General features: G+C 34.7%; 2 protein-coding genes and 1 pseudogene across 5 annotated transcripts; 1 reads left to right on the top strand and 2 right to left on the bottom strand.

Moving 5' to 3' along the window:
- Window positions 1-279: 279 nt before the first annotated feature.
- Window positions 280-9,507, bottom strand: LOC127841500 (uncharacterized). 2 transcript variants are annotated; one of them, XM_052370369.1, is made up of 3 exons: window positions 9,256-9,507; window positions 7,125-7,274; window positions 280-3,216 (listed from the first exon to the last, which is right to left on the bottom strand). In XM_052370369.1, the coding sequence occupies exons 2-3, from the start codon at window positions 7,194-7,196 to the stop codon at window positions 1,036-1,038; spliced, it is 2,253 nt and encodes a 750-aa protein (XP_052226329.1). In that variant the 5' UTR covers window positions 7,197-7,274; window positions 9,256-9,507; the 3' UTR covers window positions 280-1,035. The 2 variants fall into 2 exon arrangements, with proteins under 2 accessions (XP_052226329.1, XP_052226328.1); XM_052370368.1 differs by lacking the exon at window positions 9,256-9,507 and adding an exon at window positions 7,994-8,066.
- Window positions 9,508-38,169: 28,662 nt separating this feature from the next.
- On the bottom strand, window positions 38,170-100,840 carry LOC127841501 (uncharacterized). 3 transcript variants are annotated; one of them, XR_008031041.1, is made up of 7 exons: window positions 100,678-100,840; window positions 97,799-97,891; window positions 84,229-84,258; window positions 65,788-65,817; window positions 44,752-44,901; window positions 41,511-41,712; window positions 38,170-38,708 (listed from the first exon to the last, which is right to left on the bottom strand). XR_008031041.1 is itself a non-coding variant. In XM_052370370.1 (6 exons), the coding sequence occupies exons 5-6, from the start codon at window positions 44,794-44,796 to the stop codon at window positions 39,535-39,537; spliced, it is 2,223 nt and encodes a 740-aa protein (XP_052226330.1). In that variant the 5' UTR covers window positions 44,797-44,901; window positions 65,788-65,817; window positions 84,229-84,258; window positions 97,799-97,891; window positions 100,678-100,840; the 3' UTR covers window positions 38,170-39,534. The 3 variants fall into 3 exon arrangements, 2 of the variants coding, with proteins under 2 accessions (XP_052226330.1, XP_052226331.1); XM_052370370.1 differs by having other exon boundaries at window positions 38,170-41,712; XM_052370371.1 differs by lacking the exon at window positions 84,229-84,258 and having other exon boundaries at window positions 38,170-41,712.
- Window positions 100,841-116,897: 16,057 nt separating this feature from the next.
- LOC127840459 (ras-related protein Rab-7a-like) lies at window positions 116,898-123,691 on the top strand (annotated as a pseudogene).
- The last annotated feature ends 20,488 nt before the right edge of the window (window positions 123,692-144,179 follow it).

The raw sequence follows: 144,179 nt of genomic DNA, 5'->3' as shown, positions 1-144,179 counted from the left end.
GTGCAGCATAATTCGGCAAATTCATTTGTGCAAACGTGTTTAGCCTTGAAAGAAAGGAAAATGTGCAGTGATACTAAAATATGTTTCTTTTTCGTATCAGCGATAAGTCATAAACAATTTATATGCCAAAAGTTTGTGTCCTATTTCCGCCTAATTTTCTTCTTTCTTCTAAAATAACTTTTGACTCGAGACTACCATTTTCTGGTTATCTGAGATGAGTAAACAACACGTATTTGCTTATATTTTCTTTATCCCACTTGTCCAATGCCATTAACTATAATTAGCGCATCATAAGAATACATATTTACAAAATAAATCTTGCTTTATAAATATTTAGGAACATACGAATGGTTTTTGTTATTAAATGGTCATGAAAAAAAAATGGGGAAAACGGTTGAGGCTATTTGGAATGTCAGAGAATAATTGTTTGGTACGTTTTCGTCACTTTGATTTTCGATTTAGAATACCATGGCAATCAGAAATGAGCAAAGAAAGAACAAAAATACATATCGTTTTACAGTTCTAAAACCATTAAGTACTGATTGAATCAGTAAAAATGCCTCTTACAGCAATTTGAAGAAACGTGTGCAATGTCGGTATAATGAAACCATTTTGAAAGTTGATAAATCTAAAAAGATACTTATTGAAAGCTTTTCCTTAAAAGAGCGTCTCGACAAACCTAACCTGTAGTACATTATTGGTACGACCCTAAGGTTTAATAAATCTAACAGAAATCACAATGAACAGGTAAGCACTGTACAGAAAAATGTAAATAGATATTCATAAGAATGTCTACGTAATTAAGTATCAGCTCTTCGCTACTAATTTCAGAAGATGGCAATACGACTACATGGTTAATGTGAACAGGATTATGTTCAACTGCATCTGCGCTGCAATCATGAGTCAAACTGAATATTGACAATAACTAGACATCACAAAGAGAAAATCTCTCATCAACATTCAACTATGTCAAATATTCATATTTATATTCTCCCTTTGTCATGCATATTTGCACCGTTGTGTAGCAGAATGTCGCTAGGATAACATTCTAAGCCCATAAATAAGCCCTCCAATAATCCTAAACATGTGCCAGTAAGCTGCGTTATTCTGGGGTCGAAGTTTCACTGAGTCCTTATAGGCACGCCAAGCTTCTGACAAATTGCCTTCCAGCTCACAGCAATGTCCTAACAGATTTAATGAGGTTTCGATATGATATGGACGAATTTCTGACTCTTTGGAAATAACGTGATAATGGAGATTCTTAAACGCACTGTCTTTGTCGCTGATTAATCCGGTAGTTCGAAATGTTAAATACTGTAGGTAATACAAATATGGCAATGAATCAACCACTGCAAGGTCCATCCAGTAATCGCTGAGAAGCCGGCAACTTGCATCCTCTACCGTTACTGTTCTGTAGAACTCGGCAACAAGCTGCCCAGGAACACAATTCATGTCGTGTCTGCTAAAAATCGTACACACAGCAACCTTTTTTTGCAAGATGTCTATGAACTCTTTTCGGCCTCCCATTATCTCTGAACCAAACTTAGGGTTTTTATAACAAAAGAAAGGGCTAAAATATATTATTTTGTTAGAAATAAGAGCGTCTGCTTGCTTAAGAATTGCAGCAGCCTCTTTAAAACGCCATACAGAGAAATATATCGAAGCCAACTTAAGGCGACTCGACGTCACGTCGGACATCAGAGACTTATCACACAAAGTGAATATCTCTTGCGGTAATGTTAGATTATTTACGATACAGAGCGATGCTTTCATTGCAGCTTGAATGGAATAATGAAATGGTAATGTAGTAGAGACTGCTAAACGAATGTGTCCCGTGCTGGTTTTATTAATAGTCTCAAGCTTTTGAATGTACCGGGCATGGTCGTTTATAAGTTGTGATGTATCTTCTTCTACAAGCTGTAACCTAAAAACTAAGTAAAAATTTGTGCATGAGAAAGCGACCCGAATATTAAACATATGGTTGGCAACAACGATATCCAGTTCTTTGAAATGACGCCCACTTGTACTATCTGGGGAATGCGATGATATACGGTGACCAAGGTCGTCCATTTCAACATTATACAAACAAAACAAATCGTCACGGATAATATCTGTGAACAATTCTATCAAAACAGGAAACTCGTTCAATCGAAGTTTACCGTCAAACAAATTCACATTTGCCGTTGTGTAGTGAGGGCAATATCGCACATTTAACCACCTTCTTAATGTCGTCAAACATAATTTTAAACATTGGATAAGATTTTCATCTTTCCAGATGTGTTGAGGTGACATTTCCACGCTATACATCAACGTAGTTTTTAAGTGAAACGTGCTTAAACGGTCTCCAACTAGCGGCTTGCAAAACTCTTTATTGATTATTTTCATGAGTACGTACACTTTCATTTGCGTCATTGAGAGGTCGAACATCAAAAGCCGCTCCATCGAATTGGTAGATAACCTCCAATAAAGCTCATGTGACTTATCGAATGTTCGCACTTTTAATATTCCTATGTGTTGGCGAGGGTCCCAGTGTGCTGTGTTCTCAACATGCGCAGTCGAAACAAGGAATACCCCGCTATCCTTTAGCTGGTTTAACAATGCTGGGGAAGGCCAATGCCCAGGCTTTGGTCTCCGGAAAATATATTGACAATCTTCAGGCAGTTTTGCACAATGAAATGCGTAGACCATATCTACAGTATCGTCGATGGTTAGCGAAGGACCGTGTTGGATATAGTCACGACCCCATCTTTTGAAGAACGGTGTTATATACATTTTCATCACAATGTTTCTCAGGAATACCCGCCCATGAGCATCAATATGAAGATGCGGAAACGTTCTATCAGTCAAAGTTATAGAATAATCAGGCTTGAGCCATTGCAGACAGCAACACTGAGGCGGGGGTGACATGTCTGTAACCACAAGTAGCTGCTCTTTCTCAAACTGCCTGTCAGCGGTATTCTGAATCACTGGCACTTCTCTATAGCACTCCAGACAATCGTAGTCTGAGTTCATACCTACTGTCGTAGAACCTTCGCTTTGGCTTCCTAAATGATATACATCGGAATCCTCGCCCCTTGCCTGTTGATTGATAGTTTGCAAAGCTTCCATATACAACTGCGTTGTCCTTCTCCATTGAATCGTTTCTTCATTGACGCCAATGTCACTCAGAGCTTTGGCAACAGCCGCGGACGTCACAATGCTCTTGTTTCCATTATTCTGAAGGAGAAATAACCGTTATGATATATTATATATACATGTACGTATTAAATTGTATCGAACACTTCCATAGGTGAACGGTAGTTGTATAAGAGCTATTCTCTTAAACAGTTGAACATCTACGCATGCGTTGTTATTTTAACTGATGCACTGAAATCATATGATTGAATGGGAAAACGCTGCGGTCGTTTCCTGCGTACAAGTTCTGTTTGTCTTTATATTAGATACTTGGAATAAATTCAAGCAGTTCCAAGCAAAATTCCTGTTCAACAATAATATGATTATTATAGTCGCCAAGTTTATAATGTTACCAAATGCAGAGTAGTTAAAACGTTAAACATCTATTTTATTACAGAGCTACACAACATAATAAGTCGATGAAATGAGAACTCAGATAAATACTTATTACATGTTAACTCAGATTTGTTTATAGATACAAATAACGTTATGTTTCACAAGCAAAGAACGTTCTAAGCTTATGACCATTTACCGTTATTTGGTATTATTATCCCGACATATATATAGTTCCATAAACCACAATGGTGATTTCTTTTAGTGTCTTGAGTTAGTAAGAACGTTTGGGTATTTAAGACACCAATCCTTTCTTCAAAATCTAAATTTACTGTTGTATCATATAAGAAGCGGTAAAATAACCAGAACACGTATATAAGAGGCTAAATAAACAAATGGTATAAAAGGTTCTATTAAATAAAAATGTACTTTAAATTATTAAAGTCGGTTTAACTATTCATTATTTCGGACGAATATTTCTGACAGTTAAATTTTTCGTCATTATCGTATCGTTCCTGATATTGTGCATGTATAAAAGCTACATATAATGCGTTATTTTTCATATCAAGGTTATGTGCAGCTGCATCCTAGGCGCTTTTTTTAAATTCCCGAATGATTGTCAGAGCTAAGCTTTATTTATCACAATGATTGTTCATTGACCAAGACGCTTGACTTTTACGTTCAATATAAGTTTTCGCATAGATTGCAACATCATGCAAAAATTAGTGAATGGAATATCTTCCGATAAATACCGTAAGTTCAATAGTTGCTTCCTTTTATTTTTAATAAACAAATATAAAGTTCAAACAATATCAGTCGTGGCTTTGGAAGACTGACTTATTGATTGTTACCAATAACTGTATTGTAAATGCGTAATCCTTTGCAACCATACAAGAGTAAGTTCTTGAAGATTATTTAAATCAAAATAACGCGGTTTTAAAGCCTGCAGTCAAAAAAAGTTTCATTAGAAGGCCGGCATCAATTTCATGCACACATCTCTTGACCACGTGTGTAATAGGTTGTTCATAAGTGATAAAACAATTTGTTGATCACTTGTTATGATTGTGTATCTTTATAGTACATGTGTAAGTTAATCATAACAAGGGCTATTTGTAAAACATGCATGCCCCCCCCCCCCATATGCGCTCTCAGTTGTAGTGACAGCCATTTTGTAAATATGTTTTTTGTCACTGTGACCTTGACCTTTGACCTAGTGACCTGAAAATCTATAGGGGTCATCTGCGAGTCATGATCGATGAACCTAAGAAGTTTCATGATCTTAGCCATAAGCTTTCTTGAGTTATCATCGGGAAACCATTTTACTATTTCGGGTCACTGTGACCTTGACCTTTGACCTACTGACCTGAAAATCAATAGGGGTCATCTTCTAGTCATGATCAATGTACCTATCAAGTTTCATGATCCTAGGCATATTCGTTCTTGAGTTATCATCTGGAAACCATTTTACTATTTCGGGTCACCGTGACCTTGACCTTTGACCCTGTGACCTAAAAATTAATAGGGGTCATCTGGGAGTCATGATCAATCTACCTATCAAGTTTCATGATCCTAGGCATAAGCGTTCTTGAGTTATCATCCGGAAACCATTTTACTTTTTCGGGTCACCTTGACCTTGACCTTTGACCTAGTGACCTGAAAATCAATAGGGGTCATCGGCAAGTCATGGTCAATCTACCTATCAAGTTTCATGATCCTAGGCATAAGCGTTCTTGAGTTATCATCCGGAAACCATTTTACTATTTCGGGTCACCGTGACCTTGACCTTTGACCTAGTGACCTGAAAATCAATAGGGGTCATCTGCCAGTCATGATCAATCTGCCTATCAAGTTTTATGATCCTAGGCATAAGCGTTCTTGAATTATCATCCGGAAACCATTTTACTATTTCGGGTCACAGTGACCTTGACCTTTGACCTAGTGACCTCAAAATCAATAGGGGTCATCTGCGAGTCATGATCAATGTACCTATGAAGTTTCATGATCCTTGGCCTAAGCCTTCTTGAGTTATCATCCGAAAACCACCTGGTGGACGGACCAACCGACCGACCGACAGACCGACCGACCGACATGTGCAAAGCAATATACCCCCTCTTCTTCGAAGGGGGGCATAATAATATTATTATGTCTTAACACGTATGTATCACACATAGTAACCTTATTTTAAAATCGTATCAATAACAAAAAAGATAATAATTCCCTTGTCACAGCCAGGCTTTATTTTTCGCAATGATTGTTGTATTGACCATGACGCTTCACTTTTCCATTCTTTATAAGTTTTCCCATAAACACTTTACAAGCACTTGCACAATCTTAACCAATATGTGTATGTTTTAAAGCTTATGACTTATCAAATCTTAAACTGTTGCATATTAATGCAGGGTTCGACACTAAGGCACGTCCGACAGACACTGTCTAGTAAGATCGGTGGTCGGGCTAGTAAAACTGTGGGCTAGCTTGTCAGACTGGTCGTACATACAAAATCTATACTGATTCATATGACTATAACTAACCGAAAACATTTTTCTCTTAATGTGTAAAATAACTATTGTATCCATTATTAACATCAGAACAAAACTAGCATATATAAATTAACGCGGAGCGTTCACATGATTCATCGCTATTTTTAGACGCGAAGGAGAGCTTTCCGCAGAAATAGCTTGTTTCCATTGGTAAAGTTGTCATGAATATTAACCCTTTGCATGCTGGGAAATTTGTAGTCTGCTTAAATGTTGTCTGCTGAATTTCTAAAATTAGCATTTTCTTCAATTTTTTTCAAAGAATACTATCAGAATAGCAAAGAGTTTGGATCCAGATGAGACGCCACGTTCTGTGGCGTCTCATCTGGATCCAAACTGTTTGCAAAGACCTTCAAAATTCGGTTCCAGCACTGAAAGAGTTAATGATTTTCTGCAGTGTTGTAAAACTTTACATGTTTTTACGACTTCTATCGAAAATCGGTATCGTCAATGTAAACATTTTGGCGTAGCAGACCATAGAATGTAATTTAAAGAATGGCTTTGTTCAAGATTGGATTTTCGTCCGACAAATAAGTTAATAAAGAAGAATCCGACGGTAAAACTGACACAGATTATGATGGAAAAGGGCCTTGGAGCTGTGATAGCATGGAGCACAGCGGTCAAGGAGGCCAGAATTTGATAACGTTCAATAAATGTCACCTGCTGTACAGACATCATTTGTTTAACTGGTGATAAACAGTGAAATTACAACAAACAATTTATGTTGTTAAATAGTTTTATTTTATTTTTTACTCTGTGAATCAAAATAACTTTCTTGTGTTCACTAATTATTTTCTGATAAAACCTGATTAAACAGTTACACGACACAATTCTGTTTATTTGCTATGTCATTTATGGTCTAGTAGACATCAGATTCGGGCTAGTACATTTTAAGAGGAGCTGGTCCGATGGTCTGGCTGTAAAAAAAAGTTAATGTCGAACCCTGTTATGTCCACTGGATGGCGTGAGCGATATAATGGGAATGTGTTTACACTTCTCCACTGTAACGCCGGGTACAGAAATACGCACAATTAACTATACACTCTAACTGCTGTCCTACATATTTAGTATTTTACATACGCTTTCTAAAGCTCTCCGCACATGAGCTTCTTTGACTGCTGTCATTCCCTTTCCTTTGTATATATTAGGCATTTTTTCTTGCAGATTTTTGCGAGGAACTCATCGGGTGAGTTGCAACTTCAATAACTTTTCTTTTTTAGGACCAGTTGTCTGCAAAAAAAACAAAAAAAAACACTAGTCAAACGAAACAATTTTATGCAAATGTAACACTGGCAGCTCCAAAATGTGGGGCAGAATCCCAACAAAGGCACTGACAGTTACAAGTTTTTTTAGTGGATATATAATAAATATATGAGCGTCAAAACTGATCTGTAACTGACCGTCCTGAAAATATACAAATTATCAATACGCATATTTAATAATAAGGTTACAAGATATAGGTGGTTAACGTGGTAACCATACTCAATAATTATACATACACATCAAACTAAAATTCATCTTTAAAACATAAATGGTATGCTGTGTGTTGGTTCCAATCAACATACATGTATTAACATACAAATGGAATATTAAGATAACATATTAATTATCTTAAAACATAGGTATCCTGAAAACAACACAGTGACAATAACAATAGTGTTTATACATCGTTACTTTGACAAACTGCACATATTACTAACAGAGTATAAACTACTCTCGACCTGGTCTCTCTCAGCCTTGGGGGAGGTTAGCACTGTGACTGATGTAATATTAATATTTCAAGGTGAAAGTGATGTGCAAGTTACTGCAACAACCAAATTTTTACCAATGTAAATGTTATTGACAGTCCAAGAGTTTTATCAAAAAGGAAAGAAGAAAATAGAAGCGAGTTGGGCCATTAATGCAGGAAATACACAGGGACAGATACTTTTAAACAAAGATTACCATACCTGTCACAAAGATGTTATACATTCTCAAAACGTAAAACCAAGTATTATAAACCGGAACTTCTGCGTGTCTAACTAGTCACAACCGATACACCACCTTACATACAAGAAATTGGTTACACAACACTAATTTTATAGACCTGTTACACAAACATCAGTGAATGAATTTTGTTTAGATTAATACTAGTCAATATAAATTGACGCCTGAGAGTCTTTTGATGATTTTTGCTTTGGCAGACTCTTGGCGTCAATAGTCCACTCTATCTTTTTAATAGCGAGAGTTCCGACACGAATTTCGGTCGCATCACTCCTAAATTTAAAAACACACATATTTGTGACTTTTATGAAAGAACGTTGCCTAGATAGTATATATTGAGCAAAATATATCGAAATTTACCTGTCAATAAACTATATTTCGAGTTTGTTTCATCCAATATCAATCCTTGTATAGTATTAGTAAAGATAATGTTATCTCCCTTGGTGGAGGTTAAATTCAACTATGTTTGTAACTGAGTTGGAACAAAAAAAGTGTGCAATATACACAAAACAGTAAGAAATTAAATTGGAAATAATAATCATAAGAAGAAAAAGAAGCAAAATAATAATTATAACTACTATAACTCAAAATATTAGAATCGACAGTAACGAAATACCCCAAAAGTAATAGGTACGAAATAGCTATGGTACGAAATAAGAACAACAACAACAATGCCAAAATGGTTGCCTTTGAGAATATGATTGTTCAATGTCTATGATTTCGAATGAAATACAGGTAATTTTTGTGATCTTAGATCATATTTGTCAAACAACCGGTAGATTTTAGATATATACACTTGTAAATACTGTAATTCACATTATAGTATTGTATTTATTTTTCGTTATGGTTTTTACAGACCGGAGTTTCAGCGTTCAGATTTATTCTGAACGCGAATTATTTCAGCTAGATTAATACCGTCAATTCAATAGTGGCTACGCTCTAACTTAAATATTACATAATTTAACATAAAAGTAAAATATTCATTTTCAGCCTTAACACATATCATGGACGGTACATTTTCCGCACCTCTTAACTTTTAAAACTTCAAATATAAAATCATCGTCGGATACCCACGACTAATTCATTCCGTTACTCTCCAGCATTAGCCATGGGGATGCTGGAGAGTAACGGAATGAATTAGTCGTGGGTAACCGACGATGATATAAAATTGGAAGTAGTGAAAAATATGTATATTATTATATTTGATAAATAACTTGTTTTTACATACCTGGCAACGGTAAATGACGTGTTAATCCTGTTTTGATAACAAATTTGAGCAAGTTTCTACCACTTACATATCATGTAAAATGTAATTGTAACTGTAATTGCCACCAAAACAAAGTGTACCTTTTTCGAACCTTTTTTGTAAAACACTACTTTCAATGATCGCTTTTTATTAGATTTAACTAAACCGTGTGTCAGACGGCCTTAGAGGGATCTTTGAACATTACCTCATAAAAGATTTCAACAAGAACAGATACTCTTGATACAAGTGGCATTACAAAACACTTTATAACGGTGATAATTCACTCACGATTATTGGTTAACAAAACTTGAAATAGGCAAACCAAAATCTCAATATAATGTTTGTAATGCACGCCTGAGTGTAATGCGGTATTGTACTGTTCTGTTCTGATTTGTATAACGTGTTGAATAACCGTGTCAATTACCGCCTATAGACCCACTCCCAACTGATCCTGTTTTTGTGGCGAGAAGATAACGACGATAATGTCAATTGACAAAACTTAAATTTTATTTGTAAAAACTAAGGTACTGGTTTACTTTGCGTATTGACATTTCATTGATTCCCGATGCCGGCGTGGCATGTTGTTTAAAGTAGGCAATAGTGTGAATTGTCATGAAGTTGAGATATGAAATTTGTATAATCTACCCCATGAAAACTGCATTTAATTAATTTAATAAAGTTTCATGGACATCTTTACAATTTAAATGTCAAACCGAATGTTCAGTAGGTTACCAAGTGACACGTAAACTACGCATACATATTTAAAGTGCCTATAATCATGTACATGGTGTGTTATGTATATCTAATACTTTATCTATTTTCTTTAAATTATTGAGCAACAATTTTGCCGACAACACAGAATTTTCATGCATCATGCCTTGTGGTGGGCCGGAATTGAATAATTTCCTAGGCCTAATTGATCCACAGTCGCCAATTTGATTTCTATGTTTAATTGGATTGAGTTGTTTAAGCTTTGAAAAAGCTAGTTGCCCCGCTTTTTAGCACAACTGTAACCAACTTTTGAAGTTGAGTTTCCTGGGCTTAAATCTACTTGCCCCAGGCTAACAGGCAACCACTAAACCTGTAAGTTATTCATGATGAAAAATCTGACAGTGTTTTGAGCTCATTCGATTTGCAAGTCTGAAGACATTAAAGGGACCTTTTCGCGTTTTGGTAAATTGACAAAATTAAATTATTTAATAATTTGTAGAGTTTTGTTGTTGTCGTAATATTTTTTCATGCTACGAGGATTGATCATTTAAAGTATAAAATACATCTCTCATTGTATGGCCGAGTGGTCTAAACGATATACTTTTATTCCAGGGGTCAGTGGTTCGAGCACAGTTGATGGTAACTTTTTGTTTGTTTTTTAATTGTAATCTTTTTAATGGAGATTTGAAGACCCAATGTTTACATGTATCAATATTAAGTATTTAATGACAAACTGTGAATAGGTCCATTTAAGATGTTTACTAAAAATGTCACAAGGTAAAAATTCAGACCTCATTGGTTGTTCATTTGATATAAAAGTGATTTTTTTTATTTGCCTTGTCTGCGAGGTTAATTTGAAGTTATTACCACTTTATCTTTTGTTATTCAAATCATTAATAGAAAATATAATTTAAGCTTCATTTTGGGATAAAAGGGCTTAATGCATATGCATTAATTGTCATCAATTCAATACAAACGAAGAACTGAAAACTCACGACCTATGACCTTGAATTGTGACCTTTCACCTTCTTTCATGAAATTTATTAGTGGCGCATTACTACAAAGTGATATTAAAGTCCCCATAATAATGGAAAAGATACAGAGCCTACACCAATTTCGGACATAATTCCCCCAGACACCCACTCTGACTAAGGGTCAAACAGTGTGACTACCATGTGGCTTTCTACAGTAGCATAAACATGAAAAATGGTGTGAAACAATCCCTTAAATTGCTGATTACCAGTGGATTTAATATTTCCCCTTAAATAACTTTTTTTGAAGACACTTAAAAAATTCTCATTATAGAATTTAAATATGGATCTCTATTTAGACAATTACATTTAGTCCAATGCTTCAAGTGCTTTGGCAGTCATGATAAGATTAGAACGCAATTTAATTGAGTGTAAATATATTTTAAATTGCCTGTCACACAAAGATGTTGAAAGAGCAGTCATGTAATCAATATATTATGACCTCAAGTGAGGGTAATTTCATTTGTAGAGCTATTGAAAAGTTTGACAACTGATGTTTAAGCGTCATAATTGGACCACAGAACATTTGGAGGTACATAATTTCCACTATAATTATTCAGACGTGTTATCAACTGAAAGGATCAACTTAGCAATAAAATGTCTGTGCTATTAGGGTACTCAAGAGAAATATGGTTTAAGTTTTCAAAGATAGCTTCCACATTGCTTCCTATTCAGTTCTTCCATATTCTCAAGGGAATATTCAATTGAAATTGTCAAACGTTTACCGCTAAGCAACACACACTTCTGATCTTTAAACACTTCCCGTTTTCAATGGAAAAGAACGCTTTCAAATGACACGAATTAATTGCGTGTGCAATATAAATTTGCGCCCGTTTTCGGACTGATTTGCTAGATTTTGTTTCTTGAAATGTTTTTTTTCATTTTTGCAATATAAAATTCGTTGCATGCTATGCATGGTTGTGCGCAAAAAACGGAAAACTACAGTATAATTAAATAATGCAATACAACTTTTTTATATGGTGTGTTGCAATTACTTTTTACTGAAATGTAATTTTAGCTGTGCTACTAATGTCCCCTGTACTATAAAGGTTGACTCGGCAAAAGGTCTTACCATGGGTCATTTGACTCCTGGTTGTTTATGTCTAATGAAATCCCTTTCGAAGGCCTTTAGAGTTGGACCACCTTCAGACTCAGACGAACTTAAGAGTGAAAACCACCTTCAGAGTTGGACACCTTCAGACTTAGACGACGTTCAGAGTGAGAACCACCTTCAGAATTGGACCACCTTCAGAGTTGGATGACCTATAGAGTTTGACAACCTACAGAGTTGGACGACCTTCAGAGTTAGACGACCTTTAGAGTTAGACGACTTTCAGAGTTGGACGACCTTCAGAGTTGGACGACCTAAATTGTTGGACGACCTTGGGTGATTTTGTAGTACTGTGACAAGCTGTGGGCTTACATATTCCTGAACATATCATGGCTCTTGGAGGCTTGATTTGTATATTCTTATTAATAAAATTACACTTACAGTTTTTACATTATATTATTGTACTGTTGTATTATTATAAAATGAAGCGTCAATACACTGTTCGTTATAACGATGTGTTTAACGTAAAAATCGCCAACAGTGTTAGTTCTTTTCAGAAGAAACATGTGGAAATAAAGCCCAGGGTTTACGTATGCTTCATAAAGAAATACATTTTAAACATGAATATTAATAAACTGAAATGATCCAACAAACAGTCTAAACGAATCTGTCACTTGAAATCACATCAACCAGTCCTCCTTGTACCATTTCAACCCACTGGTGGTTAGCGTGTGGCTATGGTATTAATTAGTAAAAACATCATTTTGAATAATCGAATTATAACGAAAAATCAACTTCTCTGGAAAACAAAATTCACTATATATATATATATATATATATATATATATATATATATATATATATATATATATATATATATATATCTATATATAACCAGGTATGGAACTTAAAATCAACCGAAAACTGGGTGCATCGCTTTGAACATCAATAACTTCATCAAGTGTGCAGCGATTTCCATGCGCATGGTCTTATGAAACGCAGAAATGAATTGAATTGCCTTTCTGGCAAAGTACATATCTTGCAATATGTTTACAAATGTTGTGTCACATTTTAAGAAATAACACGATACACAACTCGTACGACCTACTAGCCATCGATCAGACACGATTGAAGACTGAAATCTTCACGGAGTAAAGGACATTTTCCCGGCAAAGTTCACGGACCTAGGTACCATAATTCAATAAAAAGTATGAAAAAACATTCTTACCGTTCTTTCCGTTACATTATGCATCAAGTTATTTTACGGTAAATAGCTAATCTTATTTAGTTTGTTGCCGGTACTTTTGAGAAAAGTTTTTATGTTTTCTTGTGTTTACATTCTGATTTTCACATGACGTATACTGCGTTTAAGCTGCCGTTCTTCAAACTTGGATTTTCGCTCATTTTAAGTGGATCTGTGCTCTTTTTAACAATCAAAAGAGGTTTATAAATCTACGCTGAAACACAATTCAGCTCCTGTCCAGTAATTACTCAGTCATTATTAATGTGCTTAAATGGTGTCCTTTTTTAACGGCCACAATATATCCATTTTACATCGTACAATATTTGAGTTCAATAAACTTAACAAGGATAAATCATAATCTTTGCAAACATTAAATGTCAGTTGCATTTGATACAAATATAAATATCTGAATCAAGCTTCTTAAATTGAGACATTAAGTTTCAAAACATTTCGTTTCATCTTTCGTGTCAGAATTTTGCAATACATGAATGTTGTTAGTGCATAAAACGGGTATATTTATTTAAATGAAAGCTGTCAATTACAAAGTGCAAACATACCAAAACGACCCCATTTACAACTACCGTTACCAGCGAAAAACTGAAAATGAAACAAGCAAAGATAAATTATCTAAAACAACAGATGATATAGATACATAAATATGAAGCTGAATTGTATACTTTCACTTTCCCTAGATTGTCTGACAATCAGTACATGTTTCATTTAATCTTAAGTGCTACAAGAAACTGTTTCTAATCGCAATCAAGAACTGTGCATGAACATGTTCCAGAAAGATTCATGAACAAATTCAATACATGTGTTCAAAAACGAATATAAATGACTCATGGCTATTCATAAAATCAAAACAATCTTATAAACTTAAGTTCATGAACCAAATGTTAATTAACATTTATAAATAAATAATAACTAATCTCGTTTCGCAATATTTTCAATTGTTATTAAGTAACAAAACAGCTTAACTATTGTGATAAATAGCATCTTATAATTTAGAGTTATGTTGAATGCATTATCGTCTCAGTTTAATCTTTTAAGTCAACATATTTATTTAACTCGTATGCATGGGAAGTTTGATATTTTTAGGTTCTTTACAGGTCATTAACTTAATTGTATGATTTTGTTGAATCTTGATCATGACGTCCAAAGGTTGAGTTCATGAATTGTTCATGAACTGACTATGCTGTTAATTAATAGTTTATGAACAGTCATTGTATCTTTCTCGGGGGCAGAAACAGTTATTGTCAAGATTTACTTGTACAGAAATAAATTTAAAAATTAAGTATTATGAACACCTACTTGAAGAGAATTTAATTAGAAGTACAAGACATTTCAAAATTGTTAACTGAATATGATTACTGTACTTGTAATTTGATTCCATTCCTAGCATTGGGCTATTTATCATGGATGTTATGAGTGTACAACTTGTAATCAAAGCATTCAACGGGTTTCAATAGATCTATCCCGGAAAAGCACGAGTTCAGAAAAACCTACTTATCACCCCGGTACAAACAACGCTGGTCCATTAAATCAACCAATGATAGCTTACTTTAAATTATAACTGTTAATACGGTGTGTGATTTTGAAAGGATTATAAATGGATCATGTTTATTTGTACCAGCAGATTAGTGGGGTTTTCCAAAAAGTTGCTTTTTCCGGGATACATATATTGAAATTGCCTGACATGACAATAGACTGATCCCGGAAAAGCACGAGTTTAGAAAAACCCACTAATCATCCCGGTTCAAACAACGCTGGTCCATTAAATCAACCAATGATAGCTTACTTTAAATAATAACGGTTGATACGGTGTGTGATTTTGAAAGGATTATAACTGGGTCATGTTTATTTGTACCAGCAGATTAGTGGGTTTTTCCAAAAAAAAATGCTTTTTCCGAGATACATATATTTCGCAAAGCGTTATACAATGCAGCCATTTAGAATATATTGCACGCAGATCAATACGCTTGCATGGATATAACCGTATTTAACCATTCCGAAATATCCTATTGGTAGTTATGACAACTTAAGTGTAGATAATCAATATTGTGTGATTATTACGAAGCAGGTGGTTATTTGACGAGACCATCGTTAACCATAAATGTATTCACTTGGGAGATTGAATTCAGTTTTGTGCTATTGAAATATTTTTCTTACATATTTCATATATAATTGGACCATAGAATAATTTGAAATCTGTTATTTGCACTCAACGTTGTCAGATAATTTATTCAACTCAAAAAATACTAAAGAGAAATATATAAATACAGCTCTTAGTGTTCTGTTCCCAAATAAACATTTATTAAACTGACTTAAATGAAATTGAGATAAGTGACGTCCCATGGTGTCACTTCTATTTATAGAGGGTGTTTTCAATACACAGGCGTTGTGTCAATTAGTTACATAGCTAGGTCATTGCAATTCCACTTGTAATATGTAAGATTGATGTTGAATCAATGGTCACAATTTTGATGAGTTGGTACTCAAGAAAATATCCATTCTGTTAAAAACAAAGCAAATTCAATTTAATTGCGTCAGAATACATTAATCTGCGGCTATTGAAATCTCTAGTCATATTAAGAAATGCGTAACAATGAACAAATTTGATCATAACCGATTATCCCAGTACCATAGACTCTCTTTAAACAAACAAACACCATAAAATCAGAAAGTGTCGTCCTTCAATAACATATGCGCATTACACAGGCTTGTAAGTGTGCACAGGCTAATCTGGGACATCGCGTATTTGCTTATTGTCTAATCCATGACATGTACAATATATACAGATACAATACACTATGTCAAACATGCAAGGCCAGTCTTTACAGATTTGTAATATACATTTTTAAAAATATGTAACAAATTGACAAATAAGTATTCTTATCATACGTGTTGATTTATATGATACATCATATAAACCAAATTGCCATTGTCAACCTTTGATAAAAACAACATCCATAAAATAATACACATTCCTAAAATACTGGATAGTTTAGATCGAAGCACTTACGCGCATATTGAAAATTATTTTAAAAGAGCAAATACCAGCTAGAATTAGATCCTAAGTGGAAAGGTTGGCAATGATCCTCTGTATTAAGGTTCATGGGGGGGGGGAAAATTCATCAAAACTTCGCTTTGGATTTTCTTCAATGAATGTGGTAGAATATGGTCAAACTATATATCATTTTAAAGCTAAAGACGGATAGAATAACATAAACACATTTTTGACATTCAATATTTGTGTGCTTTATTCGTATTTTGGTTTAAAACCAATACTTTTTTACACTAATTTACAAAATCTCAATCTAAAGTTAGGAATGATATGCACTACCTTAAGTTGAATAAATACAAAGCTATATACATATACAAGGTCAAGGTAGCAACATTTCACAGAAATTTTTTGTCATAAAACAACAAATGAGTTTTTATTCAACTGCCTTTTTTGGATAAATATCCTAAACATAGTTCTAAAAATAACTAAAACGTAACTACTTTTTAACAATCCAGGTATGGTGGATAATAAGAGTCACAATTCTATTTCAAAGGCTTAACAATTTTGTTATTTACCTCTCAACCAAATTGCAAATTTTAAACCATCTCAAATTGAAATAGATTGCAGACGACATATAAAATTGTAAAGGAATATAAAGAAATTGGCAAAACGATTGATTTTATATTTCGATTCCTTATACCCATTTGAAAGCGTGGTCATCGCTGTGATCCGTAGAAAAACGTGCAAAACAAATCGGTCGAAACCACGTGCAGTGGTGAGAAAACCGGGTATGTGTATACACATACCTGAGATAACACATGCTTATTTTGACAGTTTGGTGGCAACTTGTAAAACAACTATTTACATTAATCAGCAAGAGATCGCACTAAATAACAGAAATGACCGCGTAGAGATATCATCACTTACCCTATTTGAAATAGTTTCCAGCTGAAAATTGTCCCCCACACGTCTTTTTAGTTAATTTGTATTGTTTTTCTGGAGCCGAAGTGCATCTCACAGAATATCCAACCAACTTCCGTTGTTTTCACTTTCGTTATTAAAAACTCCGTTTAAAAGAATTATTACTACTTTCATATTGTTAAAGCGATGTATTATTATATATTATCAATAGAATAGTATACCGTGATGAATTGAACGGAGTAATCTAGATCTTTCTGTCAGTATGTAAGCGTACTATTTTATGCGCAATAATAAAGTATATGTGATTCGACAACGATTGTAAACATTGGTGAAATGCTTCTTACATAGTTATTCTTTTGAGTGTTTATGAGGTCTGATCGTGCAGTTTGCAAACATCAACGGAAAGATTACAATCCAATGCATTTGTCATCGTCAACCGTATGGAATGTCAATTAGGCGATGAGTGAGTTTTTAGCATGTTTCTTTCTATTTTATTAATTTAAAAATGGCTGCCCCCATGGTGATGAAATGACATGTGTTCGAGTTTTGATATTTCTAGATATGCAAACTTTTTTTACTATTTAAGCGTAACTTGCCCTCGTCAATGTCGATATCATTCACTAGTTATATAATTTTCCGCCGAAATACGTGGAATAAACATGATTCAGATTTTTGAAAATAATGTATATTTTAGTGTTAAAATCTCTTTGTATTTTGATTGATTTTGTGGATGTTATGATACGTTGATGTACAAAATTGGTAGCAGTTTGAAGGAAAAACATCCATTAAAGCATATATGTATACATTATCAATGTGGCACTCTTCCTTTAGTCAAATTTGAGTTGAATGCTAGGGGTCCCACATTTTTCAAAATGAAGCCTCTACATGAACCTTAAAGTTAAAATATATTTTCAGATAAGAAATATTACAATATTGACAGTGAGAAAATATATTTCTTCTAAGACAAGAAGCAGTTAATATTCATTACGTCCATATCAATAACCTGAATTATAAATATTGACCAAAAGACTCCAGTAACAATTAATTAGATATCACCTTGACAATATTAGTTGCTTCTTATTTGCAAAAGGAACAACTCCAAAGATCTTGATACAACAACAGTTTCCTATCACCAAGCACTATAGATTTATGTCCCTTATAACAATTATAGCGATAGATTTTGCCATATAAATATAGGAAACGTGATTGCTGCACATGATATATAACCATGTAAGAAATAATAAATATGTAATGAATAAAAGTATTTACCCGGAACCTAATAGTATAGTGAAATAAATATCTATATTATAAATGCTAACTTAATAATTTATTATTTATATTATGCAGCCATGACATATCCTTATAGAACTATATACACATAGTTATCTGTACAACAAATGTGCCATAGATTTTAAAATTAAAAAGCAGGTTTAGGCAGTGATATTGACTAAATCAGTATTGAAGAGCACAAAATTTAACTTCACATGTATGGTAAAATTGACAAAGGTATTTTGAACATCATAAGCTTTATTATTTATTACATCTCTCAAATCTTGATAGGCATTGCATTCAAATAAAACATGTATTTCACTTTCAATTGATTCTTTACATATCGGACAGACACGCTGATTTTCTGGAATGTTTTCGTATCTTCCAGTTTCTAACTTAAGGGGAGCAACCAAAAAACGAAATTTAGCAAGAGCAGATTTTTACTTAGGAGATAGAAATGACTTAACATATGGTTTAATCACATTTAATCTTGTTTAAATGATCTTTAAGTACGTAACTTATTTCTCCCTCTACCAGATGTGCCTACATTATTTGTAATACTATTACGCCATACGTAGAGAAAGTCACCCATGGTGCCTTGTAATACCTTATCTCAAAATAATTTACGTGACATACTTGTACATAAGTCTAATGTTTGTAGCAACGCCTATTAATAAACAATGTGTGCCACGGTAATTGCCTTTGCTATGATAAAAGCGGCCAGCTGCTAGTTAACAAATAATAGGGTGTTGAGAAGGTTTGTTTTCCGAATATAATTATTGGGGTATCTTCAAAATAAATATGTCAGAGTTTGTCTCATCATTATTATTTAATATGCATTTTGATTGCATGAAACAGGTGAAATTAACAATAGCAATGTGTATTAGTAGCAATTATCCGCTGCAGGCGTAACGCATGAGCGCGAGACACAGTCAATTGATCTTTATCGCTGATAAAGTGTTAAAAACAACATTAAGCCGGCGATTGTTTTCATAAGAAGGCGATGCAAGGATTAGTGATCTTCTATAAAGGAAACACAGACACTGAATTGCAACATTTATAACACACTTTAGGCATTTATGAAAGAGGATTTTGCCATGTTTTTATTTTGTATGAGGTTGTTTGAATGAAAATGCTTTTTGAGTGATGTTTGCGTACGAATAAAATTTTACAACATTATGGCGTCTATTTCTTTGAATGAGAACGGTACAGTTACACCGTGCTTTCGGTTTATGACAGCGAACGCGCTTTTTATGCTTCTTCGGACGTGACGTCAACGGCACGTGACACGCTTAATTTACTGAATAAACGTGATGCATGAGTAAACAATTATAATATCGCTGATAAAGTAATTGCATTAGTTTAACAATATGAAATTAAATAAATGTATACTATAATATTCTGTATTATCCAATGTAAGTAAATTATGTTATTATGCTGAATTATCGACAATGAGCCCTTTTGTACACTGTATGCAAACGACTGGGTGGGGTAACGACGTTGCAATGCTACCAACTGACAAACCATCTAAAAAGTATGATCCGAAAACAACGGTCACCTGTGGACACCGACCACTTTGGTCATTCCCCTTGACTGACCGCTGTTCTCAGGTTTGACTGTATACAAAACTTATGGTTTGAAAATTCTAATGCAATATTTAATACCTTTTACCGCTTACGAGTGTAGCTGTTGTTTACGACCTAAATCTTGATTTATAATTTTTGTATTAAGCCATTAGTTGCACAGTCCAATTTAGTTTTAATCTACAGATACAAACCATTAATGTCTGAATAGAGAATACATGCATGAACTATTCGTGCATTTTTTTTATCGACATTGACGGTATAACACCCCATCGTGTTGAATATACCTGTCGCCGCGTGCACGGACTACTTGTTACTCTACCACTAAATTATTTTTCATAAGAAATCATTTGAGTCGAGAAAACTTAAGCTTTAACATTATACGACCTATAACCTTTAGATCTAGTCAAGGGACATATTTTTTCGCCATCCGTATAATAAATCCGCTGATTGATGGCGTCATAAAATGACACACTTATTGCGTCATTTTCCAAAAATATGTTATGTCATCTTTCGGTGTACACGAAACTTGTATGCGATGTCTGGGAATAAAACATTGAAGACGCGCATTTGTTTCATGTTAATGCATCCTGGATGTAATTATGAAAAAGTGCATATTCTATGGACTACTTACCTCGGATGGAACCGGTGAGATGAATGATTTAGATCTGCATGTAGATCTAGCTTATTCGTGTTATTGATTTTCAGAATGTGCGTGCCTATTTGGATGTAAAATTGTGTGTGTAGAACATAATGATGGGTGTGTATTTCGGTTCAGTAGTCTATTCGAATTGTCTTTGTTATGTTATCAAAGAAAGTCTATTCAGTGAGAATAACCCGTTTGCAACAGGTGTTTCAAAGCTTAATTAAGTTAATATAAGTATTACGGATTATCTTGTGTTTGGGTCACACACTACAGGATTTGAAGGCTAGATCTAGACGCCATCAAAATCTGCAGCCTCCATGAAAATTAGGCATGTATAGTTTTTTGATTATTTATTTTTAGAACGACTCTGTGTGTAAATCTACATGTAGATGTATGTTGACATAACATGATGTTGTCAGGAGCAATCGCCACCATATTTGATGTTGATCATTTTCTTTCCAAAATACAATTAATGATTCTAAAGTAAAATCTTCTTTTCGCGCTCGTAATGTGTTACAATTTGCATGCTGTGTAAAATTAAATCGAGGCATAGGGTGATATTTTTTCACGTTTTACAGTTGTTGTTTGAATATTTTTAAGACATTTTTGCGTACCAGAACAAATACATTCTATATCACTACTCATTGGTACATTCGTTAGATTTTAAGCCCTTTTAAGGACTATATATTTTTCGTTTGAGTAATGAAGTTCTATTGCGTCCGCAGATTTTAATGAAACGCAACAGAAATGACCATTGTATGACTCTTTTTCAAATCATCCCCGTCTTTTACATATTAAGGCATGAGTATAATAATTAGTGTGCAGCATCGTCTCGTGGTCAACTACTTAATCTGTTCAAATCTACCTATAGGGTCGAAGTTAGCTCATCCCAGCGGGTTTCGTGTTAAGTGTATACGTGTTAAATGACCATTTGGGAACTATTTTTATCTTAAATTGTAAGGCTTGGAGGTTTTGTATTCGGCATGTTAAATCGCATGGTGTTTCTCTCCCAAGATTTTCCACATCATGACTTTTAGCTTTAAAGTTTCATACACTACAAACGAACTTTATTATACTTCAAATATGTATTTGTTTCCATTGTAGCAGGTTACTGAAACACACAATTCTACCATAGTAAAACAATAGTTGAGCTGTCTCAGGAGAAGGCTCTTGTCAAATATGCGGTTTTGGTGAGATACAATCTAACATGATATGCAATATAAATTTGAAGGACCTCCCTGGAAGTCATTCGATTGGACTATCGTTTTCTTACTTTTCAAATTGTTGAAAGGCTGTTGCGAGTCCTCAAAGAACTGAACGGAAACGCTATCAGCGCAGTACTTCTCTATTGACATATGCGTGACTACTTCAGGTCATCTGTGGACGTCCGTCAGGAATATCTGCTCTCCCTCGTCTTGTTTAACATTTTCCTTGAGAAGATAATGCAGGAGACCCCCAGGACCACCATATGTTTATCCCCATCGATGGCAGAACCATCTTTAATTTGAGATTCGCGGATTACATTGACCTGATTTGTGGCACCAGCCGAGAACTCCTGGACGTCACCATCATACTCTGAGGAGTATACGGATGGAGGTCAGCACGGAGACGTCGATTATCACGTTTAACAGCACAAACAACAAGAAATAAGCATAACCAAGATATCACTTTATTACACTTTTTAGCGTTATAACAATTCAGGTTCCAAAGCAATTGTAATGATGTAATAACTTTATTACAATTGAGGTTGTATGAGAACACCTTTTTTGTCATTCATAGGTGGTATTGCCCTATTTATATAAATTTTATATAAATCTATGCATTTTATTTTGCAATAATCGTTGTATAAAAATGCGATCAGATGCAATTTTAAACCACGAAATAAGTTAATAACACTTTCGGGCGTCATTATAATTCAGAAGTCAATAAATTATAATAATGTTATAACTTTATTACAATTGAGGTTGTATGAAAACACCCTTTTGTCATTCATATGGCGTATTTTTATATTAATATTAATTTTTTATGCATGTATGCCTTATATTTTTCAATAATCTGTGTTTGAAAATGCGATCAGATGCAATTTAAAACCAAGAAATAAGTGTATTTCACTTGCAGGCGTTATTACAATTCAAGCAATTGTAAGAATGTAATAATTTTATTACAAGTGAGGTTGTATGAGAACACCTTTTTTGTAATTCACAGGTCGTATTGCCCTATTAATATAAATTTTATATACATGTATGCATTATATTATGCAATAATCTGTGTTTGAAAATGCGATTAGATGCAATTTTTAACCAAACAATACGTTTATTACACTTTCGGGCGTTATTACAATTCACGTTGTGAAGCAATTGTAATAATGTAATAAAGTTTATTGCAATTCAGATCGTTATTAAACTTCATGCTGTAACACTGCGGACCATTGCACCGACCGAATCTGAACGGAATGCAGAAGCAAAATACAAGAGCTTTTATCATTGCCGATCTAAAGTACTTGTCAAAATACTACTAACAATAATAATAATAGTAATAATTATAATAATAATAACGACGATAATCTCGGACCGGTGAAACTCCGACGTCCGCGGTGATTCCTAACAAAAACGCGTTCGCGATGACACCGCGGACAATATATACTGACTAAGAGCTGTACTGTAAATATGAGGATAAACAGTGCACGCACATATCGATATATGCTTTAAGACACGCTCTTTATACACTTACTGTGTCACGATAAATTGAAGTAAATATCATATCTGCTCAATCATTTTCTGTTGAAAGAGTTCAAAACCAAGCATCCTCTAGTACTAATTCTAGATCATGGTAATACATCTCAGGGAGAAATAGGCGACTATTTAGATAATAATTTTATACGGAAATGTTATATTCCATAAAATCAAAAGCAATTGTTGATTATTTCAATTCAGTTATGTATTTTATTTATGTTCAGTCATTGAGGTATATTGTATTTTCATTATCTAAGCCTCAATGGATAAAACATTCTGCGAACCGTGTATTATCTATTTTATCTATTTTATTGCATATAAATTTTTATCATTATTGAAGCCAATGATCGCTCAGTTACCGAAACGTTATCGTCGTCGTGTGGCAATCTTACTTATACAACACAAAACCGTGTCCTCAAAGAGTCTGAACTCAGTGTTGCGATATTCCATGATGACATGATTCAAACAACTGTTTAGACGTAGCAGAAAAGGGACAGTGATATAATGGTTCGAACCTTACTCAGACCAAGTACTTATTTCTGCAGAACAACTTAATCCCACACTTGCTCCTCTACACCTAGGACAATAGATGGGAACTTGTAAGGGAAATAAGCCACAATTTAATGGCTTCATACTGCACCGAATGTAAATGGACGACTTATATCCCGGTGATTAGGGGAAAGTCGGCTGAATATGAGTATTTTTTTGCTTTCATTTTGGATTCAGAATACTATGACAATCGGAAATGAGCGAAGAAATAACAAAAATGCATGCCGTTTTACAGTTCTAAAACTTTTAAGTACTGATTACACCAGTATCAATGTCCCTACTAGCAATTATATGAAACTTGTGCAATGTCTGTATAATGAAACCTTTTTGAAAGATGACGAATCTATACTGATTCTTATTGCAACATTTTTCTTAACAGAAAGTCTTGAACCACCTGTTATATAATATTGGTAAGACCCTTAAGCCTAATATATCTAAAATGAATGATCTAAAAGTGGAGCACTGTACAGAAAAATATAAATAAATATTCATAAGGCTTAATAATTGCAGCAGCCTCTTCAAAACGCCATGCTCAGAAATATATCGACGCCAGCATACGGCGACTCGATGCCACGTCGGACATCAGAGACTTATCACACAAAGTGAAAATCTCCTGCGGTAATGTTTGATTTTCACCGATACACAGCGAGGCTTTCATTACAGCCTGAATGGAATAATGGAATGGTAAGGTAATAGAGACTGCTGAACGGATGTGTCCAGTGCTGATTTGATTAATGGCCTCTAACTTTTGAATGTATAGGGCATGGTCGTTTATTACTTTTGACGTGTCTTCTCCAAGCTCAAACCCCATGTAAAAATTTCCGCATGTTTCACCGACCAGATTATTAAACATCTTGTTGGCAACAACGATATCCAGTTCTTCGAAATGACGCCCACTTCTACTATCTGGGGAATTCGATGATATACGGTTACCAAGGTCGTCAATTTTAACATTATACAAATAAGACACATCGGTACGGGTAATATCCGTGAATAATTCTATCAAAACCGGAAACTCGTTCAATCGAAGTGTACTTGCAAATAAATTCACATTTACCGTCGTGTAGTGAGAGCAAGATCGTACCTGTAATCACCGCCTTAATGTTGTCAAACAAACTTTTAAATATTGGATAACATTTTCATCTTTCTAAATATTTGGAGGTGACATTTCCACGCTGTACATTAAAGTAGTCTTTAAGTGAAACGTGCTTAAACGGTCACCAACGCATGGCTTGCAAAACTCTTTTCTGATTATTTTAATGGTTACGTAAACTTTCATTTGCGTCATTGTGAGGTTGAACATCAACAGCCGCTCAATCAAATTGGTAGATAACCTCCAATAACGCTCATGTGAGTAATCGAGCGTTCGTACCGTTAATGTTCCAAGGTTTTGGCGAGGGTCCCAGTGTGTTGTGTTCTCAACATGCGCAGTCGAAACAAGGAATACCCCGCTATATTTTAGCTGTGACAAAATTCTGGTCTAGGCCAATGACCGGGCTTTGGCCTTCGGAAAATATATTGACAATCTTCAGGCAGTTTTGCACAGTGATATGCGCAAACCATATCTACACTATCGTTCATGGTTAGCGAAGGACCGTGTTGGATAAAGTCATGACGAAATTCGTTGCTGATCTCTGTGATTTCCATTTTCGGCACATTGTTTGTCAGGAAAAACTGCCCCAGAGCATCAACATGACCATACGGACACGTTCTATCGGTCAAAACTATAGAATCAGGGATGAGGAATTGCAGATAGCAACACTGAGGCGGGGATGACATGTCAATAACCAAAAGTAGCTGATCTTGCTTGCTCAAACTGCCTGTCCGCGGTATTCTGAATCACCGGCAATTTTCTTTGGCACCTAAGACAATCAGTGTCTGAGTTAATACCTTCTGTAGTAGAACCTTCGCTTCCAAAATAATATACATCGATATCCCCGACCGTTGCCTGTAGATTGATGGTGCAAACAGCTTCAATATAAAGCCACGTTGTCCTTCTCAATTGAATCGTTTCCTCATTGACACCAATGTAAATCAGAGCCTTGTCAATAGCCGCTGATGTCACACTGCGCTTGTTTCCCTTGTTCTGAAGGAGAAATAACCGTTATGATAGATTATATATCATTATTATATTGTATCTAACTCTATGTGAACGGAAGTTGGATGAGAGCTTTTCTCGACAACAGTAAACATCTACGCATTTGTTGTTATTTTATTTGACTGAATGGGAAAACGATGAGGTTGTTTCCTGCGTACAAGTTATGTTTGTCTTTATATTAGATACTGTTAAAACATTCGAGCAGTTCCGAGGAAAATTCCGTCAAACAAACATCTGTGTATTATGGTCGCAATATTTATAATGTCACCGATTGCAGAGAAGTTAAATCGTTATACGTCAATTTTATAACAGAGTTACAAAACATACTAAATCGATGAAATGAGAAATGAGTTCTCACATTTATACTTATTACGTGTGAAAGCAGATATGTGTCTATATGCAAATAAAGTTATGTTACACAAGCAAATAACGTTCATGATTTTAAGGACAGTCTTATGCATGTTGAAATATATCAAATTATTTAAGTCTGTGAGAGAGATTTAATCCATACCAAATAATATTTTTTATTCATATCATTATGGATTCCTAAATGTTACAAACGAAAGAGATCCTGGCCGGAAGTGTATTTATAAACCTTAGGGCGACCTTAAATAAAATTAATCAATTTTAGCCTATACTCTGGCGAATTATGCATAAAGTATTAGCACGAAATTCATCAAACACGTTATAAAATAATAATCATTTACCATAATTTGGTATTATCGTCCCGACATATAGATAAGTCCTCGAACCACAATCGTTGATGTCTTTCAGTTCCTTGTCTTTAGTGAGAACTTTGAGGTATTAAAGACAAAAATGCTTTCAAAATCTATATGTTCTGTTTTATCTTAAAGGAAGCTGCAACGAAAAATCAGAACATGTTTATAAGAGACTAAATAAACACATGGTATATAATGTTATATTTAATAAAAAAGTCTATTTTAAAATATTGAATTCGATTTAATTATTCACTATCTCGGACAGATATTTCTGACAGTCCAATGTTTCGCCATAATCGTTTTGTTCCTGGTATTGTGCTTATTTAAAAGTTACCTGTAATGCGTTATTTTTCATATCAAGGTCAATGTGCAGCTGCATCTAAGGCGCTTTTTTTTAAAACTGCGAACCTGTGTCACAGTTGCGCTTTATTTATCGCCACAATGATGTTTTATTGTCCAAGACGCTTTACTTTTCCCAAATAGATGTCCACTAGACGGCGTGTGCGAGATAATGGGAATGTGTGTACACTTATCAACTGTAACACCGGGTACAGAAATCTGCACAAATAACCATAAACTCTTAATGCTTTCTTATATATACAGTAGTGTTACATACGCTTTCTAAAGCTCTCCGCATATGGGCTTCTTTGACTGCTTTCATTTCCTTTCCTTCGTATATTCTAGCAGTTTTTCTGGCATATTTCTGCGAGGAACTCATGGGATGGGCTGCAACTTAATTTTTCGTGTTCTTTTTTAGCCATTGTCTGCAAAAACAGAAAAGAAACACTAGGCAAACGTAACAACTTTATGCACATATCAGTGAATGAATTTTGTTCGGATTAATACCGTCAATCCAATAGTGGCTTCGCTTTAATTTTATAATTACATTATTTTACATAAAAGTAAAATATTTATTTACAACATTAACACATATGATGAACGGTACATAGTATTTTTACATACGCTTTCTAAAGCTCTCCACACGTGGATCGTTTTGACTTATGTCATTTGCTTTCCTCCGTATTTTCCAGCAATTTGTCTTGTAGATTTCTGCAACAGACTCGTCGGATTGGCTGCAACTTAAATAACTTTCTTTTTTAGAACCCATTGTATGCAAAAAAACATAAAAGAAATAGTGGTCAAACGTTACAACATAATGCGAATATTAGTAAATGAAATTTCTTCCGATAACTACAATCATTTCAATAGTGGACATGGTTTAACTTTAATATTGCATGATTTTACATAAAAGTGAACGATTTCATTACAACCTCAGAATGTATCATTGACGATACATCTTTCGATCCTCTTAACTTTGGTAACTTCAAATATAAAATTGTAAAGAGTGAAAGATATTAATTAGTATTATATTTGATAAATAACTTGTTTCTACATACCTGGTAACTGTAATTGACGCGCTAATCCTCTTTTGATAACAGATTTGAGCAAGTTTCCACCACTTACATATCATGTAAAACTGTAATTGCCGCAAATTCAAAGAGTACGTTTTTCGAACCTTTTTTGTAATCCATTACTTACAATAATCGCTTTTAATTAGATGTAACTATAACGTGCGTCAGAAGGCTGTAGTGTGCGCTTTGATTACGAACATTACCTTATACAATTTATAAATTCTGATAGAGAATATACGACGTAAACTATATCAGATTTCAACAAATACAGATAATCTTGATTTTATAGATATTACGCGACTTAACAATGGCGATAATTCAGTCTCGATTATTGGGTAACAAAACCTTAAATAATAAGACCAAAGACACAATTTAATATTTGTCATGCGAGCTTGAGTTCAATTAAATATGTATTGTTCTGTCATCAATTGTATCGCTTGTTGAATAACCGTGTCAATTACCGTTTAAAGGCCCCACTCCCAACAGATAAAAAACCATAAATCACATTGTTGAGTCGAGAAGATTAAGACGATACTGTCAATCAACAAAACTTAACTTTTGTTTGTAACAACTGAGGTACCAGTTTATATTATTGATTACCGATGTCGGCGTCGCATTTTGTTTAAAGTAGGAAATAGTTTGGGATTGTCATGAAGTTGAGAAATGAAATTTGTATAATTTACTCCATGAAAACTGCATTTAATTAATTTAAACAAAGTTTTATGGTAATCTGTACAATTAAAATGTTACAGTTAAACTGAATGTTCAGTTGGTTAACAAGTGACATGTAAACTACGCATACATATTTAAAGTGACGCTTCGACTATGCTTACGAGCGACATTTCAGCTACGCTTGCAAAATCATAACCGCGTCTGTCTCTACATTAGTACATAGCACGTTGTAATTAGTGCATCAGATGACATGTTTCCACGGCAATTGCTGCGTTTACGAAATTACAGGAAAGTCGTAATGCCACTCGTTTGCTCCCAAGTTATTGTCCTATTAAAATAAAATAGTTTAGGCACCCAGCTTACCACATACACTTTCGCACAAAATGATCAACAAATACGGAGAGTACCTGTATTTCTGGAGATGGCCACGCTGAGTTTGCATCAAGCAAACGCTGTCTTTTAAAACAAGACATCGGTTCTGTTTATTCGTCATTATAGTTAAACTTGCCTTCAAGTTGAGATAAAATCAATAAATAAGCGCTGCACGAAAAGTATAGCGTTAAATTAAATGGGTGGTGATATTATTGAAAGCATCCCCCAAACACACACACACACACATTGTCTATTGAAATTGTGTTTTGTTAAACCACTTCTAACTAAGATACGCACGATATTAATTGTATATTACTTATGAATATCCATTGATATGACTTATACCTATCGAATTATAAGCAATCTAGCAGAAAAATTCGGATTGAAATGAATCATAATAAAGGTTACACCAACGATATGCAGTTACTTTTGGTTAACTTTATTATGAGTATTACATTAAAATATTCAAAGAATCAACTGTTAAACTGTTGTGTTTTTTTTAAATAAAGTGAAACAAACTGACTTAAACTTTAGCATCATTGTAAGATAACAGAATTTAATAGTTTATTTCGAATAAGGATATATTAATCTCATCGTCATAAACATACATAATTATGAAACAACAGCTTGTGTTTCAATTAAATATATTAATATATAAATAACATTATAATGAATTTATTTTCCCTTCAAAATGAATGTTATTTTTATTTGTATATTTTCACAAGTTGATGTTCTTCAAAAGATCTTAAAATAAACGTGCTTCCTGACATCTATGCTCTTCCGCCATTACACTGCATGGCGGTACGTCGAATCAGCTACATATTTATTTGTACTGCTATAAATAAACGACATCCTACATGTGCTAAAAGATTGAGTGCTAAACACATATGAGCCGTGGTCTGTGAAAAGGGGGTTTAATGCATGTGTGACAAGTGTCGTCCCAGATTAGCCTGTGCAGTTCGCACAGGCTAATCAGGGACGAAACTTTCTGCTTTCAGCTTTTATGATATTTTCTGTTTAAAGAAAGTCTCTTCTTAGCAAAAATCAAGTTTATGTTGAAAGTGTCGTCCCTGATTAGTCTGTGCGGACTGCACAGGCTAATCTGGGACGACAGTTTACGCACATGCATTAAACCCCATTTTCGCAGAGCACGGCTCATATATTTTATTTGCGTGTACCCATAAGCTTTCTAAAACAACCCCTTATATACAAAAATACTCAAAATGTTTTCGTCCGATAACAATGTTTGTTGTTGCTGTTCATATGTTTAGATATGTATTGATTTCGATACTCATAATAAGAAAGGTAAAATAAAACTTACTATTCATGTTCGTCCTTTATTTGGCTTAATGTGTAATTGATGTTAGATGTCATAATTAAGTTACATACAATGATTATGTAAAAAGGTTGACGCGGTTTCACAATTTAAACTCGCCCCTTTCACGTTGATCTGAAAGATTACAAAAGGACCTAAAAGGCCCAAAGACGCTCACCTGAGATAAAAAGAAATGACCTGTTTTTTGCAGCCCAAAATATCAATGGAACAAATCAAGGGGTGAAAGCGAAACAGCTCTAAGTGACATTTTTTTCACAAAATGACTTTTTTGTATATTTTGCATCGCAACATCCATGCCCATCATGTATTAAAATATCTTAGTTCCAGGCAATCAAATAAAAAGTAAAATTGAAATTTGTCCTAAAGCTCTAAGTGAAATTTAATTATTTTTTTAGTGCGAAAACGCTCTATTTGCAGTGAAGTGCTACTTAGAGCTCTTTCGCATTCAGGTTGTTGATGTTAAGATAATTCTAAATGACTCTTTGATCAATTATTGAGGAATACATTTACAATAAAAAATATATTTGTATTTGAAAAACCTCCTGAACAGATAATATTATGTAACTGATGAAAAAATAAGAAAAATAATTAATAAAATTATGCACTTAGACCTTTTTCGACTAAATATTGTGTATTTGTTTTAAATTTTCATTAATTATTTTGTGTTTTATAACATATTTGATAAACCTTTTGACAACCTTTATATAAGGATTGTATGGCTATTTCAAATTATATTTTATACATACCTGTCTATACTAAAAACTATAAAGCTAATTGAAAAATTGAAACCTTAATTGCATAAAAGCTAGTTGAATCTAGTATGAATTTCAAGGCGATGTGATCCTTGTTTCACCCTCTTCCTAGTTCTGAATGTAAAACAATTTATTTTGTGACAAAACCACGAAGAATACACTCATTTAAATGTGTTGCGTTAAGAATGTTAAGTTGTGTAAATGTCAGATACTTTTATATATTTCTATTTTGCTCTCTCGTGAAAAATGCGTTCAGAATTACCGAGAACCTATATAGACTAGTTAGTTGTATGCATAGACAGTGAAACATATTTATTAACATTTCTCAATAAATAAATAGTAACAAACATGAATGTAAATTAGTTGCTTTTGTGGTATTTACAAAAACTTATTTGTAACTGAGATGAGATGTGAATAAGTTGGTCAATCCATTAATAACTTTTTTGGAAAGATGTGAATTTGTAGGAAACTGTGCTCATAACTCTGCTGCTTTGATATAACTTAGAAGATTACCATGCTGGTGAATTGTGATGTGGTTGGGGACCATTCTAGTGATATGTTATTTTATTGGTAACTGCGATGGTGAATTGTGGATCACTAGTAAACCATTCTGGTGTGATGTGATTTGGTTGCTTTCTGTGTTTGTGAAATGATAATCAGTAGGTAACCATTCAAATGTGATGTGATTCGGTTGGTAACTGAGATGGTGAAATCAGTAGGTTACCATTCTGGTGAGATGTGATTAGGTTGCTTACTGTGTTGGTGAAATGTGAATCCTTAGGTAACCATTCTGGTGTGATGTGATTAGGTTGGTAACTGAGATGCTGAAATGTGAATCTGTATGTTACCATTCTAGTTTGATGTGATAATGTTGCTTACTGTGTTGGTGAAATGAGAATCCGTAGGTAACCATTCTGGTGTGATGTGATTCGGTTGGTAACTGAGATGGTGAAATGTGAATCAGTAGGTAACCATTCTGGTGTGATGTGATTCGGTTGGTAAATGAGATGGTAAAATGTGAATCAGTAGGTAACCATTCTGGTGTGATGTGATTTGTTTGCTTACTGTGTTGGTGAAATGAGAATCAGTAGGTAACCATTCAAATGTGATGAGATTCGGTTAGTAACTGAGATTGTAAAATGTGAATCCTTAGGTAACCATTCTGGTGTGATGTGATTTGGTTGCTTTCTGTGTTGGTGAAATGTGAATCAGTAGGTGACCATTCTGGTGTGATGTTATTCGGTTGGTAATTGAGATGGTGAAATGTGAATCAGAAGGTTACCATTCTGGTGTGATGTGATTGGGTTGCTTACTGTGTTTGTGAAAGGAGAATCCATAGGTAACAATTCTGGTGTGATATGATTTGGTTGGTAACTGAAATGTGAATCAATAGGTTACCATATTGGTGTGATGCGATTCGGTTGGTAACTGATCTGGGTAATTGTGAATCAGTAGGTAACCATTTTGGTGTGATGTGATTCGGTTGGTAACTCTGCTAAGGGATGATCACCAGTTAGTTTCTATTATGGTGTGATATGATTTGCTTGGTATCGGTTCCAGTGGATGTAAATCAGCAGGTTACAATTCGGATGAGATATAATCAAACAACTGAATGATGTTAATTTGTGCAAATTACAATATTTTGTAAATTTGCTAAGTATTGCCTTATAACAGTTCAGTTACATATCTAAGTTGCAATGCCCCTTCTAAAAATACTAGGTGTGTTATGTATTATACAACGTACAACACCATGCTAAGACTTATTATTGTAAATCTTTAAAAATATAAAGTTGTAAATAACTTTCCCATAACGTTCGTTGTTTAATGGACATGACTGCCTACAAAATAAGTCCAAAATCTGCCAAAGTATTAATTAATATGACAAATATGATAGAATATAGCATAATGATGGATAAATCAACATTGAATTCCAATATGTGTTTCAAGAAGGAATAAAAAAATTAAGGTTCAATCAAGTTTGTTGATACAATTCACTTTTTCTAACATGTTACTGATTGTTGGAAATACACACAACATCTACTATACTTTCGTCAAAGTGTATCTCGTTATTGTTTTTGTAAAACAGTACAATATAAAAAAAACCTTCAGTGTTTTGGAACATTTGATAACAAACAATTGCAGAAAAAAGTATTTAGAATAAAATCAGATAAATTGTCAATTTGACCTTTTCAACACTATTAAATGATATAAGAACAGTATTTTTATGCTTTCGGTTTAAAGCAAAATGGTTCTAAGTAACACTATTTCTAAATATATTAAAAAATACTCCTATTAAGAATGTTAAGAGTATTTAATTAAAAAAATATGCAATAAAGTGAGAATTTCCAATACTTTTCAATTCGTTTTAGGTCACTTAGAACTTTTCTCTCTGAAAAATAAGTTGAAAAAAATATTTTTTCAGTGCGAAAAGGTTCTAAGTGCCATTTTTTGCATTTTATGTATAATATTCTTAGTTTCAAAATTTAGAAAATATTGCATATGAAATAAATACTGTAAATTGATCATTAAACGTTGTTTAAAAATCACTAAGAACTTTTTCGCTCTTAACTTTAAGTAAAAAAATGTGAAATTTTAGTGCGAAAAAGGCCTAAGTGACATTTTTTCAAATAACTTCTTTATTTGTAAAAATACAAACATGTTTATAAAAAAATTGTGATTATAGCAGACTATTCTAAATATAACTTTAAATTTTAAAGCCTTCATTGTTTTAATTGTTCTTCTGATACAGTTTAAACCTTTTCTGAACATTCATTTTTGAAAAATGCACTTAGAGCTGTTTCGCTTTCACCCCTCGAAATGTTCTAACCAAGTTTCATGAAGAATGAACAACAAATTATCCCCTTGCGGCCATGTTTTTCAATGGACCTGAATCGGTTTTGAACTCGTCCAAGTTATTATTGAGACAAATCTTCTGACAAAGTTTCATGAATATCCGAGAATAAATTCGACCACTACAGTGTTAACAAGGCAAATATTTACGAGGCACAACGGACGACAGACAATTGACAAAAGGTGATCACAAAAGTTCACCATAAGCAAACAATATTATGCTCATAAAGATTGTCACCATGTTTGAAGATGATATTATTAAAAATAATCGAGTAAACTAACTCAAGATATGATAACAACATTTGCACTCAGCAAGTGTCATTTAGATTTAACTAAAAATGTGACTAAAAGTATTCACATTGTTTCACTATAAACAACTGTAGATATGCACAAAACTACCTCCACCCTGAGAGCCTTGTTTATAAACAAACATGAACTCTTTTCAGACTCACCTTGCAATTATATTTCCATTTAAAAAATCAATAAATCTGTTTTAAAACACAAATCTTTGATAATGTGGGTTATTGTATTAAACAATAAAACCCAGATTAATTTAGCAAAATCGTGGACCCTTCAAGGGAGAGTATCTTGAGCATACTAGTATGTTGATGAATAAAGAGTTCTCTCAAATTCCTGAGTAAGAATTACTGCCCATTGTATAAAGAGAAAGTTCTGAGATCACTTCCTTTCTGGCATTGGATTCCAAGGCTTAAACATACAGAAAAAAATTCAAAAATTGAAAATCTACATAAATCTATAGAGATATGTAAAGTTATATAACAAAAGCTTCACAGAATGTCTGGAAGAGGTAAACCAGCAGGAAGGAAGAGGAAAGCTTAGACAAAACTGCCAGAAAATAAGGAACTAGAGTGTTGACAAGATTTTTTAATATATAAATATTAGGAAAAAGACCCCCCCCCTGGTGGCCATATTATTTTACCAATCCAAACCATTTTTGAAATGAACTGTCGTATCCAGGAAACAAATGTTCTGACCAAATTTCATGAAGATTGGGCAAAAAAAGTGTATTGTAGACTGTTGACATATTTTCACTATATACATATAGAGAAAACTGCCCCCTGGCGGCCATGTTTTTCCACCCATGATGACAATTTTCGATCTCGTCCGAGATATCTATAAAATCGATGTTTAGAAAATGGTGTATGATGTTTACGCAAAAATTGTGACTTCTAGAGTGTTCACAAGCTTTTTTTAATATAAATATAAGGAAAATGATCCCCATCCCCCTGGCGGCCATGTTTTGTTTTACCGATCCAAACCGTTTTCAAACTCAGCTGTCATATCTAGAAAACACATTTTCTGACCAAATTTCATGAAGATTGGACCAAAAATGTGATGTCTAGTGTGTTCACATGTTTTCACTAAATACATATAGAGAATACTGCCCCGCTTCTTGGCGGCCATGTTTTTTAACGATCTAGATCATTTTAAAACTCGTCCGAGATATCAATAAAACCAATGTTTTGACCAAGTTTTATGATGATTGGGCAAAAATTGTGACTTCTAGAGTGTTCACAAGATTTATCTGTATCCATATAATGAAAACTGCCCCGCCCCCTGGCGGCCATGTTTTTCAACGGACCGAAACCATTTTTGAACCAACATATTATTAACACAAACTTTTTGACAAAGTAACATGAAGATTGAGCATCAAATATGACTTCTACAGTGTTCACAGGGTGTTTATTTACCTAGTGACCTAGTTTTTGCCCCGCATGACCCAGTTTCAAACTAAGTCGATGTATTAATGAAACAATTGTCCTGACCAAGTTTCATGAAGATCGAACAATAAATGTGGCATCTAGAGTGTTCACAAGGCAAAATGTTGACGACGGACGACGGACGACGGACAAAAGGCGATCACAAAAGCTCACCATGAGTACGTTGTGCTCAGGTGAACTAAAATTACGTCGTTTTTACATAATGTTTATTTCGAACGTTATGAAATTAAAACGGTATGAACAATGAAACACAATAATTAAAAGCATTGTTGTAAGCGATACGACATGAACATAAACGGCGACACCAACATTAAATCAATGGACATTTTAAATCTGTTTATTTGTGTCATTCATATGCTTTTACGCAGGTTTTTTAATAAATAATCAAAGATACATTTGCAAAAATCTTAAATTAAATTAATAATTTATAGTACATTAAGATCACGAACAAGATATGGCCGCGTATGTTACAAACGTGAGCGTTTATAAATTATCTCGTTTTTAAGAGAATATATAAACACACACTATAACATTTTGAAAGTATTTTTTTAACATTTTGAAGTTTTTCAATTTATTTTTTAATACCAATCATTGGCTAACTGATTATTTTTTTAATATTATATATTTATCTTTGCTCTTTTTATGTATATTGATTTTTAATGAAAGTATCCGAGATGACTTGATAAAACCATCAACACCTTAAATTAGCCTGGACGTGATTGACTTGCTATTGTCAGTGATAACATTTAATCCATTTAAACCTTCCAGATGTATTTTAAAACTATATCACATCAATCTTCGAGTATTTTTACTGTTTCTTAGCACATTTGTTTATATTATAAATGAATATTAACATATTTTACTTGGTCTAAATGACCAGTGTGGATGAAATGTAATGCCGAGTCACCGGCGACGCGGCGCGTTATCGGCGATAGGTTAGCTGCTCGGGAATTCAAATGCCATTGTTTAGTCTAGATCACCTGGGCTCTTGACCATTGTTATATAAGGAATATAAGGAGTACCCGGAGGAAACCCCATCCGCCCGGTATGGGGACCACCAACCACATTAATATGCTTTCCTTGTTCTATCCCCGATTCCGGAAGCATGCAAGTTTTGTTGGTGGTCCCCATACCGGACAGTGTGTCCGCCGGTTACTCCGGCTTCCCCCCGCACATCAAGACCATGCCCACATTGAAAATCTTGCAGTTAATGTTGAAGCTATAATTAATAAATGTCCTGCCTAGTTTGTGACTAGTAAATAAATTAAGTAGAAGTAGTGGGACACACACCGGTTCCACACATAATAAAAACAGCTTCATGGGTGTCTTGAAAAGCCTAAAACCGTTTTTTTGGTTCACAATATAAAATGAACATCGAGTAAATTAATCCTCACACTAGAAGTTGCTTCAGTTGCAAATCGTTTGACCATTTTGTTTGCAACTGCCGAAGGAACTTAAACGCAACAGCACTAACAACATGTACATTTGTAAGGGACACGATCGTCGGTTTTGTAAGCGGGTCGCTATTCGACCGGAAATGGAGACTCATGTTGTTGTTGTTGAAATCTTCATCAGTTAACGTCGTGTTAGCTCATAAGAATGAATTATATAGTGTAAAAAATACGTCATCAACTATGCCAACAATGCCGTATGGGACAGGTTTTAATAACGAATTCTGTACCATTTATTGAAATATTTGTAAGTTGCGTACTTCGATGCGCTTAAAATATAAGTTATTTGCAGTATGTGACAAATCAAATACCTATTCCCTATACAAACGATAAAAATATAATTTAAAATATCTTATTTACATGTCCTTCAAAATTTATTTAATTGGTATACGGATTTTGTTAATGTTTTGAAGGTTTTTCAAGCGATCGGCTTTATTAAAAATGATTCCTAACACTTATGCTTTTATACCATCCAACTTTATGGAGGAACATCGGATCAGAAATCAGTATTTCCGTTTATTTGTACTGATATAAATAAACTGCATCAAAATTGTGCAATCAGTTAGTGCTAAACATATATTAATACGTGTTTTGTGTATGCGTAAGATTTCGCGCAGAGGCCTTGTATATACCAAATACTTAAAATGTTTTCGTCTATGCTTGTTGTTGATGTTTTGTGTTTATAGATTCTTCTTGATTCGTATGATATGTATAGATGTTCATAACCAGAGCTTTGAAAACAAAATGAACTGTGCCATTTTAACCTTTATTCAAACTATAACTCTATGGGCGAAATGTATAAACGATATTTCATGATCATAATTAGGTTACATACACTATCCTTTCAACAAGAAAAAAAAGAATAATTGCAAAAGGAATATGTAGTTTTACGTACACGTTTTGTTGTAGGCGTTATTGCGTGAACGTAGGCGGCGCCGACAAAAATAAACTATTTAACATTTTTAATTTGGTTGAAAAGAGCAGCGATAACCACAATCCATTATTAATATTAAAAAACGTATACAATACAAATAAATAAATACATATTGAGATAATAAAATTGTTATTCAACTTTAAAAGAAATTATATGAAATTAAATTCATTGTAGTTCGTTTACAAATGATCTACTACATGCTCTTAATAGTTGTAAGCAGTTTATGATAGTTACATGAAAAAAACACACCATATGTTTCATACGTTTTCGCAACATCTCCAGTTCCCAACTGCAGCATGGTTATGAAATATGTATTTGTGCCATCGTTGGTAGCCTTGCAATCTTTCTTTATCCTACCTGTTTAATATCATTTACTATCATTAGGTCATATTAAACGATTTATGAATAAATATATACCAAATACATCTTGCTTTATCAATATTTAGGAACATACGAATGATTTTGTACTCAAATGGTAATGGAAAAAAAGGGAAACACGTTTGAGGCAATTCAGAATGTTGGAGAATAATTGTTTGGTATATTTTTCGTTGATTCTTTGATACTTTGATTTTTGATTCAGAATACCATGGCAAACGAAAATGAGCAAAGAAAGAAGAAAAATACATGTTGTTTTACAGTTCTAACCCCTTTGAGTACTGCTCGCACCAATACAAATGCCTCTTAAACCCACCTTACATGTTATACAATATTAGAAAGACCCTTAGGCCTAATATATCTAACAAAAGTGACCATGAATGATCTCAAAAGTAAGCACTGTACATACACATATAAAAACATATTCAATATATAAGAATATTCGTAAACAAGGTCTACGTAATTAAAATGTTTTGTCTCTTTTGATAACACTTTCTGAAAATTGAAATACAACAACATGGTGGATATGAACAGGAATATGTTCACCTGCATCTACGCTACAATCATTAGTCAAGCTGAAAATTTACAATAAATAGACATCACAAAGAAAAAATCTCTCATCAACATTCAACAAGCTCCTCAAATATTCATTTAAGGCGATTAAGAAATCTATCAGCACAAATACAGAACAGAACAAACAACACCACAGTGCGAAAAATAAAATGATAACAACTGCTATGAGGCATTCTTATATATATTCAAATTTTCTCCCGTTGTCATGCATATTTACACCCTGAGTAGCCGAATGTCACCAGGATAACATTCTAAGCCCATAAATAAGACCTCCAATCATCCTAAACATGTGCCAGTAAGCTGCGTTATTCTTCGATCGAAGTTTAACTGAAAACGTATAGGCACGCCAAGCTTTTGACAAATTGCCTTCCAGTTCCCAACAATGTCCTATCAGATTTAATGAGGTGTCGATATGATAGTTTTGGTCTCTGAAAATCGCAGTCTGGAGATTCTTAAACGCAATGTCTTTGTAGCTGATTAATCCAGTAGTTCGAAATATTAAGTACTGTAGGTAATACAAATATGGCAATGAATCAACCACTGCAAGGTCCATCCACTCCATCCAGGAAGGTACATGTAGTGCACCACGGCACGCTTTATCCTCCGCCGTTACCGTTCTGTAGAACTCAGCGACAAGCTGCCCAGGAACACAATTGATTTCGTGTCTGCCAAACATTGTGCTCATAGCAACCTCGTTTTGCAACATGTGTAGGAACTCTTTTCGGCGTCGCAGCAGCTCTAAATCAAACTTATAGTTATTGAAATTAAAGCAAGGGCTAAAAGGTATTACTGTGTTAGAAACGAGTGCATCTACCTGATTAAGAATAGCAGCAGCCTCTTCAAATTGCCATGCTGAGAAATATATCGACGCAAACTTAAGGCGACTTGATGTCACGTCGGACATCAGAGACTTTTCACACAAAGTTAAAATCTCCTGCGGTAATGTTCGATTTTCACCGATACAGAGCGACGCTTTCAGTATAGCCTGCATGGAATAATGAAATGGTAATGCAATAGAGACTGCTGAACGAATGTATCCCGTGCTGGTTTTATTAATGGTCTCTAACTTTTGAATGTACTGCGCAAAGTAGTTTATTAGTGTTGATGTTTCTTCTTCTCCAAGCGTTGCCAAAATGTACAAAAATCCGCATGAGTAAAAGATCATCGAAGCAAACATCTTGCTGGCAACAACGATATCCAGTTTTTCGAAAGGGAGTTCATTTGTACTCTCTGTGGAAATCGACAATATACGGCTACCAAGGTCGTCCATTTTAACATTATACAAACAATACACATCGTTACGGATAATATCCGTGAACAATTCTATCAAAGACGGAAACTCATTCCATTGCAGTTTACCTGCAAATAAATTCACATTTACCGTCGTAAAGTGAGGGCAATATCGCACTTTTAACCACCGCCTTAATGTTGTCAAACAAAATGTTAAACATTGGATAAGATTTTCATCTTCCCAGATGCATGGAGGAAACATTTCCACGCAATACAGCAACGTGGTTTTCAAGTGAAACGTGCTTAAACGGTCGCCAACGAGCGGCTTAAAAAACTCTTTTCTGATTATTTTCATCATTACGTACACTTTCATTTGCGTCATTGTGAGGTCGAACATCAAAAGCCTCTCCATCAAATTGGTAGATAACCTCCAATAACGCTCATGTGAGTTATCGAAAGTTCGTACTGTTAATGTTCCTAGGCGTTGTTGAGGGTCCCAGTTTGTTTTGTTCTCAACATGCGCAGTCTTAACAAGGAAAACCCCGCTATCCTTTAGTTGTGACAACAATTCTGGTCCAGGCCAATGCCCGGGCTTTGGCCTTCTGAAAATATATTGACACTCTTCTGGCAGTTTTGCACAGTGAAAAGCGTGGACAATATCTACGAAACCGGCGATGGTAAGCGCAGGACCGTGTTGGGTATAGTCAATACCCTCTATTTTGTAGTACCGTTCTATGAACATGTTCACCCCATTGTTTTTCAGGAATAACCGCCCTTGAGCATCAATATGACAATACGGAAAAAAATCATCCGGCAAAACTTTAGAATAATCAGGCAAGAGCCATTGCAGACAGCAACACTGAGGCGGGGTTGACGTGTCCATAACCACAACAATATGCCCTAGCTCAAACTGCATGTCCGCAATATTATGAATCACCGGAAATCTATAGCACACAAGACTATCATTGTCTGAGTCCATACCTTCTGTGGTAGAACCTTCGGTTCGGCTTCCAAAATAATATACATCGGTATCCAAGTCCTGAGCCTGTTGATGGATGGTGTGCAAAGCCTCAAGATAAAGCCAAGTTGTCCTTCTCAATTGAATTGTTTCCTCATTGACGCCAATGTCACTAAGAGCCTTGTCAAGAGCCGCTGATGTCACAATGCGCTTGTTTCCATTATTCTGAAGGAGAAATAACCGTTATGTTAGATTTTATATACATGTACGTATTATATTGTATCTAACACTTCCATAGGTGAACGGAAGTTGTATAAGATCTATTCTCGAAAACAGTAGAACATCTACGCATGTGTTGTTATTTTAACTGATGCACTGAAACCATATGACAGAATGGGAAAACGTTGCGGTAGTTTCCTGCCTACAAAATCTGTTTTTCTTTATATTAGATACTTGGAAAACATCCAAGCAGTTCCGAGAATAAATCCTGTCCAACAATAATCTGATTGTTATGGTCGCAATGTTTATAATGTTACCGAACTCAGCGTAGTTAAAACGTTAAACATCTATTTTATTAAAGAGCTACGAAACATAATAAATCGATGAAATGAGAAAAGAGAACTCAGACGAATACTTATAACATGTGAACGCAAATTTGTTTATATATACAAATAAATGTATGCTTCACAAGCAAGTAACATTCATGATTATAAAGACAGTGTTATGCCGTTAAAATGTATCAATTAATTTAAGTCGGAGAGAGAGATTTAGTCAGTACCAAATAATATTGATAAGTAATATCAATATGGATTCCTTAAGATTTAAAACGAAAGTCACCTTGGACGGAAGTTAATTTATAAAGCATAGGGCGACGTTAAACAAGAGCACCGCCTTGCGGGTGCAGACCGATTATCTATTTTTCTTTTTAAAGGTGTAGGAACCTATTTCAATTTCAATCAGAAAGAAAGGAGGGTGGAGTGGAGGGGGTGTATAGTGTGGGGGTGTGGTCATTTATTACATTTTCTTCTAAAAATGCAAAAATATGCAATTGTGTTTTTTTGGGGGGAGGGGAGGGATGGGATTCTTGGGCGGGATGGTTGGAAAGTATTTCAAAAATAAAATAATACAAAAAAATATTTGTGTTTTTTAACCATGTTTAAAAAAAAAAATTTTTTTTTGGGGGGGTGGGTTTGGTAGGTATAGTGTTAGGGTGTGGTGATCATTTATTAGATGATATTTAAGGGGAAAAAAACTTTTTTTGGGGGGGATTCGGGGGGGCTTGGGGGATGGTTTGGGTGGAGTCTATTGTGGTATGTCAGGTAAGAGTTGTTTTGTCAAAGTATCAATCTAATCCTATCATAAATAAAGAATTTATGGCAATTTTTGCAAAATTTAATAATTTGACCTTGAGAGTCAAGATCATTCAAAGGTCTGGTAAAATTCAACTTGCCAGGTATAGTACCCTCATGATAACATGAAAGTATTTGAAGTTTGAAAGCAATAGCCTTGATACTTTAGAAGTAAAGTGTATCTAAACACAAAATTTAACCATATATCCAAAGTTACTAAGTTACTCAGTCAAAAAAGAGCCGTAAATCCGTAAAAAATGACAACCAGAGTTATGCAACTTGTCCTTTACTGTCCCCTTATGATAGTTTGCGAGTGTTCCAAGTATGAAAGCAATATCTAAGATACTTTAGGGGTAAAGTGGACAAAACTTAACCAAATTTTCATTTTTATAAGCATTAAGGGCCCATAATTCCGTCAAAATGCCAGTCAGAGTTACATAACTTTGCCTGCACAGTCTCCTTATGATAGTTAGTTAGTGTTGCAAGTATGAAAGCAATAGCTTTGATACTTTAGGAATAAAGTGGCCCTAAACGCAAAACTTAACCAAATGTTCAATTTTCTAAGTATAACAAGGGCACATAATTCCGTCAAAATACCAGTCAGAGTTACATAACTTTGCCTGCACAGTTTCAATATGATAGTTAGTAAGTGTTGCAAGTATGAAAGCAATATATTTTATACTTAAGGAATAAAATGGACCTAAACACATAACTTAACCAAAATTTTCTATTTTCTAAGTATACAAAGGGCACATAATTCTGTCAAAATGCCAGTCAGAGTTACATAACTTTGCCTGCACAGTCCCCTTAGGATAGTTAGTAAGTGTTGCAACTATGAAAGCAATAGCTTTGATACTTAAGGAATAAAATGGACCTAAACACAAAACTTAACCGAAATTTTCTAATTTCTAAGTATAAAAAGGGCACATAATTCTGTCAAAATGCATGCCAGTGTTCTCTTACTTTGCATGCCCAGTCCCCTCATGATAGTCATAAGTGTACCAAGTTTGAATGCAATAGCATTGATACTTTATGAGAAAAGTGGACCTTAACACAAAACTTAACCGGACGCCGACGCCGAGGTGATGACAATAGCTGATAATTTATGGAAAAAAGATGAGCTAATAAAACTAATCATTTCTAGCCTATACTCTGGATAATTGTGCATAAAGTATTTGCACAAAATTCATCAAATACGTTCCAAGCTAATGACCATTTACCGTTATTTGGTATTATAATACCGACATTTAGATAGTTCCTTTAACCACAATGGTGATTTCTTTCAGTGTCTTGCGCTAGTCAGAACGTTTGGGCATTTAAGACATCAATGCTTTCAAAGTCTAAATTTACTGTTTTATCATATAAGAAGCGGTAAAATAACCAGAAAACGTATATAAGAGGCTAAATAAACAAATTATTAAATCAAAAAATGTACTTTAACTTATTGAAGTCGGTTTGAATATTCATTACTTCGGACATATATTTCTGACAGTCAAATGTTTCGTCATAATCGTATCGTTCCTGATATTGTTCTAGTATAAAATCTACATGTAATGCGTTATCTTTCATATAAAGGTTAATGTGCAGCTGCATCTCATGCGCTTTTCTAATTCCCGGATCCTTGTTACAGCTGCGATTTATTTTGCACCACAATGAATGTTTATTGAAAATAGCGCTTGATTTTTCCGCATAAATGTTTTCCAAGCAGTTGTGAAATCTTAAGCAAATGTTGTCTGATTTAAAACCAAGGACCTATCGAATATTTAACTGTTGTATATTGATGTCCACTAGACGGCGTGTGCGAGATAATAGTCATGTATCTACACATTTCCCCTGAAACGCAGTGTAGACAAATCCGTATAATAAACCATATTCTCTAGCTGCTTTTCTTAAAAAACATAATATTGCTACATACGCTTCCTAAAGCTCTCCGCACGTGGGCTTCTTTGACTGCTGACATTCACTTTCCTCTGTATTTTCTAGCAAAGTTTCAGGCAAATGTCTTCACCAAAAGAATCGGATGGGCTGCATTTTCAATAACTTGTTGTTGTTTAGGACCTATTGTCTGCAAAAATCATAACAGCAATACAAAGTTAAACGTTACAACACAATGCAAACATTAGTGAATGCAATTTCTCCCGATAAATAACTTTATTTCAGTCGTTGCTTCGCTTTATTTTTAATAAGCGAAAATGAAGTTCAAACAATATCAGTCGTGGCTTTGGAAAACTAATTTTTGATTGTTACGAATTACTGCATTGTACAGGCTTAATCCTTTGGAACCATACATGAATAAGTAATTGAAGTTTATTTAAATTAAAAAAACACAGTTTTAATGCATGCAATTAAAACAACAGTTTCATAAGTAGGCCGTCATCAATTTCATACACACATCTTTTGACCACTTGCGTGATTGGTTGATCATTAGTGATAACACAATAGTTTATCAGTTTACATGATTTTTATTCCTAGAGTACATGTATATAACAGTATCGAGATTAAGTTTGCAAATCAATATTATTTGCAAACTTATTTTTTTCATTTATTGAACAATTGTAATGGAATTTTGCATATTTGTAGGGGACATTGAGTACATCGGGGTTTTGGCTCCCCCGTTAAGAATTGCAATTATCACACGGGTGTTTTTTCCAGACTGGAGAATTTTTCCCATATTTTACAAAAAATGTAATTTAGATATTATGCTTTGTTTACTGTCTCAATGTTTACAAATACACATGCTTAAGTCATAATTGTAAGAAATATGTACTTAAATAAGAAAATAAAGTGTTTGTAGATTTTCTTCACCCGTGGGGTTTTTACAGGGGCACCCGCCAATCTCCCATTTCCATTAAAACTCCTTGGGAGATTTGACGGGTCTCCCGTGGGGGGTTTGACGGGAGACCCCGTCAATCCCCCATTTTCAATAAACTCCAATGGGAGTTACACAGGGGCCCCCGCCCATTTACAAAGAAATCCCATGGGATCCAGACTTCAATAAACATTTAATACCCATTGCAATATATTCCATTGTATAAAGAGAGTTATGGTCGTTTCGTCCCACTACCAGTTCGAGCCACTGATATTACTGTTGAAAAGGGGTAGCGTTTCGTCCCACTGATAATATATAGCCGGGTAGGTGTGAATAATACCGTATAGGTGTGAATGAAAACGGGAAACGTTTGCACCTGTGATGGTCACCTCTGTGCCATGTAAAAACAACATTGTTTTATTTCAAGATTATTTATTCAGGTTAAATGTATTCTGTAGGGCTGTAACGAATACACTAGGTGACGAATACGATACGTATCACGAATACAGGGTGGCGAATACGAATATTTATTCGCGAATATGAATTTAAATGAACACAAGTAATACAGACAATTTGACATGACATTATATAGAATGAAACTATGAGTATCTGTCAATTTGATTGAGTATCATTGCATACCGAAAATATGAAATATAACACTGTGAAATAACAAAACACTAACAAGCACTGCTTAAACTTTGAGCACAAGTTTGAAACTTTTGAGAAAACATGACTAGTACCAATTAAATCCTTGAGAAGAACAATTAATAGTCAACTGTTGACACATAAGTGACAGCACCCATTCAATTTTGTTTAGTTGAAAAGATGCACAATGATTGTCGTGATAAACAAAAAAAATCCATCTGCTAATCCTTTGTGTGTATGTTTGAGCATCAAATCACCCGTATTTACCTAGATAAACGTTAATCAGTGTTTTTTTTACCCAATTGGGAACGGGTTCGGTACCCATGCCATTGGGAATTTTTCGCGTCGTGATCGTGAAATCACCAAATTGGGAAAAAACGAGTCGCAAAATCTTCCCAATTGAAATATGGTATTTTATTTACTTTGTTTAACTTGTTCAGCTTTAAGTGACACAGGAAAGCATCATAAACTTTTATCCACAGTCACGCACAAACAGCAACATGCTATCGGAACACAGATTGTGTTTTTATTAGTTGCATTATTTTACCCTTTTAAATTGCTGAATACAAGATGTGCATTGATGATTATGAATCCTGCTTATTCAATTATGTTTTATTGTAAAGAAAATCAACAATCAAGTATGAAGAAAAGAACACAATAAACAACCCTCTTACGGCATTAATTGTGCATGAAAGTGCTTAATATAAATTGTATTTACATACACTACACATCAAACCCACAATAAAAATAAAAATATATATTTTTTTGGAGGGGGGTATTTTTGGTATTAAACATTTAATATTAATTTTGTCTTCTAAATAAACCATTATAATTAACCTATTATCAAATTCAAGTCGAAACAATAAAACACATCTTGAAAAAAACAACAACTTTGGAAATCATTATAGTGTTCCCAAATGACATCAATAAAACCGATCACTCAAAATAGTCTGCAAGCAGTCAATGCTGTCGGTAGACATCAAAGGTCTTTGATGTTGGGGCCGATTTCTAGTAGTTAAAACTGTAAACTTGTTACACTCTCAGCAGGTGGCAAATTGCCAAAAGGCATTGATCCATACTACATTACCGGCAACATGCAGTACTGTCAGATAAAGCATTAATACATTTGCTCCATAGAGGATGCAATGTGTGAAAACTATCGGAGATTTGACATGATTGGATTATTCATATGTATTTTAATCCAGTGTGAGGAAATACATTGTGTTTGCTGGAATTTAAATGGGAGGTTGCTTTACAGGTATTGTTTGTGGACTTTAAACTGAGGGCGAAATGAATTTCGCTTTTCTCATTAAAAAAGGCCATATAAGCCGATGGCGTTTTCGGGGATTGTTTACTCTATTTTGATTGGTATTTTTTGTATTTTTTCTGAAATTGGAACGGGTCCGGTTCATTTTTGAAACAGCTCCGTAAGTCATTGGGAACGGGTCCGTTTACCGGACCCGTCCAAAGAAGGAAAAAAAACAACACTGCAATAAACAACCATCGAAAGATTTTTAAATTCAATGTCGTAAATATTCAACCGGTGCCCGCCATTTTTGTTGATAATCTCATTGTGTAACATAGAGGTGGGGTAGACATGATAAAAAACGCCAGAATAAGGAGAAAAACATTTAAATATAGGGGTTTATTGTATGAACCTTCATAAGTAAGGTAAGATAAGATGATTAAACATAAACTTTCAAACTCGAAACTACGTTGTTTGTATTCGTCAAATATTCGGTTCGGGAGGTGGCGAATAACGAATACGATTCGTCCACAACCGTATTCAAGTAATTCGAATATTTGAATGTATCGTTACAGCCCTAGAAATATCTAAGTCACAATCGGCACGGGGCGCTAATTTGTATTTGCTGCTTTTTATGTAATGCGTCTTCAATGTAAAAAAGTTCTTGCCTTTCTTTTGTTATTGTAACATATTTGTATCAATATATAACAAATATAAAAATGGTCATGCCCACTTTAATCTTAATATATTTTAAGATTTAAAATGAAAGTGAACGATTCACTTTATAAATTCTGATAGAAGATAAACGACGTAAACTGGATCCGATTTCAACAAAAACAGATAAGCTTGAAACTATGCATATTACGAAACAATTTACAATGGTGAGATTTTAGTCTCGAATAGTTGTTAACAAAACTTCAAATACGCAGATCAAAATCACGGTATTTTGTTTGTTATACATGTCTAGGTGCAATACAGTATTGTACTGTTGTATTCTGATTTGTATCGCGTGTTGAATAACCGTGTCGTTTACCGCGTAAACGCCCCACTCCCAACAGATAACAAACAGCATTTGTGTGCCTAGAAGATTAAGACGATACTGACATTTAACAAACTGTTGTTTGTTACAACAAAGGTACTGGTTTACTTTGTTTCTTTGCATATTATTCATTCCCGATATCGGCGTGGCATGTTGTTTTAGTAGTCAATAGTGTTAATGGGCAGGAAATTATCTGTTAAATGAAATTGTATAATTTACCGGTACACCTTGAAAACTGCATTTTATTTATTTAAACAAAGTTTAATGGTAATCTTAAAAAAAGGGACCGGTAAATCGAATGTCCAGAAGGTTAACAAGTTGCAAGTAAACTACGTATACATAAAGTGACGCTTTTAATATGCATACGAGTATCGTTTCAGCTACGCGTGCAGCAACCGAAGCTTCAACGAGCGTAACACCTACGTCTGTCTCTACAATAGTACATAGTACTTTGTAATTGGGGCACCAGATGACAATTTTTTTTCTACGGCGATTGTTGAATTCACGAAACTATAGGAAAGTCGTAATGACATCCGTTGGTCCTAAGTTTTGTAGTATTAAAACAAAATGTGTTATACGCTTTCGCACAAAATTATCAAGGAAATATGAAGAGCGCGGATATTTAGGAGGTGGCCACGCTGCGTTTGCATGACGCAAACGCAGTCTATGTAAACAAGACATCGGTCCTGTTTATTCGCCATTATAGTTAAACTTGCTTTCAATTCGGAATAAAATCAATAAATAAACGCTGCACGAAAATCCTAGCGTAAAATTTTAATGGCTGGTGATATTATTGAAAACATCCCCCACACCAACACACACATACATTGTCTATGGAAGTTGTGTCTTGTTAAACCACTTCTTACTAAGATACGCACGATATTAAATGTATATTACGTATTAATATATATTGATATGAATGATACCTATCTTAATATAAGCAATCTAGCAGCGATTCGGATTGACATGAAACTAATAAAAGTTACAACAATTACATGTATTTAATAGTAGCTGACTTCATTGCGAGTATTGCATTAACATATTCGAAGCCCCGACTGTCAAACTTTTGTGGTTTTTCTTAACGAAAGAAAGTTTAACGAACTGAATTAAACGTAAGCATCATAATTGTAAAAATAACAGAACATAATAGTTTATTTCGACTTAAGAATATATAAATCTCATCGTCATAAACATACATAATTATGAAATAACAGCTTGCGTTTCAATTAAATATATTAATATATAAATAACATTATAATGAATGTATGTTCCCTTCAAAATGAATGTTATTGTAATTTGTATATTTTCACATGTTGATGTTCTTCAAAAGATCTTCTTAAAATAAACGTGCTTCCTGACATCTATGCTCTTCCGCCATTACACTTCATGGCGGTACGTCGAATCAGCTACATATTTATTTGTACTGATATAAATAAACGACATCCTACATGTGCTAAAAGATTGAGTGTTGAACACATATGAGCCGTGCTCTGTGAAAAGGTGGTTTAATGCATGTGTGTTAAGTGTCGTCCCAGATAAGCCTGTGCAGTCCGCACAGGCTAATCAGGGACGAAACTTTCTGCTCTAAGCTTTTATGATATTTTCTGTTTAAAGAAAGTATCTTCTTACAAAAATTCAAGTTTATGTTGAAAGTGTCGTCCCTGATTAGCCTGTGCGGACTGCACAGGCTGATCTGGGACGACAGTTTACGCACATGCATTAAACCCCATTTTCACAGAGCACGGCTCATATATTTTATTTGCGTGTACCCATAAGCTTTCTAAAACAAGCCCCTTATATACAAAAATACTCAAAATGTTTTCGTCCGATAACAACGTTTGTTGTTGCTGTTCATATGTTTAGATATTTATTGATTTCGATACTCATAATAAGAAAGGTAAAATAAAACTAACTATTCCGGTTCGTCCTTTATTTGGCTTCATGTGTAATTGATGCTAGATAATCATAATTAAGTTACATACAATAATTATTTAAAAAGGTTGACGCGGTTTCACAATGTAAACTCGCCCCTTTCACGTTGATCTGAAAGATAACAAGAGGGCCTAAAAGGCCCAAAGACGCTCACCTGAGATAAAAAACCTGTTTTTTGCAGCCCAAAATATCAATGGAACAAATGTTTTAACCAAGTTTCATGAAGAAATAACAACAAATGGCCCCCGATTGTGATTAAATGAACGATCTATATTTCGGGACGATAATACCAAATGATGGTAAATGGTCATCGTTTTAGAACGTGTTTGGTGAATTTCGTGCTAAAACGGTATGCTTAATTCTGCAGTGTATATGTTATAAATGATTTCTTTCTATTTAACGTCGCCGTAAGCTTTATATATACACTTCCTGCCAAGGTGATTTTCGTTTTGAACATTAAGGAATATATAATGATATTAATAATAGATATTATTTGGTATAAACTCAATATCTCTCCAAGCCTTAAATAATTTGAGATAGTTCAACGTGGATAACACTAACATCATGAACGTTATTTGCTTGTGTAGCATAAATGTATTTATATATGTAAACATATCTGCGTTAATATTTAATAAGTATTCATCTGAGTTCATTTCATCGATTTAGTATGTTGTTTTACTCTGTAATACAATAGACGTTAAATGATTTAACTACTCTGCATTCGGCAACAGTATACACATTGCGACCATGATAAGAAGATAAATTTTGACAGGAACTGCGAAGTCACATGTTTTATCACACCTCTTAATGTTTGTCCAGTATCTAATATAAAAACGAGCAGAACTTCTAGGCAGGAAACGGCCTAAATGTGTTTACATTATGTCAAAGGTTGTCAGTGCATTATTTAAAATAATAACATATGCGTAGATGTTCTAATGTTTTCGAGAAATATAATTTTCCTAGTTTGAACAAAGTGAATTAGAGGAAAATTAATTTCCCTTGAATAAGATAAGTCGCCGCTAGAGGGCGTTGTATAAAGGCATATGCGGGTTGAATGCACGAGGAATTGTCATTCAGCTTGGCGATACTGACCGGTAATACACATTAATTTTTTGAGTGTCAGCGGCGTGTATAAAATGGCGGAGCGAAACCAAGGCGGGGATTTGCATTATAAATTAAATTTGTTGTTCGATGAATTGAGAGAACAGAATTGTATGGTTCAGAACTTAAAAGATGAACTGAAAGGCACGGCCGTGACAGCCTTCGAGGAGGCGAAACGTTTGAAAAAGGAAAAGGAAATGACGTGGCGGTTCAAGGGCAACAAAGCACAGCATGAATTCAACGAAGAAATTGTAAACATTTTGAAACATATCGAATGGAGCACAGAACATGGAAAAGACGAATATTGTCGAGAATTAGTTACGGAGGCATGCGAAAAGATAAGGAAAAGGAACACATTGATACGTATCGCGGATACGTCAGAGGGAGGATGGGACACTGTAAATGTTTACGAATCAAACCCGGTTGCCAGCGATAGTGATGAAGATGCAAAAATATCCAGGGCGGACAATAAAGCCACGAAGAAAAACGGAGAGCGGATAAGAGGAAGTATCCGTATTCCACGTCATCGGAAAAGTGGTTCGCGCCATATTCGGTCGCTTCTACACGTGGTACTTTTGCGGGCGGAAGAGGAAGTCTTTTTCGTGGTAACCGAGGGGCGAGCGCTACATTCCCATCGCAACCGGCCGTGACAGCTGCTTCGCATGTGGAGAGTCTTCTCACTTCCGGCGCGAATGTCCGTACGTCGCCAGAGGTCCGGGCACCAGCCACACAGTCAGTTCCGTTTCCGGCACCAAGCAGTAGTGTCAGATACAATTAAAGATGAGTAGTATAGAAATGATTTTGATAGATTTACAAGAGATTATTTTGACTATAAGCAAGGTGTAAAAGACATTATAGTACGGGGACGCTTAAGACAAAACATTGATTTCTGGGAGAGAATTGGGGCTAATAAATATATTCTTGATGTTATTACAATTGGCTATAAAATTCCATTTTATACTAAGCCCCCTAGACAGGTATTGAAGAATATTAGATCTGCTTATATTAATTCTGATTTTGTCTCTGAAGCTATCATTTGCTGGAACGTAGCCTGATTGAGGTGTGTGACGCACCTTCAATTATTATAAATCCTTTGACTGTATCAGAACACAGTAATGGAAACATTGGAAAAAAAGACTCATTTTAGATTTGAGGGCTCTATATATGCATTTGTATAAGCAAAGTGTAAGATTCGAAGATTTGAAAGTTGCTTTGTCATTTTTGAAAAAAATATTTTTTCATAGTGAAATATGATATAACTAGTGCCAATCATGTCATTCAAATTGTTTAACCACACTGTGGATTTCTAGGGTTTGCATAGAAGGGTAAGGACAATGTAGAGCGATATTTTCGTTTTCTGGTTTTTCCGTTTGGGTTATCTTCAGCTAGTTGGATTTGGACCAAGATTTGTCGCCCTTTAGTCAAAAAGTGGCGTAGCGAAGGTAAATCTGTACTCGTGTTTTTGGACGACGGGTTTGGTTTTTCTGATACTTATGAAAGTACTTTGCTATTAGGTACGCAGGTGAAACAAGATATGCCTTGTGCTGGCTTCATTCCTAAGACAGATAAATGCATTTGGGTGCCTATTCAGGTTGTGCAGTTCTTAGGTTCGATATTAGATTCGTCACAAGATGTGACACAGATAGCATCGAACAGGACTGATAAAGCTATGGCCACTTGCTCTTTTTTGCTAGCGGAATTAAGATAACATAAGTACCTGCCAGTTAGGAAAATCGCTAGCTTTGTCCGTCAGATTATATCTATGTCGATTGTCATTGGTAATCTATTGCAAATTTTTCAAGATATTTGAATTTAGATATTCGCACAGCAAATAAGTGGGATTCTCAAATAAATATTTCCGATGAGAGTGTCAAGGAAATAATGTTTTGGAAACAAAATATGTTACATTTGAATAGGAGGGATATTTTTGATTCTCACAAATGTTCTAAGGTTATCTATTCCGACGCGAGCTATACAGCGTACGGTGGTTATGTCGTTGACGCAATAAATGGTATCTCACATGGAATGTGGTCGGTTGAAGAGGCACAAATGTCGTCAACATGAAGGGTATTAACTGCTGTATTCTGGGTTTAGTGTTCCTTCAAATATTTGTTGACCTATCAAAGGGTAAAATGGTTTACGTATAATCAAGATGTTGTAGCGATTGTAAAGAAAGGTTCTTGGAAAAGGAAATTACAGCATTTAGCTATGGATATTTTCAAAGTATGTTTGAGCAACAGTATTGTGTTAGAGATTGAGTGGGTACCGAGGAATGATAATGAGAGCTTACTATTTGTCCATGATAGAAGATTTTGATGATTGGAGTATATCTGACGAATTGATTGCATTTATTGTTGCATATTTTGGCATGCTCAAAATTGACTGGTTCAAATCTCATTATAATAGAAAATGTGAGAGATTCTATTCAAGATATTGGAATCCCGGATCAGAAGTTATAGATGCTTTTACTACTTCATGGTCATTTGACATAGGCTTGTTCGTGCCGCCAATATCTATTATTCCAAGAGTTCTGAATAAAATGAGAGCTGATAGGGCACGGGATGTATTGGTTGTGCCAAATTGGACGTCAGCAGTATTTTGGCCATGGTTATGCCCACATGGACAATTCACGTCTGAAATTTCGATGGTCATTAGTTTACCATAAGATAACCGGTTTTATACGCCATGTTAAAGTGTCTAGGGTATGTTCGGTAACGCAGATTTAAAATTTGGCATGCTCGCATGTTTTGTGGAATTTAAGATTTGAATTATCAATTAATTTTGATTTGGACAGAAATAACCATAGAACTGGCAGATTAAAAACATGTGTATGTCTGTATATTGACGCTTGTCAATCATGGTTATGAAGACGCTTGTCTGTATATTGACGCTTGTCAATCATGGTTATGAAAACGCTTGTCTGAATATTGACGCTTGTCAAATTTGGTCGAAAGATGCTTGTTAGAATTTTGATATTGTAAAGACGCTTCTCTTGAATATTGACGCTTGTAGATCATTGTCATAAAGATGCTTGTCAGAAAATTGACATTGTGAAGACGCTTGTCTGGATATTGACGATTGTTCAAATTTAACGTTTGAGAAACGTTTGTTAAATCAAAATTGATGTGATGAATATTTGATGTGAAAAGTATAAATGTTAAAAATATTGTGATCATTATATTTGTGTAAACAAGTTTTTGTATTTAATTTTCTTTTTTCTTTTTACATATATTTTTCAGATACACATTGATGAGATACAGGCGCTACCGGAAGTCTTGGCGGACAAGGTGGAGCTACTCCTTGACATTGCGAAAAAGCAGAGCAGGCAGTACATGTTCAAAATATGAATACGCATTCATGCGGTGGAGGAACTGGGCTTTGTGCAATCAGCTTGGGAGTGGTGAGATTCTGCCCGCGAAGGCATTTCCGGTTGCGTTGTATTTAGTGTCAATCATATATAGCGCTAAAACCCCAACACCTGCTATTTCTGCTTTTTATGGAATAAAATGGATGCATGATTTTCATGGATAAAATACTCCTACAGACTCTAAGTTAGTAAGGAACGTTTTAGAAGCAGCAAATTTTTTTTATCTTGTCGAGTAGTTAAAATAGAGCCTATTACGGTTGATATATTATTATCGATGTACAATCGTTTGTATGAGGAAATAGATGTTATGTCTCAAAGAATTAGTGATGCCAGTTTAATAGGTTATTCGGGTTTATGCGCATTTCTGAATTGTTACAATTGAAAGTGTGCGATATTATGTTTGTAATACATACATGACAGTGTTTATTGAATGCAATAAAACAGCAAGTATAGAGATGGTTCTTGGATAGTGATTGCTAAATCCGGAACTATTTTATGTCCATATGTGAATTTGCAAAGGTTTATTGATTGGACTGGTTTAAATGGTGATGATTTTTCTGTTTTGTAATTTATCTAAGACAAAGACTGGACATATACCAAGAAAGAAAAAAAATCGATGTCATACACAAGCTTGCGTGAGCAGTTTAAAGAAGCGTTTAAACCGCATGTTGAAGACAATTAGTTTTTGTTTACATTCACTGAGGTCATGAGGAGCTACTAGTGCTGCTAATCAGGGTGTAAGGGACATACTCTTTAAGAGACATGGTCGGTGGTCTAGTGACAGTGCAAAAGACGGTTACGTGAAAGATGATATTGAAGCTAGATTATTAGTTTCTAAATCACTTGGACTGTGAGATTTACACTTAGTGTTATTGAATTCTTGTCATTCATATATCATATTGCCCGAACTTTTATTTCATGCGGGAGTATGCAGGCTTATCCAATATAAAAGCTGTATTCTCATATGTGTTGTTTTCATTTGAGAAAAGACGTTCGGGTTAGAGGGAAATATAATTTTCCTAGTCTGAACAAAGTGAATTAGAGGAAAATGTATTTCCCTCGAGTAAGAAAAGTCGCCGCTAGAGGGCGTTGTATAAAGGCATATGCGGGTTGAATGCACGAGGAATTGTCATTCAGCTTGGCGATACTGACCGGTAATACATATTAATTTTCAAAAAATTTAGGTACAGGGCTATGAATGACAAGTGTTCTCATGAATATAATATATATATATATATATATATATATATATATATATATATATATATATATATATATATATATATATATATATATATATATGTGTGTGTGATTACCATGTTGCATATTTGTAAAGAACATCGAATGTATAATAATGATGTCTTTTTGTATGTTGTATAAACGGATTACGAATTGTATTGTGTCATCCGGTAGTATGCAGGCTTATCCAATATACAAGCTGTATTTCTAATATGTGTTGTTTTCATTTCAGAGAAGACGCTCGGGTTAGAGGGAATAGCTTTTAATAAACTACCGTTCACATATGGAATATTTAGAAACAATATGATAAGTATATTTAATCTTCTGCTTGAAATACAATAGTTTTTACTATATCATATTCTTAATTAAATGCTTATTTAATGGATGGCTTCGAGAAAACATACCTGCCGTAATAACATAGATGGTAAGTTACATGGTAGGTAAGTGTACATAATACATTCAATCAATTAAGATATTATCTCTGTCTATTCTCATATATTCAATCGCATTACCTGCATTCTTAAAAACTACGTTTAGAACACCTCAACTTTGAAATTGTTACTTGTTAAATCAAAAGCGGCAGTTAAATCATTTACATTATTTATATACATACATTGCACTTATATATGGAACTTTGCTAATAAATGTGAGGTTGTGTGTATAATAAAAGAAACTCACAATGGGCTGGGCTTATGAGTTTTGCATTATCTTTTTCTGATGATAACAACGAATTTTAATGTCGGATTTTTGCATTTTATGTACATTTTTGAATTTTTCATATGAAACGTTCTTCGTAAAGGATGTCAAATATAGTTTATCCCACACAAGTTGTCTTTTCATGCTTAGTACATGTAATTAGTTTTTATAGTTATTAGTTAGCGTATAAATAATCTATAAAGTATGTGCATATCATCGGGCGATGACAATGTACGTCAAAATAAAAATTCCTCAAATCGCAAAAAGAAACAGAACATTTCGTTTTATACATACATGCTTTCCCAATTAATTGTACTGTTATGTACCTTTTTATATTGTAAATAAACTATTAAGTTGCAATAGTTTAATGAAGTTTGATAATTATCGTAGTTTTTTAGTTAATACATTTCACCATGCGTAAATTTTTTTGTCTCGTTCTTCTTACGGACAACGTCAAATTATTCGCCAACAACAATTGGAACAAGTTTAAACATTTCGTATAATACATAACTGCATCAAAAAAATGTTCAAAAAGTAAAAATTGTCAATTTTAGAGTTATGTCGAATATACAATCTTTTACAATGCGGATATAATACAATAAATTCATCCTGACCACATGAATATTCAACTAAAATTCGTACCCGATTCTAAATTTAGATGATACATATCGTGATTTATTGATAGGGGGGGGGACCGCTGTAAATATTCATGGAAAGAACGGCCAATATATTTTCAAACTATTTTTTCCTCTATTCTGAAGGAAAATAATGCGAATGTTAACACAAAATTATTTATTTTGTTACCTGCTTCTCAAAATAAAAATATAAATGTTTGATGATAAAATGCAATACTACTATTATTAATATAAAGTTTCACATTCGTAATTAGCAGGTATGTAGTAGAAGAGGTTATTATTAATAAAAAATCAGTTGGAATCAAAAGATAGTCGCATTATTCTCATCAATCAATGTATGTGTCCAACAACGAGAAATACCAAGAGGCAGGAACGACCGATAAAATGCATTTACTTAAGGAAATAACACGCGAGTGAGTACATTAATGAAGAATTCAATCACCTCTTAAAACTATAAAGATGAAAATAAAATACCGGTAACATCTTATTTTTATAAATTGTCTTTGATTGCCCGCGCACTGTTTATTTTCTGATGTATCTGAAATCTGTTCACTATATTATTTATCATAACGTTCGTTTATTTAGAATGCAAAATCACTTCTTTGTTTGTATGTTCCCTTGTGTTCCAGTAATACCTGAATCCAACCCGATAACTACCGCGTTAAACTATCGGGATCATCAAGATACATTACGGTTAAAGAAAAGGAAAATACTGAGCCGATACGCATTAGTTTGAGGCTTGATTCATTATTAAACTAATTTCGAGTGACTTACGAATTGTATTAAGACAAAATGTCAACATATGTACAAAGGCGGGATGGGGCAGACACAATTGGATGTAAATCTTTTGTTTAACAGACCATCACATATGTAAGGCGTTAGGCGAGGTAGTGTTATACAAAATAAACTTAACTACAGTGATCCAATAAATGCATGTGCAGATGTTTCATGTTTGGATTCAGCGTACAGTGATGTTTAAACCATGTATGCACACAGCTTGTTAACCCGCCTTTTGTGTACACGAAGAAATCGATTCGGGCGACTTTTAAATATATATTGTTATCATTTAAAACTTAAATTGTTAGATAATTTTTAATTATTGTCTTCATTTATTTCAATCCTATATACATTCGTGTCATTATAACAATACCAAACTATCACTCTCAGGAGTTGAGTTTTTTTCAATAAAACATTGAATTACATTTATTGGGTATTTAAAAACATATTACGTACTGTATATACTATTCTAACACGGCACGTGACTTGTTTTCTATATACAAGAAAGAAAACTACTGTTGGTTATTACCCCGATATACCAACGGTTGTTTAAAGTGACGTCACTTTGATTGTCCGCGCACTGTTTATGATTGAAGACGACGTCATTTGATTTAAATTGTTGTGGTGAAATAACATTTTCGCTGAAAAGCTGAGGACGTTCCGATGCTTGTTATCAAACCACTCGGGCTACGCCCTCGTGGTTTAATTCCTACGCATCGGAACTCCATACCGTTGGTTATAACCGCAATAACCAACGGTTACCCGTCGATTATTTCTTAAACAATCTTCGTTTTTATCCAAAACTGATCCATATTTTCAAAAACATAAACTGAACGATATGTTTATGGGCCGTCCTCTGTGAAAAGGGGGTTAAATGATAGTTTTCGTTTAAAGAAAGTCTCTTCTTAGCAGCAATCCAGTTAAGGTGGAAACAGTCGTCCCTGATTAGCCGGTGCGGACTATACAGGCTAATCTGGGACCACACGTTACGCTCATGCATTAAAACCCTTTTCTCAAAGCGAGTCTCATATGTTTTATTTCCAATATATTTTGTATGCTGATACTTTAGTTGCTTATGATTATGATTATAATGCTTAAGGTGAAATTGATGGGGATGAAGATCATGATGAATCGGCATTTCCTTCGTACAGTGTCATGCAGTTCGTACAGTTTTCCTAGTGTCTCTATGTTTCGTTTAGACATATGAAAATAGTTCAAAGGATTACGAGCTTGTCAACGAAATTTTAACACGTTTGTCAATACTCTACCTTATACCTTATATGAATGCATTTACATGTAATTAATCACAAAGGAAGACTTTTATTATTACCGATGTCGGTCGATTGAACGATCTATAACAGATGTTAACATTTGTTTAAACGCGTCGTTAATACATCGCTCCACCGGTGGCAAATACTTTCATTCAGTGAAAGTGTAGGCAAAGAAAATAAAATGAAGTAGTGTTTCGTTGCACGTGAGGAATGTGGCAATTATTATGACAATTTAAAACTCGGTATTAAATCGGTCGAGCGCATAAATATGTTTCGAAACATGTTAGTTTGTATTATAATACATGCACTATAATGATCCCTAGAACAGTTTACTGAGTTTTTGTCAGTTATTTATTTTCGCCATTTTAATCACGCATATATCCGCGATAATGCTTATAAAGTGAAAGAAACTCACATCCAACAACACTCAGACGTATAAAAAGTGTAGATATGGGGATATATTTATGTCAATTTCTGATGGTTGTCGATTATATTCAGTTCATGTTCAAGTTTTTTTTAATATAGTACCCGCTTCATGATTTATGTGACTGTAATACTGTCAATAAAGCATCTTCGAAAAAACTTTTCGGAAACTGTTTGCAGTAATAGAAGCGTTCGTTGTGGTGTAATGGATATAGTGTCCGCCTAGCGAGCGAGATGTCACGGGTGTACGAGCGAACGCGAGATTGACTTCGGGTAGCTTTGGAAGCACGACATAGTTCTCGCGACATAGTTCTCACGACATAGTTCTCACGACATAGTTCTCAAGACATACTGTTGGAGAAGGCTGCTTCTTTAGTATGAGCCCCGCTCTTTGCATGTGCGTTCAGTATCGTCCCAGATTAGTCTGATAGCGGGGTTTAATGCATGTGCGTTCAGTATCGTCCCAGATTAGTCTGATAGCGGGGTTTAATGCATGTGCGTTTAGTATCGACCCAGATTAGCCTGATACCGGGGTTTAATACATGTGCGTTTACTATCGTCCCAGATTAGCCTGATACCGGGGTTTAATGCATGTGCGTTCAGTATCGTCCCAGATTAGTCTGATAGCGGGGTTTAATGCATGTGCGTTCAGTATCGTCCCAGATTAGTCTGATAGCGGGGTTTAATGCATGTGCGTTTAGTATCGTCCCAGATTAGCCTGATACCGGGGTTTAATGCATGTGCGTTTAGTATCGTCCCAGATTAGCCTGATAGCGGGGTTTAATGCATGTGCGTTTAGTATCGTCCCAGATTAGCCTGATAGCGGGGTTTAATACATGTGCGTTTACTATCGTCCCAGATGAGCCTGATAGCGGGGTTTAATGCATGTGCGTTTACTATCGTCCCAGATTAGCCTGATAGTGGGGTTTAATGCATGTGCGTCCAGTATCGTCCCAGCTTAGCCTGATAGCGGGGTTTAATACATGTGCGTTTAGTATCGTCCCAGATGAGCCTGATAGCGGGGTTTAATACATGTGCGTTCAGTATCGTCCCAGATTAGCCTGATAGCGGGGTTTAATACATGTGCGTTTACTATCGTCCCAGATAAGCCTGATACCGGGGTTTAATGCATGTGCGTTCAGTATCGTCCCAGATTAGTCTGATAGCGGGGTTTAATGCATGTGCGTTCAGTATCGTCCCAGATTAGTCTGATAGCGGGGTTTAATGCATGTGCGTTTAGTATCGTCCCAGATTAGCCTGATAGCGGGGTTTAATACATGTGCGTTTACTATCGTCCCAGATGAGTCTGATAGCGGGGTTTAATGCATGTGCTTTTACTATCGTCCCAGATTAGCCTGATAGCGGGGTTTAATGCATGTACGTCCAGTATCGTCCCAGATTAGCCTGATAGCGGGGTTTAATGCATGTGCGTTTACTATCGTCCCAGATGAGCCTGATAGCGGGGTTTAATGCATGTGCGTTTACTATCGTCCCAGATTAGCCTGATAGCGGGGTTTAATGCATGTGCGTTCAGTATCGTCCCAGATTAGCCAGATAGCGGGGTTTAATGCATGTGCGTTCAGTATCGTCCCAGATAAGCCTGATAGCGGGGTTTAATGCATGTGCGTTTACTATCGTCCCAGATTAGCCTGATAGCGGGGTTTAATGCATGTGCGTCCAGTATCGTCCAAGATTAGCCTGATAGCGGGGTTTAATGCAAGTGCGTCCAGTATCGTCCCAGATTAGCCTGATAGTGGGGTTTAATGCATGTGCGTTTAGTATCGTCCCAGATTAGCCTGATAGCGGGGTTTAATGCATGTGCGTTCAGTATCGTCCCAGATTAGCCTGATACCGGGATTTAATGCATGTGCGTTCAGTATCGTCCCAGATTAGCCTGATACCGGGTTTTAATGCATGTGCGTTCAGTATCGTCCCAGATTAGCCTGATAGCGGGGTTTAATGCATGTGCGTTCAGTATCGTCCCAGCTTAGCCTGATAGCGGGGTTTAATACATGTGCGTTTAGTATCGTCCCAGCTTAGCCTGATAGCGGGGTTTAATGCATGTGCTTCCAGTATCGTCCCAGATTAGCCTGATAGCGGGGTTTAATGCATGTGCGTTTACTATCGTCCCAGCTTAGCCTGATAGCGGGGTTTAATACATGTGCGTTTACTATCGTCCCAGATTAGCCTGATACCGGGGTTTAATGCATGTGCGTCCAGTATCGTCCCAGATTAGCCTGATAGCGGGGTTTAATGCATGTGCGTTCAGTATCGTCCCAGATTAGCCTGATAGCGGGGTTTAATGCATGTGCGTTTACTATCGTCCCAGATTAGCCTGATAGCGGGGTTTAATGCATGTGCGTCCAGTATCGTCCCAGATTAGCCTGATAGCGGGGTTTAATGCATGTGCGTTCAGTATCGTCCCAGCTTAGCCTGATCCCGGGGTTTAATGCATGTGCGTCCAGTATCGTCCCAGATTAGCCTGATAGCGGGGTTTAATGCATGTGCGTCCAGTATCGTCCCAGATTAGCCTGATAGCGGGGTTTAATGCATGTGCGTCCAGTATCGTCTCAGATTAGCCTGATACCGGTGTTTAATGCATGTGCGTCCAGTATCGTCCCAGATTAGCCTGATAGCGGGGTTTAATGCATGTGCGTTTACTATCGTCCCAGATTAGCCTGATAGCGGGGTTTAAAGCATGTGCGTCCAGTATCGTTCCAGATTAGCCTGATAGCGGGGTTTAATGCATGTGCGTCCAGTATCGTCCCAGATTAGCCTGATACCGGGGTTTAATGCATGTGCGTTTAGTATCGTCCCAGATTAGCCTGATAGCGGGGTTTAATACATGTGCGTTCAGTATCGTCCCAGATTAGCCTGATAGCGGGGTTTAATGCATGTGCGTTCAGTATCGTCCCAGATTAGTCTGATAGCGGGGTTTTATACATGTGCGTTCAGTATCGTCCCAGATTAGCCTGATAGCGGGGTTTAATGCATGTGCGTTTAATATCGTCCCAGATTAGCCTGATAGCGGGGTTTAATACATGTGCGTTCAGTATCGTCCCAGATTAGCCTGATAGCGGGGTTTAATGCATGTGCGTTCAGTATCGTCCCAGATTAGCCTGATAGCGGGGTTTAATGCATGTGCGTTCAGTATCGTCCCAGATTAGCCAGTGCAGTATGCAAAAACGCTAATCAGAGATGACAATCCCCGCTTTTAATATATTTTTCGTTTAAAGCGAGTTTCTTCTTAGCGAAAATTCAGTTAAGCCAGTGTCGTCCCCGACAAGACTGTGTGGACTCCACTGGATAATAAGGAACGAAACTTCAAGCACATGCATTTACACCCGTTTTCTTATAGCGCGGCTTCATTTTTTTGTCTTATGTGATGCGTTTTACATTTAACCAAGTAAATATTACGACATAATTCTTGGAAAAGCCATATTTTTAATACACGAAATTGTACCCGAATTCTGATAAGCGGAGAGCCTGCGTGTCACATTCACAAATAATTTTACCTGACACTGTTCTTAACATAAACTCTAAGGAATACTGGTAGTTATCTATCCGTGTCCGTCTAACACTAGACAGAGCCTCTCTTGATCGTATTAATGACTGATAAGCCGCGATAGGCAGTGTCAAATTCAACTTCATAAAAAATCGATCAAATATGTACTCGAGAAGAAGGCTGAAGCCCATTGTTAATACTCTGAGACACTTACAGATAATACAAGAACTAAACAACGCACCTATTTTCGTACCTTTGTTAAAAATACTCACATATTATGTTATTCACATACATAGATAGAATTGAACCGCCGTGTAGTAGTGAATAGTGTGTCCGCCTATTGATGGGTTGTTCAAGGGTTCGAGTTCCACTGTGGGAGCGTTCATAAGATCTCCCACAGAGACACCAAGTACTGGTTCTACCTAGGACCCAGGACTCCTTGTATGCTCCAGTAAAGCCCTGCACTTAATAGGAAGAAGAATAAGAACAAGACTAAGAAGAAGAAGTAGAAGAAGAAGAAGATGGTGATGAAGAAGAAAAAATCAAATGATAATCTAGTATAGATACACTATAGATATATACAAGTCCATTATAATTATTGTATGCACTAATACATATTTAATTTAGCCTCGTTCTGGGAAAACCGGGCTTAATGTATGCGAACAAAATTATATGCCTATACTGGATTTTCGTTTATAGGGGACTTTTTTCTAAACGTAAAATTCGATAAACGCGTCAAGTGTCGTCCCTGATAAGCATGTGCGGACTGCACAGGCTAATCTGGGACGACACTTTACGCACATGCATTAAGACTGGTTTTCTCAGAACGCGACTCATAACGTCATTCAGAAGTCGCACCAGGAAGGATAAAACATAACCCATTTGTGCCGATTGGACTCTCCCATCCTTCTAAATCGGATCAATTTATTTCCAAAATTAGGGATGTCTAGTATATTTATGTCCATACTTAGAATATTTCGTACAGAAATTCCTTTAAGCAAACTAAGCTGTTTGCCAAGGCCTTTTTCTTGACGCTAGACATAAATGGGTTAAGTTTTCGATAAGAAACAATAAGTCCTTGTTAATATACTTGTAAATAATTTACAACATTTATAAAATAAACCTGCTGAAACGTTTCTCCCCCCCCCCCCAAAAAAAAAAAAAAACAACAACAAGAAAACGGATCAGTATTTTTAATTCAAATATACATAATAAACTACAATTTAAAATATCGGTAGATTGCCCTGTTTACTTTTCAACGGCAGATTTATAGCAATGGTAAGTGTATTTACATGTAGTGTGTTTATTTAGCCATAAAATATGACCCGTGGCTAATACATGCATCAATGCGCCAGTCAAAGTTACAACCTGCTCAGGTATACGACGATTTTTATGTTTTAAAAAGTTAGGGTTGAAAAAGCAGCGCATTTCATAATTCATAGTCCGCAAGTGTTTTTTTTTTGTGTCTTTGGAAAACAAATGACATTGTTAATTATTAGTTAGTAACCGAATTCGCAATAACATGAAGACAAAGTAAATATTTATCGGTACCCTTTTCGATGATGAAGATAATGATGATAATGGTGGTGATGATGATGATGATAATGGTGCTGCTGAAGCGGATAGCTCTATTTATAAAATACAAGACCATAGGCGAGTTGCATTATATAAATATTATATATGTAGAAAGCATTATATTCTCTAATATGATTTAAATTAATAAATTAATTGTATAGATGTCTATTAAATACTTTTGTTTATGATACGTTTCCCAAAATAAACCTGTTCACCTTTCCCGACAGAATATTTGCAATTTCAACGAGACCGCGTTTACAATTAAAGTAGCTGTCAATGCGCTGTTTTTTCATCCGCAACCGCAATTATGCTAATTTAACGATGAAGTATATAAACACATGACAGAATTCTTGACACATCAGGTCTAATGCTACTTTAAACAATAAGTCACACGAAAACATACGAGCTTCGCTCTGGAAAAAATTGCTTAATGGTAAAGTGTTGTCCAAGATAAGCCTGCGAAGTTCGCACAGGCTAATCAGGGACGACACACGCTTGTATGTTTTTTTTTGTTTAAAGAAAGTCTCTTCTTAGCAAAAATCCAGTTTAGGTGGAAAGTTTTGTTTCTGATTAGCCTGTGTGGACTGCACAGGCTAATCAGGGATGACAATTTAGGCACCTGCATTTAACACCCTTTTCAAGGAGCGAGACTCATATGTTATATTATATCTAAAAAAGATAAGTTTCTTACCTGTTGCTGAGCCATAACTGCACACGAACACTGAAAAATCAAAATGCACAATGCATCCAAAGATCGGGACGCGCTCAGTTGTATTACTATGAAAACCTTTATCAGACCATATAATACCATAACTTTCACAAATTACCATTATATTAACGTCACGTAAACCTTTGAAGTAGATCTTGCATTTTTTACATTCAACTATAACGCAAAATCATCATACAATTATGAACAGCTTACACTAGACTGACTCGCATGTCCAAAAATTGCTAGTGCGATGGGTATCAAAGGTAAAGTCATAATAACGTTGCATCGTTAAACCTCGCATCCGAAACAGCGAGTTCAATCCTGATATATCCCAGCCGAGCGCATATTTAAAATTCGTACATTTATAAAAATGACATTAACACCGATCCGGTTACAATCCAGTCTAAATATCACACAGCTTTCGTAAACCGAAGAGATAATGGTTGTTTCTTCTTGATACACGTTAGCCTTTGTTAAATTATTTCGAATTTCCCACAGGAAAGTATCTTCCTTCAAAAATGAATTAAACCGGCTAATCGTTTTATAAATTCGATGCACAGAAACGTATATAATTCGCCAATTACTGCACAGGTGTACAGCGAAAGTTGATTTCGACCTCCGAACGCAAAGTTTACATTTGATACTCTATTATATTATAGTTTCGATGCTCCATTTACTTCACTTATATACCGCACACAGTAACAGATACCGGTAAACTATTTTAATGATTTTTAGGTAGACTACGAAGGTACATTAAGACCAGCAACAAAAGTAAATGTGTCCGAAAGGTTGACGGCTCTTACAGATTGTAATTGCTAAATCTTGTGTGACTGTCTTTTGAAGTGATTTTTTTACATAAGAAAACTTTTAGCAATGTTTTACCGCATTGCTTAACATCGGACTACTTTGTATGTCGTTTTAGTAAAAAAGGTATTCGCATAGAGATGGCCCACCACTATTCATTACAAAGGAAGCAAACTAGTATTCGCTTTCGTAATTTTTTTTATTATATTTATTTTGTTTAACCCATTTATGCATAGCGTCTAGAAAAAAGGCCTTGGAAAACAGCGTAAACCCAGATGAGACGCCGCATGATGCGGCGTCTCATCAGGGTCTGCGCTGTTTGCTTAAAGAAATTTTTGTAAGAAATATTCTAAATATAGAAATATATATACTAGACATCCCTAATTTTGGAAATAAATTGATCCAATTTAGAAGGATGGCTGAGTCCACTAGGCATAAATGGGTTAAACGGGTTTACCTTATCTATAACATTTTTATTGGTGAAACGCAGGAACGATTTTTTTCATGTACTTCGCAATTTGCCTACGATGGACAAGTGCGTTGTCTGTTCTCTTTTCAAATATTAAATAGTATGCATTGTATTCAGCATCAGTGAGTGACTCTTGACCGACTCATGCAGGATCACGGTCAGTTCTCATGTCTTTTAAAAACTTTATGCTGAGTCCGATATTTAAACCAAAGCCAAAAGAGGTGTGTGTGTGTGTGTGTTTTTCACTAATGTCTTAAAACATTTTGTTCGCATGTATTTTTTTCCCAATCAACTAAAGGTATTTATTTGAAATGCCAATATCTTTGAATATGTATTTTTCATTTAAATATGTAAACATTGGCGTGATACATATGTATAATATTCAAATAATAAATGAATTTATATAGCACAATGATCTAGTGCATCAAATATAGTACAAATAACTTTGCGCTGAAATGTGACCGTGAACTCAACCGTGAATATACAGCAAAGATGACGGTCGGCATGGTAACATATGGCGTGTTGGGTAAAAGAAAATAGACACCCGTTCATGCCATATATATATGCATGGAAATTGTTATTTCTATTAGATTTTTAAAAAGTCTTCCAATTATGCTTTTCTAAAAAACATGACATTATAGAATGTGCGCAAAAAAGCAAACACTATTTATTGCAGTGTGATGTATAGAAATGAAGAGGTAATAATTAAACGCGTTTCATTATTCACATCGTTGTTTTTACATTTTGACAGATGTTGAAATGAATATTCAAAATGCCAGCGATAAGGAGAATACACATTTCTACCAACACGACAGACCCTAGTTTTGTGTGTCGACCCTACACTTTTTTTCAAATCCACGTTGAATATTTGCTCACTTTTGCTACACTAAATCATATATAATAAATAAATTAGCAATTGCATATTAAGTGAGAATGTTTTGCAAATATATTTTAGTATTTCTGTCATTCAACAAAAGGTGTTAACCCATTTATGCCTAGCGTCTACAAAAAAAAGCCTTGGCAAACAGCGTAGACCCAGATGAGACGCCGCATGATGTGGCGTCTCATCAGGTTCTGCGCTGCTTGCTTAAAGGCATTTCTGTAAGAAATATTCTAAATATAGAAATAGTATACTAGACATCTCTAATTTTGGAAATAAATTGATCCAATTTAGAAGGATGGCAGAGTCCACTAGGCATTAATGGGTTAATGGCGTGTGTGTCATAAAATGTAAATGAAATAATTTGGCCGACTTACATACCACATTTTTTTTATGTTAGTTGCTACCAAAAACATGTTTGTTTGGCCTTCCTACCGCCGTAGTGTCCAAATAGTTAAGTCACAAACATTCGACGAATCGTTTTGTATAGGAAGACGCCACACGAAAGTTATTTACTTATTCATGTCACCAAATCCCTTACAGCGGTTACCTCCCCTAGGTGTACACGGTTACCTCACCTATATGAACATGGTTACTTCCCCTATTGGTTCTCTGTACACTTTATTTTAAAATAACCACTCAGGGTCGGCGTCCCATTCTTTCACATACAATATATGCCATCATACGAAAATCCTTCGAGATCCGGGCCCGTATTCACCAACAATTCTGTACTTGAGAATAAAGAATAAAGAAAATTCTTTATTCTTGACTTTTCTAAGAACGTTCTTAGGTCGATTCTTTATCGGTATTCACCAATGCTATTTTTAGCGTTCTTTACTAAGAATTATTTGTTATTGATGTAAGCGCCCTTGGTACCCGGCATTTTCGGTAACGCATATAAAACTCGGAACCGTTTACGTGTCTTCTGTCACAACATACAAGATGGCGGACAACAACGCTAACGTTGCTATCAATGCTACTAGTAGAAATCGTTGGGCCGAACAGGAGGAAACTGTTATAGCCAACGAAATAATTAAGAACTATGATGTCCTGTTCGGCCCAATGACCGGTTGTGGCGCACTTAAAATTGGAGAGGTTCGAAGGAGAGGCTGGGAAGCCGTGGCAAATGTTCTAGACTGGTTTGTACTTTTGGTGTTATCAATTGTCCAAATTTTGGAAATTCTAGCTGAAGGAATATTTGTACAGTTAATTCATTATTTTGTTTTTAATTATTGATTATAATAAAATTGTTAATTTGTGCAATGTTAAATATTATGTGACATAAATATAAAAAGCAGTATCGTAAAAGTACCTCTTCTCGAACCTCACCTCTTTTCGAACCCTTCATTTATTTACATGTTCCACTTTGGACTAAACTCCGGTGACATCGCCCTTCAATTAACGTATGCTTCACCTTTCTGTGAACTTGCATTTGGCCTAATGCAGAATGTATCATACAAAACATCAAATAGATACAGTGATAAAAATTACTGAATTTAAAATAGTGTATAAATCATTTGATTAAAAAAAAATCACATCAAAAAATTGTTGGTCCTAACTGCGTATGTTGTTTATGCAATAACGACGACAATGTCCCCACAAAAATGAAGTGCAACTGAATGATTTCCCTTGGATAAATGTTCTCAGTCAAGGTCATTTAGACAAACACAAATCTGGCACTCACCAGCAATGGACTGAAATCTGGATTTTAGAGTTTTGCACTCTTCCCTGTCAGGAAACCGTACGTAACGGCGAGCTAGTCGAGCTATTGCTCGTCCAACTCGTCGGCAGCATCTTGATACGGATGGCTGACTGACTCGAACAGTGTCTCCTACGACGAGTTGGAAGGATCCAGTCGCCATGGCACGAAGAAATATGCACAGCTGCTGGATCGGCAGGAGAGGAGAATTCCTCAGCGTTCCAAAGTTCAGAGAATCGGCGACCAGATTTAATAAGGTCAGTATAGTTGCCGGAATAAATCGGTATCTCCTATAAACCTCTATTTCCGACAAACCGTCTAGATTTTTTCTGTCAAACAATCTTCTACGCGGGACATTTTCGACGTTTTCAAACAAGATATTGGCGTAACGCATAACGCGAACGGCCATCTTGGAAGCTTAAAGAATTATTCTAAGAATGCCCCGAAGCATTCTTAGAATTTTAAAGAAAATTCTTTATTCTTAAGAATTTTCTTTAGCAAAATGAGTTCGTGAATAAGACTTCAGAATTTTTTCTTAGACTTAAGAATGTTCTTTATTTTCAAGTCTAAGAATTGCTAAAGAATTGTTGGTGAATACGGGCCCTGGAATGATTTTTTTTCAAGTATTATATTATGAAAAGTAGTATCATTTCCATGTGTATTTTTAAAAATTGTCACTGCTGTGTATACTTTTAGGTTAATAATAAGAAATAAATTACCTACATTAACAAAGTAAAAATAACAACCGGAAACTTTTGTACCACGTGTCTCGGCTATCACCACGTGGTTGGTAATAATGGCAGGGATTTGATCGAGCTATGCTGGTTCCAGTAAAATCAAGTACTACTACTACTACTACAACTACTTCTACTACTACAACTACTACTACTACTACTACTACTACTATTATTATTACTACTACTACTACTACTACTACTACTACTACTACTACTACTACTACTACTACTACTACTACTACTACTACTACTACTACTACTACTACTACTACTTTTATTACTACTACTAGTACTACTACTACTACTACTACTTCTACTACTACTACTACTACTACTACTACTACTTCTACTACTACTACTACTACTACTACTACTGCTACTGCTACTTCTACTACTACTACTACTACTACTACTACTACTACTACTACTACTACTACTACTACTACTACTACTACTACTACTACTACTACTACTAAAACTGCTACTACTAAAACTGCCACTACTACTATTACTACTACTTCTACTACTACTACTACTACTACTACTACTACTACTACTACTACTACTACAACTACTACTACTACTACTACTACTACTAATACTACTACTACTACTACTACTACTTCTACTACCACTACTTCTACTACGACTCCTACTACTGCTACTAATACTTCTACTACTGCTACTACTACTTCTACTACTACTACTACTCCTTCTACTACTATTACTACTACTTCTACTACTACTACTACTACTGCTACTACTACTACTACTACTACTACTCTACTACTACTACTACTACTACTACTACTACTACTTCTACTACTACTACTACTACTACTACTACTACTACTACTACTACTACTACTACTACTACTACTACTACTACTACTACCACTACTAAATCTACTGTTACTACTACTACTACTACTACTACTTCTACTACTACTAGTTCTGCATTTTAGATGGTCGCTTTAGCGACTGTCTAAAGTGCTAAGTGTAAAATTCATGTCGGTACGGCCTAGCTACTAGGAGCCCAATTCCCGCTTACTACGCGTATCCGCGCAAGAAAGAGTTGTATATTTTATGCAACAGGTTTGAGTTCTCCAATTATGTTTATTCACAAATGGAAACATTATATTAATATCGTGTTAAATGCAATTGTTTTGAATTGTGTTTTATAGAAAAGAATAAATAAGCAATGGTCGTATTGTACGTGTCGCGGGGGAGATTGTTTATGAATGATTAACTAGTACACTTTCTGCTGCGTCTGCGTGACGTAGTATATTCGCTCATCTCATTCATAAATCTGAGGCTGGCGATAAACAAAGGGGAGTCCGGGTGAGAATAACGCACTAGTATAAGGTTCGCTTGTGTATATTCACAGGTCTCAATTAAAAATACGTTGACCACGAGTTCAACAATTATTACAGGGATACGAGAGACAACATAAAAAAATGTTTCATTATCGCTGAAACCGAATATCAAAGGGATCTTTTCACGGTTTGGTAAATTAAAAAAAAAAAGTTGTTTCAGATTCGCAAATTTTCGTTTTAGTTATAATATTTGTGAGGAAACAGTATTACTGACCATTTACCATAGTCCAATATAGTCATGATATGTATCTTGTGACGATTTGAAAACCTTAACATTATAAAGCGTTGCAACGCGAAACGATTGCATAATTTGGAGAGTTCTGTTGTTGTCGTTTAAATTTACGAAACTACGAAGATCGCTTATATAAGGTATAAAATACTTAGATTGTGTATATCCGGCGGAATAGCCGAGAGGGCTAATGCGTTTTTACTTCAGACTAACTCCATGACTCCGGGGGTCACTGGTTTGAGCCCTGGTACCGGCTATTTTTTGTTGCTTTTTTTATTTTATTCTTGATTTTTTTACTGGAGCTTTTAAGACCCAATGTTAACATTTATCAATATAAAGTATTTAATGACAAACTTCAAAATATGCCAAAATCTGTGAAAAGGCCCCTTTAAAAAACATTTGAATATAACAAGAATATTCTCTAAAAAATGTAGTCTTGCTGTTTTGAAATAAGGTTTGGAATTTTGGTTTCTAAATAACTTAATTCAAAACAAAAGTTTAATTATAGTGTTTTTTACTTGTTCGTCGCATATTTACCGCATTATAATGTGTGTTATAATAGGCAAACCATATACTAGTAAAATTCAACCTGCCTTCGCACATAGAAGGAATAGGTCAATTAGGTTCTGCGTTTCCTTTGCTTACTTCAGTTAGAGGTCAATTCTTTACGTAATAGCAATCACAAGGCCCCGGCTTCAACGGAATTGCGGAGCGTTCTTACATAATAAAAGTCGTAGTCGCATGGTATTTGCGTTTAGCGTCCTATTTCGTCACGTGGTTCTTTTTCGCGGGTGTTTTGGCATTCATGATATGAGGCTATTAATAGATGCGCCTGTCGATAAACAAAGGAAAGTCCACAGGCAATAACAACGCAATAGGTTACTTTCTCACTTACAACTCAATGACGAGTACAGGTCGTAAATTGAGGCTATTAATAGATTCGGGAAAAAGTTGACGCTTATTTATATTCTCAATTTATAAAACGTTGAACATAAGTTCAACAATAACTTCAGCGATACGATAGACAAAAACAAAAAAATGTTTCATAATCGCTAAACCCGAATATAACAAACTATTTATAATAATAATACGAATGACCTGTTTCGTAACCTCGTTCATGCTACTACAGCGGTTTTTCTGGAAAACGTTCTTTGGTTCTCAACAGATAGCGGCGATCTTTTGTATTTACGGGTGCTAGCAACGCAATAGCTGAAGGTTAGTAGAAGGTTTAGCTTGTTTATATTCACAGTTCTCAATACATAGACAGTTGGATATGAGTTCATCAATTACTACAGGCATACTATAGGCGACCGCGAAAATGCTTTATAATCGCTAAAACCGAAAACAACTAAATATATTATATTAAATATATTTATAACAATAAATATCTTTTAAAAATAAAGTCGGCGTATACGATGACTTTGAAATAAAGTTAGCAATTGACTTTTCTAAATAAATAAATACAATTAAACAAAAGTTAAACTATTGTGTTGTGCTTTTCTCTTGTAAGCTGCATATTCACCGCTTGAAATGTGTGTTAGCATTGTCAAACCACACATTAGTGTGAGTAGATAAAAAATATACTACGGGAGAGCACTTCATATGTTTCCTCATATGCCTTGTTATGAGTATTTTTCTTCACTATCGAAATATATCGTATGTTTATATTTGATTTAAACGCAGTTTTCCTTCGACACATTTAAATCACACGTCAATAGCGCCGTCATGCGAAAATGGGTCTTATGCGTTTCGGCAAGCGTTTTTTAAACCCAACATGTGCTTTTGCGCAGTCAGGCCATAGGCGATGCTGTTCGCTTTAAAATCACTCAATATGTTATGTTTCTCCTTACCAGAAGGTGAGATAGCTGAGTGGGCTATTTATATGATGGGCTCATATGGAATAAGACCCATTTTCGCATGACGAGGGTCATTACAAATCTCATTGCGAATTGAAAATGCCACATTTAAGAACAATGCTTTTTGATACAAAATTGAATTCAAAATAGCAAACTGGTTAATAAAGGCAGCCTATCCACACATTTAGGAATGATTTCCAGACGTGCTGACCAAGTACGGCAAACATTGTGGTATGATAATTAAACGATTTTCTCTTATCGTGACACTATACTATTTCGCTAATGATTGTTTTCTCATCTTGGAGGCGAAAGTGAAATTCTGCGAGATGGATTGTAACGCGTAATTGTAACAGGGCCACAATTTGTGTCTTTTGAGCATACAGAGAGTAGTCCGGAATTCCTTACACTGAACAGCGCTACATCCTTTGAATTGAGCACATACGCCCAAAAGCGCATTAGTGCTCTATACCTATGTTTATGTCAGCGTTGTTGACACCGTGTGAACTGCTCGGGTAACAAGTAAAGCATAAACAGCTATGTTTATATACTTTTATTCCTCCATATACAAGATACGAAGATTATTGTATATTTTGAATGTGTATATGGTGTCAAAATTTTAAAGTTTTGTACAAGGAACTTTCATTATGAATATATATTCTTGGTGAGATAGTCATTTGATACTAGAAAAAATGTTCCTTTACTATGATGGTGACTGCAAATTTTCTTGATATTAAGTTCTCATTACCATTTTCATCATACTTTCTATGCTTTCAGAACTTCCAAAAAGCATGTTGTTTTTTATGTTGTCTTAGTTATTTCTATGAAATAATAAGGATGATAAAAAGTGCACACAAAACTCGACCCGTGCGCTATGACACACATTTTATAAAGTTGAATGGCGTGTGTTCATTTCAAACTTGCGATTGGATTTGAAAAATGAATTGCGTGTTAAATTATGCAATAGCGAACATCTTCAGTGCCTTCAGCGCTTTGATTATGGAATAAAATGGATGCATGATTTACATGGATTAAATAGTGTGAGTAGTTAAAAAAGAGCCTATTACTGTTGATATATTTATATCGATGTACAATCGTTTGTATAAGGAAAAAGATGTTATGTCTCACAGAATGAGTGATGCCAGTTTATTAGGTTATGCGGGATTAATGCGCAGTTCTGAATTGTTACAATTAAAAGTGTGCGATATTATGTTTGATAATACATACATGAAAGTGTTCATTGAATGCAGTAAAACAGCAAGTATAGAGATGGTTCTTGGATAGTGATTGCTAAATCCGGAACTATTTCATGTCCATATGTGAATTTGCAAAAGTATATTGATTGGACTGGTTTAAATGGTGATGATTTTCTGTTTTGTAATTTATCTAAGACAAAGACTGGACATATACCATGAAAGAAAAAAAATCGATGTCATACACAAGCTTACTTGGGCAGTTAAAAGAAGCGTTTAAACCGCATGTTGAAGACATTAATAGTTTTGGTTTACATTCGCTGAGGTCAGCAGGAGCTACTAGTGCTGCTAATCAGGTAGTAAGGGACAGACTCTTTAAGAGACATGGTCGGTGGTCTAGTGACAGTGCAAAAGACGGTTACGTGAAAGATGATATTGAAGCTAGATTATTAGTTTCTAAATCACTTGGACTGTGAGATTTACACTTAGTGTTATTGAATTCTTGTCATTCATATATCATATTGCCCGAACTTTTATTTCATGCGGGAGTATGCAGGCTTATCCAATATAAAAGCTGTTTATCTCATATGTGTTGTTTTCATTTGAGAGAAGACGTTCGGGTGAGAGGGAAATATAATTTTCCTAGTTTGAACAAAGTGAATTAGAGGAAAATGTATTTCCCTCGAGTAAGAAAAGTCGCCGCTAGAGGGCGTTGTATAAAGGAATATGCGGGTTGAATGCACGAGTAATTGTCATTTAACTTGGCGATACTGACCGGTAATACACATTAATTTTCCAAAAAAAAAATAGGTAAAAGGCTATGAATGACAAGTGTTCTCATGAATATATATATATATATATGATTACCATGTTGCAAATTTGTAAGAACATCGAATGTATAATAATGATGTCTTTTTGTATGTTGCATAAACGCATGGCGAATTGCATTATGTCATCCGGTAGTATGCAGGCTTATCCAATATAAAAGCTGTATTTCTCATATGTGTTGTTTTCATTTGAGAGAAGACGTTTGGGTTCGAGGGAATAGCTCTTATTAAACTACCGTTCACATATGGAATATTTAGAAACAATATAATAAGTATATATAATCTTCTGCTTGAAATACACTAGTTTTTACTATTTCATCTTCTTAATTAAATGCTTATTTTATGGATGGCTTCGAGAAAACATACCTGCCGTAATAACATAGATGGAAGGTTACATGGTAGGTTAGTGTACATAATACATTCGATCAATTAAGATATTATCTCTATCTATTCTCATATATTCAATCGCATTTCCTGCATTCTAAAAAACTACGTTTAGAACACCTAAACTTTGAAATTGTTACTTGTTAAATCAAAAGCGGCAGTTAAGTCATTCACATTATTTATATACATACATTGCACTCATGTATGGGCCTTTGCTAATAAATGTGAGGTTGTGTGTATAATAAAAGAACCTCACAATTGGCTGGGCCTATGAGTTTTGCATTATCTTTTTCTGATGATGTTTTAACAACGAATTTTAATGTCGGATTTTTGCATTTTATGTACATTTTGGAATTGTTCATATGGAACGTTCTTCGTAAAGGATGACACATATAGTTTATCCCATACAAGGTGTCCTTTCATGCTTAGTACATGTAATTAGTTTTTATAGTTATTAGTTAGCGTAAAAATAATCTATAAAGTATGTGCATATCATCGGGCGATGACCATGTACATCAAAATAAAAATTCTTGAAATCGCAAAAAGAAACAGAACATTTCGTTTAATACATACATGCTTTCCCAATTAATTGTACTGTTATGTACCTTTTTATATTGTAAATAAACTATTAAGTTGCAATAGTTTAATGCAGTTTGATAATTATCGTAGTTTTCAAGTTAATACATTTCACCATGCGTAAATTATTTTGTCTCGTTCTTCTTACGGACAACGTCAAATTATTCGCCAACAACAATTGGAACAAGTTTAAACATTTCGTATAATACATAACTGCATCAAAAAAATGTTCAAAAAGTAAAAATTGTCAATTTTAGAGTTATGTCGAATATACAATCTTTTACAATGCGGATATAATACAATAAATTCATCCTGACCACATGAATATTCAACTAAAATTCGTACCCGATTCTAAATTTAGATGATACATATCGTGATTTATTGATAGGGGGGGGGACAGCTGTAAATATTCATGGAAAGAACGGCCAATATATTTTCAAACTATTTTTTCCTCTATTCTGAAGGAAAATAATGCGAATGTTAACACAAAATTATTTATTTTGTTACCTGCTTCTCAAAATAAAAATATAAATGTTTGATGATAAAATGCAATACTACTATTATTAATATAAAGTTTCACATTCGTAATTAGCAGGTATGTAGTAGAAGAGGTTATTATTAATAAAAAATCAGTTGGAATCAAAAGATAGTCGCATTATTCTCATCAATCAATGTATGTGTCCAACAACGAGAAATACCAAGAGGCAGGAACGACCGATAAAATGCATTTACTTAAGGAAATAACACGCGAGTGAGTACATTAATGAAGAATTCAATCACCTCTTAAAACTATAAAGATGAAAATAAAACACCGGTAACATCTTATTTTTATAAATTGTCTTTGATTGCCCGCGCACTGTTTATTTTCTGATGTATCTGAAGTCTGTTCACTATATTATTTATCATAACGTTCGTTTATTTAGAATGCAAAATCACTTCTTTGTTTGTATGTTCCCTTGTGTTCGAGTAATACCTGAATCCAACCCGATAACTACCGCGTTAAACTATCGGGATCATCAAGATACATTACGGTTAAAGAAAAGGAAAATACTGAGCCGATACGCATTAGTTTGAGGCTTGATTCATTATTAAACTAATTTCGAGTGACTTACGAATTGTATTAAGACAAAATGTCAACATATATACAAAGGCGGGATGGGGCAGACACAATTGGATGTAAATCTTTTGTTAAACAGACCATCACATATGTAAGGCGTTAGGCGAGGTAGTGTTATACAAAATAAACTTAACTACAGTGATCCAATAAATGCATGTGCAGATGTTTCATGTTTGGATTCAGCGTACAGTGATGTTTAAACCATGTATGCACACAGCTTGCTAACCCGCCTTTTGTGTACACGAAGAAATCGATTCGGGCGACTTTTAAATATATATTGTTATCATTTAAAACTTAAATTGTTAGATAATTTTTAATTATTGTCTTCATTTATTTCAATCCTATATACATTCGTGTCATTATAACAATACCAAACTATCACTCTCAGGAGTTGAGTTTTTTTAAATAAAACATTGAATTACATTTATTGGGTATTTAAAAACATATTACGTACTGTATATACTATTCTACCACGGCACGTGACTTGTTTTCTATATACGAAGAAAGAAAACTACTGTTGGTTATTACCCCGATATACCAACGGTTGTTTAAAGTGAAGTCACTTTGATTGTCCGCGCACTGTTTATGATTGAAGACGACGTCATTTGATTTTAATTGTTGTGGTGACATCACATTTTCGCTGAAAAGCTGAGGACGTTCCGATGCTTGTTATCAAACCACTCGGGCTACGCCCTCGTGGTTTAATTCCTACGCATCGGAACTCCATATCGTTGGTTATTACCGCAATAACCAACGGTTACCCGTCGATTATTTCTTAAACAATCTTAATTTTTATCCAAAACTGATCCATATTTTCAAAAACATAAACTGAACGATATGTTTATGGGCCGTCCTCTGTGAAAAGGGGGTTAAATGATAGTTTTCGTTTAAAGAAAGTCTCTTCTTAGCAGCAATCCAGTTTAGGTGGAAACCGTCGTCCCTGATTAGCCTGTGCGGACTATACAGGCTAATCTGGGACCACACGTTACGCTCATGCATTAAAACCCTTTTCTCAAAGCGAGTCTCATATGTTTTCTTTCCAATATATTTTGTATGCTGATACTTTAGTTGCTTATGATTATGATTATAATGCTTAAGGTGAAATTGATGGGGATGAAGATCATGATGAATCGGCATTTCCTTCGTACAGTGTCATGCAGTTCGTACAGTTTTCCTAGTGTCTCTATGTTTCGTTTAGACATATGAAAATAGTTCAAAGGATAACGAGCTTGTCAACGAAATTTTAACACGTTTGTCAATACTCTACCTTATACCTTATATGAATGCATTTACATGTAATTAATCACAAAGGAAGACTTTTATTATTACCGATGTCGGGCGATTTAACGATCTATAACAGATGTTAACATTTGTTTAAACGCGTCGTTAATACATCGCTCCACCGGTGGCAAATACTTTCATTCAGTGAAAGTGTAGGCAAAGAAAATAAAATGAAGTAGTGTTTCGTTGCACGTGAGGAATGTGGCAATTATTATGACAATTTAAAACTCGGTATTAAATCGGTCGAGCGCATAAATATGTTTCGAAACATGTTAGTTTGTATTATAATACATGCACTATAATGATCCCTAGAACAGTTTACTGAGTTTTTGTCAGTTATTTATTTTCGCCATTTTAATCACGCATATATCCGCGATAATGCTTATAAAGTGAAAGAAACTCACATCCAACAACACTCAGACGTATAACAAGTGTAGATATGGGGATATATTTATGTCAATTTCTGATGGTTGTCGATTATATTCAGTTCATGTTCAAGTTTTTTTTAATATAGTACCCGCTTCATGATTTATGTGACTGTAATACTGTCAATAAAGCATCTTCGAAAAAACTTTTCGGAAACTGTTTGCAGTAATAGAAGCGTTCGTTGTGGTGTAATGGATATAGTGTCCGCCTAGCGAGCGAGATGTCACGGGTGTACGAGCGAACGCGAGATTGACTTCGGGTAGCTTTGGAAGCACGACATAGTTCTCGCGACATAGTTCTCACGACATAGTTCTCACGACATAGTTCTCACGACATACTGTTCGAGAAGGCTGCTTCTTGAGTATGAGCCCCGCTCTTTGCATGTGCGTTCAGTATCGTCCCAGATTAGTCTGATAGCGGGGTTTAATGCATGTGCATTCAGTATCGTCCCAGATTAGTCTGATAGCGGGGTTTAATGCATGTGCGTTTAGTATCGTCCCAGATTAGCCTGATACCGGGGTTTAATGCATGTGCGTTTACTATCGTCCCAGATTAGCCTGATAGCGGGGTTTAAAGCATGTGCGTTTACTATCGTCCCAGATTAGCCTGATAGCGGGGTTTAATGCATGTGCGTTTACTATCGTCCCAGATTAGCCTGAAAGCGGTGTTTAATGCATGTGCGTTTACTATCGTCCCAGATTAGCCTGATAGCGGGGTTTAATACAAGTGCGTTTAGTATCGTCCCATATTAGCCTGATAGCGGGGTTTAATACATGTGCGTTTAGTATCGTCCCAGATTAGCCTGATACCGGGGTTTAATGCATGTGCGTTTAGTATCGTCCCAGATAAGCCTGATAGCGGGGTTTAATACATGTGCGTTCAGTATCGTCCCAGATTAGCCTGATAGCGGGGTTAAATACATGTGCGTTCAGTATCGTCCCAGATTAGCCTGATAGCGGGGTTTAATACGTGTGCGTCCAGTATCGTCCCAGATTAGCCTGATAGCGGGGTTTAATACATGTGCGTTTACTATCGTCCCAGATTTGCCTGATAGCGGGGTTTAATGCATGTGCGTTTAGTATCGTCCCAGATTAGCCTGATAGCGGGGTTTAATACATGTGCGTTTACTATCGTCCCAGATTAGCCTGCTAGCGGGGTTTAATACATGTGCGTTTACTATCGTCCCAGATTAGCCTGATAGCGGGGTTTAATGCATGTGCGTTTACTATCGTCCCAGATTAGCCTGATACCGGGGTTTAATGCATGTGCGTTTACTATCGTCCCAGATTAGCCTGATAGCGGGGTTTAATACATGTGCGTTTAGTATCGTCCCAGATTAGCCTGATAGCGGGGTTTAATGCATGTGCGTTTACTATCGTCCCAGATTAGCCTGATAGCGGGGTTTAATGCATGTGCGTTCAGTATCGTCCCAGATTAGCCTGATAGCGGGGTTTAATGCGTGTGCGTCCAGTATCGTCCCAGATTAGCCTGATAGCGGTGTTTAATGCATGTGCGTTTAGTATCGTCCCAGATAAGCCTGATAGCGGGGTTTAATGCATGTGCGTTCAGTATCGTCCCAGATTAGCCTGATAGCGGGGTTTAATGCGTGTGCGTCCAGTATCGTCCCAGATTAGTCTGATAGCGGGGTTTAATGCATGTGCGTTTAGTATCGTCCCAGATTAGCCTGATAGCGGGGATTAATGCGTGTGCGTCCAGTATCGTCCCAGATTAGTCTGATAGCGGGGTTTAATGCATGTGCGTTTAGTATCGTCCCAGATTAGCCTGATAGCGGGAATTAATACATGTGCGTTTAGTATCGTCCCAGATTAGCCTGATACCGGGGTTAAATGCATGTGCGTTTACTATCGTCCCAGATTCGCCTGATAGCGGGGTTTAATACATGTGCGTTTACTATCGTCCCAGATTAGCCTGATAGCGGGGTTTAATGCATGTGCGTTCAGTATCGTCCCAGATTAGCCAGTGCAGTATGCAAAAACGCTAATCAGAGATGACAATCCCCGCTTTTAATATATTTTTCGTTTAAAGCGAGTTTCTTCTTAGCGAAAATTCAGTTAAGCCAGTGTCGTCCCCGACAAGACTGTGTGGACTCCACTGGATAATAAGGGACGAAACTTCAAGCACATGCATTTACACCCGTTTTCTTATAGCGCGGCTCCATTTTTTTGTCTTATGTGATGCGTTTTACATTTAACCAAGTAAATATTACGACATAATTCTTGGAAAAGCCATATTTTTAATACACGAAATTGTACCCGAATTCTGATAAGCGGAGAGCCTGCGTGTCACATTCACAAATAATTTTACCTGACACTGTTCTTAACACAAACTCTAAGGAATACTGGTAGTTATCTATCCGTGTCCGTCTAACACTAGACAGAGCCTCTCTTGATCGTATTAATGACTGATTAGCCGCGATAGGCAGTGTCAAATTCAACTTCATAAAAAATCGATCAAATATGTACTCGAGAAGAAGGCTGAAGCCCATTGTTAATACTCTGAGACACTTACAGATAATACAAGAACTAAACAACGCACCTATTTTCGTACCTTTGTTAAAAATACTCACATATTATGTTATTCACATACATAGATAGAATTGAACCGCCGTGTAGTAGTGAATAGTGTGTCCGCCTATTGATGGGTTGTTCAAGGGTTCGAGTTCCACTGTGGGAGCGTTCATAAGATCTCCCACAGAGACACCAAGTACTGGTTCTACCTAGGACCCAGGACTCCTTGTATGCTCCAGTAAAGCCCTGCACTTAATGGGAAGAAGAATAAGAACAAGACTAAGAAGAAGAAGTAGAAGAAGAAGAAGATGGTGATGAAGAAGAAAAAATCAAATGATAATCTAGTATAGATACACTATAGATATATACAAGTCCATTATAATTATTGTATGCACTAATACATATTTAATTTAGCCTCGTTCTGGGAAAACCTGGCTTAATGTATGCGAACAAAATTATATGCCTATACTGGATTTTCGTTTATAGGGGTCTTTTTTCTAAACGTAAAATTCGATAAACGCGTCAAGTGTCGTCCCTGATAAGCATGTGCAGACTGCACAGGCTAATCTGGGACGACACTTTACGCACATGCATTAAGACTGGTTTTCTCAGAACGCGAGTCATAACGTCATTCAGGAGTCGCACCAGGAAGGATAAAACATAACCCATTTGTGCCGATTGGACTCTCCCATCCTTCTAAATCGGATCAATTTATTTCCAAAATTAGGGATGTCTAGTATATTTATGTCCATATTTAGAATATTTCGTACAGAAATTCCTTTAAGCAAACTACTCTGTTTGCCAAGGCCTTTTTCTAGACGCTAGACATAAATGGGTTAAGTTTTCGATAAGAAACAATAAGTCCTTGTTAATATACTTGTAAATAATTTACAACATTTATAAAATAAACCTGCTGAAACGTTTCTCCCCCCCCCCAAAAAACAAACAACAACAAGAAAACGGATCAGTATTTTTAATTTAAATATACATAATAAACTACAATTTAAAATATCGGTAGATTGCCCTGTTTACTTTTCAACGGCAGATTTATAGCAATGGTAAGTGTATTTACATGTAGTGTGTTTATTTAGCCATAAAATATGACCCGTGGCTAATACATGCATCAATGCGCCAGTCAAAGTTACAACCTGCTCAGGTATACGACGACTTTTATGTTTTAAAAAGTTAGGGTTGAAAAAAGCAGCGCATTTCATAATTCATAGTCCGCAAGTGTTTTTTTTGTGTCTTTGGAAAACAAATGACATTGTTAATTATTAGTTAGTAACCGAATTCGCAATAATATGAAGACAAAGTAAATATTTATCGGTACCCTTTTCGATGATGAAGATAATGATGATAATGGTGGTGATGATGATGATAATAATGGTGCTGCAGATGCGGATAGCTCTATTTATAAAATACAAGACCATAGGCGAGTTGCATTATATAAATATTATATATGTAGAAAGCATTATATTCTCTAATATGATTTAAATTAATAAATTAATTGTATAGATGTCTATTAAATACTTTTGTTTATGATACGTTTCCCAAAATAAACCTGTTCACCTTTCCCGACAGAATATTTGCAATTTCAACGAGACCGCGTTTACAATTAAAGTAGCTGTCAATGCGCTGTTTTTTCATCCGCAACCGCAATTATGCTAATTTAACGATGAAGTATATAAACACATGACCGAATTCTTGACACATCAGGTCTAATGTTACTTTAAACAATAAGTCACACGAAAACATACGAGCTTCGCTCTGGAAAAAATTGCTTAATGGTAAAGTGTCGTCCAAGATAAGCCTGCGAAGTTCGCACAGGCTAATCAGGGACGACACACGCTTGTATGTTTTTTTTGTTTAAAGAAAGTCTCTTCTTAGCAAAAATCCAGTTTAGGCGGAAAGTTTTGTTTCTGATTAGCCTGTGTGGACTGCACAGGCTAATCAGGGATGACAATTTACGCACCTGCATTTAACACCCTATTCAAGGAGCGAGACTCATATGTTATATTATATCTAAAAAAGATAAGTTTCTTACCTGTTGCTGAGCCATAACTGCACACGAACACTGAAACATCAAAATGCACAATGCATCCAAAGATCGGGACGCGCTCAGTTGTATTACTATGAAAACCTTTATCAGACCATATGATACCATAACTTTCACAAATTACCATTATATTAACGTCACGTAAACCTTTGAAGTAGATCTTGCATTTTTTACATTCAACTAAAACGCAAAAATCATCATACAATTATGAACAGCTTACACTAGACTGACTCGCATGTCCAAAAATTGCTAGTGCGATGGGTATCAAAGGTAAAGTCATAATAACGTTGCATCGTTAAACCTCGCATCCGAAACAGCGAGTTCAATCCTGATATATCCCAGCCGAGCGCATATTTAAAATTCGTACATTTATAAAAATGACATTAACATCGATCCGGTTACAATCCAGTCTAAATATCACACAGCTTTCGTCAACCGAAGAGATAATGGTTGTTTCTTCTTGATACACGTTAGCCTTTGTTAAATTATTTCGAATTTCCCACAGAAAAGTATCTTCCTTCAAAAATGAATTAAACCGGCTAATCGTTTTATAAATTCGATGCACAGAAACGTATATAATTCGCCAATTACTGCACAGGTGTACAGCGAAAGTTGATTTCGACCTCCGAACGCAAAGTTTACATTTGATACTCTATTATATTATAGTTTCGATGCTCCATTTACTTCACTTATATACCGCACACAGTAACAGATACCGGTAAACTATTTTAATGATTTTTAGGTAGACTACGAAGGTACATTAAGATCAGCAACAAAAGTAAATGTGTCCGAAAGGTTGACGGCTCTTACAGATTGTAATTGCTAAATCTTGTGTGGCTGTCTTTTGAAGTGATTTTTTACATAAGAAAACTTTTAGCAATGTTTTACCGCATTGCTTAACATCGGACTACTTTGTATGTCGTTTTAGTAAAAAAGGTATTCGCATAGAGATGGCCCACCACTATTCATTACAAAGGAAGCAAACTAGTATTCGCTTTCGTAATTTTTTTTATTATATTTATTTTGTTTAACCCATTTATGCATAGCGTCTAGAAAAAAGGCCTTGGCAAACAGCGTAAACCCAGATGAGACGCCGCATGATGCGGCGTCTCATCAGGGTCTGCGCTGTTTGCTTAAAGAAATTTTTGTAAGAAATATTCTAAATATAGAAATATATATACTAGACATCCCTAATTTTGGAAATAAATTGATCCAATTTAGAAGGATGGCTGAGTCCACTAGGCATAAATGGGTTAAACGGGTTTACCTTATCTACAACATTTTTATTGGTGAAACGCAGGAACGATTTTTTTCATGTACTTCGCAATTTGCCTACGATGGACAAGTGCGTTGTCTGTTCTCTTTTCAAATATTAAATAGTATGCATTGTATTCAGCATCAGTGAGTGACTCTTGGCCAACTCATGCAGGATCACGGTCAGTTCTCATGTCTTTTAAAAACTTGATGCTGAGTCCGATATTTAAACCAAAGCCAAAAGAGGTGTGTGTGTGTGTGTGTGTGTTTCACTAATGTCTCAAAACATTTTGTTCCATGTATTTTTTTCCCAATCAACTAAAGGTATTTATTTGAAATGCCAATATCTTTGAATATGTCTTTTTCATTTAAATATGTAAACATTGGCGTGATACATATGTATAATATTCAAATAATAAATGAATTTATATAGCACAATGATCTAGTGCATCAAATATAGTACAAATAATTTTGCGCTGAAATGTGACCGTGAACTCAACCGTGAATATACAGCAAAGATGACGGTCGGCATGGTAACATATGGCGTGTTGAGTAAAAGAAAATAGACACCCGTTCATGCCATATATATATGCATGGAAATTGTTATTTCTATTAGATTTTTATAAAGTCTTCCAATTATGCTTTTCTAAAAAACATGACATTATAGAATGTGCGCAAAAAAACAAACACTATTTATTGCAGTGTGATGTATAGAAATGAAGAGGTAATAATTAAACGCGTTTCATTATTCACATCGTTGTTTTTACATTTTGACAGATGTTGAAATGAATATTCAAAATGCCAGCGATAAGGAGAATACACATTTCTACCAACACGACAGACCCTAGTTTTGTGTGTCGACCCTACACTTTTTTTCAAATCCACGTTGAATATTTGCTCACTTTTGCTACACTAAATCATATATAATAAATAAATTAGCAATTGCATATTAAGTGAGAATGTTTTGCAAATATATTTTTAGTATTTCTGTCATTCAACAAAAGGTGTTAACCCATTTATGCCTAGCGTCTACAAAAAAAAGCCTTGGCAAACAGCGTAGACCCAGATGAGACGCCGCATGATGCGGCGTCTCATCAGGGTCTGCGCTGCTTGCTTAAAGGCATTTCTGTAAGAAATATTCTAAATATAGAAATAGTATACTAGACATCTCTAATTTTGGAAATAAATTGATCCAATTTAGAAGGATGGCAGAGTCCACTAGGCATTAATGGGTTAATGGCGTGTGTGTCATAAAATGTAAATGAAATAATTTGGCCGACTTACATACCACATTTTTTTTATGTTAGTTGCTACCAAAAACATGTTTGTTTGGCCTTCCTACCGCCGTAGTGTCCAAATAGTTAAGTCACAAACATTCGACAAATCGTTTTGTATAGGAAGACGCCACACGAAAGTTATTTACTTATTCATGTCACCAAATCCCTTACAGCGGTTACCTCCCCTAGGTGTACACGGTTACCTCACCTATATGAACATGGTTACTTCCCCTATTGGTTCTCTGTACACTTTATTTTAAAATAACCACTCAGGGTCGGCGTCCCATTCTTTCACATACAATATATGCCATCATACGAAAATCCTTCGAGATCCGGGCCCGTATTCACCAACAATTCTGTACTTGAGAATAAAGAATAAAGAAAATTCTTTATTCTTTACTTTTCTAAGAACGTTCTTAGGTCGAATCTTTATCGGTATTCACCAACGCTATTTTTAGCGTTCTTTACTAAGAATTATTTGTTATTGATGTAAGCGACCTTGGTACCCGGCATTTTCGCTAACGCATATAAAACTCGGAACCGTTTACATGTCTTCTGTCACAACATACAAGATGGCGGACAACAACGCTAACGTTGCTATCAATGCTACTAGTAGAAATCGTTGGGCTGAACAGGAGGAAACTGTTATAGCCAACGAAATAATTAAGAACTATGATGTCCTGTTCGGCCCAATGACCGGTTGTGGCGCACTTAAAATTGGAGAGGTTCGAAGGAGAGGCTGGGAAGCCGTGGCAAATGTTCTAAACTGGTTTGTACTTTTGGTGTTATCAATTGTCCAAATTTTGGAAATTCTAGCAGAAGGAATATTTGTACAGTTAATTCATTATTTTGTTTTTAATTATTGATTATAATAAAATTGTTAATTTGTGCAATGTTAAATATTATGTGACATAAATATAAAAAGCAGTATCGTAAAAGTACCTCTTCTCGAACCTCACCTCTTTTCGAACCCTTCATTTATTTACATGTTCCACTTTGGACTAAACTCCGGTGACATCGCCCTTCAATTAACGTATGCTTCACCTTTCTGTGAACTTGCATTTGGCCTAATGCAGAATGTATCATACAAAACATCAAATAGATACAGTGATAAAAATTACTGAATTTAAAATAGTGTATAAATCATTTGATTAAAAAAAAATCACATCAAAAAATTGTTGGTCCTAACTGCGTATGTTGTTTATGCAATAACGACGACAATGTCCCCACAAAAATGAAGTGCAACTGAATGATTTCCCTTGGATAAATGTTCTCAGTCAAGGTCATTTAGACAAACACAAATCTGGCACTCACCAGCAATGGACTGAAATCTGGATTTTAGAGTTTTGCACTCTTCCCTGTCAGGAAACCGTACGTAACGGCGAGCTAGTCGAGCTATTGCTCGTCCAACTCGTCGGCAGCATCTTGATACGGATGGCTGACTGACTCGAACAGTGTCTCCTACGACGAGTTGGAAGGATCCAGTCGCCATGGCACGAAGAAATATGCACAGCTGCTGGATCGGCAGGAGAGGAGAATTCCTCAGCGTTCCAAAGTCCAGAGAATCGGCGACCAAATTTAATAAGGTCAGTATAGTTGCCGGAATAAATCGGTATCTCCTATAAACCTCTATTTCCGACAAACCGTCTAGATTTTCTCTGTCAAACAATCTTCTACGCGGGACATTTTCGACGTTTTCAAACAAGATATTGGCGTAACGCATAACGCGAACGGCCATCTTGGAAGCTTAAAGAATTATTCTAAGAATGCCCCGAAGCATTCTTAGAATTTTAAAAAAAATTCTTTATTCTTAAGAATTTTCTTTAGCAAAATGAGTTCGTGAATAAGACTTCATAATTTTTTCTTAGACTTAAGAATGTTCTTTATTTTCAAGTCTAAGAATTGCTAAAGAATTGTTGGTGAATACGGGCCCTGGAATGATTTTTTTTCAAGTATTATATTATGAAAAGTAGTATCATTTCCATGTGTATTTTTAAAAATTGTCACTACTGTGTATACTTTTAGGTTAATAATAAGAAATAAATTACCTACATTAACAAAGTAAAAATAACAACCGGAAACTTTTGTACCACGTGTCTCGGCTATCACCACGTGGTTGGTAATAATGGCAGGGATTTGATCGAGCTATGCTGGTTCCAGTAAAATCAAGTACTACTACTACTACTACTACTACTACTACTACTACAACTACTACTACTACTACTACTACTATTATTACTACTACTACTACTACTACTACTACTACTACTACTACTACTACTACTACTACAACTACTACTACTACTACTACTTTTACTACTACTACTAGTACTACTACTACTACTTCTACTACTACTTTACTACTACTACTTCTACTACTACTACTACTACTACTACTACTACTGCTACTGCTACTTCTACTACTACTACTACTTCTACTACTACTACTACTACTACTACTACTACTACTACTACTACTACTACTACTACTACTACTACTACTAAAACTGCTACTACTAAAACTGCTACTACTACTACTACTACTTCTACTACTACTACTACTACTACTACTACTACTACTACTACTACTACTACTACTACTACAACTACTACTACTACTACTACTACTACTACTACTACTACTACTACTACTACTACTACTACTACTACTACTACTACTACTACTACTACTTCTACTACTTTTACTACTACTACTAGTACTACTACTACTACTACTACTTCTTCTACTACTTTACTACTACTACTTCTACTACTACTACTACTACTACTACTACTACTGCTACTGCTACTTCTACTACTACTACTACTACTACTACTACTACTACTACTACTACTACTACTACTACTACTACTACTAACTACTACTACTACTTACTACTACTACTACTACTACTACTACTACTACTACTACTACTACTACAACTACTACTACTACTACTACTACTTCTACTACTACTACTACTACTACTACTACTACTACTACTACTACTACTTTTACTACTACTACTAGTACTACTACTACTACTACTACTTCTACTACTACTTTACTACTACTACTTCTACTACTACTACTACTACTACTACTGCTACTGCTACTGCTACTTCTACTACTACTACTACTACTACTACTACTACTACTACTACTAAAACTGCTACTACTACTACTACTACTTCTACTACTACTACTACTACTACTACTACTACTACTACTACTACTACTACAACTACTACTACTACTACTACTACTACTACTACTACTACTACTACTACTACTACTACTACTACTACTACTACTACTACTTTTACTACTACTACTAGTACTACTACTACTACTACTACTTCTACTGCTACTTTACTACTACTACTTCTACTACTACTACTACTACTACTACTACTGCTACTGCTACTTCTACTACTACTACTACTACTACTACTACTACTACTACTACTACTACAACTACTACTACTACTACTACTACTACTACTACTACTACTACTACTACTAAAACTGCTACTACTAAAACTGCTACTACTACTACTACTACTTCTACTACTACTACTACTACTACTACTACTACTACTACTACTACTACTACAACTACTACTACTACTACTACTACTACTACTACTACTACTACTACTACTACTACTACCTCTACTTCTACTACGACTCCTACTACTGCTACTGCTACTAATACTTCTACTACTGCTACTACTACTTCTACTACTACTACTACTCCTTCTACTACTATAACTGCTACTTCTACTACTACTACTACTACTGCTACTACTTCTACTACTACTACTACTCTACTACTACTAATACTACTACTACTACTACTACTTCTACTACTACTACTACTACTACTTCTACTACTACTACTACTACTACTACTACCACTACTAAATCTACTGTTACTACTACTACTACTACTACTACTTCTACTACTACTAGTTCTGCATTTTAGATGGTCGCTTTAGCGACTGTCTAAAGTGCTAAGTGTAAAATTCATGTCGGTACGGCCTAGCTACTAGGAGCCCAATTCCCGCTTACTACGCGTATCCGCGCAAGAAAGAGTTGTATATTTTATGCAAGAGGTTTGAGTTCTCCAATTATGTTTATTCACAAATGGAAACATTATATTAATATCGTGTTAAATGCAATAGTTTCGAATGGTGTTTTATAGAAAAGAATAAAAAAGCATTGATCGTATTGTACGTGTCGCGGGGGAGATTGTTTATGAATGATTAACTAGTACACTTTCTGCTGCGTCTGCGTGACGTAGTATATTCGCTCATCTCATTCATAAATCTGAGGCTGGCGATAAACAAAGGGGAGTCCGGGTGAGAATAACGCACTAGTATAAGGTTCGCTTATTTATATTCACAGGTCTCAATTAATAATACGTTGACCACGAGTTCAACAATTATTACAGGGATACGAGAGACAACATAAAAAAATGTTTCATTATCGCTGAAACCGAATATTAAAGGGATCTTTTCACGGTTTGGTAAATGGAAAAAAAAAAAGTTGTATTAGATTCGCAAATTTTCGTTTTAGTTATAATATTTGTGAGGAAACAGTATTACTGAACATTTACCATAGTCCAATATAGTCATGATATGTATCGTGTGACGATTTGAAAACCTTAAAATTATAAAGCGTTGCAACGCGAAACGATTGCATAATTTGGAGAGTTCTGTTGTTGTCGTTTAAATTTACGAAACTACGAAGATCGCTTATATAAGGTATAAAATACTTAGATTGTGTATATCCGGCGGAATAGCCGAGAGGGCTAATGCGTTTTTACTTCAGACTAACTCCATGACTCCGGGGGTCACTGGTTTGAGCCCTGGTACCGGCTATTTTTTGTTGCTTTTTTTATTTTATTCTTGATTTTTTTACTGGAGCTTTTAAAACCCAATGTTAACATTTATCAATATAAAGCATTTAATGACAAACTTCAAAATATGCCAAAATCTGTGAAAAGGCCCCTTTAAAAAACATTTGAATATAACAAGAATATTCTCTAAAAAATGTAGTCTTGCTGTTTTGAAAAAAGGTTTGGAATTTTGGTTTCTAAATAACTTAATTCAAAACAAAAGTTTAATTATAGTGTTTTTTACTTGTTCGTCGCATATTTACCGCATTATAATGTGTGTTATAATAGGCAAACCATATATTAGTAATATTCAACCTGCCTTCGCACATAGAAGGAATAGGTCAATTAGGTGCTGCGTTTCCTTTGCTTACTTCAGTTAGAGGTCAATTCTTTACGTAATAGCAATCACAAGGCCCCGGCTTCAACGGAATTGCGGAGCGTTCTTACATAATTAAAGTCGTAGTCGCATGGTATTTGCGTTTAGCGTCCTATTTCGTCACGTGGTTCTTTTTCGTGGGTGTTTTGGCATTCATGATATGAGGCTATTAATAGATGCGCCTGTCGATAAACAAAGGAAAGTCCACAGGCAATAACAACGCAATAGGATACTTTCTCACTTACAACTCAATGACGAGTACAGGTCGTAAATTGAGGCTATTAATAGATTCGGGAAAAAGTTGACGCTTATTTATATTCTCAATTTATAAAACGTTGAACATAAGTTCAACAATAACTTCAGCGATACGATAGACAAAAACAAAAAAATGTTTCATAATCGCTAAACCCGAATATAACAAACTATTTATAATAATAATACGAAAGACCTGTTTCGTAACCTCGTTCATGCTACTACAGCGGTTTTTCTGGAAAACGTTCTTTGGTTCTCAACAGATAGCGGCGATCTTTTGTATTTACGGGTGCTAGCAACGCAATAGCTGAAGGTTAGTAGAAGGTTTAGCTTGTTTATATTCACAGTTCTCAATACATAGACAGTTGGATATGAGTTCATCAATTACTACAGGCATACTATAGGCAACCGCGAAAATGCTTTATAATCGCTAAAACGGAAAACAACTAAATATATTATATTAAATATATTTATAACAATAAATATCTTTTGAAAATAAAGTCGGCGTATACGATGACTTTGAAATAAAGTTAGCAATTGACTTTTCTAAATAAATAAATACAATTAAACAAAAGTTAAACTATTGTGTTGTGCTTTTCACTTGTAAGCTGCATATTCACCGCATGAAATGTGTGTTAGCATTGTCAAACCACACATTAGTGTGAGTAGATAAAACATATACTACGGGAGAGCACTTCATATGTTTCCTCATATGCCTTGTTATGAGTATTTTTCTTCACTATCGAAATATATCGTATGTTTATATTTGATTTAAACGCAGTTTTCCTTCGACACATTTAAATCACACGTCAATAGCGCCGTTATGCGAAAATGGGTCTTATGCGTTTCGGCAAGCGTTTTTTAAAACCAACATGTGCTTTTGCGCTGTCAGGCCATAGGCGATGCTGTTCGCTTTAAAATCACTCAATATGTTATGTTTCTCCTTACCAGAAGGAGAGATAGCTGAGTGGGCTATTTATATGATGGGCTCATATGGAATAAGACCCATTTTCGCATGACGAGGGTCATTACAAATCTCATTGCGAATTGAAAATGCCACATTTAAGAACAATGCTTTTTGATACAAAATTGAATTCAAAATAGCAAACTGGTTAATAAAGGCAGCCTATCCACACATTAAGGAATGATTTCCAGACGTGCTGACCAAGTACGGCAAACATTGTGGTATGATAATTAAACGATTTTCTCTTATCGTGACACTATGCTATTTCGCTAATGATTGTTTTCTCATCTTGGAGGCGAAAGTGAAATTCTGCGAGATGGATTGTAACGCGTAATTGTAACAGGGCCACAATTTTTGTCGTTTGAGCATACAGAGAGTAGTCCGGAATTCCTTACACTGAACAGCGCTACATCCTTTGAATTGAGCACATACGCCTAAAAGCGCATTGGTGCTCTATACCTATGTTTATGTCAGCGTTGTTGACACCGTGTGAACTGCTCGGGTAACAAGTAAAGCATAAACAGCTATGTTTATATACTTTTATTCCTCCATATACAAGATACGAAGATTATTGTATATTTTGAATTTGTATATGGTGTCAAAAATTTAAAGTTTTGTACAAGGAACTTTCATTATGAATATATATTCTTGGTGAGATAGTCATTTGATACTAGAAAAAATATTCCTTTACTATGATGGTGACTGCAAATTTTCTTTATATTAAGTTCTCATTACCATTTTCATCATACTTTCTATGCTTTCAGAACTTCCAAAAAGCATGTTGTTTTTTATGTTGTCTTAGTTATTTCTATGAAATAATAAGGATGATAAAAAGTGCACACAAAACTTGACCCGTGCGCTATGACACACACTTTATAAAGTTGAAAAATGAATTGCGTGTTAAATTATGCAATAGCGAACATCTTCAGTGCCTTCAGCGCTTTGATTATGGAATAAAATGGATGCATGATTTACATGGATTAAATAGTGTGAGTAGTTAAAAAAGAGCCTATTACTGTTGATATATTTATATCGATGTACAATCGTTTGTATAAGGAAAAAGATGTTATGTCTCACAGAATGAGTGATGCCAGTTTATTAGGTTATGCGGGATTAATGCGCAGTTCTGAATTGTTACAATTAAAAGTGTGCGATATTATGTTTGATAATACATACATGAAAGTGTTCATTGAATGCAGTAAAACAGCAAGTATAGAGATGGTTCTTGGATAGTGATTGCTAAATCCGGAACTATTTCATGTCCATATGTGAATTTGCAAAAGTATATTGATTGGACTGGTTTAAATGGTGATGATTTTCTGTTTTGTAATTTATCTAAGACAAAGACTGGACATATACCAAGAAAGAAAAAAAATCGATGTCATACACAAGCTTACTTGAGCAGTTAAAAGAAGCGTTTAAACCGCATGTTGAAGACATTAATAGTTTTGGTTTACATTCGCTGAGGTCAGCAGGAGCTACTAGTGCTGCTAATCAGGTAGTAAGGGACAGACTCTTTAAGAGACATGGTCGGTGGTCTAGTGACAGTGCAAAAGACGGTTACGTGAAAGATGATATTGAAGCTAGATTATTAGTTTCTAAATCACTTGGACTGTGAGATTTACACTTAGTGTTATTGAATTCTTGTCATTCATATATCATATTGCCCGAACTTTTATTTCATCCGGTAGTATGCAGGCTTATCCAATATAAAAGCTGTTTATCTCATATGTGTTGTTTTCATTTGAGAGAAGACGTTCGGGTGAGAGGGAAATATAATTTTCCTAGTTTGAACAAAGTGAATTAGAGGAAAATGTATTTCCCTCGAGTAAGAAAAGTCGCCGCTAGAGGGCGTTGTATAAAGGAATATGCGGGTTGAATGCACGAGTAATTGTCATTTAACTTGGCGATACTGACCGGTAATACACATTAATTTTCCAAAAAAAAATAGGTAAAAGGCTATGAATTACAAATGTTCTCATGAATATAAATATATATATATATATGTATATGATTACCATGTTGCATATTTGTAAGAACATCGAATGTATAATAATGATGTCTTTTTGTATGTTGCATAAACGCATTGCGAATTGCATCATGTCATCCGGTAGTATGCAGGCTTATCCAATATAAAAGCTGTATTTCTCATATGTGTTGTTTTCATTTGAGAGAAGACGTTTGGGTTCGAGGGAATAGCTCTTATAAAACTACCGTTCACATATGGAATATTTAGAAACAATATAATAAGTATATATAATATTCTGCTTGAAATACACTAGTTTTTACTATTTCATCTTCTTAATTAAATGCTTATTTTATGGATGGCTTCGAGAAAACATACCTGCCGTAATAACATAGATGGTAAGTTACATGGTAGGTTAGTGTACATAATACATTCGATCAATTAAGATATTATCTCTATCTATTCTCATATATTCAATCGCATTTCCTGCATTCTAAAAAACTACGTTTAGAACACCTAAACTTTGAAATTGTTACTTGTTAAATCAAAAGCGGCAGTTAAGTCATTCACATTATTTATATACATACATTGCACTCATGTATGGGCCTTTGCTAATAAATGTGAGGTTGTGTGTATAATAAAAGAACCTCACAATTGGCTGGGCCTATGAGTTTTGCATTATCTTTTTCTGATGATGTTTTAACAACGAATTTTAATGTCGGATTTTTGCATGTTATGTACATTTTGGAATTGTTCATATGGAACGTTCTTCGTAAAGGATGACAAATATAGTTTATCCCATACAAGGTGTCCTTTCATGCTTAGTACATGCAATTATTTTTTAAAGTTATTAGTTAGCGTAAAAATAATCTATAAAGTATGTGCATATCATCGGGCGATGACCATGTACGTCAAAATAAAAATTCCTCAAATCGCAAAAAGAAACAGAACATTTTGTTTTATACATACATGCTTTCCCAATTAATTGTACTGTTATGTAATTTTAATATTGTAAATAAACTATTGAGTTGCAATAGTTTTATGCAGTTTGATAATTATCGTAGTTTATTACTTAATACATTTCACCATGCGTCAAATTATATGTCTCGTTCTTCTTACGGACAGCGTCAAATTATTCGCCAACAACAATTGGGACAAGTTTAAACATTTCGTATAACACATAATTGCATCAAAAAAATATTCAAAAAGTAAAAATCGTCATTTTAAAAAGTTATGTCGAATATACGTTCTTTTACAATGAGGATATAATACAATAAATTCATCCTGACCACATGAATATTCAACTAAAATCCGTACTCGATTCTAAATTTAGATGATACATATCGTGATTTATTGATAGGGGGGGTACAGCTGTAAATATTCATGGAAAGAACGGCCGATATATTTTCAAACTACTTTTTCCTCTATCCTGTTGGAAAATAATGCGAATTTTAACACAAAATTATCTATTTTGTTACCTGCTTCTCAAAAAAATAAATATTTGGTGATAAAATGCAACACTACTATTATTAATAAACAGTATTGCCCGCATGTTTCATATGTCAATCTTTTCACATTCGTAAATAGCAGGTATGTAGTAGAAGAGGTTATAAATATAAAAAAATCAGTTTGAATCAAAAGATAGTCGCATTATTCTCATCAATCAATGTATGTCTCGAACAACGATAAATACCAAGAGGCAGGAACGACCGATATAATACATTTACTTAAGGAAATAACACGCGAATGAGTACATGAATGAAAAATTCAATCATCTCTTAAAACTATAAAGATGAAAACAAAACATGTCTATTAAAATACAAATAAAACACAGGTTACATGTTATTTTAATAAATTTTAATTGATTGTCCGCGCACTGTTTATTTTCTGATGTAACTGACATCTGTTCACGATATTATTTATCAAAACGTTCGTTGATTAAGAATGCAAAATCACTTCTTTGTTTGTATGTTCCCTTGTGTTCCATTATTACCTGAATCCAACCCGATAACTACCGCGTTGAACTATCGGGATCATCAAGATACATTACAGGAAATTAATTTAGACAAAATGTCAACATATATATAAAGGCGGGATGGGGCAGACACAATTGGATGTAAATCTGTTGTTTAACAGACCATCAAATATTTTAGGCGTTAGGCGAGGTAGTGTTATACAAAATAAATATTAACAACGGTGATCCAATAAATGCATTTGCAGATGTTTCATGTTTGGATTCAGCGTACAGTGATGTTTAAACCATGTATGCACAAAGCTTGTTAACCCGCCTTTTGTGTACACGAAGAAATCCATTCGGGCGGTCTTTAAATATATATTGTTATCATTTAAAACTTAAATTGTTAGATAATTTTTCATTATTGTCATCATTCATTTCAATCCTATATACATTCGTGCCTTTATAACAATATCACTCTCAGGAGTTGAGTTGTTTTAATTAAAACATTGAATTACATTTATTGGGTATTTAAAAACATAGTACATACTGTATATACTATTCTACCACAGTCGCACACGCATGTACATTAGAATGAGAAGGGAGCTTACCATGGGTTATCACCACGATATATCAACGCGCACTGTTTATGAATGAAGACGACGTCATGTGATTTTCATTGTTGTGGTGACGTCACGTTTTGGCTGAAAAGTGGAGGACGTTCGGTTAATATAATTCTCATTTTTAACCTTTAAATCGCGGATAAACTATTAATGAAATCGTGTTAGAATCAAAATAATCGACGTGTAAGCGTTTGTTATTTCGGTAATAACCAACGGCTCGTCCGATGCTTGTTACCAAACCACTCCGGCTACGCCCTCGGGGTTTAATTCCTACGCATCGAAACTCCAAACCGTTTGTTATTACCGCAATAACCAACGCTTAAACGTCGATTATTTCTTAGTTATACCACAGTCGCACACGCATGCAGATTAGAATGTGAAGGGAGCTTTCCGTGGGTTATTAACCCGATATACCAACGGTTATAAGTATGACGTCAGTTAGATTGTCCATGCAATTTTTATAAATGAAGACTACCTTATTTGATTTTTATTGTTGTGGTGACGTCACGTGAATTGACGGATAACCGTTGGTTATTGCGGTTATAACAACGCTATGGAGCTCCGATGCGTTTAAATTAAACCACGAGGGTGTACCCCGAGTGGTTTGATAACAAGCATCGAACGACATAAGTTTATTAAAATACTTCATTAAATAGCTAATGGTTTATAGCTTAAATATAAATAGAGATATGCCATAAATTGCAACATGTAAAAGTAACAAAGGATTTAAATCAATTCATGTATGAAATTTCATACATACTTCAGTTGTAAATATATTCGATTGTTTAAAATATCGCTATCATCTCATTAAAGCTACACCAAACATCATTTACATAATTATAAAATCACAAACCCAACATATAGTGCTTCTTTTTTTTATAAATAATTCAGTTAAAGCATCTCTGAAAAAACATTTGTTTGAAGAGATATACATGGCTGCTGATATGATTGTTTTCCTTCACTTTACACTGACACTGGATCGTTTTGTGACAGTAACATTTTTTACCAGGTTTGCCAAAATGGATTGTAACAACAGCAATACTCATCTAAATTTTGGATACATCTTAGTAATATAAGTTATGTTAATTAATGTTTCAACGCTATATATCTTCTAGGTTATACATACACTTGTATTGTGTTTAGTTATCTCGGTCATTCTATGTGTATATTTTTTACTAGTTATTCGCTTTTGAAGCATGTTTGAAGAACGTGCTATACAAATATGGAATAATACATCTATTATTATCAGAAATATTTATGTAAAGTATTAATCACATATCGTCTGCTATGTATAGTTTAATACATTTGTATTTAAATTATTAAGCTCCACTATAGCTGAACCCAATAAAACATACTTACGCTGTGATACAAATGGTTCTTATACACCACAATTTGGCTATATAGTCCACGCTATACACGCGAAATTGTTACGGCAACGATTGAGCACACTTCACAATACATGTTTTTTTTTTAAACGCATCAGTTGGCGCATTTTAAATGTTGACTTTTTACTATTAAATTGCGATGAGTTAGAGTTTTGAAAAAAAAAGTTTTAAACGAATTTGTACTTGTAGATTATATAAATATTGCCACACGCTTCCAACCCATTACTGCCGGTTCGCATGCCCAAATAAAGTTAAACGCAATAAGCACAGTATTACTCAACACAATACAACACGAAGTTTTCATACAGTTCTCAAAACAAATAATAATTATTGATTTATACAGCAGACATTAAACTCAACACATTCAATAACTAGTTCGTGAGAGAAACTGTGGGTCTTTTATGACAAAACGAAATGTTGTTTGCAATTAATCGATTGGTAAGCCGTTTCCAGAAAGCGCATATTTGTTCAGCGATGTTACACGCGAGCCATTGCAAATTTAGTAGGAGAATGAATCATTCATGTATGTACGGTGGCATAGAGGTGACATTCAGTCCTCGTTTTAAAATTGAACTCATCTTTTTGTCTTTTACGTTCCTACGACTTACTAACTCGCGGGAACGACTAATTGTTTAATATACCCCCTTTTATTTAATGCCGCTCTTTGTTGTGCAATTTTAAAAAATAGGAGTGATTGAAAACAAGAGGCGTGCATGTCACCTCTCTTCCACTGTAATTATGTTTCATTGAATGCGAAATTTTTCCATTGAGTTTTTTAAAATGCACCATGTTAACGAAGAAAACAACTTATTTAAATCATGTGTGTGTGTGTTATCTAGAGAAATTATATTAATAAATTCCTTGCACTTGAATGTATAGCTGACACTTTTTTGTGGATACTCATAAACATTTGTTATTATTATTTTGGAAACAAGTATATGGCCTAATATCCAGATGTGAAAAAACACATGTTAAATGTTGTACATATATAAAGCTTTAACTGAAAACAAAACATCACAACCTTTAAGTTGAATATCGCTTGACTACTTTTACTTCTAATATTACAAATACTACAAATCGCACTGAAAACACTATTTATTCATCTTCGTCTCCGTCTTCTACAACTTTTACTTGTATTACTAACATTGTTTTACGTATCGAAAGCGAAAACATATGGCTTACTGGAAGGTTTTGCCGAACGTATAAGAATAAAAAGGGAAGCTTATTGTTTAATTCTATTCAACGTGTAAATGTAGCTTATTAACAGCTGTTGCTTGCCGGCTAGTGCATGTTTTTACCAATGGGTTTTCCATCACAATAGAAATAAACAATGATTGTGCAACTTTTGAAAAAGACTTAAATGTATTTTAATTATTCATCTTTATTCCAGTCACCAATTTGTCATATTTGTCGAAATTGCTAGAGAAATCGGCATTACATAGACAGAACATAATTGTAAAAATGTACAAAACTATTACTCACCAAGAACAGATCTGTCTATAGTCGCGCGAGTCTGATCTTCTCAGGCTGGTTAACAACTTAACTCCAGTTATCTTGGCTCAAATAATATAAAGCAACATACAGGATATTATTTATCATAATGTTCGCTGATTACAATTGCATAATCACTTCCTTGTTTGTGTGTTTACTTGTGTCCCAGTATTACCTGAATACCATCCGATAACTACCTCGTTGAACTATCGTGAACATCAAGATAAATACGCAGATACTGAAAAAAGTAAATGCCGAGTTGATGCGCATAAGTTTTGAGGCTTGATAAAATTTTAAACTACATGTGCTTTTACTCCCGAGCTGTCCAAAATAATGTTTTATAATTGGTTATCATTATTTAATATACCTTTTGGGTTAAAAACAACACACATTAAGTAGTTTACAATGTGCATAAACACCCATCACTAGCATAACTGAATGTTAATTCAACACAAACAAAGCACCGTTTTCTTACCGTAGTTTTAATCACAGTGTGGAACCGTCTATAAATACAATTAATTAATCGTATATAGTGAACGAAGAATAAATAATAAAAGATAAACCGCTCACTTTGAGACAAACTTTAAAAAAAATGCTTCATGTTTTGTTTTTTATTTCAACGTAAGTATTCCAAATGTGAGAATGTTTTTTTCCATTCGCATACACACAAGTTTGCAACATGGCATCCGTATAGAACAGTAATACGTTCCCTAAATACAGTAACATGGGTACATTAAGTAAATACGAACATCTTTAAAAGTAAAGCCCAAATCAGGTTTAAGTGTCAATGAAAATTGTACCCAAACACCAGGTAAAATACACAATTCAAAAACATAGACACGCTTTCTCACTGTCAAGTTTTGCGTCATGATGTAATGACATGGCTTCATCTGCATACCATAATTATTAAAAGGTACTTAACGAATTAAAATGCATAGTTCCAGGAAAACATCGTTTTGTTTTTAGGTTTGCTCTTTGTTGATTATTGTTTTTTAAAAACAATTTGCTTGATTATATTCTTGAAGCATATCATTATTTTATTATTGAACATTTATGGAAAACTTGTGAATTTTAAAATCGTTGCATTATTAGTTTTTATTCCACAATGCGAGGTTGCAATAAGTGATTCAAAAATGCTGCGTCAGAGACTGTTCAACTTGAATACACCTCTTAGCTTAAACGCGGATCCGTATTCAACAGGTATGATCTATTGAGTATTGTAAAAAAATGATTTCTGACAACCACAGTCATTGACAGCTTTGTTTGCTGTATTGGCACAAGCACATCATATAACATTATAAGTTATTTAAACATTAAATAAATCGATCTTTTGCAAGTTAAACAATACAAATATGAGAATATAATATGGGTTTAATATAAACTTGCTAACCGGATCATACGAACAACTGTTTAATTAAAGGATTTTGTTAAAGTTCTGTTTTCAACAGCTACCAATTTAGATTAAACAGGATTCAGACTTAAATTGACGACAGCATACCTTAGTATACAATAATCAAATAAATTGACTGCATAGCAGAAGGTTGTTAATTAAAAAATGTTATATTACAAATCATACATGGTTTTTAGTAAATGATAGCTTTCTCTCTTAAATATGTTGCTTATATTTAGATTAAATTTTCTATAAAAATTATATGCACTGCAACAATAACAAAGTATTACATATACGAACCAACGTTTAGTATATATTCTTTAATCATGCAATTTATGTAATTAAGTATCTGTTTTCGTGCATATTTACTAGTGCAATCAAATCATCCGGATTGCGTTCAAATCGTTTGTGAGTGCGAAAACTTATTATTCTTCGAAACGAAATGTTGATATACAACAACAACAACTTAACAACATTTATTTCGGTAATTTAGCTACACATAAGCTTCTAGCCTACAATTTGATAAAGCAAATGGTAATTCTTCAGGTAAAGATTGCTGTGATTTGTAATTGAATAAGGAAGAAGAAAGATATTAGTCTTACAGGTCAACGAACGTGATGGTAATGTTAGGGTCTGATGGTCATTAAATATTTATTTGCATACATGAAATTAATATAACGAAATCGCTTTTTGGCATAATGAGAAAACTATTTAGAATATATAAATATTATAATATTAAAATAGCGCATGCTTTCTAGCATAATGAGAAAACTATTTAGAATATGTAAATATTACAATATTACAATAGCGCATGTTATCGGAAAGGGATATGTTTAGAGCTAGTGATGGATATGTATATTTGTATAAAATAATAAATAATTCCCGATTCACTGATGCATATATTACAGCTAGTGATACATATTTTCTTTGTGTACTTACACTTATATTTCACATACACAGCTAACAAATAAAATGGCGCATGTTATCGGTGAAAAAGGTTGAATAATGTTCATATATGAATTTAAATGGTAAAACTAATATTTCACACACACAACTGACACATAAATGGTGTATGTTATCGATAAGGAAAGTTGAATAATGCACATATATACAGGTGATAAGTCAAGTCAGTTAGTAGTTCAATGTATATTTGTTCATTAATAAATGAAATTAATTGTAAATAAGTTTACTCTCCGTTAAGCTGTATCAAACGCTGATATCAATTAATGTATCAATGTGAAGTTCACATTCCAAAAGTTAAATACATATGTGGGGACTGCAGTAATTTATTCTAAGTTTCAATAATTTCCGAATTTAACGGATATACCAATACATGTGTATAATTCGATACTTCCAACTTCCGCTAGCTTAGTTTAGGCTCTTGTTCATTATTATCCTTGACCGAGATATCATGAAAGCAATCAGCGCATTTTAATGTGAAACGTTAACCCTGATGTATTGTTCAATGTGACGTGTCTGGTTATTTTTCAGTGATATTGATACAGCCATACATATGTAGGTGTAGCAAGTTTCGTTTTCACTATTATTTGTAAGCACCTCCACCTCTGAAAACATCTTTCAATAATATAATACCTTGTAGATAAAAAACGTGTAGTTATGTTTTTATTGACGCGTATTTATTTATTTATTGTATGCTTCTTTTTATAAAATAAAATGCCACATGAGGAGTATATTATAATTGCAATAACTTCATTCTTAATTCATGTAATTATCATAAACATTCTGTAATTAATTTATCTATTAAATGAATTGGTTTCTTGTATTCTGTTTTCGTCAAGCGATACCGTAAAATATAATATGATGAAGCATATTTTCGCACAGGTTAACCGTTTAAAATTTATATGATTTAAAGTTATATAGTTCACATTCTTTTGAACATTTTGATAGAAGTCTGGCCAATGTGACACTTGATCGTACTATCCAAATTATGTACTTTGCATTTAAATGACATGTTCATGTCAACTTGTTGTTATGACAATACGTTTCATATAAACAAATGCACTTTTTGAAAATTGGTGAAATGCTTTAGATTAGTCAACTAACAAACTGGTACAATTTATATTGGTCAGTGTTTAAGTGTTTCCTTTTTTGTTTATTCACTTAAAGGACTGCCACTTTAATATTTTCAGATCATTTTACATAACTTAACACAAAAGACCTGATAATGATTGATCAAGTCATTAATGCTAGATTGGTCATTGCCGACACAGGTACTACTTAAAAGTACCTCGGTTACCCTTAAGTATTCTACAAAAAACCCTGGGTAAAGAAACATGTATTTAAAAGTACCCCGGAGTACGGCCGTATTTTTCTTTCGCGGGGTACATTGTTGTATCCTTTAGAGTACCTGGGTACATTTAAGTGGTACATGAAACGACAACGACCAATTGAGCTTAAGTAAGCGATAATTCGAACAGTTATTTTTTCATATAACGTTAAACACCACTCTGCTACATGCGTGAAGCACGTCGACGTCAAAGTAACACAATGAAAATATCGTAAGTCGAACCGTTCGTGTATGTTCACTTTTTCGTAGTGAAAGACCAAACACGCAATTTCTGATCATGAAGGGCTACCTTCTCACCTTTTAAAGAACTACTCCTCATTGTATTCTGGTGTGACGCTGTGTGATGTATTGTATAATTTTAACAATGTAACTTAGTCATACGTTCTGATTCATGCGAAAATAATGGGTCTAATGTAGTATTCGGCCAGCGTAGCACCAGACCATCCTGCGCATTTTACAGTCTGGTCAGAGCTACCCTGACCGCATAAAGTAACATTAGGTTGTGTAGTCACATGCGCAGGCTGGTATATAGCTACGCTCGCCGCATATCTCATAAGAACCATTTCCGCATTATTCGGGTCATATTCCTAAATGGCATTGAAGAAATATTAAAATCCCTGGACATTGTGTCATTAAGCATCGACCTTTATTGTAATACATTGGATGGAAAATAGGGGATGCCATCTTTTTCGAATTTCTCAAGTAAGATGATCACAATTGACAACGGAAGTCGATATCACATTATTAAGTAGCATCTACAATTCCATAGTCCGATGAACATAATTTTATCTAAAAATCTAACAGTATGAAAGAGCAATCAACTTAAGAAATATTAAATCAATTCGTTTTTTATTTGATGTATGCCTTTTCCATGCACCACTACCGATTATTTATTATTTACTGCAAATAGTAATATGCCTTTTAAAAGAATCAATACTGTTAATAAATCATATACAAACCAAAAATATTTATTAATTGGCCTGTTAAAAGCAACTATATCAATTATATATAATTAACCAAAAATACTAGTTCAAATTTAATACAACGTGTATGTTTAACTCAAGATTAAAAAACTTGCATGTTTATTTTGCTCTAAAGAAACAATAATTTCGAAGGACAATATCATTTTAACTATATTTTTCGGGGCTTGTAGGTGGACATTAATATGAAACATCAGAAAACACTCAGCCGTGGTATTTAAAAACCGTGATTGTATGCGTCTTTAACGATAATACAATACGTATTTTTTTGGGGCAGTTTAAAAAATACCTTCCTATCAGTACATAACGTACAGAAAGTGAACTCTATTTCAACCATACGTTGCCATATTTGCGAACAATCCATTGGTCCTAGACATATAATACTAATCCACGGATTAAGTCGGTTACCTCTTGTCCGTTAAACAATCACGGCTCTACATGTATATACACTAATGAATGCTAACCTTGATGATAAAACGATATCCTTTAGTACCCTCTACCCTGGGTTATTGTCACATTCAGAAGAAGGTGTTCATGGATTGTGAATCTATTTCTAAACCACCAATCTCGCATTAAAGTCCAATGTAGTATCTCCATTTTAATGCAATATGCATTTACGTTTCTGGAAATTATGTCCCTTGTCCTAAGTGCAATCACTTATTTGACTGTTGAAATTGCAGTTTCGTCCAATCATAATCATTATAAATGCCGATGCCAGATTCTCATTTGGTCATTCAAAATAACTGTGTTAATATCAATCGGCAATAACCGACTATGCTTGATCCCAGCCACAGCACTAAGTAGAGACAAGTCCGTAATTTTCTGCTCATTTGTTATTTCAACCTGGTAAGACGAACATTTTGTAAAATAGTCTAATGAAATGTAATTATGATATGTTTGTTAGATTAATTAAATACTCATTTAATTTCATATTTAATTGTATTACATATTTTGTTTTGTTTGTATTTTTATGTTCTTGAACTTATTGTCTTGTTTGCTCGAAACATTTTATGTTGAAACATTGCTAACTTTATAGTTTGATATCTTTAAAAATGAATCAAATTTGTATATACTTATACATTGAAACATATGCCCTTTTCTATCATTTTGATAGATTTTAAATACTTAAGACACGATTACGCTAAGTCATATGCGTAGTTTTTGAATCACTGTAATGTTTCGACTTTTTTGTTTTAATTTGGGTAAGTACATTTTAATTGTGTTTTAGGACGACCGTTTGCTGTGTGAACGGTTGTGAGAGTAGTGTGAAGTTCTGCTAGCCCTTAACAGGTTTAATTTTTTTTATATTCAATATCATACATATAATGTAAACATGTATATGATCATACAACACAGTGATTGTATAAAGCAATAAAGTTCAGACATGTTATACAAGATATGCTAATATATATAAATATAATTTTTTTAGAGAGAAAAGAAAAGAACAACAGAGGAATAGTTATGAAAAATGATGAGTTGTATAAAATCGGAAGAAAGCATACTGTATTTGTGTGTTTAGTTGTATATTCACAATGATCTTGTCAGATTGAAAAAAAAATAAACAAAACTATTTTAGAAAGATAAAAAAACTATTTTAGGAAGATAAACTAACATTAGAGTGAAATGTATATAAGTGGACAAAACATTATGAGAATTTAATCCGATTCCATTTTTGTTCAAAGATGTGTAATGTGTCATTACTGAGGGCTATTTCTTTCTCAATCTGGATCATTAGTTTCAGACTATGGACAAAACAATTACAATTTGGTACTTGTTTTTTGTACTTCATGTTTAAGATAAAATATTTCATCAATATAACCATAAAATTCACAATATTATTACCGTCTATTGATTTCAATGAGTTAATTCCGAAACTTACATTTAAGAAAGATAGTTTAACGTTTAGTTGCTGTTGTTCAAGAAAAGATGTTAATTGATTCCAAATAGGCTGGATGTGTTTGCACTCCCAAAAAATATGTTCTATAGTTTCAATGTTTTCACTGCAGAAGTCACACAGATTTGAGTTAGATAATTTGCATTTAAAGAGATATTTATTTGTAGCTATAATTCTATGGATGTATTTATATTGAAAATTTCTCAGTGGTTTCAATAGTTGCTTTATATGGCATGGTAAATATGTGTTTCCAATTAAGTTCATTTTCTCCAAAAAAGACTTGCCATTTATTTTGGATTTTGGAGTTTTCCGTAGGGTTTTTAATATGTAGTTTGTAAAATATTTTATTTGTTTTGTTTTTTCTTCCACGTATGTTTTCTACAAATGTTGTTTGAGTACATGGTGTATTATTTGTATTGATTTCAGATTTAATATGTATGGGTATGCTTTTGATTAGTGTGTAGTACTTTAGAAAATTATTTGAAGGTATTCCGTATATGTAGCATATATTATCAAAAGAGTAGAAATCCTTAATTCTGTAGTCATATAATTGGTCGACATATTAAATGCTTCGTTCAAACCAATCTTTATAGAAAAACGTCTTATTGTTTGAAGTTATGTCTTTATTGTTCCATAAAATTGTTTTGCTGCTGGTTTGGGTTTCTAAGTTATGAGTGACATCACTCCACGCTGATAGAACATCAGACAGAAATATGTTTTCGTTTGCAATTTCATGTAAGATAGTATTGCTGATGTTACATTCAAAGAGTAAGGAGTCACCATATTTTTTTAGGATTTTCTGGTAGAATAATTTCCATTTACTCGTATTGGTATTATCTAGGTATCTTTTAACCCAGCTGCATTTGATTGCATTCAAGAATGAGTCAATGTTCGTTAATTGGATACCTCCATTTTCTACAGATTGAATTAACTGAGTTCTTTTTATTTTATCAGGCTTACCATCCCATATGAAGTTAAATATTGCTGATTTTATATCGTTAATTACATCATTTGGTGGATTTGGGAGAACTGTTAATACATATATTAATTTAGGAAGTGCAAACGTTTTCAATACTGTGCTTTTTCCGATTAGTGTAAGTTTACTATCATGCCATGATTTTAAGCAGTTTTTAAAATTTTGTAATTTAGGTAGTATGTTTTTAAGAACTGTATTCTTTTCATTATTTGTGAAAGTAATTCATAACGTTGTGGCTTCATCGGATGTCCAATTAAATTTCATTTCTTTTTTATATAGAACATTACTTTGTTTTAATTTACCTACTCGTATCACAGTACATTTACTTTTGTTTAGTTTTAGACCCGATGTCATTCCGTAAAGGGTTAGCGACTCTATTAGGTTATGGAAAGAATCGTAATTGTCGTTTAAAAAGTAATTTGCATCGTCAGCAAATAGGGATTGTTTGATTTCTTCGTCAGGTTCTAGTGATATGCCTTTTATGTGTTTATTTGATTGTATGTGATGTGATAGATACTCGATGCAAATAATAAATAGCGATGATGAAAGCGGACATCCTTGTCGAACCCCCCGTTCAATGTTAAAACTGTTTGAAAAGAAGCCATTGTTAATGATTATACTATTAATATCGGTATAAAATAGTTTGACCGATTGAATGAGACTTTCACCAAAGTTCATATTTTCTAAGCAGGAGAACATAAATGAATGATCAAGCGAATCGAATGCCTTTTCAAAGTCTGCAAAGAATATTAGACCAGGACTATTTGAATTGTTGAAATAGTTTATGCATTCTTGGATAAGACGAACGTTTTCACCAATGTAACGTCCTTTTATGAAACCAGATTGAGATTCTGTTTATAATTGATGGTAATATTTTTTTTATTCTGTTTGCTATACTTTTAGTTGCAATTTTATAATCATTGTTTATTAAACTAATCGGGCGCCAGTTTGATAAGGATTCTAAGTTTTTTCCAGGTTTTGGAATAAGTGATAGAATACCTTGTTTTTGTAGCGTAGTTAAGTTTTCATCGTTAAATGAATAGTTAAGTGAATTAATTAGATGTGTTTTTATATAATTCCAGAATATTTTATAAAATTCGATTGTGATGCCATCAGATCCTGGGCTTTTGTTATTTTGCATTTCTTTTAGGGCTAATCCACATTCATATTCATTAAGCAATCCGTCGCATAGCTGTTTTTCCTCCTGGTTTAAAGCGTGATGAGTATTTTTAAAAGTATAATAATTGTACGTGTATAGTTGGTGCTCTGATTTGTTGTATTTTCCGTTTATTAACTATAATCTTTAGGTCTGTAAAAATGCAAAAATGCCCCTCTCACCCCTATATATATTTTTTATATTTAATACAGTACAGCGAAACGCAAATTATCTTATAAACGGGAATAACCATGCGACTACAGAAGTGTTTGCATAATTTAAACCATTATAATCTTCGATATTGATATTAATTACTAGTTTACTTTACGTTATAATTAACAAACAAACAAACAAAAACACGTCTTAATGCCAAGCTAAGCCTTTATTTGTCAGTCAGCATTCCGCTGAAACATGACTGGCATGAATGTGCCCCGACCCGGGATCGAACCCAGGACCTCTGGATTTTAACGCAAGCGCCTTATCCACTGAGCTACGGAGGCACGGTCAATTAGTAGAACATTCGCGTGTGAGCTGATATCGTGAATAATCACCTGATTTGTTGATCATGTTCATGTGATGGTCCAACGTCTACATGTACGCCCCATGGCACACACAAGAACACTGAGCACTAACAGGGTAAGTTAAATGATTAAAGACAGGAATTTAATGTTTTTTCTGATGAATTAAAATGTTTATATCGGTGTACAACATGCGAATTGTACATTGTGTTTATGATATTTCATGTTTTATGAGTTTCAAACATATTTAAGGTACAAATTTAATTGAAAAACACAAACACGCTAGAACATAACCATTACATTTTATTCGTTTGAACTAAGATCACAGTGCAGTGCCATTTAAGTCCCGATTGAATTTATAAAGGTACTGCTATCGGTATGTTGGTGGTTTAAAAACTCAAATAATAAAGTCAAGCATCACAAAAACAGTTGTATTTGTAAATTTAATAGAGTTTCAGAATCGAAGAAAGAAATCTAACATTATAAGTTTAAAGATTCATTACGAGTTGCGAATATGCTTAATGTCGTATTAAGTGTATGCAATTCGATAGAATGTAGGTATTCTTTGGCTAATACTCATTTTCTCGTCTATAAACAGGTAATGCACTGCTAATGTAATATAAATGTATTGTGTTACCAACCGGCTGAAGAATTTAAAGGTAATATCAATTTCATTATACAATTATGTTTAATAAACTTAATGAAATCGATCCAATATACAGTAGATGCTTATTTTAAAGATAATAGTAAAGGAATCTAGTATTGCTTATTCATATATAAGTACAGTAGAGCTTTACAATAATCGAGCTTATGCTTGGTGATATATTTAACATACAGTTTGAAAAAGATGAAATAGACTTCTATCACTAGAAAGGTCGGAGACAATAGAAGGTTTAGTTGCATGGAAACTTCTAGTTACTAGACAGTGTAATTTTTTATTTGTTTTCGTGTTAATGGCCAAAGAGATATAGTAACACTGCAATTGATCGAAAGTCCGACACAATATCATATTGCTATATTCGGTTATCAAGATAACTAATAATAGCGAAACAATAACGATAGGTACCTTTTGTTACACCACATAAACAAGAAGGTTTATCTACGCTCTTTAAACTTCAACGTTGCATGAACATTCGTACACGATAAATGTTCGACATTCGTTTCACATGATGGTTATGCAAAGGGACTTTTCGTGTGTCTTTATTTTAACTTAGCTTGAAAGCAGAGAGTGACGTAGCGGATTACATAGTAGCCGTTTACAGGTCCGATATGTTTTTATGTATTGGTACTTATGTATATGAGAAACGATGTGATTGGGTGCGATGTTACGAATATTATCAGAATTTTGCAGATGATAAGCATTTTCATCGTCCACACTGAGCGGGATCAATAAACTCAAAGAATTATTAAACTGTGTGATAATTATAGATTTTATAGAAACGAGTAAATTTGTGTTTTGTTCTCTTGTTTTTCGATGGTTCATCACATGTTTAATCGTATACATTTTGTTTTGATACCCAGAGGGTTGAGTAATTCTTAATATAGTATTCATTCATTCTTATTCGTGATGCATCTTTTTAGTAAGATTTCATCGTGGAGAGCAATATTGTCCCTGAAGGAATATTCAAGATATGGCCTGATAAAAAAATTTAGGATCGTAAGAAGGGACTATCGATAGTGTGTTAATTTAAAATTATCTTATGTTTTGTCAATCCTTTTTTAATTGATTCGATATGGTCATGAGGGGAACGTGAATTAAAAAAACTATATAACAATATATATGTGTGTGTGTGTATAAAACTTTAATATAGAATTTACTAAGAACGATTGGGGGTTAATGATTGGGGGTCTTCGTTTTATTTATAGAAAAAAAGACATCTGATAATTGCGTATTTTGCATTAATTAAAAAACAACATCTTTGATGTGCACTGTACCCATCCATTATTTGTCGCTCGTAACATTTTGCATTTCTAAGATTTGCACCTGCTTTAAATCAACGCGGCGCATATAAATTACACGACGCCTTCTTGTAAATATGACTGGTCAAATCATAGCAGTACAGGGTATGCCGTTATTCAAAGTACGGAAGTCTTATAAAACCGTTGCATGTGCTGTTAATTTCCAAATATAATGTTTCTTTAAAATGGCATTTAACTAATGGAATTTCCCACCCATCATTTTATGGAGATGTTTTGAAGCGTGTTCGCAATTAAAATACCTTAAAAAATGTTTATATTAAACATTTCAATTTAAGTAACTCATTTTTAACAAAAGGATATAATGTTAACGTACTTAAAAACACATGCTTGTTAGTTTTCGATTCACTATATCTTTCTTTTCTTAAAATTTCGAATTATTAATGGAATGACCATTTTATATGTTTGATTCTTAGATATTCAATAACCAAAGCTGGTCTTATTGGTAATTCGATTTTACAGTACTGCCCTTTAATATGTTTTATTTTTATTATACAGTACTGCCTCTTTAATAATATTGGATTTTTTTTCACGTCATCGTGATTTCGCTTCAAAAATGCGTCATACGACACACTTTCACTGTTCTGGGCTACATTGATTTTTTTACATCAACTTGTCATGGCTTCTTAATTAAGTCATACGACACACTTTCACTGTTTTAGGCTGCATACATAGGTCATCGGGTTTGTAGCGTTACACTATGTTAATATTTTCTCTCTTACGGGCGTTTCTTGTTTGATTTATTTTTTGTTTTTATTGTTTAGCAGTCACATAAACAACCAAGCTATATTATATAGATCTTTTACACCCATTATTGCTGCTTCTTTATTGCTATTTACTTAAATCTTTTTCTAAAAAGAAGGGATGTAGTTGACACTTGTTCGTAATTTCATGTCGTCGTTCCTAAAAAATCGGTAACTCTGTTGCACTGGTCTCTTTCCTACCATTGAGTAATTAAATGGTAATTAAATTGAATTTGTTTTAATTCTCTTTTATTATTGTTTAATTTGAATTGCAATGCTATGAGGTTAAATTTTATTTACACTTATATGTACCATGAATATTGCTGGGCCAAGTGTTAGGTTGGGCGCTCTAAAACCAGTTTAACCCCTCAATGCTTTGCATTGACCGTTCCAAGGCGATGACCCCAGTTTTATGCTTATATGTGTTCGTGTTGTTTTGTATTGTGCTGTTTGTACTGTTTTGGCAATTGGTCACTTGACCAACTAATTGTATATAATGAGAATGCAATACTGCTCCAGCAGCTGAAGCTTAACTTCTTTATATTGTATATTTTTTTTATAATACCGACATTTCATAAGTATCTTAAACTTGCTATAAGAGGCATTTTTATTGGTGCGACAAGTATTTAAAGGCTTTAAAACTGTAAAACGGCATTTATTTTTAGTTCTCTCGTCGCTCATTTCCGATTGTCATGGAATTCTAAACCCAAAATCAAAGTATAAGAACAAATATACCAAGCAAGTATTCTCCAACATTTCAAATAGCCTCAACCGTTTTCCCCACTTTTTTATAAACATTAAATTAAACAAATCATTCTTATGTTAAAACAATATTGATAAAGCAAGACTCTTTGGTATACATGTATTCATCAATCGTTTAATATGCGCTAATGATAATAAATGACGTTTAACAAGTAGGATAAAGAAAATATCAGCACATGTTGTTTTCTCATCTCAGATACCCCGAAAATAGTAGTCTCAAGGCATAAGTTATTTACGAAGACAGTTAACCATTAGGCAGAATTAAAATACAAACTTTGGGCATAATATGACGTAACGCTGATACGAAAAAGAAACATATTTTAGTTTCACCGCACGTTTTCCTTTAAGTTCCAGCTTTGCTTGCAAGGCTGTCCACATTTTACCACAAGAATAGTAAAACATGTGTAAACCAATAACAATGAATTTCACATACAATCACATGATGTTTTGCTTGGATAATTGTGTGTGTTTTTTTGTGTTTGAAGACCTAAACATACCACTGTGCCATTATACTGTAGGTACAGCTATGTATGTAGTGTTGATTGACATGATATACTAGTTATTAATTGATTAACTAGATAGATTTTTTTTAGATTTTCCATCTATTCAAATGCCTTACTAATAAAACAAAAATTGGACATAGATTTGAAGATTCCGTGGCAAAAAGATTCTAATGACTTTTATATAAAATTTTAAGTTATGGCTGTTCCCAATTAAATTATTAATAATTATAATACTTATTTTATTAAAGTATTAGCACTATCTGGACATGGCGAAAGACTGTCACAATTTACAGGCCAGACTGGCCTACAAAGACATATAATTTACAGGCCAGTTGTCAATTTCACAGGCATCAATTTTATATTATTCCTGGAGGGACATTGCATAGTAAATTTCAGAAATAAATGTTAACATGAGGTTGATGTATGAAAGGGCAAAAACAGTGTGAACAGCCTGATTCGAAGAAATACATTAAGTGTAATTTTCAGTTTGGGAAAAATATTTAAACATATTAACATACAAACTTTAGTTTAATTTATGTACTTAACACAGATGTATTAATATATTAAAAACGTACACCTTTAATTATCTTCCATTTTACTAACATGCCATAACAGTAAACTGTATATATAGAGAGTGACAGACATAATACAGCAGACTATGCACATGAATCTGATTATACACAAATCCACCAACACGAATCATGTTTGTCTGTTTCCATTTTCAACAATACTCTAGTTAGATTTCTTTTCGAGAGTAGATTGAATTCAAATTATGAACACTAATTATGTAAAATTCAAAACTTCTAATGGCAATCTGTTATGTGTATCTTAGACATATCCTCCATCTTCAATGACAACCGATTATCATTAAACCATGTTAATTTTATGATGTACATTGATTATTTCATTTTTAGCACATCTATTTTTTTGCAACAACAAATAGCTATTGTCATCACCTGGGCGTCGGCGTCTGCGTCTGCGTCGGCGTCCGGTTAAGTTTTGTGTTTAGGTCCATTTTTATCATAGAATATCAAAGCTAGTGCATTCAAACATGTTAAACTTACTTACTATCATGAGGGGACTGGGCAGACAGAGTTAGATAACTCTGACTGGCATTTTGACAGAATTATGTGCATTTTTTGTACTTAGAACATTGAAAAATTGGTTAAGTTTTGTGTTTAGGTCCACTTTATTCCTAAAGTATCAAAGCTATTGCTTTCATACTTGCAACACTTACTAACTATCATAAGAAGACTGTGCAGGCAAAGAAATGTAACTCTGACTGGCATTTTGACAGAATTATGGCCCCTTGTATACTCAGAAAATTGAAAATTTGGTTAAGTTTTGTGTTTAGGTTCACTTTATTCTTAAAGTAACAAAGCTATTGCTTTCATACTTGCCGCACTTACTAAAGATCATAAAGGGACTGTGCAGGCAAAGTAATGTAACTCTTACTGGCATTTTGACAGAATTATGGTCCCTTTTATACGTAGAAAATAGAAAATTTGGTTAAGTTTTTTGTTTAGGTCCACTTTATTCCGGAAGTATCATAGCTTTTGCTTTCAGACTTGGAACACTTGCTAATTATCATAAGGGGACTGTGCATGCAAAGTTATGTAGCTCTGACTAGCATTTGACATTATTATGGCCCCTTTATACTAAGAAAATTGAAAATTTGCTTAAGTTTTGTGTTCTGGTCCACTTTACTCCTAAAGTATCATAGCTATTGCTTTCAAAATTGGAACACTCGCTATCATAAAGGGGACTGTACAAGACAAGTTGCATAACTCTGGTTGATATTTTGATGGAATTATAGCCCTTTCTTGACTTAGTAATATTATGTATTTTCTTTAATTTTGTGTTAAATTTCACTTTACTTCTGACGTTTCAAGTCTATTGCTTTCAAACTAATTCTTTTCTTACTATCATGAGGGTACTGTACCTGGCAAGTTGAATTTGACCTTGACCTTTGAATGACTTTGACTCTTAAGATCAAATTATTAAATTTTGCTAAAATTGCCAAACCTATATATGATTAGATTTGATTCATTCTTTGAAAAAACAACACTTACCTGACATACCACAATACATTCCACCCAAACAATACCCCACGCACCACCCAAGATTCCCCCACAAAAAAAAAAATTGTTTCCATGTTTTTCTTATTTTTGAAAGACCATCTAATAAATGACCCCACCACACACACTATACCCCACTCTCACCCCACCCCTCCGACCCCCACCCATTTTTTTTTAAACAAGGTTAAAAAAACACAAATATTTATTTTTATTATTTTATTTTTGAGAGACTGTCCAATCATCCCACCCAAGAATCCCCCCCCCCCAACAAAAAAAATAAATATTTTGTTTCTATTTTTTTTCATTTTTGAAAGATAGTGTGATAAATGACCCACACCCACACTATACATTCCTCTCCACCCCCACCCCTCCCCCTTTTTGATTTAAGTATTGAGATAGGTCCCTTCACCTTTAAAAAGAAAAATATATGAGCGGTCTGTACCCGCTTGGCGGTTCTCTTGTTAATTGTCATTTCCTCTGAGCATCGTTTTTCTTTTTATTGTCCCCTATCTTGGAATATTTGCAACATGCGTGCAACGAAATGAAAATTCTTAAATGTCCGACTACTTTCGCGAGCTTGCATAATTCTGAACAATTCTCTTAATTAATCGATGTTGCAATGTACTAATGTCTTACGAAAATAAAGTTTTATAATTGGGAAATATCTTTATCCGGTAGCCACAAATTAATGTTGTTGTGAAAACTGCACGTGGGTTACATTTTTTAAACAAACATTACAGGACAATAAGTCCGACGATATTGCATTTCACCGTCTGTAGTTATTGTATTTGTGTAGACGTATGATAATTTAGTTAAGTTACTTTAAACCATCAATTTAATGTATGCGGTCATAAGTTGTAACTCTATGAGTCTGTTCTTGATTGGATTACACATCTATGTATTTTCAGTCTTTGATCTGTTAATCTTCATCCTTCATCAATGTGGCTTCAAGAAAGAAGGATTTACTAAAGGTTATTATTCTACTAGTAGGTGACAGTGGGTAAGCAATCTCTCAATTTGAAATCAATCTCGTGTACACACATGTGAGTCTGTTTGCCAGTAAAGGTGCATGTTATGTGCATATATAAAATTGTATAAGCATTAATGTCGCACTTTAGAAAAATAAGGAAGATGAAGCTTTATGATACCAATATCTTTTATCTTGCGCAAACATTAAGTTGTGATTGATTTTGTGTATAGTTGATTGTAGACCTGTTTGTTATTTAATAAACGAAAAAATCTGAAATTTCTCGCGGTACCATACCATATATTTTAATTAAGCTCAGAAATTTTGCCCAAATCATGTCATTCCATTGGTAAAAGAAAGCGAAATGAGTGAAAATGCTTAAATGAAAGGTTGAACATGTTTAAGATAAGAATTTGACACAGTAAGCAATATATGGCATTTGATGGATCATTTAGGACTTTCTACAATAGTATTTTATTAGTAAGGATACTCAATACTGTACCTAATTTTCCAAAGAACATGCACTAGATATATTGGTAATGTACTGTTTTGGTGTTATTAATTAAATGCTGGTAGATACGATGCTATCATTTAATAGTGTTTTGATTACTTTATTACGTTGATATTTCCAATATCATTAATATATTATATGTACTTGAGTTGAGCGAGCTAATATGTTCATCATTTTATTTTTATAACTCAGGGATGGTTAAATTGTGAAATAATGAAAACATTAACAATACTTAATTGTGTTTTATATATTAGTTAAATGAAAGATATTTGGAGGAGGATTTATATACAAACCATTTTGATAAGGAGGGGGTTGCAAATGAAGTGGCTTTCGCTTGTAGACAAATGAACTTGTCTATAGACACACAAACCATTGAGATATTTCCATTCACAATGCATTCATTAAATATAATTTGCATGTTCTTTTTCTCGCAGTGTCGGAAAATCATCTTTGATGAACAAGTATGTCAACAAAACGTTTAGCAAAGAATACAAGGCAACTATAGGTGTAGATTTTCTTACCAAAGAAGTAATGGTAGATGATCGTCGAGTAATAATGCAGGTATTGTTTTATATGTATGCTGTTTTTTATTCACTATCGTTCACAATAAACAAATAACGTCTACGTCGCAAAGGAACACACTTCCAGTTTGTGGCCGTGTGACAGTTATCAATAAAATCTATGTAGGAGGAGGCGTTTTTTTTAAGCTTACCAGTCTGCATTGTACAGTTTCATACAAACATTGCTGAAATACTAAGAAAGAACAGTACAATCAGTCTTGGTACAACAATGCATGCCAACAAAATAAAAATATAGCACAGAAATACTAATATTTATGAAGGTAAATAAGAATTACACAAACGTACAAACATTTATGAAGGTAAATTAGTTATACAAAGAGATTCGTCCAATGCACACTAACTTAAATAAATATTTGTTAAATGCGTTTTTGGTATAACTGCATAGGCTATTTTGCAGCTGTTTCGGAGCCCATGAATTGTAGGGGTTACCATTCTAAATAGAAGGTTTATTATGCCCATTTATAATTTTGCCAATAATTGACAAGATGTTTGCTATTTCTAACATGTTTCATTCTTAGAAGACATACTTGTTTTAACATCTGTGTTGTTTAAGATTAAAAAAGGCAATATTATACTTTAATTATTGTGACAATATATGTTAGATAACTAATTAGTGACTTCTCTGGTATTATTGAGAGTTATAAAGTGTAAATTAAACTTAACAAATTGTGTAGACTGAATTAATGATGATATAGTGGCACTGACAATTGCATCTGTTAGTAATAGTACAACTGCGAGTGTTTACTTATAACAGAGATATGAACATTCCTAATTGCACACAGATCGTATGGAAACTTCAGCTGAACAATTTCAGTGCTTGTTAAGTGCTCACAAACCTCATTGTCCAAATGTAAAGGAAAGTCAATATGCATTGTAAATGGCATATTTTTGTAAGTGTTTGTTTTGATCTATTAATGATGTTTTTGTTTCTTAAAGTTTCATATATTTAATAAAATTAATGTATTTTTTATATTCCATTTCTTGGCTTTCATGTTCTGTAATTCTAGCGAGATCTCAATAATGATATCTGGGCTGATTTCTAAAATGGTTAATGCTAACAATTGCCTAGGACAGTACATTATAGTGCGAGAATTCGCTTAGCTTTGGCCCTCTTCAAATATTGTTGTTTTTTATTGGGACTTAATCTTTAGAATTCTGAATATATTTTGTTTCTTTACTTGCAAAATTGTATAATACAAAAACATTATATGCTGATTCACACTCTTTTAAACAAAGCACATGTTTCACTTAGATAGAAGCTCTATATCTATAGGCTATGGACCACTGTATCAAGGTAGAGAGGAGGCTAACAATGTATACATATTTCGCCTCACCATTGTTAATTGACCGAGCAAGTGTTTAAGCTCCACTGATTTGCTATGAGCTGCTGTTTCCAACCAATTAACATCTCAAGTGTTCTGACCAAGTGGGAAAGAATTGTTTAAAAACTGCCATATGATTTTCTGCCGTTTACTCTTCCTTATTGAGAAAAGTACTGCTACGTACATGTATTGTTAAATTATGAGATAAAGAAAAGGTTAAATAATGAAACTGCAAATCTTTAGGATGCTCAGAGGTCAAATCAGTGTAGATCAATTTGAAAGCAGAACTTGATTAGTTTAAACCTATATTTAAGCTTGATTTCCTGGAGAAACGCTCCCACATTGGGGATAAAACTCGTGACCTCCCGATCGCTAGGCAGACACTATTGAACTTAATTGGTTACTCTACTGTGCTTTATATTTTATGCCAATATAACAAAGTGTCCGTCTCAAATGTCATTTTCCTGTTTTGGTGGAAACAAACTATGGCTTATATGTACTATTTAAAATTATGATAATAAACAGGTACACACATTATTTTAAATATATCTATTGAAAACAAAATTATTGTTTTTTAAATAATGATCACGTTGTTCTGTCTTAACTTTGAACTCTGCAACGGTTACCTGTAGTATGAAGGCTCATTGCTCTGCACATTTTCCGGATTTGGAGCACGGCAGGACAAGATGCGTTCCAGAGCCTGGGGGATGGAGTTCTATCGCGGCGCTGACTGCTGTTTGCTGGTGTTCGACGTCACCATGCCAAACATGTTCAAGTCCCTGGACAGCTGGGTCGATGAGTTCTTGATACAGGCCAGTCCGAGGGATCCAGAAAACTTCCCCTTCGTAATTATTCGCAACATAATTGACTGGAATGAAAACCGTGCAGTGAGGTTTGATGAAAGACTTGCATTTTAGAGAAAGTGCTCTGTACCCAAGTTAGACAACACTAAATTCAAGTGAACTCGCATATGCATTGTGCAAATTTGTGTTGCGAACTTCTTTAAAATGTGAACATTTTAGTTGGGAACTTCTCAAATATGTGAAAAACGGCCATCCTATAAGATGGAAGTTAACCCTCATTATGACGTAATAACCTTAAACTTTAAAGTAAACCGACTTAGGCCAACATTAGGTTATAGTAAATCCACTTAAGCCAACATTACGTTATAGTAAACGCTTATAAGCAGTGAATTTGTATGCCCCCGAACCAGCGGTTCTGGGGCAAATTAAAATCGCACCGTCCGTAAGTCCGTCCGTTCGTCCGTCCGTCCGATTTAGTTTCCGCTCAATAAGTCAAGCAATTGTCATCAGATCTTCACCAAACTTCATGAAAATATGAAAGGCAATAACATCTAGGTCAAGTTCGATAATCGGCCAAATTGATCCAGACACTCGCTCAATTACTCGAGCAAATGTCATAGGATCTTTGTCACATTTCGTGAAAATGTGTAAGGTCATAAGATCTAGGTCAAGTTCGAAAATCAGCCAAATTGACGAAGACACTCCTGAGTTACGGCTCTTTAATCATCAAAAAATTGAATTTGTTTCTCGTTTCCGCTCATTAACTCAAGCAATTTTAATTGGATCTTCAACAAACTTCATAAAAATATGTAAGGCAATAAATTATAGATTAAGTTCGATAATCAGCCAAATGTACACAGGCACTTTTGACTTATGGTCTTGAATTATCATAAAATTGCGTTTCAACACAATTACTCAAGTTACTCCTATGTCGCTTCAGATGTAACCTTCATATTTGGTATGCATGTGTATACGGACAAGGCCTTTACATACGCACACAAATTCTGACCACTTTGACATCGACCTTGAACTTAGGGTCCGCGTTTAGGTTTCGAAAAAGCGTTTTTCAGGGACATTTGTCTTCCGATCGCGACAGCTCTTGATTGGCTTCATATTATACAGCCTGTGCCTTTTGGATTGGTAAAAAACGGGATAAACCATGCAATTGAATGTGACATTGTTAATATAATAATGAATACAGTATTCCAATTTTGTATAAGTGAATGTTTAACTGCATTAAAAAAATTACTAGTATGTTATAAACCTACATTAGACAACATTAACACCTAATAACTGACCACAGGGTTAGTAATATGTTTCATAGTTAATAGCATAACTTGAACTTTTACATGCTAGTCAAAGACGACACTTTCCTTCTAAACTGGTTTATCGATTACAAAAAGTTTTCCAAGAGCGAGGCTCACTGATTTATGTGTGTTTGTGTAGGTTTCCGCCAAGCGAGCCCAGGGATGGTGTCATTCAAAAGGTGACATCCCATACCTCGAGACGAGCGCAAGAGATGCCATAAATGTCGAGCAAGCTTTCCAGACAGTTGCAAAGAACGCCCTCTCCTAAGAAACAGAGGTGGAAAACTACGAATTGACATCACGCCTGGACGATGATCGCTCCGCCCACTTAATCACGTGGCTTAGCGGTTAGCAAACCTAGACAAGTTAACACCAAAATGGCTTCTTTGCCTATAGATCGCATATAGATTTACGCGATATTCCGGATGATTTTTATGGGATTTTTCACACCATATAGCACTTGAAAAAGGGGTTTGTGTCATTTAGTTATTCTGCAAATGTAAACAATATACGTTTATAGAGAACATCAGCTATTTATAACGGTTTTTTCGGTACATCAAACACTCTCTCAAACGCTTTCTTACCGAAATCGAACCTGTTACTACGTGTAATGGTGGTATAAGCAATACATTAACACGTCTACACCGGTATGTACCCATGCTATTTACGAACATATTAACGAAACATTTTTCCCCGTGTATTTGACACGAAATAGCGCTTTATACCTGGGATTTCGTTGAAGTTTAACGCGCTTTCTGACGCCGAGTGGGTACCTAAATCCAACATGTCATTAGGTATAAAAGTGATATTAATAATATAAAACATTGCGTATTGAACATCTATCAATCACTGTAATTGAAACTGCAAAATAACACAATCAGTTTGGTCATTGTCTGATATAAAGTAGCGTTGTATGAATAAAAAGTCGGTCAGGCTACCAGTATCAGACGCTCGCGCAGGTACCGACTTCCCCCAAGTTACCGCATTTATTGGTTATATCTGTAAAAATAACTCTTATACAATGGCATTTATCGATACGTTTTTATCAAAATAGTAACATAAAATGGTTTTCACTTGTTTCCGACACACACACAAAATCTCTATTTATACCGGGGATTTCGTTAAGTTACGCAAAGTGGGTACCAATATTCTCTATTATTTTACATGCTCACGTGATACAATTCGTACTTAATAATTATTAGTTACTGCTTATATGACATTTCCAGTTTTTGAAATAAATTAATGTTCTATAAGGGGGATATCTGTAATTCGACACTTTGAAGGTTCAACTCGCTCTTGTCAAGACCGCATTTCCGCGTTGGAAATGGTAAAAATTTAATTCATCTAACTTATTTTTCTGGATACCGAATGTCAGAGTTACATAATCCCTATTTACATCGTTTTTGTCCTATATGATTTCCGTTTATTTTTTCGAACAAAATAAACAAATCTCGTTGAAAAAAATGAGAACTAGGTATTCGATCTCCAAGTGTGGATTAAATGCATTCATTGGTGACACCACATGTCTGCACATGTGTAGATATTAAGATAAGATATCACGTTTCACCTTCTAATAGCATGTATAATGACAATCTGCATTACTATCAGAGTAATAAAACTCTAGCATGAATTAGGCTTCATGCTGGGTTTTACTTCTCTTAAAGTAATGCAGATGAACATTGCTTCTATTAATCACCTAGTAACTGATAAAACTATTTAAAAAACATGAACTATTATGTGATGATCAGATCAATAACATAAACTATTGAAATCTGCTAGTATATTCGATAATAAGATATTGTAATTGTCTTTGACAGTGTTGACGTTCAGTTGTTCGTGGGGATGACCGTATGCATTTATCAATCTCTAACACTTCTCGAGATCTCTTTTCGGCTTTGGAAACGAAATAAATTAAATGCCACCAACTAATCTTTCAGAATATCGATTGTCTGAGTAACATAATCCCCATTGACATCGTTTTACCATTTTTGATGTACGTTTTTAAAGAGAAAAACAAAAGAAACTCGTTGAAGTTAAAGTGAACCTAGACAAAGCTTGTCTAGAAAATGGCGGACATAGCTAACTCGCGCGCCCGATTATTCGATCTCTGATTTGTAGATCAATTCCTAGATAAGGATTTGATTGACAGTTGGCGAAATGCCCTTTCCTGAGCAGATACGACTCAACAACGACAAGAATAAGCAGGCGTCAGAGGGTTGTGGATGTTGATTTGACGTGGACATGTGGACACTCGTTACTTTGTTATGTCCTTCATTGTTGCTGATTAGGAATAGCAAAACATTAAGAAATTGGGATTGTGGTTTTTATTTACGTATATTATGAACACAAAGTAATGCACTGTAATATTTGATGGAAACTTTAAAATGATGACATGTTGGTTGCGATATGGGTTTGAAGGACTGAACATATTTTTAATTGACATGTTAATTTATTTTACGGGGTCTCCGGTTATCTACTCCCCATTGACAAAACAGTTTTCTAAGTTATTTATAATTGTGATTTTGTATCCAGTAGGGATAGTGATTGTTACAGAAAAATACACACACTCGTTTTGGCAGATTCATGTCACCTAAAACAAGTTTTTTTGGCCTTTAGCAAGGGCAATATATAGGCCTCTTCCCCCAAGAGAAAGGTTCCTTTCCCCAAAATGATTTTGTTTAATTATGCAATTTTCCCAAAGCTTACTTTTGGAATGTGTTTACCCTTTCTCAGTTTATCATTTTTCCCAAAACGGAATGCTAGGCCCTTTCACCAAATCAATAGGCATTTTATTTTTTATTTTGTTAATGTACAACTGTTTCATGTGGTGTTTCGTTAACTGCAGTGAAATACAGTCTTTACACGTAATAACAGAATTTACATTTGCCGGTACCCGTTAAATACCTCAATTGCATAGCAGTCAAATTGCACAATATGTTCAATTTATAATTATTAAACACTGTATTAGTATGATTAAACTGGCTTTATATACACACACACTAGTTCCTGTAAACCCATTTCCGACAAATGTCTTCACTTTTTTAACATATTTTATTGAAGCGACAGTTCAGTATTTTGGCTTTTAAATTTGGCTTAAATGACTGCTCAATATGCCAACAGATGACATGGAGGTATCTTAAATTGTGTTTAATGACTAGACACTCGTCTGCAACATGTGGTTTATGCAGGGACCCAAGTATAGACCCCTAGGTTTATGACACCATGTTTTCTTTGTAATTGTCTGGTCAGTATCCGATCATAACGAGATAATCGGTGTGTGATGAACAAAGGTGCAATTAAACAACGGGATAAAAATGCAACAAAGAATGTCCAAATTGATGAGAACAATTAGATAAAACAATTACATTTATCAAGAGCATTTATTTAATTTGTAAAAATGTAAGTTTTTTTGCAGACATATAAAGATTCAATGTAGTTACTATTATGTTGCGTACATAAAATCGATCTTTTTGTTGCTTGTTCACATCCGTATTTGTTTTTGTTTATCAAATTAAATTTATTCTAAAATACATTCAATTTCTGAGAATTTAAGTTAACTTAAAATAGTCGAAGAAGTGTCAAATAAAGAGATTTTGTGGTAACCACATACCGAGCTCTTAGATTGTGCTCAACTCCCGAGTTCGTTGTTAGTAAAAAGCAAGTAATAACAACAATATTATCGTTCCAAACATGCATTTCTTTGCATGCTTATGTTTTATTCAGACATAATTAGTAAACTTATATTCGATGTTGTGCTTGATTATCAATAAATGCGATGAATGTGTCAACCTTCTCTATATGCGCTTATTCGAATTCCACCTATTATGCCAACCAGTGGTCGGAGTCTTAAATTTGAAGTTGCGCGTGACGGCAATCGTCAACTGGTCTATATAACGTACGTAGACGTCAAAGATGTATTATGTGAAGACCTTCGGATTTCTTTTACACATAGACCTATCAAACGTTAGGACGAGTATTTAACAAAGATTCAACGGTCCAGCTAATATATGTATTTACCAGGTTTTCGACTATATTCCCACCTTCAACATTATCAATACGGAGGGCCTACAACCGCGAACACTTTACGAAGCAACTGACAGCAAAATGCAGATTTTATAAATCAAAACGCTGATGGCATTAAAAGACCGTTGATAACGCAAACATAAATCATGCTATGTTTGTTCTATAACTAAAATATTTGTTTTAATGAAGTTCCAAAGGACAACTCGAAATCTTAATTGTACGACTTTCATTCGAGGTTTACCGGTAGACGTTGGTAAAATGCCTCGTTTAATATATCGTAAAGACCAGTTCTTTGTAGTGTAATTTCCTGTTTAATAATACCAAACACCACAACCACTAAACAATTTATGTGCATCTAGCAAGCACGAAGATATAAGGCAATAATTAAGACGCGCTAATGTGTATGCTACGGAGACAGAGTAGATCCTCAACGGACCAGAAATGTATATGAATCGTTAGCTTGGCACTCGGTTCAAACTATGAAGTATAAATTCATTTTTTCCCAATTTCCTTGTAACAAAAGATCAGGTATTACTTTAAACCTATTTATTTCAGCTAGATTGCATAGACAGCATAAGACTTATTTGAAACGCTCTCGAGTCCGTTTCATATGATAAGAACCCGTACTTGTTGTCTATAAGGGAAATATTTAAAAAACGCACCAACATCGGGGATCGTCACCGATACCTCCAGTTCGCTCATTTCAGTATTACAGCAGCACGGTAAATGGTCAAACCTGGAGATGTATTTTGAGTTGGGAAATGATAACACACCTTACAGTAGTGCAAACTATTTTATATAACTCGCATATTTTAAGGGTATTTTTCAGTTCATAATCTACACGGACTATCGAATATGTTAGTATATAAAACCCTTTGTTTATGATCGGAGACCGGTCGGGTGGTATAAACTTCTAGTGTGTACTTCTAGTATGTATTATCTACTCTAGGTCCGTAGGCTACATTACACAAATAATGCTTTGCTGTAACAAACAGCTATGCTTCATCGCTAAATTTACACAGTCAGCCGACGATTGGTGTCTTCACTATTTAATTATAATAACATTTTAAATCTTTTCTTGCGAAAATCTTACTATTCCCTACTGGCAATGTAGAAGTCTAATGATGTTATACTTTTTTTTTTATTTATTAAGAAGCGGACATTATAAACACCTACCCAGGGATTTAGCTAGTCTTAAATGAAGTTAGCTTACCAACAATACTCTGAAAAGGAGAGTATACCATCATGAATGTTTTACGGAAATCCTTTTTTTATCAGTGCGTAAATGTAATATTCGAACACAAAATATATTAATACCCTATTGTCACTTAAAAATCAGTTTATGTTGCACCAATGTTTTTCTACGCAATCAGCGTTTGTTCATATCTGGTCCATCTCTTCCATATAGTTTTTGAGTGTGATACGTCACAGCCTACTGAAGGATCTCGTCGTGGATACAACTGTCATTTTGACGATTTTTGTGTGAATAAATCTGATGCAAGTGTGAAGTTCGGGCGCCCTAAAACCGGTGCAAAATTCCAAAACGTTTAGGTTTAGTCACTTGTTTGTTTATGTAGAAATTTGTGTCTCCTTCTTTGGAAACTGGTCACGTGCCATATATGAAGCTACTCGTAGCGATGCTGCTATTAAAACTGGGGTTTAAATGTATTTACTGTAAAATCATTACTTTTCGTGGGACAGTAATTTTAGTTGATTTCGTGGGTTTTCCACGAAAACGTCATTACAAAACACAAAATGCAATACCGGATAATAATAATGATTGTACAGTATTAAGGACCTCTTAGCGAGGCTGAGGATGAAGCCGGATGTTTACGTTGTTTAGATTTGTTGGACCCGCGAGAGGAGTCCTACTTAAATCCCAGATGATTTAGAGCAAGCTTTGGCATTTATATTTTTATTTCAGTCGTGTTTTATTTCTTGCAACCACTTAAATATTGTTTATTTGGAAATATACCGAAGAATTATAGAAACCTGAAATACATAAATATATATGGGTAACCTTTTTCTATAAAATTCTTTAAAATCGACTCTAAATGAACAGATACGCACGATGTGTTGTAGAAGTAGTTGTTATATATTTACAAATATATCAACATACAAACGTTAATTGAACGCGCTAATGCCAGATATTGGCAATCTTATATGACGCAGAGAACTGACAGCATTATACACATAAGCTTGCACTACGAAAAATGGTTACGGTAAACGAAAATAAAGGCAATTAAAAGGCTTGATATAGTAATAGATTGAAACCATGCACAATCCAATGCAATCACAAACGTAAGGTATAAATACAATAAATATTTGCCTCCTATATATATATATATATATATATATATATATATATATATATATATATATATATATATATATATATATATATATATACATATATAAACGAGTTTAATGTTACGTTTTAATGATTGTATACATCTGAATAAAGCTAAAGTCGAACTTTTTTTCATACAGGTTTCATCTGCCTGAGGAATAAGGTCTTTTATTCCACATTTAAATACCTGTAACATTCACATATTGGTTTAGTACTTGAAATAAATATCTTAAAATTAGAAAGATCTTTAAAAGTCGAACCTCGCAGAACACTAGTTACAAAGAAAGCCCCTTAGTTATTAACCCGTTGTTTAGCCAGCATAAAATAACATTGAAGGTTAATTATGTTCTGATGAAAATGATTTGTTTTTATTTAATAATATTTACAATATTCAAACTTAAGTTTTATAAAGCACAAAGGTTCTCTGTCAAAAGTTAAAATTTACAATAACCTATCATCTATAAGACTGAGTCATATTTCATGTATAATGTTAGATCAGCATTGACGCATGAGCATGAAACAAATACAGAATAGAGTTTCAAATAATAATATATAATATTATATTATCAAATATTAATACAATCAAAATATTACGTCCATTTGCTAACGAAAATAATAAAATAAATAATGATGATAGTTTTCTATGAAACATAAATCTTTTTGAAGCCTATAAACATACCCAATAAACGTTTAGAGATCGATTCGTCAACAAACCAATGTGTGTGACATATATTAATACTTTATAAGAGGTTCACTCATGTGCTGCTGGTGTTACATAATTTCGCTTAAGTCACTGCAAACGAGAAAAAACTTTCCTTTGCATTTATACAAATAAACGTAAACACCATAATATTTAATGGCTTTTGAAGATTGAATGTTATCACAAATTGCATGATGTTTTGTCAGAAGTGCACGCCCATATTCCCTTAAACACCGAAACTGTTATCGGAATCAATCAGCGACTAGTTGGTCAATATTCGGTAATTAGAGTGATCCATGATTTATCTATAAATATAATCTTCTCAAAGGTTTTAATGAACAGCTAACACTTTAATCGGAACAATAGTGCAAATTGTATTCCTCTGTTGGCTGTAAACTACAAGACTGTTATATTGACTGCTGTTTCTATACGTCCATTTATCGGAAAGAGAATTATTCGTGCTAAGAGCATTTTCGTGTTATGTTGTTTTGAAAAAAGATGGATTACCGTCAGAAGGAAATGTGTAGATATGACACGAATTGTCACCTCGGTTTGTTCAGATTTAATCTGATAAGAAGCATTTGAAGTTAATAAACTTTTTAAAAAGTGTTTTACATGGCTTAGTGAAAACCGTGCTTATGTTCACTGTACAACCATGTATATAAATACACACATGAAGGACTTACATTCTATTGTTGAATTGTGCAAGTTTAAGGGATGCTACAATTTAATACTTCGATATATCCGTTACGTCAAACATTAAATATCTTCTGTCCGACCACAAGTGCAAGAGCAGACGTTAGTATGCCGTACCGGAACCACGTGGTCCCATTGGAACCTACGGAAGAACCCGAGCAGTTCCGACTGAAGAAGACGGTGTTTCTAGGATACACGGACGTGAATGCGGGCAGCATGTAAGCGTGATTCTTAGCAACTATATAAGCATATCTTTAGGAATACTGGGCTTAATGCATGTGCGTAAAGTGTCGTCCCAAATTAGCCTGTGTAGCCTATGCAGGCAAATAGGGGCAACCGACACTTTCCGCCTTAAACTAAACTTTGCTGTCCTTCTTTTATACTAAAAATACAATAAAAGCGGAAAATGGTTTCCCTGATAAGCGTGTACACAGGCTAATCTGGGGCGACACTTTACGCGCACGCGTTAAGACCCCCGTTTTCCCAGAACATGGATTATTTTAAACTTGGTAAGTGAATCTTAATTGTATGGAAGGTCAGATGCTTATAGTAGTGCAAATATAGAGAGGTTTATACTACCCACACTGGTCTGCAACTATTGATAAACAAATACAAATTGCAAATAGACACCAAATAAAATGTATATAATATTGCATTTTAGTGTTGTTTTTTTTTCAATTAAGCGATAATTATATTTATATATCTTGGACGCCATCTTGGATTTCTTAGCCCTTCGCACTGTTGCACCAAATAATTTTGCATTGTGTTATCTACAGAGACTAACGAACATTTTGGTACGCGAAATTCTCAGTGTATGATCGGAGGTCAGTTACCTTCCTAAATATGCGAGTTGTTTCAGACAGTTTGTAGCTCTATTAGAGGGATGCTGTCGAATCCGTTTTAATGGGAATAAACAGCACTTGTTGTCTTTCGGATTGAACACTGGACCACCGGGTCGCACGGCGGACATCATACAAAAAACATAAGTATCTTTTGGAGTTGGGAACGTATAAACATAAATTGTGAACAGGTCTTCGTTTCCGTGTGTTTGGAGTGTACGTGTGGGTCGTGTCTTCTATTTTTTTTTTATTTGTGTTCGTTGCTGCGTACTTGATCCGGTGTGATGATAAGGTTGCATGATAATGTTTCTCTTTGGCTGTTGCAGCTGACGGTTCAATTTGTGTATATTTAACTAGTAGCTTTTGTCTTAACTTGATGTCCCATGAAACTTCGTTCCCTAAGAGAAAATTGCAGTCCACGGTATCATCACATTTTTATTCACGCAGGTGAATTTAAATGATGTGCCTGGAATTTCGATCAAAATAGACAAATTGAATTTTGTTAATTTGTGTCTCGCTCTGGGAAAACGGGGCTAAATGCATTTGCATACAGTTATCCTGTTAAGATCACACTGGTTAATCAAGGGCGACACTTTCCGATTTTATTGAATCATTCGTTTAAAGGAAGTCTCTTCTGAACGAAATTTCAGTGTTGGCCTGTGAATATCCTGTGAAGACTGTACAGTTTAATATGGGACAACACTGTTCGCGCATGCATTAAACCCCATTTTCCATAGTAGAGCTCATATATTTTCCCATTCTAGACGGGCTTTGCTAGGAATCACTATGAAGCGCGAATATTACGACGTTCAAATTCCGGATCTGTGTAAAGAGCGGGTCGCCGTGGAACTGCCCGGGATACTTGACCCGCGGGACAAGTCGTATTCGCCTCTACAAGTCTGGAACTTGATATATGAGCAAGTATACACTAGACTTGATAATTGAGCCTCGTTCTAGGAAAACTGGGCTTAAAACATGTGCGTAAAGTGTCATCCCAGATTAGACTGGGCAGTCCGAACAGGATATTCCGGGACGACACTTTCCGCCTACACTTAATTTTCGCTCAGAAGAGGCTCCCTTTAAACGCCAAATTTCATACAAGCGAAATATTGCCGTCTCAGAATAGTCTGTGCGAACTGCACAGGCTAATCGGGGTTGACACTGTACGTACATGTATTAAGCCCAGTTTTTCCAGACAGAGGCTAAATTATTTCTTTTATACACCGTATTAAGAAGTGATGTTAAATATTGTCACTTTAGTGCGATTTGCTTGTTTTGTCGCCTTTGTGTTTATTTTTCAACGCACGAAGATTTAATTTCCTGTGGCGATGTAGTGTTATTGATTCTTTTATTTTCATGTTGTTATAAAGAAAGAAATGCAATCCATATTTATAATATTTGTATGTTGTACATTTCTGTTTCAATGTAATTTAAATGGAACAGACATGTTATAAAATGTATACATATATAACAATTTGTTTCATTATAATGTCACAATGAAAGTATTTGTCTCAATTCTTTTGATTGCAAATGAAAGTTTAACAGTTTTGTCCTCATCACCTTTATAGCTTCAAGTTCGAATTGTTTCAAAAACTCTATTATATAGAGAATAATAGGTTAGTGTTGATTATAGATCAGGTTTATCTTGCGAGGCTTAGAAAACAAAAAGCACGAGCCTTGGCGAGTGCTTTTTCGTTTTCGTGCCGAGCATTATTAACCTGATCTATAATCAACACTGACCTATTATTCTATTTATCCCACTTTTGATTCAGTAAACTTTTTTTATTTAAACAAAATAAGTTTTCACGAGTGTTTGTCGTACTTTGATAATGACTGTAGTGTAACCAAGGTCAGTGTATTACTCCGCGTTCCAAAAATAACCGCTGATCAAATAATCATTTTTTTTAATCAGAATATCGTTCTGTAACAAAGTGTCGAGCGTTATTAATTACAATTTTAATAATATTGAATTGCAAATCTTTAAGTTTTATGATATCAATATGACATTAAGTTGTTATATACAAGGAACTACATTTGTTTACAACGTAGCCTAACACCACACACAATTCACTTTCGATATCAAACTATCGAGTCGATCACGAGGTGCACATTATTTGCTTCTTTGTTATAATATGTGGTTATTTCGTGACGAAATAACAAAGATTACTTGGATTTAAGCTAATTATATACATTAACATTTTGAATGTTGAAAGTGGCACTAAAGAATTGTGAGGCAAAGTTGTTCGAACGCTGGTGAACCGTGAAGTGACTGGGTGGGGCGAACATCAAGATCAACTTGTTCGACGGTAGACAGTGGTTGTCTAGGCTGCATTTCAGCCATAGTTTCGGTGCGTGAAGGTGTACAAGAGGAACTGTTGGATTGTTACATTTACTGGACTGAGCAAGAATGAACACTTTTGCAGCTGTTCAACAGATATGTTGGAATAATTGGTTAAGGACTGGACATTTTTGTGCCCTGTTATTGCCATGGTTTCAGTGGGTGGATATTTGTATTTCGAAATTGTTGGACCAGGAATTTGCGAACTGAGTGGTTCGTTATTCTCTTGTGCTTGAGAAAGCCGGAGTCTTTTGCCATGGCCTTCAGCATCTGACCTAACTTGTTGACACCCAATTGTTGACGCAAGAATCACCGGGATGCAGTGTCATTTGTGCGTGTTGCCAGGTAGAAAAGATGCTTTGAAGAAAAATCAGATGGAGGCATATCCGAGTACAGCTTGTAAATTAACACAGGATTTCTTGGTCCAGACGATTGTTTTCTACGGTCAAAGGGGAGCAACTCACACTGACTTCTTCAAAGGGGAGCAACAACAACAGAACCTATTTGCATAGTGTTAAATTTACCTAATACTTGAGGTTTTAATAAAAATAAATGACAAAAAACACGTTTTTTTGCTACTTTCCTTTGTTTTAAGGTCATTAAGATTGACAAACATTTGAGTTTGTTTTTATTATTGATGCACTTGGCAAACACAGGTGACGAGGTGCGTGGGAAAAAGTAGTCCCGGTTCGGCGGTTGATGACGTCATTTCGTGCCATTGATTATAGCCTTGCCGTTGATTATAGATGAAATTTAATAAACGGGGCTTTAATCAACCGATTTCGCTGTAAAAGTGGGATAAAATATAAAAGTGATAAAGTGACGAAAGCCTATATAACTTTTGATAGACCAAGGTCATGGTTACACATTAACTGTTGATTTCATGGTACATTGAAATAAATCGTTATAGAATGTACAAGGGTATGCAAAGAACAGAATAAATTACTCAAATGCCATTACGCTGTATTTTAATATAGTTTGTAAATGTGACCTGTTGTTTACTATAGCGACGTTGGTCTCTGGGACTAAAGCTTACCTTAATTCTTATTTTAAATACAATTTTGAAAGGACTGGAACAAAATATCGTAAGAACGTAGGGTTTTAAGGAGTTAATACATGTAAATAATATAACATTTTGATAGCAATGTATGATTACCGGTACAATCACCTCACCAAGATTTTTTTTCGCATGGTATAGACATATTTTAAAAAATAATTAGCCAAGCGAACCAACTGTATCCTTATTCGGCTTTCTATTGGTCTATGTTTGTTTTTGATTGGATTTTTGTATAAATAAGTCGGATTATACAACCGCATGCTAGTATTTACCGATGCACATAAAGCTCGTCAACTGATTCCTTGCTTTGCGTGTCCGTGTGTCTTTTTTATCGAAGATTATCGATTTATTTGTGCATTCCTTTGCTGTGACTATGCTTTGGACTGTTAATTATTCTCGCTCTGTGAAAACCGGGAATAATTCAAATGCGTTAAGATTCGTCCCAGGTTAGCAGCCGGCACAGGCTAATTAAGGACGACACTTTCCGCCATAACTGGATTTTCGCTAAGAAGCGCAATCCTTTAAACGCAAAAGCACACAATAAAAGCGGAACATATTCGCACATGTATTTTGCCCGGATTTCCAAGAGCGAGGCTAGAATGCAGAGTTGGTCAACATATCGTTAATTTTCAAGGGCTACATATTCATTTATCTCTAGTTTTCAGTGATTTTTGTGAACACGATTCTCAAGCCGAAACCTGCCACCACGTGTGCAGCTGGATAGTCGACATGTGTACGAGCAGGTACACGTGGTTTTGTATTGAGAATTTGAGCCGCATTTGGAGAAAACGGGTCTAAATGCATGTGCGTAAAGTGTGGTCCAAGATTAGCTTAAGCGGACTGCACAGGCTAATCTGGGACGACACATGCATTAAGCACCGTTTCTCAAGAGCAAGTCTTATGCATTATTATACCATATTTGAACCAAAAACGGACGTGTGTGTTTTATTTGGCCAAGCACATTGGATTCCATATTAAGGATATCCGGCCTTGTTTGATTGCGTCTTAATAAACGAAAACAAATAAAACAAGATTGGGTAAAAAGGCGTTTAAATAATTGAAAAGTGATTACAGTATGTTTATATTATAATTGTATTAATAGAGTGATTAGATCGGTTCAGCTTAGAGAAATCATGCGAAAGATAAGCATAGAACCATATCCGTAACCGGTTTATGACACGTATATGAAATTCGTATGACATGTTACACCGGCTGTGTATGACCTATATATGACCTGTATATGACCTCAATATGACCGGTATATGACCTTTCTCTGACCTTTGTATGACCTTTATGATTTTAATACTGCGTTGTCACTGTGCAGCTGTGTTGATAAGCTGGTTGTGCTCAGCGCTCTGAGGGTCGATGTCGCGCTCAGTCACGCGTTCAGTCACGTGCCACGTGCTCCCATCTACGAGAAGATGATCAACGACATGCAAAGTGAGTAGCAACGTGCATGGCACGCGCAGAATTAAATCGTCTTTATGGTGAATTGCTCTTACATATTAAATGTGACCACACAACGAATTATAAGAACAAACAAGGAACGAAATGTTTAAACTAGGGATACAAGAGGTTAACCGGTTAACCGGTTAACCTACCGAAACGACCAGTTAACCGGTTACATTTTCGGAAAAGGTTAACCTGGACAAAATATTTGATTATTCATGGAATTATTCGTACGATTTTACTTTTTTCGCGTGACATATTGCCAACTTGCGCTGGCGACTAGTTAGAACAACATGCCGCACGATTGACGGTAATAAATAACGTGTCAACAATCAAAGTAATAAAACAATTAATCAATACCTTTGTGATAACAAATAGGCGGTACGTTTTGATAACTGACACTTTTGTGTTTTTTTTACTCGCTTAAATTTAACTAGCGAACTGTGGTGAGTGGGAGCTATTAGCGAAGAAGTAATTGACACGTTTATTGAACTCGCGATAAAAAAACAGTTGAACTATTAGACGGCTTATTTTGATGTTTTGTTTACATCAACACTGATTGCTCGCAAAAATACCGTGTTTATAAGTAACATTTTTATCAAGAATTGCATCCGTAGTTGAAATCTTGACGAGTTAACGTCCTTTTGTTTATCAAAAAATAATATAATTATGATAATATTACGTCTAATGATTCCACCATTACCGTCCGATGAGAGTGTTATTAAAGAAAACCAGTAAAATCATCATTAAACGCTGACGCGTAAATTCGAGAATTTCTGATTTTGGAGTAAAACAGTAGTAATATGCGTCCTTCATTTTCCGATGGATCGGTCATCCCACGAAATAAAAGAAAGTTTTATCTCGCACGAACAATTCACAGTATAAGAGACCATAAACCAACGACATGCTTAGAAATTTAAAACAATAATAATAATGAATCATTTTTTGTCAAGAAATGTCCGTCACTTCCGAGCGAGTAAAGTATGACTGACCCAATCCTCATTATTTAAGTCACTAAATGTTCGTCACTTCCGGGCGAGTCACGCATGACTGACCCCTTCCGCAGCACGCTCATACAGATGGTGCACGTGGGTTTTGTGCCCACGTGTTTCCTCGTGGTTCCCGCTCACAAGGCGTGTCCGGGCACAGCGCGGGACGAAGACGGCAGCAAGGAGGTATGTGAAGATCTTGACATCAAGGACATACATTAGTCAATAATCTCATCTTTTTGTTTTTTTAATTACAAAAATTGTCAGATGAATTTGACCATCACACTCAATTTAGTGTACACACAAGCTTTTATATGGTTGTTAGCACCGACTCAACCCTCAGTTTGAGGAATAATATGTACATATTACATTAGGTGGGAGTTGAGATCGTTCATTCGGTGACCGACATTCTCAATACTCAGCTGAGTGGATACTCACCACTCCATCAGCTGGGATATGAGATTGTTCTTGCGGTGACCGACATTCTCAATACTCAGCTGAGTGGATACTCACAACTCCATTAGCTGGGATATGAGATTGTTCTTGCGGTGACCGACATTCTCAAAACCAAGCTGAGTGGATACCCACAACTCCATTAGCTGGGATATGAGATTGTTCTTGCGGTGACCGACATTTTCAATACCAAGCTGAGTGGATACTCATAGCTCATCTTCTGAGTTGAGCAAAACAAAGTCACAAAAGAGGAAGGCAAACTTAAGTTCATCATTTGTTTAGGAATCATATATGAGCATCGTTCTGGGAAAACTGGACTTAATGTATTTGCGTAAAGTGTCCTCCCAGATTAGCCTGTGAAATACGCAAATGCTAATTTGGCAAGAAACTTCCCAGTTGCACTGGATTTGCTTATTTAAGAGACTTTCTATAAACGAAATATTCAATTAAAGGTGGATAATGCCGTACTTGAATACCTGTGCGAATGTGAACAGGTTAATCTTGGACATGCGTTAAGTCAAGTTTTCTCAGAATGCGGCTCATTTGTGTCTCTTTAGTGTTGGCGGAGGTTTCGGTGGAACCGCCTTTAATATCAGTAAAATGTAACTTGAGAATGTTTTTTGCAATCACTATACAACTTTAGACAAATGTCGGCATATGTTTAATTTTGATATTACGCAATTGTAATTGCAAGATATACCCCTCATAACGTCACATCCGACTATCGGAGTTCGGAGTTCTTTCGAGATAGGTTATTTTGTATTTTTGTCATACGTTGGCATTGTATTCATTCCGTAATCAGGGAATAGGATCACGTGACTTTGTGGGGTTCACAATTAAACTTTAATGGATGTAAACACAACGGTAAGCAGTGCCTTATTTCTAATAATTTGTTTAAATGATTTTTCTTAAAAAATGTCAACTAGTGCATAAAAGACAGTGTTTTATGCTGCTTACGGCAATGCGAAATACATCAGAATTACTTTATTTAACAAGTCTCTGTTCTTGGACAAACAATTCGATGTATTCAGCATTTATATACACGGTTATGCAGAACGCAACGTAAAATTATGACACCAATTTCAGACGTATGCAATGATTTATTTTAAAATCTTAAGGTATCGGCGCGAACCGCAAGAAACACTGTCTTTTATGCACTTAAGATTTTTGTTTATGTATTCAATAACAGAGATATTTGCGAAAATAAAGTTCTTAACGGCGTGTTTACATTCTTCCTGTGTGTAAACCCCTGAAAACCCCGTTGATCCAGCACCCTGCGGATGTCACTTACGTCATTGTCATTTGTATACGGACGCGACAGCACTTAGATGTAGTCCTCGGAGGAGTTAATTATATCTAAACGAGCATAACGATTTACATTTCTATAAAAAGTCATGCTTTTACCTGATTACGATGACATTGTATTAATAACAATACCAGGAACAATGTTTTTTTAAACAGGTTTATGCAATGGAATGCATATACTTGTGTGGTCATGTTATTTCAACTTTCCTTTCCGAATTCGTATACAATTATACACACTTGCGAAAAAAAACGTTTGTTTATCCATCATATTCAATTGATAAGCATTTAAAACTTGATTTAAATGATGCACACATTAAGTTTGTTAACATACCTGCAACCAATGAACACAATATTGTGTTTTTTTACAAATGGTTATGAAAGCGTCTAATGCACAAAATGGAGCGAAATGTAATTATAACTAGAAAAGGACCCTTTTTGCAACCTAAAAAAGCACACGGGTTAGTTGATAAATGAGGACGTTTTATACAACTCAAATAAGCACACGGGTTTGCTGATAAGCAAGGACCCTTTATACAACCAAAATGAGCACATGGGTTAGCTGATAAGTGAGGACCAATTATACAACCAAAATAAGCTCATGGGTTTGCTGATAAGCGAGGACCCTTTATACAACCAAAATAAGCACACGGATTTGCTGATAAGCGAGGACCCTTCATACAACGAAAATAAGCTAATGAGTTAGCTGATAAGAGAGGACCAATTATACAACCAAAATAAGCACATGGGTTAGCTGATAAGTGAGGACCAATTATACAACTAAAATAAGCACAAGTGTTTGCTGATAAGCGAGGACCCTTTATACAACCAAAATAAGCACACGGGTTTGCTGATAAGCGAGGACCCTTTATACAACTAAAATAAGTACACGGGTTTGCTAATAAGCGAGGACCAATTTTACAACCACAATAAGCTAATGGGTTAGCTGATAAGTTAGGACCCATTAATCAATCAAAATAAGCTCATGAGTTAGCTGATAAGTAAGGACCCTTTATACAACCAAAATAAGCACACGGGTTTGCTGATAAGCGAGGACCTTTTATACAATCAAAATAAGCACACGGGTTTGCTGATAAGCGAGGACCCATTATACAACTAAAATAAGCTAATGAGGTAGCTGATAAGCGAGGACACTTTCTACAACCAAAATAAGCACACGGGTTTGCTGATAAGCGAGGGCCCATTATACAGCCAAAATAAGAACACGGGTTTACCAATAAGCGAGGACCCATTATACAACCAAAAATAAGCTCATGGGTGTGCTGATAAGCGAGGACCCTTCATACAACAAAAATAAGCACACGGGTTCGCTGATAAGCGAGGACCCTTTATACAACTAAATTAAGCACACGGATTTGCTAATAAGCGAGCGCCCTTTATACAACCAAAATAAGCTAATGGGTTAGCTGATAAGTGAGGACCCTTTCTACATCTAAAATAAGTACACGGGTTTGCTAATAAGCGAGGACCCATTATACAACCAAAATAAGATAATGGGTTAGCTGATAAGTGTGGACCCATTAAACAACCGAAATAAGCTCATGAGTTAGCTGATAAGTAAGGACCCTTTATACAACCAAAATAAGCACACGGGTTTGATGATAAGCGAGGACCCTTTATACAACCAAAATATGCACACGGGTTTGCTGATAAGCGAATACCCTTTATACAACTAAAATAAGCACAAGGGTTTGCTGATAAGCGAGGACCCTTTATACAACCAAAATAAGCACATGGGTTATCTGATAAGTGAGGACCAATTATACAACCAAAAATAAGCTCATGAGTTTGCTGATAAGCGAGGACCCTTTATACAACTAAAATAATCACACGGATTTGCTGATAAACGAGGACCCTTTATTCAACCAAAATAAGCACACGGGTTTGCTGATAAGCGAGGACCCTTTATACAACTAAAATAAGTACACGGGTTTGCTAATAAGCGAGGACCCATTATTCAACCAAAATAAGCTAATGGGTTAGCTGATAAGTGAGGACCCATTATACGACCAAAATACGCTAACGGGTTTGCCGATAAGCAAGGACCCTTTACACAACCAAAATAAGCACACGGATTTGCTGATAAGCGTGGACCAATTATACAACCAAACTGAGCTCATGGGTTAGCTGAAAAGTGAGAACCGATTATACAACCAAAATAAGCACACGGGTTTGCTGATAAGCGAGGAAACTTTACACAACCAAAATAAGCACACGGGTTTGCTGATAAGCGAGGACACTTTACACAACCAAAATAAGCACACGGGTTTGCTGATAAGCGAGGACACTTTACACAACCAAAATAATCACACGGGTTTGCTGATAAGCGAGGACCCTTTATATAACCAAAATAAGCACACGGGTTTGCTGATAAGCGAGGACTCTTTACACAACCAAAATAAGCACACGGGTTTGCTGATAAGCGAGTACTCTTTATACAACCAAAATAGGCTAATGAGGTAGCTGATAAGCATGGACCCATTATACAACCATAATTAGCACACGGGTTTGCTGATAAGCAATGACCCATTAAACAACCAAAATAAGCTCACGAGTTAGCTGATAAGTAAGGACCCTTTATACAACCAAACTAAATACACGGGTTAGCTTATAAGCAGTCCCGGATTACCCTTCCGGCAGAAAAGGAAACTGCCTATGGGCCACGTGACTTTTATGCGCCCCATAATACTGAGACGAAATAATTTTCTCCACTTACTTAACTTGATCTAATGATTTGACAAAACCAATTGTTTTATATCAACGTTATGTTCCGATTAAAGGCTTGGCAATTTCTTACCAAGTAACCATCATTTGTTATTTGCAACACCGTAATGGTTTGCTATTTTACCGGTTAACGAGTGAAATCGACTGGGCAGTGGCGCTCCACTAAGCACTAGGAAGACTACTAGGGTCCAGTGGCGTCGGCTTCAAAAAGTGTCATTGCCTATGGGGCTAGTCCGGCACTGCTGATTAGCGACACATGTGGTACAATTGATACTTTTTTGTATTTTTGCGCGTGGTTAAATAACAGGAATATTTAAATAAGATATAAGATCTTTCTTATATAGTTAATAAGATTAGCTTTTCATTCGGTGATATTTCACGTTCTATTATTTTTCAGGTCATAAGATTATTTCAGAGAACCATTAATGGTGCGACAAAAATCAGCTTTGATGAGGATTTTTCGTTTGAATTGGTTTGTCGGAATACTATCTTTAATACGAATTTATTGAATATAAAACTTTGTCATAAACATAATGACTCACCAGCACAAGAAAATAATGCACGATAATGGTATAGTTTGAACAAATACCGTACTCACCTGACAACATTATGTTATGTGTTAACCTGTTGTTGTGCTTAAACAATATATACATTGATTTTGTTTATAGCTACGTTTGAATATTCATTCAATATAGTTAACTTAAAACATTTCAAATGAGCATTTAAACTTGTATAATCTTTACCGTTTATTTTAATTATTAATATATCTTATTTTGTAATGTTGTAAGTAATAATGTTTATGTTCGTTTTGTAAGAAGAAAAAGAAGAAAAATCCGTATGCAAAGAAATCTATAGTTTAGTATGTGAGTGTGTTTTTTATTTTGTGCAGATTTACAAAGGGGAGAAAGTCACCAGTAGTGAATCAACGATTTACAACTGAAGGTTTGAATTCTGACAAGGACCTGAATGGTTTGAAAACAAGCTGACAACGACCTGTATGGTTTGAATGCTAACTGAAAACGATATGTAGGGTTGAAATGCTAGATGACAACGACCTGTATGGGTTAAATGCGTGTTACCACATTGTCCTTTCGGAACAATGGCAGCGGAGATGCGACCTTAAGGACAAAAGGATACCCTCAGTCATCTTTCATCGAGCCATTAAGAGAATACGCCTTATTCTATTAACTTTCTTCTCTTAAATACGGATAGTAAACGTAATTGTAAACATTCACGTTATAATTCAGATCATGTAAAATTGTTTCGTGTTTGGCTAACAAATGGTATAAGTATGGGTTATGTATTACATTCCTAATCAGTTTCCGAAAAAAACATAACAAGATGAAACAATTAAATTGTATTGCAAGAGTTTGCACATTTTTTATTACCATTCAACTGAATCGTTTCGTATGCAGTCTTAAACACATTGGTAAAAATTTTTGGGGGGGATTTATAGTTTGACATCCATTTTAGGTGCCATCAGCTGAATCGACCTTTACTGATTAACAGGGAGCGTTGTAATGTCGGGATATAGTAAATTGCGACATAACGTTGATGTAAATGAATATTCTGAAACAATACAAAATAATATAAATGTAATATAACAGTTCTGAGTAAATGTATTGATACAATCAGACAATGCAGTGAACAGTTTTCGCCGTTTATCAACTGTTCCAAACGCCATTGTTATTGTTCCAACCGTTGTTGTTCCCATAGTTCCAACCGTTGTTGTTCCCATAGTTCCAACCGTTGTTGTTCCCATATTAAGGGTAACCGTAACGATAGCGTCCGTAACCTGGAGAGAAAGAGAGAAAAAAATGTATGCTAATTTTGCATATAAAAGGATTGACACACGTGGATGGTGCTCGATATTAACAGTGTTTGGTCTTCAGAGAGCGATTTGAAAACAGCAGCAAAAACAACAACAACAACAGCATTATTGAGGACCACTGCACAATAATACATATTAAATATTTAACATCTGGGTTTGATATTTGTAGCGAGAACACCGTTGAAAGGAGTTATTTTTCAAGATAATTCAATACTAACCATGCGACACCGGTAATGTTTTAAACAAGGGGTGCTATCTTTACACGCATTATCGTGGACCAATATACGATGATACATGCATACTATAACACCTGTGAACTCGAATCAATTTAAATCAGATGGACCTCATTGTAACTCCCTAAAGGAACAATATACGATCGTACACCTTTTGCCTAATTGTAATTCTTCATAAGCACAATCGCTACATGATATTATCCAATTATGCGAGCACATCACCGAATGTAAGATAAGCATTTCATTATGCACACTCATCGTTAATAATAAAAAGTATGTCGTAGGAAGAAAATATTGTTGAAAAAATGTTTTAGTTTCATGTGCATGTTTTAAGCTTATAAAGTATGTGTTTTTGTGAAGCTACATAGATACAGGTACGCATGATATAAAAAGTTTATCACTTTTTTTTACAAACGTGATTTGAACTTTGAATTCTTTTTAAGAACGCCACATATTGTTATGTTTTTCGAGTGTAGTAACAGGAACCAATTGTAATGTTAACGCCAGATATGTCATTTTTCAACATTATTTAAACCTGCAACGATATTTTAAACTAACGTGATAATAAATTTTGGAATCATATATTGGTTTTCTGTGTCTAAAACTCTATCTAGCAAAATCGGGTGTTCTAAAAAGTGTATAATAACTGCAATATGTGTGCCATAAATAATATACTATGTATAACAATAAAATACATTATCTGTTAGTTTACTTTATTTAAAGTATTCGAAGAAATAACTGTCAATCTGGTTTATTAAAGTAATAATGTGTTACAAAATGAATTAAACTCAAGCATAACATGGGTCATTTTTATTAAAAACTGTATTTGATATCATGTTTTCCACTAAAATGTCTATAACAGTTTGGAAAAAAATATTTCTGCAAAATTAAAAATATTTTTTTTTTATTCTATACAATTTCCAGCTCTATTTATATGTCCGTTATGTACTTTACTTGTGGTCTCCTCGATTAAAGAATTAACCGCTGGCCGCTGCACATAACGTTCATTATAAAGCATTCAACGTATATTTGATTTATTGAGGCTTTGTGATTTGTTTATGAACGCTTTTTTGTCAAATGCCTTACTGCAAATAAACCAGCGCGTCCGACATTATATAGGTTTGCGTTAGGCATACGGACTAAGTACAAGCCTGGTACCAGGCAAGAGTCAATACAGGAAACAAGCTCAGCGCAGCACATAGCTTCATCAAATACATGCTCGTAAGTATGGAATGAGTGCTATATTGACGTCATCTATTGATGACGTTCAATTGAACGAATGATAATGGCGACTAAAATTCGTAAAGCTCCAGGGTGTGGCCGCGATTTGATCCTCTAGTAAACTGGCTGATAACTGTTGCTGAAATTAGACGTGTTTATGGACCAAAACCCGATCTACACGATGGCGCATTCGTCATATCTGGGAAAAATCCAGTTTTTGATTAAATCCCGAAAAAGTGGTGTTTTGTATTGCGCAATCGCTATAAATACGCGACTTGGCCGGAAGTAGCGCTTTTCGTGACGTGAACACATCTTCTGGTGACGTTACAATGTTATGGTTTGCACGCGGCGTTTGTCAGATTATTATTATTTTATGTTTCTATCATTTCGTTAATAACTAGTAATACTACAAACTTCGTTCGAGGGTCTATACTATTTAAATAATCAACGACGGAATTATTGTGTTTAAATATCATCAATACAGTGGCCCG

This window comes from Dreissena polymorpha, chromosome 8, assembly GCF_020536995.1.
Source record: "Dreissena polymorpha isolate Duluth1 chromosome 8, UMN_Dpol_1.0, whole genome shotgun sequence".
Classification (NCBI taxonomy): Eukaryota; Metazoa; Mollusca; class Bivalvia; order Myida; family Dreissenidae; genus Dreissena; species Dreissena polymorpha.
The sequence above is the reverse complement of the archived record's forward strand: the minus strand, read 5'-3'. Positions and strand labels throughout refer to the sequence as shown.

Excerpts from the sequence above, each read along its gene's own strand:
- LOC127841500 (XM_052370369.1), bottom strand. The coding sequence starts at position 7,196 with ATGCCTAATATATACAAAGGAAAGGGAATGACAGCAGTCAAAGAAGCT. Across the intron at positions 3,217-7,124 it reads TGCGGAGAGCTTTAGAAAGC|AATAATGGAAACAAGAGCAT; the intron begins GTATGTAAAATA and ends TTTCTCCTTCAG.
- LOC127841501 (XM_052370370.1), bottom strand. The coding sequence starts at position 44,796 with ATGTCAGCAGTCAAAGAAGCCCACGTGCGGAGAGCTTTAGGAAGC. Across the intron at positions 41,713-44,751 it reads TGCGGAGAGCTTTAGGAAGC|AATAATGGAAACAAGCGCAT; the intron begins GTATGTAGCAAT and ends TTTCTCCTTCAG.